This window comes from Myodes glareolus, chromosome 5 (assembly GCF_982192425.1).
Source record: "Myodes glareolus chromosome 5, mMyoGla1.1, whole genome shotgun sequence".
In the NCBI taxonomy this organism is placed as follows: Eukaryota; Metazoa; Chordata; class Mammalia; order Rodentia; family Cricetidae; genus Myodes; species Myodes glareolus.
The window spans coordinates 11,245,076-11,389,254 of record NC_142030.1 but is presented as its reverse complement, the minus strand read 5'-3'; the positions used below and the strand labels follow the sequence as shown (position 1 = coordinate 11,389,254).

At 45.0% G+C, this 144,179-nt stretch overlaps 2 protein-coding genes and 1 long non-coding RNA gene across 4 annotated transcripts; 2 read left to right on the top strand and 1 right to left on the bottom strand.

Annotated features, from left to right (window-relative positions):
* The first annotated feature begins 70,448 nt into the window (after positions 1–70,448).
* LOC125403761 (uncharacterized) lies at positions 70,449–78,801 on the top strand. 2 transcript variants are annotated; one of them, XR_007233042.3, is made up of 3 exons: positions 70,449–70,584; positions 73,916–73,993; positions 76,892–78,801. It is a non-coding gene; the product is annotated as an uncharacterized LOC125403761 (long non-coding RNA). The 2 variants fall into 2 exon arrangements; XR_015001227.2 differs by lacking the exon at positions 76,892–78,801 and adding an exon at positions 74,972–75,140.
* A 4,042-nt stretch (positions 78,802–82,843) lies between these two features.
* LOC125403854 (uncharacterized) lies at positions 82,844–84,111 on the bottom strand. Its single transcript, XM_048439515.3, has one exon. It carries the CDS (start codon positions 83,653–83,655, stop codon positions 82,975–82,977), a length of 681 nt encoding a protein of 226 aa, XP_048295472.1. The 5' UTR covers positions 83,656–84,111; the 3' UTR covers positions 82,844–82,974.
* A 113-nt stretch (positions 84,112–84,224) lies between these two features.
* On the top strand, positions 84,225–123,530 carry Dusp10 (dual specificity phosphatase 10). Its single transcript, XM_048439514.3, has 4 exons — positions 84,225–84,381; positions 86,518–87,369; positions 118,251–118,622; positions 122,967–123,530. Exons 2-4 carry the CDS (start codon positions 86,559–86,561, stop codon positions 123,230–123,232), a joined length of 1,449 nt encoding a protein of 482 aa, XP_048295471.1. The 5' UTR covers positions 84,225–84,381; positions 86,518–86,558; the 3' UTR covers positions 123,233–123,530.
* The last annotated feature ends 20,649 nt before the right edge of the window (positions 123,531–144,179 follow it).

Below are 144,179 nucleotides of genomic sequence, written 5' to 3'. Positions count from 1 at the left end.
CCAGCTCCCTTCCCTTCCTCTCCGCAATGTCTCAAGGTCTGGAGCAGCCTAGAGTTTTCTTGGCTGGACACTCATGAGAGCAGAGGATGGGAACGGCAAAGAAAAGTGTGCTGTCTCATGGAACCAGAAAAATGTGGGTTTCCAAGAGGAATTGTCTCCCTCTTTTTATATTTGCTTAAAACTATAGGAAAATTATCCACCAAATTTTGATTTTGTGGTCAAGTCTGTTATGATACACAAACATTTATGCACTGAAAGCAATTTTCTCCTAAATAAGTATTAGATTATGCTAGTGTAGGTTTCCAGCTTGACTTGTAGATATGTAGAGACAGAAACGGAAAGGAAGAGCAAAGAGGTTAGAGGGACAGTCAGATTCTAGGGTCTCGGAGACCGAGCCCGTGGCTTCCTTTATGAAATGCTTGACGACAAAGCAGGCAGCAGGTTGAAGTGTAATCAACAAAGACCTGCACACCAGGGCCCCCTCCACGCAGATCAAACAGGAGCGGAAGACCTGTAAACAAAGGCATTCTAATTGTGCAAACCCAGGTCACTAGTTCAAAGACCTTTGGTAAAGACTTGTCGCTGAAGCTGAGACAGTACTGTTGCCCTGAATTCCCTGCTAACTCAGCAAGGTCAGGCTTGTGAGTGCAAGACTGAAGTTAGGGTCCTGCTGAGAGTGAGTGGATCCTTTTGAGACCACAGAAAGGAGCTTGTGGCTTGGGGACTGGCCATGAGAGTCAATCAGTGGATCCGTGTGTTCTCCGCACCCTGCTCGTGTCCTTGCTGTTGCTCCCTCAAATGGCAAGGCACCTGTTTGCCTTGGGGGCCTCCACTCTAAATCGCTTTCCACCTGGAATACTTGGTCTCCACCTGCTCCCTCTGTCCAGTCTTTAAGCCTTGCCCTCACTGAAGTCAGGTCAGATTCCTGGTTTAAATTAAAACTAAGCCACGGCCTGAAACCAAATACTCCTTGCTTTTCAGTTTCACGAGGTCCCATGTATTGATTGTTGACCATAGTACCTGTGCAAATGGGGTTATGTTCAGAAAGAACAAAGAGAGAAAAGGTGTGGATTTGTAGAAATTGTAGTCAAAGTATATTGTATGAAAAAAACATTTTCACTTTTAAAAACTGGACAGGGATATTTTCTGATACTGAAGAGAAGCACACAGAGTCTTTCTTTCATGCTCTGTAAGCACTGACTTTCTTACAACACTACAGTCTCTAGAAGTAGAGGGAGTATGGATTCAACTGCCATTATAGCTTCCTGTGTAGAGATGGTGCCTTCTCCCCATGTCGTGTGCGGAGGCTCTTCGGCGCCTTGTCTTCTCATTTAGGCTCATGGAAGTTCCAAGCTCCTTTGGTTTCCTCAGCTCCCGCTAATCCCAGAGACCCTTTGGCACAGTTGTCATTCCCCACTCATTCACCCTACACCCTGACTGCAAGCTCTTCCCTGCTCCATATTTGCTGGCAGTGGGGTGAAGGACATGCCACCCCTAAATATGTCACTTCAGATTCCTGGGTGCTGAAGAGATGACTCAGTGGTTAAGATAGCATACTGCTCTTACAGAGGACCCCCATTCATTCCCAGCATCCATGTCTGGCTCACAACCACCTATACCTCCAACCCCAGGGGAATATGAGACTTCTGGCCCTATATATGTTGACGCTCGTGTGCACACGCTCCCATTCCCACAAACATATGTCTAATTAAAAATAAAATGAATCTTTTAAGAAGAACAATTAAAATTTCTATTTCTGGGTATTGACAGCAGAAATCCACATGTGTGTGCATATGCACATGTATGTATGTATGTGCACGTGTGTGTGTGTATGTGTGTGTGTAAACTTGTATATTCAGGTGCTTGTGCACATGTATTGAGACCAGAGGTCAACCTTGGAAATAATTTCTCAAGTGCAGTTCATATTGTTTATCCTGGCCAGTTGCTCACCAAGTAGGCTAGTCTGATTAGCCAGGAAGCCTCAGGGAGCTACTCATTTGGACCTCCTGAATGCTGAGATTAACACCACACCCAGATATAGTATGTGGGTTCTGTGGAATCGAACTCAGGTCCTCATACTTATAATGCAAGCACTTGGCTAACTGAGCCATCTCCTTAGTCCTGATTGCAGAAACTTGAAGTGAATGCCAAGTCTAGTGCAAAGGGACACGGATGATGCTTCTTATTCTGGTGGGTCAAAGGGATGACTTTTAGAAAGATATCACTACATTCTGACACATTACATACAGTCCAGATTTCGTCAAGGCTGAGGCAACTCCATAACTCTCATTGCTCAACTATCCTTTCCCCGAAGTCCAGATTTCTGCATGAGATCATTATGAGCTTAGTTAGGAAAGGCAAGGAGATTTCTAATCTAGCTCTTGGAGTCTGGAGGAGTGCTCTGGAGCCAGAAAAATGGAATTACACAGTATCCAGAGTATGTGGCATAGAGCTCAATAGTTCATTGATTTATGCTGGCTTCATTTGCTTATAGCCAAAGGCCTTTGAATACTATTTGTATTGATTGAAGCAGCGCTGATGACAAGAGGGGTGAAATAGCCGACAGATGTCCAAACCCCAAACTAAAGAACAGGGTCGATGCAAAAACCTCTCATCAACCAGAGACTCAGTCAAGGAGAAAACTAACGAATGTGTATCAGGAGTCAACACAAAAGGGTAAGTGGGCAAGCAGGATGAATCCAAATTGTACGTGGACCCCAAAGCCGGGACAACTGGCCCTTTCAGAAACCTGTCTTGTTTTTGACCGATGAGGAACATTCTTGGGAGGTGAGTGTATAAGATTCTAGACACTGTTTGTGTAAGCAGTGTTGGAGGATGCAGTTTCTGGGAACTGAGTGCTAGGACTACAATATGAGCTACCACACCCAGGTTATGTGGTGCTAAGAATCAAACCCAGCATTGAGCTTGTCCAACTAGTGCTCTACCAGTTTGGCAAGTGCTTGACCAGCTTAGCTCTATCAACCCCAACACTGAGCATGTCCGGCAAGTGTGCTACCAGCTTAGCTCTATCAGCCCAAGGCATTGAACATGCCCGGTTAGTGCTCTACATCAGCTTAGCTCTATCAGCCCCAGGCACTGAGCATTCCCGGCAAGTGCTCTACCAGTTTAACTCTATCAACCCCAGGCATTGAGCATGCCCAGTCAGTGTTCTACCAGCTTAGCTCTATCAACAGCAGCAACAAAGGTTTGGGACTTTTTATCCCCGACATTTTTAAATGACTTTTTTCTTTTGAGATTTTTTTTTTTTTGAAAGTAAATTTTATTAAATTATAAAAGTTTCCATTTCCGCCCCTCTTCCCAACACCCTCCCACTCCCCCCACTCCCTCTCCTCCTCCCTCTTCATCCCTAAGGGCAGTCAGGGTTTCCTGCCCTGTGGGAAGTTCAAGTTCCTCCCCCCTCCCTCCAGGTCCAGGAAGGTGAGTATCCAAACAGACTGGATCCCCAAAATCCAGTATATGCAGAGGAAACAAGTCCCAGTATCATAGTCAATGGCTTTTCAGAAAGACTTCGGGCCAGCCACATTCAGAGAATCCGGCCAAATTCCGAGAATCTGGTTAGATTCTCGTTCAGTCGAGAACTGGTTAGAGTCTCGTTCTCGTCCTCGTTCAGTCCCAGTCCAACTGGCCTTGGTAAACTCTCATTAGATCCGTTTCCTTGTATCAGTGGGTGATAGCATCCCTCGCAGTCCTGATTTCCTTTTTCATGTTCTTCCTCCTTCTGCTCCTCATTTGGACCTTGGGGGGCTCAGTCCGGTGCTCCAATGTGGGTCTCCGTCTGTATCGCCGTCCTTCGCCAGATGAAGGATCTATGGTGATAAGCAAAATATACATCAGTATGGTTATGGGCCACGGCCGGTTCAGGCACCCTCTCCTCTGTCCAGAGAATAATCTGGGGAATCTCTCCTTGGACCTGGGATCCCATATATAATCAAGTCTCCTGTAAACCCTAAAATGACTCCCTTAGTTGAAATATATTCTTCCCTGATCCCATATTCATCCTTCCTCCCTCCCCCCCATCCCAGGCCACCCAGCTTTCCCCATTCCTCCCCTACTCCCTTCTCTCTAACCCTCTCCCCTTCCATCAACCCTCCCACACACCCCCATGCACTCGAGGTTACCTGGGACTCTTGTCTATTTCCTACCTCCTGGCGGATAGCTAAATAATCTTCATCAGGTTCATCTTCTTATTTAGCTTCTCTAGGATCACGAATAATAGGCTCAAAGACCTTTAATTATGGTTAGAATCCACTTATGAGTGAATACATACCATGTTCCTCTTTTTGGGTCTGGCTTACCTCACTCAGTAAAGCGTTTTCTATTTCCATCCATTTGCATGCAAAATTCAAGATGTCATTGTTTTTTACCGCTGAGTAAAACTCTAATGTGTATATGTTCCACACCTTTTTTTTTGAAAGTAATTTTATTAAATTATAAAAGTTTCCATTTACGCCCCTCTTCCCAACACCCTCCCACTCCCCACCTCCCTCTCCACCTCCCTCTTTGTCCCTAAGGGCAGTCAGGGTTTCCAGCCCTGTGGGAAGTTCAAGTTCGTCCCCCCTCCCTCCAGGTCCAGGAAGGTGAGTATCCAAACAGACTGGATCCCAAAAATCCAGTATATGCAGAGGAAACTAGTCCCAGTGTCATTGTCAATGGCTTCTCAGAAAGACTCCGGGCCAGCCACATTCAGAGAATCCGGCCACATTCAGAGAATCTGGTTGGATCACGTGCTCATTCAGTCGCAGTCCAACTGCCCTTGGTAAACTCTCATTAGATCCGACCCCTTGTATCAGTGGGTGATAGCATCCCTCGCAGTCCTTCGTCATTTTCTTCGTCCTTCTGCTCCTCATTTGGACCTTGGGGGGCTCAGTCCGGTGCTCCAATGTGGGTCTCCGTCTGTATCGCCATCCATCGCCAGATGAAGGATCTATGGTGATACGCAAAATATTCATCAGTATGGTTATGGGCCACGGCCGGTTCAGGCACCCTCTCCTCTGTCCAGAGAACAATCTGGGGATCTCTCCTTGGACCTGGGATCCCATATATAACCAAGTTTCCTATAAACCCCAAAATGACTCCCTTATTTGAAATATATTCTTCCCTGATCCCATATTCATCCTTCCTCCCTTCCCCCCATCCCGGTCAACCGAGCTTTCTCCATTCTTCCCCTACTCCCTTCTCTCCAACCCTCTCCCCTTCCAACAACCCTCCCACCCCCCCCCCCATGCACCCAAGGTTACCTGGGACTCTTGACTATTTCCTACCTCCTGGCGGATAGCTAAATAATCTTCATCAGGTTCATCTTCTTATTTAGCTTCTCTAGGATCACGAATAATAGGCTCAAAGACCTTTAAATTATGGTTAGAATCCACTTACGAGTGAATACATACCATGTTCCTCTTTTTGGGTCTGGCTTACCTCACTCAGTAAAGCGTTTTCTATGTCCATCCATTTGCATGCAAAATTCAAGATGTCATTATTTTTTACCGCTGAGTAAAACTCTAATGTGTATATGTTTCACACCTTTTTTAACCATTCTTCTATTGAGGGGCACCTAGGCTGTTTCCAGGTTCTGGCTATTACAAATAGTGCTGCTATGAACATAGTTGAACAAATGCTTTTGTAGTATGCTAGGGGTTCCACACCTTTTTTAACCATTCTTCTATTGAGGGGCACCTAGGCTGTTTCCAGGTTCTGGCTATTACAAATAGTGCTGCTATGAACATAGTAGAACAAATGCTTTTGTAATATGTTAGGGAATCTCTAGGGTATATTCCCAAGAGTGGAATTGCTGGGTCCTGAGGGAGGTTGACTCCCAGTTTCCTGAGAAACCGCCACACTGATTTCCACAGTGGCTGCACGAGTTTGCATTCCCACCAACAATGGATGAGTGTTCCCCTCACCCTACATCCTCTCCAGCATAGGCTATCATTGGTGTTTTTGACTTTAGCTATTCTGACAGGTGTAACGATCAGGGAAATGCAAATCAAAACCACTTTTTTTCCATATATTTTCATTATTGTCTCTCCTCTCCCCAGCTCTTCCTAGATCCTCCCCACCTCTCTACCTACCCAACTTTTATGATTTTTCTCTTAAAAAAAAGAAAAAGAAAAACAACAGCAAAAAAAATCAAAAAAAAGTAAAAAAAAATCCAAAACAGATAATCTGAAAGACAAATATGACTAAAAAGAAATACCAGAACAAAAAACTCACAATGAAACAAAACATAGGAGCCATTTTGTTGTACTATCTACTGCTGGGCACAGGCCCGTCCTGGAATGTGGCTGATATACCTCCCCAGTAACACCTCAATAAAGAAAACTGATTCCTCTCTCCTGTACCCATCAGTATCATATAGTTTCCTGGTTAGGGGTGGAGCTTTGTCTCCACTTCCCCTCCTCAGTGCTGGGGTTTTGTCTGGTTTGAGCCTGTACAGGTCTTGCGTGTGCTGCCATTGTCTTTGTGAGCACTTTGTGCCTCTGTCCTGTTCTGTTCGGAAAAGGCTGTATGCTTGGAGTCATCTGTCACCTCTGGCTTGTACAATCTCTCCACCTCCTCTCGCACACAGATCCCTGAGCCTTGAGGGGAGGAGTTTGATAAAGACATCCCATTTAGGGCTGAGTGCTTCAAAGTCTCTCTCTCACTCTGCACTAGGCTGTCTAGTTGTGTATCTCTTTGTCAGTTACTGTCTACCACAAACATATGTTCCTGAGAACTGGCAGTTGGCTACATGAGTCTATGAATATGTCATTAGGAGTCATTTGACTTCTATGTTACAAAGGCTTTTTTTAAAAAAAAAAAAATTCTGATTCTTTATTTCTTCATTAGCAGAACCAGGAAGAACCAGGAACTTTAGTAGAGGATGTAATTATTAATCATAATATTAATAATTATGTAATTATTAAACCTAGCCAAGCACCGCAGCTAGTATAGAGGGGCAGGTGCTTGATAAACAGCACTGGCCATGCCTGCCACTCTCTGGGAAGTGTAAATGAAGCTCCATGTTCTTCTTCCCACTCAGCCAAGCCCCAGCTGAAAGGCTGTGAAAGTCTTGCTTCCAGGGAAATGCTGAACCTAGGCACAAGTAAGCTCAGCTACTTTGTTTACGATCCAGAAACACTGACGGTTCATTCCAGAAAACCAAGGCTCTAGGGTGGCTTGTCCCCTGCCCTCATGTCACTAGTCATGACTGGACCTCCACCCACTCCAACTTCCCAAGCACCACAGACGTGACCCCTCTAGGGAGACACTGGTTCCAGAGCTCTGTAGATTTACCATATCCATTAAATTTGGTGGTCCTCTCTCAGAGTATTCCCTGCTGCAGGCAAAGCCAGGCATCTATGTTAGGATGGCACTCCTCCACACAAACACTGTTTTTGGAAGTTCAAATTGCCAATTCAATGTATTTACTTGTGTATTGGTGTCAGATATAACCTAGGATTTTTTTTTCTGCTGGATTTCTCTCATGTATAAAAATACCTAATTCAGTGCTTCTCCTGGGTTTGATCCCTCTAACCTGGTGTTTATCACTGACTTTCCCTCAATCTCTTTCCAGGTCCAGTCAACCCTCAGGATTCTGGATCATTTTTTTCTTCTACCTATACTAGCAAGGTTTCTGTATTACATTATTGATGTTAGCATCTATCTGTGTATTTGTCCATCACAACATATACAAAAAATCAAGTTCTCACTGCATATAGTGCCCCTGGGTAAGTATAGAAGACCCAAATTTTTTATTATTATTAATTATAAATTCTCAGCTGATAGCTCAGGCTTATTACTAACTAACTCTTTTTTAAAATTGTTTTTATTGAGCTATATATTTTTCTCCACCCCCCCCACTGTTCCTCTGCCCTCCCTTTCTATCCTCTTCTGTGGTCCCCATGCTCCCAATTTACTCAGGAGATCTTGTCTTTTTCTACTTCCCATGTACATTAGATTCATGTATGTCTCTCTTAGGGTTCTCTTCATTGTCTAGGTTCTCTGGGGTTGTGAATTATAGGCTTGTTTTTCTGTGCTTTATGTTTAAAAGCCACCTATGAGTGAGTATATATGATATTTGTCTTTCTGAGTCTGGGTTAGAAGACCCAGATTTTTTAAAGAAATATTTAGTCATCAGATTGGGGATTAAACATATAACCTTGGTGCCTATATATGTCTCTAAATATCCAACTTATGAAATATACCACCATTCCAAGTCATTGGAAGTAGACCTCTGTCCACACTTGTGATACTATGCCACCCAGCCTTGACCCAGTCTGGGCATTCCAAACACTTAAACTAGTCCTGTCTGAGAGCATCTCTTGTTCTACTGACACCAGGACAGCAACAGTCAGGGCAGAATTTTCTCTCGGCTGTCTTCTCAAATTCTCAGCCTCCATACTAGTGTTCCACCCTCCCTTCCAAGATATAGGGTATGTGGCAAATGATCTGAAAGATAAACAACCCCCTCATTATACATCAGATTTCAGGGTTTTGGTGTTGTTGATAAAACATAGTTCCTCGGCTACTTTTTATGCTTCTTGCAAGAAGTTATAGTCAAGAAAAAAAAATCAGGACTATGGCTATGATGCCCACCAGGTCCCAATGCCTACATCACACAGAACTAATCTAGGATTGGACCCTGTGCAAGTGAAATATTAGTTGACGAGAAAGATGGGAGTGGAGGTAGGCATAAGAAGTCCATCACTGACCTGGCTTGTCTTTCTGTGAGTCTGTTTTATTTTCTTTTCCAATAAACAACATTAAATAGTAAGAGATGGATGCCACTGTATCCACTAAGGAGGATGCACCCCTGAGAGAAAGAGAAAGAAAAGGAATAGAAGAAAAAAATAATAGTAAGAGACATATGGAGACAAAAGAGCCTGGGAAATTATCTCTTTCCATAATAACATGTTTCTATGTGTATGAGTATCTGTGTTCACTCACGTGTGTATATTTTCTTGTGTGTGCAGGTGTGTGAGTGAGTATAAAGACCATGATCCGCCTCAGGTGTGATTCTTCAGCCACCATCTATCTTTTTATTTGAGACAGGGGTTTCTCATTGGCCTGGAGCTCACCAAGTAGGCTAGATTGGCTGGTCAGAGAGCCCAAGAGATTGGCATGTCTCTACATCCCAAGCATTGGATGTATTCCAAGCACACCACTGCATAGAATACTGTGGGTTCTGAAGCTCCAACTCAGGTCCTCATGCTTGCAAGGCAAGCACCGTGTTGACCAAACTGTCTTCTAAACTGTAATTGTACATTTATTCTAAATGCACTCTATGAATAAATGTTCCCAAAGCAACCCTTCTAATGTGCTTTTTTCTACCCGTTCTGAAGGGTTATCTGTCACTATTGTTTTATGTTACAAAATCAAGTTCCCTCTGACTCTCATTATGTTGTGATAAATTACTTTTAGGATCTCAAAGACAGGCTACTGCATCTCTTTCCTCTCTCCTTAGATGCAGACAGGCATCCTAAGTAGCTGTTTAGAGCGTTGTACCTGAATGTTGCCAGCCTTTCTGACATCACATCTGGGCTGGAATTAATGAGGCACTGCTCCCTGATTTCTGGAGGTGATTACATTTCCAGCGACAGCACGGTTCAGACAAACCAGGCCTAATAAGGTCCTGTGGTGTCCAGTGCCATCTCACAGAATCCTAAGGGACAGGAAGCAAAATGAAGGCTGGAGGCTCCAACTGGCCCCATGCCCAAGATGCCATTGTCATCAGAGCTCCCATGCTTAAAGATGCTGAGGATGTGATTACGGTTGGTGACGGCTAAAAAAGCAATAGAAACACTGAATTTGTCTAGCTATGGATGCTTAAAATAGTTCTATGCCAATTCTTAACGCTGCCGTTCTGCCATTGATGGCAGCTGTGAAAGAGGGGATGAGGGACACTTGGGGTGAAGGGTGGGATGGTAACAACTGAGTGGGCTGGAACTAATGGAGGTATTCCAAAGAACAGTAGATCATCAGGTATCTGTTCTGAAGGGGATGTGCTGACAAGAGAGGGGGCGTGTGTGGAGCGCTTGCTTTGTGCTGGGCTCTATTCAAGGTCTGTATCATTTCATCAAATCCTGGCATAACTTGTTTAAGTAGGAACCTATGAACACCTGCAGGCAAATAGATTGCACACAGAAGGATATCATGAGTAGAGTGTGATACTGTATATGACTGAATACTATGGGTGAGTTAATATTGTGTCCAATGCTTATAGGAGGTGCTTTGCGATTAAGTGGGGCCATTTGTGAATAAGGCAAGCCTTACTACAGACCAGTCTTTCCCATGCCTTGGTCTTTAAGTCAAAGGCCTTGTTAGGGAACAGCTGTGTTTCCCGGTAAGAGAAGATGAGAACAATAGAAACTGGATGTTTATGAAAAAAAAAGAAGTTTGCAGAGCGGTTCTGGGGTTTTCACAGAATGTCACTTGGAGGCCCATGAGGAAGCAACAGATAGGTCTCCCTGTATGAGAGAAGGAGGAAGCCTGTGTGTCCTAGCTGCTGAAGTGCAGGAGACCCGGCCCTTCGGTCTTCTTCCTCATCTAATCGGGCAATAATTCCCCACTGTGGCAGATGCTGGAATGCATTAGGAACTCAGGAGATATTTGTTTATTTATTTGATAAGATACAAATGCGTTATCAGAAAAAGTACACCACCCGATGGATTCTTTTATGAAATCTATTCTCAGTAGTTGGTATTACTAAACGGTGAAAAACCAAGATTCAAGGGATTCCAAGAGCTTTGGGGTAGAAGGATCAAATACCCAAGGAAAGATGTAGGGTATAGGAAGGACACAGCCAGCACCTAAGCCATGACTCACGTGACTTCCAAATAGTTCCAGGCAGTGCTGAGAGCAAAAGAATGGGCCAAAGGGTTGCCTGCAGAGGGCAGAAAGATGCAGACTGGATCAGGCACACACCCAGCCATGGGCATCTGAATTTCCCCATGTTGACGCCATATCAGACACATGTACTGTCATCTCTATGCCTCCTTTACTTCCTATAGTCTTACAGGTATGGGCAAACCCTTCAATCCATAAGGGAGGGGAGTGTCTCAGCTTCTCTCTGCTGCCTGTGAACCATGGGGGCCTGTGGAGTCTAACAGCATGGATATTTGTTCTTCCTCATCTTCAGAGACCCCTATTTTTGTAAAACCACAATTAGCTTTCATCTTCTACTGACCTCTTCAAGTAACCATAGGAATCCTCTGTTACTTACTTTTACCATTGCGGTGAGCAAATGCCTGAGAAGATGTAACTGATGGAAGGATGTGCATGGGCTCTTGGCCAGATTACAGTCCATGATGTCAGCAAAGGGATGATGGCATGAGCCTCGGGGTGTTTGCTCACAGTCTGGTGAATCAGTAGTAGGGAGAGGGAGAAAGACAGACAGAGAGAGAGAGAGAGAGAGAGAGAGAGAAAGGGGGACAGTGGGAGAAACAGAGACAGCAAGAGTCAGAGACAGAGAGAAGCAGAGAGAGATGAAGAGGGAGAAACAGAGAGACAGAGGCAGACTATAAAACTCTGAACTGGCCTGGGATATAAACCTCAAGATTCAGCACCCTCTTCCACTTGTCTAACTTCCTTCAGGTGGACCCCACCATCAAAGGTACCACAGTCTTCCAAAGCATTGCCATGAGCTGGGAATCAAGTGTTCAAACATATGGACCTGCCAAGGGTATATCACATGACAACTCTACCTTAGCCTTATATGTGTCTCAACCAACACATAGGATTCTCATCAAAGTCAACCTGTTAGCTAATGATTCTGGCCCCATTGGCTACTATAGGTCTCACCTTCATAACTCCAGGGTCTAGAACATTAAAAAGATGCAAAAAATTAAAAACCAAAATATTTACTGCTTTCAAAGATGTGTATCCAAATACTAGTCTAGCATTCTAAGCCTTGAGCCTAACACTGGTTAGGTATTGTGCTGTATGGTCCAGAGAATGACTGTACATTCAGTTGTGAATAAGTGAGTTTACTGAACATATAGCAAGCCAAAGTAAAGGAAAATAGCAGATGACAGATGACAGTAGATAGATAGGTAAATAGATAGATAGATAGATAGATGATAGATATAGAGATAGATAGATAGATAGATATAGAGATAGATAGATAGATATAGATGATAGATAGATAGATAGACAGACAGACAGACAGATAGATAGATAGATAGAAGATAAATAGATAGAAAAACTTCACCAAATCAGATACTCAAAGCAACTATCAGAAATCAACTGTGAATACCCCTTCTTTAGGGTGTTTGGCTGGAGTGTGAGGCAGAGCAGAGCATTCCCCAACTGAGGCTTTCAAGTAAAAGAACAAATAGCAACCAGTATAGATGACATCATCAAATGGGGGATCTCACAATATTTAGTAGAAACTGACTGGGGAAGTTGAGGAACTAACAAAAGTAGCAGGTCATGTACCCATGATACTCATAAGCAGCAATGGGCATAGCTAGCTAAATACTAAAATGAGTTGATATTTACCAACCATGTTACCTATTGTTCCCAACCCTAATTACTTATAAAATCACCTCTAAAACTTAGTAAACCAATATGTGATAATAGCTCATCCATGTGCATTCCCATCTGTCTGTCAGGTGAGGGTCTAGATTTTCTCAAAGTTCGCAGGAGATTCTCAGTGGCCTCCAGGGCCAACTCACTGGGCCATGGGACATGACTAAAAGGTACCAGTGAGGATGAGAGTGGGGAGAAGTCTTGGGTGGCAACTGGAACTTGTTTAGAATCTTGAATCATAGAATCTGGATAGACAGCAATAGCCAGACAAGAACATTCTGGGTAGAAACAGGAGTGGAGCTGCTGCGCATTAAAGATGCTGGAACTTGTGCTTGGGTCTAAGGAGATGCTAAAGTCTACATTTCAGATTGGAGAGGTAAATTCAAAAGAGTATATGAAATAATGATTATAGTTAAAGTAACGTATTATGTATTTGAAAATTGCTAAAAGGTAATTATTTAACCTCATCTCACACACATACACACACAAAAATCAAAACATAGGTATGTAAGGTAATGTTTGTTAGCTAGATTGATTTATTCATTTTTCCTTTTTGTTTTTAAGATTATATATGTAAATATTTGTTAGTATGTACAAAAAAGTATAGGTACCACAGATAACACAGGTGTCTGTCCCCTGCACCTCAAGAGTTGGAGTTATTGGTGGCTATGAGTCATCTGACATGCGTGTTGGGAACCAAATTCATGTCTCCCACAAGAGCAGGATATTCTTTTAACCTCTTAGCTATCTCTCCAGCTCTATATGCATACATATTGAAAGCATCATGCTGTCAACTATAAATTGATACAACTGTCTATAGTGATATTTCATTTATGTTTTATTAGATAGAAGTTGCCTGAAGGCCAGAGAGTAAAACAGCTGCCCTGGTCAGACTTACAAACCAGGCAGTGGTGACACACACCTTTAATCCCTGTAGCCACACTAGTTTGTCATAGAAACTGGGTGATAGTGGTGCGCACCTTTAATCCCAGCATTAGAAGGGAATATAAAATGGGAGGAGACAGCTCCCAGTCAGTCTCATGTTCACTGGGGTTTCTGTCCCTCCCAGTCCTGCCCAGTCAGGCAGCTGTTAAGTCACAAAGAAATACACAGAGGTCTATATTAATTATAAAACTGATTGACCTATTATCTCAGGCTTCTTATTAACTCTTATAACTTATATTAATTCATTAATCTTGCCTGTATTAGCCACATGGCTTGATACCTTTTTTGGCAAGGCAGTCAGCTCTTGCTTCTCTGTATCTGGTTTCCTCTGTGTCTGGGTGACGACTGCAGACTGAAACTTCCTTCTTCCCAGAATTCTCATTGCCCCACCCCTACTTCCTGCCTGGCTACTGGCCAATCAACGTTTATTTAAAATACAAGTGACAGGGTACAGACCATTGTTCCACAGCAGTCTCATTCTGAGGATTCCTGGAAGCAGGATCACCATTTTGGACTGAGGTAGAGGTAAGCACTAGTGGCTAGCTGTTTTACTATTCTGACCTTCCAGTTGAACCTCAATATTTGTCTATGGGTTTTTATTAATTATGCAACAACTGTCACTTCTTCTTTTACTGTATTAACATCCATTAAAATTTTCAAAGTTTGAGAATGAAGTTGGAAATCAAATTGGTGCGTATTTGCAGAGTAGCAGCCACATTCAGAGGAAGGGATAAAGACTCTGCTGCAAAGAAAGATGGCGGCTCAATTGTGAATAGTACTGCCTTGTGTCCTGTTGGTACAAAAACAGCCCGGTGGCCAAGAAAGGGCATGGAGGGCATGTCAGAGCTGGTCACCTGCTCAGGAAGTAGCAAGTAGCATTCACAGAACAGCTGCATAGTTGCATAATCTAGCCATACAGAAAGACTGGTACACACAAAGACACAGAAGTATTCTCAAGCCAAGATTCCACCATATAAACTATTCCAAAACGGAGCTTGGGGTTGAGGTCACCTGCCCATGGAGCAATCGTTACTCCTGGAATCCACCAGAAGGGTCAAGAGCTCATGTCCTTGGATCTACTAGATTCAAAGATTATCAGCTTCCTCTTCCCTGGTGGTAGGCTTTTGAGTTCCTGCTTCCTTATGGGGGATTTATAAAGAAGATGAGCAGAAGCTGGTAGCAGGGCTCACAAGAGGTAAGGGAAATTTTAAAATATGAGACAGAAAGTCTTAGATGAAACTTGTTCCAAGTTGAGGGTCAGCAGTGTCTGTTTCCTACCAGTTGGAGTGCCCAACAAGGTCATTGTTGGTGCTGCCCAAAAGGGTCAGGTGAGATATTGGTGATAGCACGCGACAAATTTAGTAAGCTCACCTTTTGGCACATGGCCTCTTTCATTCTACAGAGTGCTTTTAGCAGGAGGTGTGAAGACAGACCAAAAGATGATGGAAAAAGAGTTCACCAAGCAACTCAAGAGGGACTGATATTTTTGCTTATTTCTTCCATAAAAAAAAAAAAAACTTGTCTTTTGTTCTACCCAGCTGAAGGTCAAGAGGGAAAAAATCCAGCAATAACAAAATAATTAAAACCTAAAACAATTTAAGTAAGAAGGTGAGACTCCAGGTCCCCAACATGGTGAGAAATACATGTGTGTGCGCACGCGTGCACACAGGCATGTGCGTGCACGTTTCTGTCTGTCAGTCCTTCTGTCCATCTGTCTATCTGCCTGCCTATCATCATCAGAGTAATAGAAAACAACAAGGGCTGCAGGTTTGCCCTGAGGAATGGCAAACAAAAGGAGCAGCAGATTCAGAAGAAAGCAAGATGATTCCAGTTTAACTTACCCAACAGAACTTCCTAGAATGAAATCCGAAGCCCCAGCTGCATCTTGGAGAGAACATGAAGCCGTCTCCATTGCAATGACACCAGCTGCTGCCCTTGGTGCCCTGCCAGGGCGACTGTCTACAGGTTTTGATGAGCCCTACTTGTGTGTTTGTTTGGGCCTAACAGTGATGTAAATTAAGATGATTGTCTGGGTACCAAGGTCAGACTTGATGCTCCCCAGTCCCTCACAATCATTGTGTTCTGAAGAAGTTTCAGACCACCTAGTGTTCACCCTCTTTAGATCCCACACATCTACAGCAGAGTTGATGATTTCACCCCAGCTACCTGCTATGACTTCAGGGCTATGTGCCTAAACCAGCATGACTTTAAGATTCAGAATTCAGAAACCGGTCCAACATCTCCCTACTCCTCTACATTGATACACCCCGGTATCAAGTCACAAGTCATATCAGCTGATCAGAGTAAACCCAGCCACCTCTCCCCTTTACTAGCACCAGAACTTTCCGTGGGTCCCTCCTTGGCTGACCTACAGGTCTCTGCTCTAGAATGAGACCACTGAAATGCAGAACTCCTATTCTTAACCTTTTCCCAGGAGAATAGCATATCAGATTTTTCTCGTCTTTGTGCTTCTCCTTGTCCTGCTCCAGTACGTACCTGTCTCCTTCTTGGAGGTGGTGTCAGGAGAAGATCTCAATGCTGTACCCAGAATCCTGTGGGCAAACTTAGTTGGGGCTGGCTGCCTGCTCTGATTTCCAAGAATTGTTTACCTCCAATTTCCATGGACCCTGCTCATCTTCTGGCGTGGCGTCTGACAGGAGAGCTTGGTGCCAAGTGTTTATGTAAAGGAGCGTGTGAAGGTTTAACTTCCCAGTCTTGAGCTTTCCCCTACACCTGACCCCACCCTGGCAGAAACATTCATTGACAAACCAGTCTCTTTCCTGCACATTGTACTCATGTCAGAAAGCCTCTGCAGCCCAAGAAGCACTGACTCCTGGGGAGTGGGAACTTGCATGGTTAAAGTGCTGGTTAAAGAGGTGCCTGGGGTTGGGGCTAAGGAGACCTGGAGACAAAGGCTGCACACACCTTGCTTATGTTTTTTTTTTATTGTTTTTATTGAGCTATACATTTTTCTCTGCTCCCCTCCTTTGCTTATGGGTTTTGTGTGATAAAACCTACTTATTTCTAGCTGTATCAGTTATCAGTTCTGCTTGATTTCCAGTAGTGGGGAGGTGGGAGAATCCAGAGTCAAGTCTTCCCCTAAGGATGTCTCAGCTACCTCACTCCAGGTAAAGAAACTTGAGGAAGTTAGGTTCTCCTACTCTGGGACGGTCTCGGCAGTGGGTTGGACCACAGCAATATGCACACGGAGTCCGTTTTGTTAAAAAATAGGCTGATTTCAGGGAATCAAGGAGATGGAAGAGCAAGCATGAGGAGTGAGTGACCTCGAGTTTACCCCTGACCGATAGATACGATCATGGCTGTCAAGCCCTTCATTAGTGCGCCCAACATAGAAGTCATTGCGCAGGATGGGAAAGATGTGGAATGAAATGGGGCCCAGAAATGCCCACCAGAACTGTATCCCACAATGATACAGTGGAGGTGTTGGTATAAGCATCCTCCTCCATGAGCTAGGGATATGATTTAGCTGGGGCAAATGCCCCAGAACAATAGAAACAATCTCACCTCCCATGCTTTGAACTAGTGGCCTTTTGTCCTCCTCATGAGTCATATTTAGCAACATAAAGCCAAGAAAATTCCCATGATAGAGGCTGAGGTGGAAAAGCCAATTCTGCAGCTATGTCCCTCCCTGAACAAATGGATGTTGCCACATGGTTTACTGTCAGGAGACTCCTGACAGTGACTGACTCAGAGCTGAGTGACGTGGTGGCACACAGGCGGAGAAGATCAAGTTCTATAAACACCTGACAAGCTAAAGGTTTTCTCTGTTCTCAGGTCTGTCTGTGTGTGCACTTCCTCCAGCGGTCAGGTACAATCTGCTGCTTCATCGTATGGCCACACCAATTCTGAGATCTGCCAGTGTTTCTGGGGACAAGACACTCTTGTTATAAGGACACGGCAGCATCTATGAGTAAATGGTGAGCTCCAGAAAAGCCAATATGGGTGTGGTGGTGTAAGACTTTAGACCCATAGCTCTGGAGGCACAGGCAGGCAGATAGATCTCTGTGAGTTCGAGGCAAGCCTGCTCTAGATATTGAGTTCCAGGCCAGTTAGGGCTACATAGAGAGACCCTTTCTCATAAAATTAAAAGAAGAAGAAGAAAGAAAACTTGAGGGTGCTAGTCATACTTTCTTGGAGGCCACCCTCAAGAGCACTGGAAATAGCCTCAGCCGCGGACAGGTGTTTGGTTCAGTCTCTTGGAAATAAACAGCCTGCATTTCTGAGTTCCCAAGGCAGGAATACAGCGGGCAGAGGACATGGTGTCAGAGACAATTTGTTCAGCTATTGTTTTGATTCTTGGTAAAAATGGGTTGTAGTAAGGGCACATATCATGCCAACACACACTGGGTATTCGGTGAGTGCAGCAGAGTCAGTAGCAGCAGGCTGCCGAGAACCACCTGCTGCAATGCACGGGACAGGTGGCCCAGCCTGAGGGGCACCAGTATTCTTCTCTATAGCGTATCTGATGATGTGGGATTCCCCTCTGTACGCTGTGAATATGTTTCATTACCATTGGTTAATAAAGAAGCTGCTTTGGCCTGTGGCAAGGCAGAGTGGAGCCAAGCAGGAAATCCTAACAGAGATATAGAGAGAGAACAGGTGGAGTCAGGGAGACACCATTTAGCTGCCGAAGGAGAAAGATGCCCAGAACCTTTACCAGTAAGCCACAGCCTCATGGAAATACACAGATGAATAGAAATGGGTTAATTTAAGATGTTAAAGCAAGCTAGGAATGTGACTAAGCGTCGTAATTAATATAGTTTTTGTGTGATTATTTGGGTCTGGGCCGGGAAATAAATGAGTAATCTCCATCTGCGTAGATAAAAAAAAGGTCAGACTTCATTTTACTCTGCCAGTGGGAAATCTTCTACAACCATCAAAAGCTTTCCTGAAATTAACAGGTAGGTGTGTATGTGTGTGTGTGTGTGTGTGTGTGTGTGTGTGTATGTACACATTTGCACACATGCACATACTTTTGCACATATGCGTACAGGCTTATGGAAGCCAGATGTTAACTTCTAGTTTCTTTTGTAAATCAGGCACCATCCACCTTGCTTTTAAGATAAGGTCTGCCAATGGCCTGGGATTCACCAATTTGGCTAGGCTGACCAGTAAGACCCATGGATCTACCTGTCTTTCTGCACTAGGCCTGCAAGTTTGAACCACCTCATGGGACATTATGTGGATTTCGGGGATTAAATCAGAGTCTCACACCTGCCCGTAGTAAGTGTTTCATTGACTGTGCCCTCAGCCCTTGCATGAAACTTCTCATTCTTTGATGTTAAAACCCTGCGACGGGGTAGTCGGCTTTGGGTACAGATCATGGAGGGTCTTCCTCCGGTTTACTCCTCAACATGTGTCACTCTTTCCCAGTGCCTCTTCTTTTCCAGAAATTTTCCAATCCAGCTCCCAAGACTAACAAAATAAGTTCCACCTCTGGGCGTCTAGCAGTGCCAGGCTCAGGCCCACCCACAACCCATGAACTGGAAACTAAGGGTGAAACTATGGTGGAAACTTCAATGATCTGAGCAAAGAAACACTCCAGGAAGATTCAAGCCCTGGATCCATTTGAAACCCGTTTTTCTAGGACAACCGATCCTCTCCAGTAACTCCTATGACTGATAATCTGGGCCAGAGGCCAAACCATGATCCAATTCAGTTGAATGTTTCATCATTACACAACTTTTGGTCACTTTTGGATCCCCCTCTAGTTATTAAAATTCATAGTGATAACCAAGGACCCTGGAAACGGACACATCCCCAGTCCCCACCGCTACACTTTGTCATCTCTGTGTACTCTGGGTTCTGGAAAGTGATGTGGTCTCCTTGGCATGGCTTCCTTTGTCAAGCAGCTCTCCACTGCCATTGCTATACTAAGATCCATTGAGAGATAGTAGGTGCTTTGTTAACACTCCATTCATTGATGGAAACGGTGTCGAAGGCAGTCATCACGTTTTCCTGAAAGGTTCCTTTGTCCCCTTCTGTGTCACCCAGAAGCTCACCTATTTATACACTGTGAGCTCACTTCCACTAGCTGGGTCCATTGTCACACAAGTGGAATTAGATGGATGAATGGGCCGTTCTCTGTTGTCTCCATCTTCAGTGAGTTGGTTGCTGTATCTTACAGGCTAGAGATCTCCAAGAACTTTAATGTGTCACTAGGGATGTCGGTAAGATCCAGTAGAGTGAGGTTCGCTTCCTGATGCTGTGGTTTTTGTCTGCTACCTTCCCCACACCACACTGAGGAAGCTCGCCTTGCAGTAGAGACACATGAGAGAAAGCCTGAGAAAGAAAGCTCACCTTGCCTGTCCTGCTGAGGAGTCAGAAAACCCCAGGCACCACTGATATAGCTCAAACTGCCTGCAGGACTGCGCATGTTTTCAAGAGACATCTTGTCAAGGACAGCAAACAAACTTGTGCTTATTTAAGACCTAAATTAAGTGTAACCTTGAGTTTCCTGCACTCGTTTCTCTGCCCTGAATCTAAATAATGTCCCCCAGGCCACCTTATAGCTTTGCTTGCTGGACTTTTAATCTTGCTGTAAACTCTATCTCTGTATGAGTTACTTTTCCATCGCCTTGATGAAACGCCATACTCCAAAGAAACTGATGGATGAGTTTATTTTGACTTATAGTTCCAGATGAAACGAGCTGGTCCTGAAGAAGATTCATGGCACCAGGCAGACACGGTGGCAGGAACAGGACGCTGAGAGATCATAATACAGAGAGCCAACTGGAAGCAAGTGAGAGATGGAACCCTCAAAGCCTACCCATAATGACATACTGCCTCCCACAAGGCACTGTCTATTCCACAGTAGCGCAGAGTCAAGACTAAAAGTTCAAAAACTAGAGCCTGGGGTGGACATTTCTCATTCAAGCCAATATGTCTTTGAACAATGTTAAAGAGGTGGGGGTGGCATCCTTTAGAGGAATAATTTAGAAGCCAACAAGGTGGTTCTTATCCATTTTACACACAGAGAGACACACTTGAGAAATCCATACTTGTCTCCCCCCTTCTCTCTGTCTCTGTCTCCGTCTCTCTCTCCTCTCTCAATTTATTTATTATTGCATGTGCATCCAAGTGTGTGTGTGTGTGTGTGTGTGTGTGTGTGTGTGTGTGTGTGTGTCACAGCATGCGTGTGCTGTCAGAGGACAGCTGTCATTCCTTCCGCAGTGGGTTCTGGTAGCAAATGTGGTTGTCAGGATTGCATGGCAGGGACTTTTTCCTGCTGAGCTAGCTCACCAGTCCTCTTTGCTTCTGTTTGTCTCACTACTGTAAGAACAACAACCTGGTTTGTCTTGGGTAGAAGCATCTGAGCAGAACCCGGCAGCCACTGCCCACCCGTGTGATGTGGAGCTGTGTCCCTATCAGTGTTGGCAGTGTCTTCTGGTTTTTGACTCATCTTGCCTTAGATTTCCACTTGAAAGGGGACACTGTGATTACAGACTTTGTGTGTCCGATGAACAGACAATTTCCCATTGTTTACCTCTGGGTCCACATCTCAGGTGAAGCCGATACTTGGGAGTTGTGGGGGTTTGAATGAGAACTGTCTCCCATGGGCTTGAGTGTTTGAACACTTGGTTCCCAGTCGGTGACACTGTTTTAAGACGTTGTGAGACCTTTAAGAGGTGCAGCCTGGCTGGAGGGAGCACATCTGGGGAGTGGGCTCACACCAATGCCGGTTTTCTGTTTCTGCTTCCTGGGTGTGCAGTGTAAATGTGGTCTCTCTGCCCCCTGCTCCACTGCCTGCTGCCAGGCTTCCTCTGCCACTGTGGACACTTGGCTTTCTAGAATCATAAGCCAAAGCAAACTCTTTCTTCTATAAGTAGCTTTTGGTCATGGTGTTTATCGTAGCAACAGAAAAGGAACTAATGTACAAGTTCTCTGACAGCCTGCCAGGCTCCTATCAGAATTCTTTATCAGCAAAATATAAGCTCATTACTCCTGGTTCTAGTTCTCAACGTTCCAAGCTCACCTGGTAACTGAGAGAGCTGTTACTGCGTAGACTACTTGCTACCCAGAGCTTCTACCTGAATACATATGTGTGTGAGTGCATACGTACATTGTATGGAGGCCATACATAAATACATGTGTATATGAGTACATATGTATGTGAGTACATATGTATATGTGTATGGAGGCCAGAGGACAATTTTAGAAATTATTTCTCTCTTGCTCCTTTATGTTGTCCCCAAGGATTCAACTCTTCAGGTTTGGTGGCAAGTGCCTTTCCTAGTGAACTTCCTCATCAACCTGAGAATTGATATTTCAATGGACAAATCACAATTGTGTTTTATATGTATATATATATATATGTGTGTGTGTGTGTGTGTGTGTTTGATATATGTATAAAATAAATGTAGGTGATTAAATAAAACTAGTAAATGCATCCTTTGCGTCACTTCCTTGATAGTTTAATAAGATGATTAGTATGCTGTCATTTTTTTACGGCAAGTATTCTTTTCAAATCAAATTTTGATTATCTTGTGGTATTGTACAAACTTTGAGGATGCAATATATTATCTAACACATATATACATCATGTACTGATAGAATAAAGGTCATAAAACCTCCACATTTTCCTATTCTGTTTTTAAAACTGTATTATTTGCGTATATCAACATAAAATGATGGGCTTCATCTTGATATTCTCATGTACGCACGTAGTTAACCGTCATTATCTGCATTATCCCCTGCCTTCGGCACCTCCCTCTCCTCCTCTGACTGCTCCACAACAGTGCCCCTTTCTACTTTCATGTCTTTGCATTTCTAGATTATACACACAAGGGCTTGTCTTTGAGACTCTGATGTGGTCTGCTTTCTATGATAACCACCACTGGCATCCTGTAATTGCCTGATGTGTTTTTCTTTCATAGAATTCCACCTGGGACACACTGACCCATTCATCAGTTCTCCGGCATGTAGGCAGATTCCATAACTTGGCAGTTGCCAATAGCACTGTAGTGAACACAAGTCTGCAGGCAGTTGTATTGCTGGCCCACGTGGTTCCCTTCTAGTGGACATAGCTGGGAATTGGATGGCTGAACCACATGTTATTCGCATTTCTAGTTTTTGAGGAATCTTCCTACTGATTTCGACAGTAGATGAACATGAACTCTATTATCACCAGTAGCAATTAAAAGTGTGCTTTCTCCAGGTATTCTCGCTGGTATTTGTTGTTTCCTGTTTCCTTGATGGTAGCCATTCAGAGGGTGAAATAGAATTCAATGTAGTTTTGATATGCAGCTCCCTGAAGATTGCAGGTGTTCATTGAGTGTGTGTGTGTGTGTTGATTGGTCATTTGTACCCATTTCTGAAAAACATATCTTCTGTCTATTTGTCCATTTGTTGATTAGACTATCTGAGCTTTTGATATATGTCTATTTATTCATTTATTTGATTGTTTGCTTTGAATTCTTTATTTCCTTACATTTTCGGGTTCATCTGATGTTGCTGGTCCAGGGACTGAATTGTAAGAATGACTGCTGTAGGCTTGCTAATAGAAATATGCAAGCTCCCTCTGGTTACTGCAACCCTGTTTCTCTTCTATTCACAGTGCAGTATTTCATTCACATCCTTAGAATGGTGTAAGGCCTGCAAGTTGCCTAGCAACTGTGATGGAGGAGATGAGCAAAGGTAATCCAGATTTCCTCATCTTTTCCTAACTTTCATTTGATACAATGACTGGCTTGGCATCAAGAAAACAATTCACTGCTTTGCCCAAAGTAAAAGCTGCGGAGAATGTTAAAAACCACACAGTGACCTTTAGAAGCGCCGTACACTCTATGGTATTTACCGATAGACACCCAGACACATGTAATAAGATTATAGATCAGCCTCATGTAAGATAAAGTTTGCTGGGGGAGAACAAAATTGCTCCCTGTGGGACTAAAATTAGGTACAAAGCAATTAACTTTAAGCAACCAAAAAATTGGCTCTATAAAAATTCCCTTTCAAAATAGCTTTTAACTGTGAGCTCATTACCAGACAACTTTACTACGTGAGAGACAAACAAGTCCCTGAAGAGGGAAAACACAAACTCAATTTGAAGTCGCCGCCTCAAATGTGGGAATTAAATCAGCCTTGGATTTGACCGCTTACAAGGGTCAGTCGTTTCCCCAGCTTCCCGACCTCTCCAAGCTCTACGATACTCAGAAAAGGAAATCTCGTTTGTGAAGATAGACTTTGGGATTCAATTCGACTGATGGTTTGTCTGTGCAATATTAAACACATCCAACTCAATTCCATCCCCTCCTGGGGGTGAGAGTTTTAGGTAACTTCCATGGAGGGCCAGACTTTTCGCTCAGTAGATCTTCATGTTTAGAGTGTATGATGCCACCTGACACATGGAAAACAAATACGATATTAACTGTTAAACTGATACGTGAATGAAACATTAGACTTTTTGAGAGAGGGTCTCACATACCCTGGGCTGGCCTCAGTCTCGCCATGAAGCTGAGGATGCTATGGAACATCCGATCCTCTTACCTCCACCTCTTGAGTGCTGAGATGGCCTTCCACATCTCATTATTTTTAAGGTGGTGCTGGGGATTAAATCCAGGGTTTCCTGCATGCTTAGGCAGAACGTTATCAATGTGTTATACCCTCCACTGGAAAGTGAGTAGTTATATAAATGGTTATAATGTGAATGCCACTGCTTAAGGTGTGGAACAAACCAGAAAAACATAAAGAAATAAAATGTCCATAACCTCATATACTGACACTTGCTAAGATTCTTTAGAGGTGTTCTTCCCATTCCCTGTGCCACTGCATACATGTGAGTATGTAGTACCAACATGACACTGGTAACATATCACATTCATGGAACAACATCAGCAAGGTAGCCAAAGAGACAACAAAAAAGAACACACATGTGCGTGCCATCAGGAGGATCAGGGAAGCACTGGAGTGTAGGATCACGGTGGCTCCATCCTTCTGGGCCTTAAAAACTCAGCAGAGTGCTCCAGAGGGAAGAGTAAGTGGTATCACAGTATCTCCCATCCTAGACAGAGCACAGATTTCTTTGAGGGTGGGCACCCATTGGTCCCACTGCCACTGTGTTCAACTATACAGGGTGTTGCTGCAAGCCTCCTAGTCCCTGCACAGGGAGGAAGGTGCCTGGAGTCTGTGAGGCTGCCCTGACACGGGGCAGAAATGCAGCTGTCTATGCCTCATCCTCCACCACACCTTATGCAGCAACAGCTCTGCGCCCTTATGGAATGGGGCTCCTTCTAGAATGTGGTCCATGATGGTGGCTGATGGCCACAAGACTTCTTCACTCTTGACAATCCACAGCCATGCTAACACAGTCAAATGATGGCTGAAACCCAATGACATTAGCTTCTCTGACTCTTGAGACACAAGAAAGGCTGAAACCTCTGGTTTGCAAACCTGCATGGTGCCAGATCCCTCGGGGAGCAGACAGGCTTACACAGAGGGGACGAGCACATAGCTGATGCTATCTGTGCACCTGTATCAAGCCAGACATCTCTCCATAGAACCTGCTGGTATGAATGAGAATGCATAAACCCGGTCCCAGAGCCTTCTGTGCAGTAGCTATGCATCCTCAAACTAAGAGCCTACAATACACAAAGCCAGTCCAGGCTAACCCTGCAATAACCCACGCAGCAGCCTTCTACCCTGATGAGCTTCCTACACAGCCAACTGACATATAGATCTTGAACATACATTTACTGCTGCCAATTTTCTCAGAAAAGTACCAGAAAAGAACACTGCAGAAAAGACAATCTCTTCAATAAACTCTACTAGGAAAATTGGATGGCCAATTCACAGTAGAATGAAAGCAGTTTCTCTTCCTTCCTTCCTTCCTTCCTTCCTTCCTTCCTTCCTTCCTTCCTTCCTTTCTTTCTTTCTTTCTTTCTTTCTTTCTTTCTTTCATTTGTTTTTTCAAGACAGGGTTTCTCTGTGAAACAGTGCTAGCTGACCTGGAACTTGCTCTGTAGACCTGGTTGGCCTCAAACTCACAGAGATCTGTCTGTCTCTCCCTCCCAAGAGCTGGGATTAAAGGTACGTACCACCACCACCCGACTCTACAGTTCATCATAACAAGCTTCAGCTCAAAGTAGATCAAAGATTTGGCTCGTTTGTAAGAAAAATACAGACCAATTTGGGAACCCTAGAGTGTTGATGGAGAACAAGGTCTGTATCTGGAATCAAACTAAAAGTCACTCATGTTGCACCCTGGCAAAGTATTTATCTATATTCTGCCTGTGACCTAAAATCTAAGAGAGGCTGAGTTCTAAGGGAATGGGCTAATTTGCCTGGCAGAAGGAGTTTCTAAACAGCGCAGCATTCAGGCTGTGGCACGGCTGTTACTTACTCCCATTAGCCAGATTTACAGTGGAGGGAACAGAAGGCAAAGGGAAGGGGTCCCTGCAGGTGTCGTGGCAGGCAGGGAGATGATTCACAAAGAGGAGAGAATGGAAACTCGGTTCAGCTTACTTAGGTGGGATCAAACTTCTAGAGACTCTGATGCCAGGTGATTTATTTCCAGGATGTTTAAACACAATAGAACTTCAAAAAAAAAGTTTCTAGGCAATTATCATTCCAATTCCAGGTGCACAAGAGGTGTGACTGCATAGAAATTTCTTTGTAAAGCACATGATCATGAAGATGGGGTCTATAGCATAAAGGCCTAGGACCTAGCGTGGGCTCTGACTGTTAGAGCATAGAGGTCAGCAGGCCATAAGAATACATAAGGGTACATGTGATATCTTCCCTAGAGTTGGGTTATATTAAGTGAAAGATAAAGATCTAGGGAGGGGTGGTCTGGGATAAACGTTCTGGGGGATTTAGGTGTCTGCCTATACAGATAGCAAAAGGCAACCAGGTCTTTAATAATATCTACTAAACAGATTCTTCCTCTTTTGAGGAAACAGCCCAGAGTATTAACATTCCTGGTTTCCCTAGTTCTTATCTGTGAATACAAGGACCTTTGTGCCCCCAACAGTAAGTCAGAAATATGTGGCAATGTGGGAAATACACCCTGTGGTGAACAAGTGTGAAGTTGCTTAAAGATGCGAACGTAAGAGACAAAGCAGTATGGATAGTGGACGGGGCAGGAGGGTGAGCACTGCGATTTTCTTTCAAGCACCATTTGGAAAAACACAGTTTGTAAAAGGAAAATGGGAAGTGTGCACTGAGGCAAGGTCCTACCCATAATGCTCTAGACTACAGAACTGAAAACCCATTTTTGAAACACTCATTAGAAAGGAAAGTTGGACCTCGGCTGGTAGTGATGTTTGGAAAAGTTGTGGAACCTTTTTAGGGCATGAAACCTCCTTCCTAGACATAGAGAAGTAAGGGAAGGTCCTATGTGTTCCACACAACCCTGATTCTAATCTAAGTTCAACCTGCTTCCTGATCTAGCTAGATGGGACAAACTACCTCATCCCCCTGACCCCATAGACTGAGGCTGCAGCCACCACCTTGAATGTCTCTATGCTGTCCTTGCATGAAACTCTAAGCAAAACTAAATCCTTACTTCCCTACATTGCTTCTGTCAGGGCTTTTGGGAACAGTCATAAGAAAAGCAATTAATCCAAAGACTAACCACATCGTAACACCGCCAGCATCTCCACAGGAAACGCTAATAGTTTGTAAAGCTCTCTTCGACTTTTCTGTGCATAAAACTGTGAGCTAGATTTGGATCGGGTTGCTTATTGCTTTTAAAGCATCTTCCAAAGTTGCTTGAGTCTGGGAAGCTTGTAATTCGTAGCAATTGCATATTGAAGCCTTTACCTTACAGTGAGAGCTTAGTGAGTACTTAGAAAGGGAAATAATTGAAGCAGAAGCTTGAAGAACCCATGGCTCATAGATGATTCATTTAGAGCAGAAGACTCAAAGGGAACCCTGCTACTTCCTCCAACAGAGGAGCTCTGCCAGCAGGATCAGATACAACATGGCATGGCTTTCCAGAATTTGACATCAGGACGTGGAAGGGGTACAAATATGATTTAAACCCATGCTGTGATTTTACAGATAGATTTACCCATACAAGAGGGATTCCACTGGTTTTGTAGGGACAGGTTCGGGAAAGGGTTGCTTTAAATTTTGAAAGTTGTCTTCACGGTAGGCTGCCAGATTCGTTTTTCCGGAGCCCAGGCTTGTCCTGAACTTAGAACGTAGCCAAGGATGACTTAGAACTTCTGGTCCTCCTCCTTCCATCCCCCAAGCACTACAACAATTACAGGTGTGCACCACCACACGCTGCTTGTGCAGTGCTGGAGACCAAACCCAGAGTTCCACACAAGATTGGCAAGTACTTTACCACCAGAACCACACCCTCAGCCCCCTGATCAATTCCTATAGCTCTGCTGTTGAACAAGTAATGCCCCCAAGGGTGTATCATCGTAACTCTACTTGCAGAACACCCTCAACCTATAAGGATCCCTGTGTGGTGATAACCTGAGGGCGTAGAGGTTGGTGATCACTTCCAGGATGATAAGAACCACAATTAACGACCCTCTCCCCACCACCACCCTTGGGTGCCTCATCTCGTGAGTGCATTTCTCCGTATATTTACAGCTCTGGCATCCGGCCACCTGTGAGGTTTTTGCTGAACGTTTTTCCCCTTCTAAATGTCCAGAATATTCTTTACGAATATTTTTTAGTTTATTGCCTCTGCCTCTACCCGGGAGTTGATGTTAAGGGCCTTGTAAGATGTATCTGGATAGACAGCGCTGACAATGCCTGAAGTCATCTATGATGGGAAGGTTTGACGGCACCATGATTATATTGCAAACATTACTCACTTGTAGGGCGTGATGAGCAGGAAGGTACACTGGGATCACAAGAGCTGCTGTTGTGTAAGCAATCTTGGACTTTGTCTTAAGACACAAATATGTTGCTTGTGTAGGCCACTGGAGCAGTAGCTGGTATGTTACCAACAAAGAAAATGACCCACAAGGTTTCTGAGACATTGAAGGCAATGGGTACAGAGTGGCAGCTAAGTCTGATAAAGTCCGAGGAGCGTGTGGTAAGCAGGCTTTCTCCACGGGAGTAGGCCCCTAATATGGCCATAGTAGAGGACATACTATTTCAGTGTGTGATACACAAAAGGCCAAAATAACTCCCTAGGGCTGAACCAATAAAACAGCGGAGTCACTTGCTAACCCTGCATCATAAAGCTGTACAACTTACAAACTGTCTGCTTTGAAAAATACAGAGAGACCATAGTTTGTCATGCGGCAATGATCTCCTTCAAGAATCCCAAACTAAATGCCCAGTTTTGTCTTTTCTTTTCTCAGTCTCACTATAAAGACTGATAACCTTTAACTTTCTTACCTGTCCTGAGTTCCAGGATTGCTGATTGTCCTCCACAAGCCTGACTCTTTCCTTCAGAAAGCAGGTAGTATCAGGGCATCTGGATTTCATGGGGCAGGCCTTTTGGCTGGGTGACCAGCCAGTCATGAACTTTGGGTGTTTTTCCTAAGGGAGTCATGGACATGGATAAGGTTAGGATCTTCAGAATCCTGTGCACCCCACCACCACATTCACCCTTTCTTTCATGCAGCAAACTCTGGGAAAGGGCCTGGTGGGATCAGGCACCAAAGACTTGGGAAGGAGCCACCAAGGATCTGTACCCAGGATGCTGGGTGGAGATTCCGTGGACGGGGCTAAGGACTGTATTTATTCTCTTCTCTTATAGTCTCTGCTTCTTTCTGCTTCCAAGAAACATTTTGGAGGTCAGGTTTAGAAGCAGACTTCGGAAGTCAAGTGCACCTTGTGGTCTTGAGTGGAGAATGAAGGCTCTTTTATTCTGGAAGGCAAAGAAGGGCCAGAGAGTATTAGTGTATCAGGTACGGCTTTAAGGTCTGGAAAGCCAATAGCCAGGTAGTGTCTGAAAGCAGAGAGGCAGGCTTGAGTCAGGGTGGGAGCAAGTCCAGGATCCGTCTCTTAGGAACCTCTTAGTGGCAGCAGTAGGTGACAGCATGCTACGTAGAGTCAGCAGAAGGGCAACTCGTCCAGCAAACACTCTTGTGGAATCGCAGGGCCCCATGTAGAGACAGAAAAGTGGAAAGAAGGGAGGGGGAAGCCAAGAATAACTGGGATCTCTAAACTCTAATTGGAGCTGGAGCTGCTCGTGCCTGCTTTGGACTAAGACTACCCAGGATCAAGAAGGCAGAGTGTCCAGCTGTTTTCGTAAGGAGAAAACACCTGGTAGGTGGCGTTGTTTGGTTTTAATCAACAAGATAGTGTGGCCATTTTAGAAATGTCATCGAATGTCTTTCTAAGACCTGATTTTTAATGATAGTGTGCTTCATAATGAAATTGACTCAGTATTTGTCCTCTATAGATAACTCTGAAAGGAACATCTTATGTGTGAATACACACACATGTACATACAGCATGCATATACATCAATTTTCCTCTTCTCACTGAAGTGAGATGCTGAGGCAAAGGAGGAAATGGTGGGAAGACTTTCGATACATTTTCCTAAATTGCTTCCCAGAGAATTGCACTAATTAACGCTCCCAGCAGAGTGGAAGCAGACAGAACTGTAGCTCTCCATCTCGCTCAGGGTGTGAGTTGAGGCTGGGGTTGCACTTGCTGATCCCAACATCTCTGGGATGATCACTTGTGGGACAAGGTGAAGGGGTGTCCAGCCTCTTTAGGGAAGTCACTGCACCCGGTCGGAGGACAGAAAGACCACAGTAGATGACCGTTGGCAATACCTCCTTTCATTTATGAGTCAACTTCCCTTCTCTGAAACAATGAGGTATTGGACTTCAAATAGGAAATCAACCGGGACAAAAGCCACAGACCAGTCTCCCTGAGGGGTCTGAACCAGGAGCAGGGAGTCAGAGGGGAATAGACCCTACGTGTGAGTGCAGTCATGAGCTCAGGACAGCCTTTGCTGGGGGAAGATGTTAGCCAGCAAACCCTCTCCTTTTGAAGGATTGCTTTTGATTCTTTCTCCTCTGGTTATCCTGGCACGGGAAAGGGGAAGGACACGCCCAAGCAAGGGTTCCCAGTATGTGATGCCTTAAGCACATCAGGAGGGCAGGAGTAGATCCTGTATGCGTTCTAACATGAGGCCGTATCACCAGACGGTAGAGCTTCCCACAACACGAGTTTAGGAAAGGCTTCCCAGAGATGGTTGTGGAGTATCCTTTTCCAAGAAGAAACATAGAAAGTATCCCAGGAAAGCATGCGCAGGTAATGAGTCTCTGGGATTATATCCATAAAGACCCTGGTGGGCGGAGGGTCTGTGTCACTGGTTGGAGTAGAACTGCAGTGCCCGGGAAGCAAGGCTGCTATGATGTGAGACCAAGTTTTAAAAGTCTTGGTTTTCCATTCGAAAAGCTTTACCTTTTGGTCTCACAGTGGTAGGAAACCAGAGACTGTCTTAAGGGTGACCCTACTTGTGCTCTAAAAAGATAGGTGGTAGCTGGGCAGAAGAGGGAAGAGGCTGAGAGGGGAAGGGACTAGAGCTAGGGCTTGAGGACACCAGTGTACATCAGCACTGTGCTTAAACATTACAGAGTCAAAAGAAAGGTGGTGACAGAAATGACCTGGATCAGGAGACGCGCTCTGGGGAGACCATGATAAAGCTTGAAGCGAGGTAGCTGTCACTGTGGAGGATGAAACACGACCTTACATGTCCCAAATATTAGAATAATATCGTTATTGTTCCCTTACCTGTGACAGCTGATGGGCCAGCATGATCTACGATCTTTCTGGGCCTTTTATTAAGTTTTCATCGCTGGGTTGTCTGTGCAATCCACTGCCTCAGGGAACATTGGAGATTTGAATTTGAAAATGAGATTCACAAAATTAGATATTCCTCCTATTTTTTCCCCTTTCTCTATTTCCAAAAATGACTTCAAACAAAAGGTTAGAAAGCATGGGATCATGGAGGCCTTTCTGCATCAGGTATGAAATCACTAATTCTTGGTCCCCAAGCAAACATTATGGAGCTGACTTCCTGCTCCTCCGTAATCTCCTTCTCCCTCTCCGTGGAAGGAGAAGCCTAGGCTTAGGTTCTCAGAAAGCTGGAGGAATGGGTGGAAAGCTCTGAGAGGTGAGCTGAGGGCAGAGAAAGTGGTGCTGTAGGAAGTTCGGCTGAGTGAGGGGCACAGAGGTGCCAGCAGGAAGTTCAGTTAGGAGGTTTGACAATGTGAAAGCCAGAAGTGGCTTTCAGTTCACTAAATCGTGAATAGGAGTGGTCAGAAAGGAGATTCGGGGAGAGAATGGCAGACTTGCATCATCCCGAAAGTGAGAAGTTCTGGTGCTTTCTTTCCTACCACACGATCTCTCTTGGGCTATTTCTCTGCATCACTGGAGAGCAGGAGGAAGAATAGAAGCTTAATTAACGACTTGAATTTATTCTTTGGGCGGCCATGTGGGGCCGTGTGGAGATGGTGACCGCTTAACCAGAAGAACAGGGGTTTCCCTGTGCCCTCTGTGGTCACGTGGTTTGTGTGGATATGGCCTCTGTAACTTACTTTGTTCCCTTTTGTTTGATCTTGACCAGAAATTTCAGGAATCATGTCTTCCCTATTGGTCACCATGGCACCCTACCAAAATCAGCTGTGGGCCTCTGGGAGCTTCACATTTCTCAGCTCCTGATACGGTTAAGTTCCTACTCTTCCACTGGTCCAGGATAAGGACTTTCCTTTAGGTTGGACTGGGCACACGATCCATGTGGCACACTGTTCAGTGGGCAGCTTTCCATACCCTGACTGTTCTGTGGGTGATACCTCAAAACAGAGCTAGGGAAATTTCCATTCATCAGGACACTATGCAGGCTCTTTTGTTGACTCTTGTAAGCTATGAACGTTATAGGTCATGACACAATGCATGTCCTCAGCTTAAGAAGGGAATCGCACTGCTCCCAGATTGTCCATGGATAAAATGTGATGGAAAGTATGCAATATTCTGGAGACTTGGAGAACAAAGGGTCACAGAAACAAGAGTCTCTCCACCAGCAGGACCCGAGAGTTGAAATCTTGCTGCCTTTACCCAACAGACACTCCTAGGCTTCCAAGCCAACAGGAACACAGAGGGAACCTCTTGAAAAACCCAAACATGGAGCAGTTTCTCAAAGTCTAAGTATGTCATTTAATGTCATCTCCAATGCAGTATTGAAGGAACAGTGTGATATCAGCATTCTTTAGAAAATTCATACAAAGTAGGTTTTCATTTTGTTACTTTCAGATACATCTGGCTTCACAGACCCTGGGGCACATCAGATCTATAACCCAGGCATATGTGACTGGCTCTTCCTAGGAAACAATATCTTAGGCTTCCAGATATTCCTGGCATTAGGAAGCTTCCTGAGACATCAACTCTCATGAGGCAACTGAGAATTTCTTTAAAAAAAATTATAGCCAAAATATTTTTTTAAAAATTGAGCATAACATTTATATTTATTTTGTGTTTATGCATGCATAGCTATGTGTGTATCTGTGTGTGCTCCTGTATGTTCAGGTTCACAGACATGTGTGAGTATTTAGAGGTATGAGGACAGCTTCAGGTGCCCTCAGGAATGCTACCCACCTCCTTTGAGACACAGTCTCTCACTTGTTATAGCAAACTCACTGAGTTGGGTAGGCTGGCTGGCCAGTGACCCCCAGGGATCCTCCTGCTTCTGCCTCCTCAGCAGTGGGAATACAATCTTGTATCACCAAGCTTGGCATTCTTACAGGGAGTCTAGAAATCAAACTCAGGTTCTTCTTCTTCCAAGGCAAGGTTGAGTCTTTTATTGAGCCAATGCCTCAGACAACTGACTAAGCCATCCCCTCCTTCCCATCATTTATTTCCGGTGACCAGTTTTGTAGCATTAAGTAGTTACCATGGTTTGTTTCCAGAACTTTCTATCTTCCCAAACTGAAACTCAGAATCCCTTAAATACAAAGGAAAAATATCTCTGTTCCCTTCCTCCTTCTTCAGTTCTGGCCACCACCACTCTGCTTCCACCCCTGTGAGTTTGACCACTGCGGGTTCCTCAGATCAGTGGGATAATGGTCTAAGCCTCCTTGTACCTGGAAGTTCACAGCCAACTTTCTTCAGTTTTTGTCATATTAGTCCAGAGGAATTCTTGGTGGTGTTGGGGGGTAGACACCCCACAGCACATCCCTTTTTGGTAAGTTAGTTCACAAATAAGCTAATAAGTATGAACTTTTTACTATGCATTTTAGAAGGAGGAGATCTAAGTACCTCAGAAATACAGAAATTTATTAAAGCAGTATCATAGTCCCCACTACTAAACTTCTGATTTTAAAGATCTGGAGGCAAAATGAACATGTACAGAATGGTAAATAACACATCCACATGTGTTAACACGCAAACACACACACGCAAAAACACACACACGCAGGCCTCTGACCTTATTGCCTTCTGTGACAAGAAAGACATTGGAACAGATGGTACAAAACCAATCCTGAAAAATCTAATTCATCTGAGGCAAATCCTGGTGCATTCGGGGACACAGTATTTGGGGAATTGGCTTTTGGAGAGTGGTTTGGGAGACATTTTCATTTTAAAAACCATCTAAATAAATGTTAATTATCTAGTGAATTTTTTTTCCTGCGTGGAAGCAGGAACGAGTATCACGCCTCTCCTTCCACGTGCCTCGTCACTCGAGATAGCTCACTGAATCCTGCTCGGTGCAGTCAGCTATCTGCCATCTGTACTGAACAGCTGCAGCTTCCTTCCTATGCAAGCATAACATTCTATTATCGAGAAATTGGCATATTGTGCTTGCTGCTTGCTCTCTTCCCAGCCTCCTGCACAGGGAGGCTAATCAGGGGAGAGGGGTCAGCCTTGTGTCCCAGCTCCTGGCTAGGTCAGGTAAACACGGGCCACACCGTGCCCCTCTTCTTCACCAAGTAAACTTCTGCAAATTCTCAAAGCCCCTCCATGAGACATCTGTGCCGAGTGATACTGATGAAGGGAGAAAGCTGTATAAATAGCCACAGGACTTCCTGTTAAATGTATTGCATTCAGTGTAAATATTTATGTCCCTTCCTCCTGAAATTTTCTGAAAATGAGGGTAGAAAGGAGATGTAAATCAATAAGGAGATGAGAACAGGAACAGTGACTTCACTAGCAAGAAATGTGGACAAAATCAGCATCCCGAAACGGAAGGATGAGTGGGAATTAATTCATCAGAGTCCAGAGAGGCTGCTGAGGAGATAGCGACAAGCAATAAGTCAACAGGGACTGCAGAACCCTGAAATGACACAGACATTGGAGTCAGTAGGTATTCCGAGGCTAACGGAAGGAAGGATTAATTAAACTTTGCTCAGTCAGTAAATCTCTTGCTTCACAGTCGTAGACACCTGAGTTCAATGAGAGACCCTGCATTAAAAAAAAAAAGGGGAGGGACTGAATAAGGAATACATTTGGCCTCTACCTTTGGTGTCATGTGTACATATACTATGTACACACAGAAAGGAACATATCTACACGGAGACACACAAACACACACACACGCAAAAGAATATATATATTCATGTGCATTTCCATGTGCAAAGGAACATACACACATGTGTACACACAAAGAAACATACACACATATAGACACTCTCCACAAACATCTTTATGTTCTGGAGTACAAGCAGCAGTAAGATTCTAATTGACCCCTTCATCACCAGCTGATGAACTCTGCTCTGCCTGGCCAGGAGACTGGAGTCTTTTCCACATGAATTTTGCACTAGGAGATTTCCCCAAGTAGCTACCCAGGCACAGCAGAGGGTGGGAAGACAATCAGGCTGGAAAGAGGACCAGAAAGTATGAGTTTGGTCATGGAGAGTCACACAGACTGGAGAACAGCTCAACATGTGAAGAAAACTAATAAACACTGTCCCGTGGGTTCTTGTGGAATGACAGAATCTGATCGGAGTCTGGGAAATCTCACCGAAGGACGAGCCGGACAACCATAACAAGCACATGTCCCAAAATCCTAAATCATTCCCACTCACCCCCTTTTTTGATATTCTTAAAATTATGCCCAGTGCTATAAAATATGTGAAAGATACAGAAACTATGTTGCTGTATTTCTATCTTCTGTAAGTTACCTTGGTTTATAGACATCATCTGGCCGGGTCTTGCTTCTCTGTATATCACAGATATTATTCTAAATGGATGTCTATTTTGAAAACATCCTTCTATTTTATGTTTTTATGTAACAGTGGATCATAACACCTTTCCCTGTCAGTGTTTAAATTACAGTGACATCATTTCATATAGTTGATAGTACACCTCATAAGGGTGTAACCATGATTTCCTCTGTTAGCGCTTTATGGTGGGCATGATATTACATCCAATTTGTCTGGTAATAAACAACTCCAGAACAAAGGCAGACCTTAGAAAATTTAACCATTTCCTTAAAATTGCTGACTCAAAGTGTACACTTTTCAAAGCATTAATGCTTGTAGGCTATTTATTCTTCGGAAAATAAACATCAATTTCTAGTCCCATCTATCAGTAACCTATGAGAGAAACCTTTCTCTGTCCTTGCCAATGCTTAGAATTATTACTAAAGGCAAGAAGAACAGCCACATTCCAGCTTGATATTAGATACAACATTTTATTGTTTTGTGCATTTATATTTGGTTGTGTGTTTAGCATCTGGAAATGCTGTTAGAAGCTTATATTTTATAAATTGGTTTTCTGATGTTTTTCTTTATTATAATATTTATCTTCCTGACCAGTTTGTGCCTTTTGGGTATATAAACATTGGCCCTTATCCTGTTACATGTAGCAAATATTTTCTCTGCTTTAGCATTTTCCCTTTGAGTTGTTTCCATTTCTAATTTGAGTGTTAGCATTCTATTTTTAAATATGGAGAGAAGAAGGAGTCATCAGACACACTGAAAAATGAGTCAGGGTTGAAGAGACATCAAAATGAAACAAACCAACAGGAAAAGAGAAGAAGGGAGAGATAGAAGTTGAATGAGCTGAAACTTCATGTGTATATAATGAAATCCCAGACCGACAGGGTTTCAGAAGGCGGGGCCTTTGGGGTGATTAGATCATTAACAGGGTCTCAAGGTCCTCCTGAGTGGGTTGAACACCCCTAGAAAGAAACTCCAGAGAAATCTCCAGTCTTCTGTCTGTCAGGTAAGGATATAGTAAGTTGAGCAGTTTAGAGACCCAAAGGGTATCACCATCAGACAGTGGCTACGATGACAGCTGACAGAAGAATTTGAGCCTCCATAACTCTGAAGAATAAACCAGTTGTGTATAAGCCACCCACTCTGTGGTATCTTATAATAGGACCCAAAATTAAGGGAAAATTAAGAAAATAAGAGAGAAATATTATGTTAAGAAATTTTGGGTCTCCAATAAGATAGTGTATATATGAAAAAGAGATACATTAAAAAAACTACAGAGTGACTGGGAAAATGAGTTAGTTGGTAAACTTCTTGCTCTATAAGTATGAACACTTGAGTATGGATTCCCAGCACCTACATAGAAAGCCAGGTGCGGTGTTGTGAGTCTAAAATCCCAATGCCAGGGAGGTGGAGACAGGAGGGTTCCAGAGCCCAGTGATCAGCCCAGCTATCCAGTTTGTTTACACTAGGAACAGGAAGAAACCTTGTTTCAAAAATAATATGAAAAGGTGATTGAGAAGAACACCTTTAGTGGTCTGACTAAAAATAGCCACCTTAGGCTCATATACTTAAATGCTTTGTCACCAGGAAGTGGCACTACTTGAGAAGGATTAGGTCTTGTTGGAGAAAATCTGTCTCTGGGGGTAGGTTTTAAGGTTTCAAAAGCCCATGTCAGCTATTAAGACTACATTTGAAATCAAAGAAGAAGAAAAAATAGGAGAGAGGAAAAACAGAGAATTTAAGAAATGAAGGTGCCAGAAAGAGACTAGAGAAAATAACAGGAATAAATTATTAAAGAAAATAATACCCAGATGATGTGAAGTTGAAACGTCCTGCCACGAACTCAGACAAAAGAAGGACACATGCCTTTTGATAATCAGCACAAGTTCTTAACTTCCAGTGGACAGAAGTCATTCCCCCCCCCCCCAATTAGAATGAAACTCTATGTCTGGGAACTGTGCATTTCAAGGCATTGTTCTTTCTTCATTGATGGCATCTACATCACACCTTCCCTATTCTCTGTCTCACTCCTCCCCACATTTGAGCTCCTTCTCTCGCTCAAATGCATCCAAGCACCTCTGATGAACCTTGTTCTTAACCAGTCAGTACAAATACAATGTCCCATTTAGACAAGGTAAAGATAATACAAATAAATGGAGAATATCATGGACTTTCCCTTTTCCTTCATTTTTGTTGTGTTTTCATGAGTCTCTTGTAATGTTGAAATTATTTTAACCTTTCAGACAAACAATATTGTCAGGTAATTTTTGCACTAATTATGTAGAAAGGTATAAACAGAAGTGAATTAGCTGAGAGAAGTCAGTCTCTAAGGCCAAACGGAATGCCCCTCAGCTAAGCAGTATCTGAAAACTACTTCAAACTCTATTTCTGAAATATAATTTTAACAGAAAGAAAAGAGTTTAACTCAGAGATTACAAAGAGTGATCAGGGCTCCACTAAGCATGGCTTCATAGTCAGTTCACTGACAGAAATTCTTTTAACTTTTTAAGTTTTGTTTTAAAAGACTGTGTGTGAGTGGCAGATTGCCAATGAGTTTGTTCAGTGAGATCTTCCCATCCATGCCATTTCCCTTGCAAACACCCACATCCATCAGACTGAGCCTGTTAGCTCATCACATATTTGTCCATTGCCTAATGATAGACACACTCTGATTTGAGAGAAAGTCGATTCGATTATGACAATTCTAGAGCAAGCAGCAGGAAATCGATCACTTAATGACATCTTACGTGCCTAACAAACAATAAAACACAGCCCATATTATAGACCTGTCTCCTAGAGCCTGAAATACTAAATGGAATCCTTGCCGTATCTTTTGAACATAGTGGTAGGTCATTAAGCCTGTTGTGTGCACACTTGATCCGGTCCATAGTTGGAGATTAATAAATTTATCCCAGTAATTTCTTCTCTCTCTCTCTCTCTTTCTCTCTCTCTCTCTCTCTCTCCACTTTCATTTAAACTATAATTGAGCTTCTCAAAAATCTGTTATAAACTACCTCACCTCAATACAAGCAGTTTCCAAGATGAGACTTACCCTGCCAATCTCCAGCCCACTCTCTACACTGAGTTTTGGATGTCACTTAGATATTAGGTCTACTATGCTTTTTCCTCTCCTATGAAGCCAGCCTCTATAATGTTTGAAAGTGGAGAACACCAAGGAGGAGGAGGAATATCTGCGCAGCTTGTGGCCATTAATACAAATTACCCTAATGAGTCATGACTTCTGAATCCTCCTCATCCTCCTAGGAAGAGGCCCTGCCAGTATCTGGCCCCAGAACCTGAGGACGATTTTGTAGATAAGCAGCTCCCAAATGAGACTGTTTTGGAACCTGTCACCCTAAATCCTAATTATAGGTGATTAAAACTTGAAGCACGCCTATCTGGGAGATTAGAGGTCTGTGATCATTGACTGCTGCATCCGTTTTTGACATTGGAATGTCTCACCACTCAAGAACAATAGATCGTGGATGGAAATGGGCCATATTTGCTTCCCCCATGCCTACAATTCCCCTGCTGTCAGCTTCTTCAGCCCTCTCCTGCCCTCTGTGAGACCTGGGGAAAGAAGCATAGATCTCTGGACCTTGTAAGAATTCTTTGAAAAAAATCGGGTCCCTCAACCGACTAGGAAAGAAGGAGAACGTCAATTTTATTGGGATATTTGGATGGAGAAAAAGAGAGAGAACTTTAAGTTGCTTCAAACTTTAAAACACTTGGTCCTGTGCTAGGTACATAACTTTTAAGGTATATTTAAACAAAGATGCACTACTGCACAGCATGATTGGGAACATGGGAAAAGGAGGCTAAGTAGTCACAATGATGCTGCAGTTTGGATCTTAAATGTCTTCCCAGAAGGCGCATCTATTAAATTACTGGTCCCCAGATTAACTACTAGGAGGTGATGAAAACTTGGAAAGGTGAGCCTATGAGACTGGTTTCTAATCATCAGCGTGCCTTCAAAGGGACCTGGTCTCTTTCTCTGTAAGCCAATGTAACTCTTCCTCCATAAACCAATATAAATTATCTCTCAGAGATTTATTATATTAAGGAAAGCTGAATAATACAGTGACTAAGAAGAAATTTATTAATCTGAGTCAGCCTCACTGGAACGTTGGCACACACAGCATCAGAATCTGAGCATTCATAAATAACGCGGCTTATTGGAGTCAGGAAGACAAATTACATGGGTGTTCCCACGCATCACACACAGAAAATGAGGTGATGCACCAGGAAGGCCATGCAATGACGATGCTATTGCCATTATCATGGTTGCATCTATTGCATCTTTGCTGGGTGGAGCTGTACACGTGACAGAATAACCCAGAGAAGCATGGGGTAGGGTGTGGTGAGCCATCTCCAAAAGAAAGCAGCAAGATTCACCCCAGCACCCAGCACAGGTCTTGATGATAACACCGATCTTTGTGCAAACCACAAGATATAGCTTTCTTCTGCTTCTCAAATTGACTTTTTTCTCTCTGGTCTCTTTGCTGTAGAAAGTCTCATGGTAGTCCGGAGAAAGTCAGCTGTAAAGTTCTATGCCTTATGGAGGATTTTTTGAAGTTTTGCATTTTCAATATGCAATTTTCTGTTAAATATCATTAGGAAAAACTAAAATATCTTAATAGACCCAAGATTGGATAATTAAAAATAATACATGTGATACCATGTATTATCCAAAATTCACTGAGAAATTAAAAATTCTAAGTACAGTACAGTTTCATTATTATAGTTTAAATATATAAACATATATCTTGGTAGGTAAGTAGTAGGTAGGTGATAGATGGATGATAAAAGGGATAATTTAAATGTAGATAACAAATGGCTGTATGTAGCTGAGAAAGCAGCAGTAATTGCAATGATGAAATATTTTCATGCTTGTTCATATTTCTGCTTTGTTTGAGTCTTGTGCAGCTTGTGTAAGTGTGTTGGCTGAAGGAGTTCCCACAGCATAAGTGATTTTTATTTGTATAATAAGCAGCAGCAGTGAAATTTTAAATAAAAAATTTACTAGCTATCTAAACATGATGTGGCTGAGTGCCGTGCCACATGCCTCTAATGCCAGCTCCCATGAAGCAGAAGCAGGCAGGTCTCTAGGAGTTCAAGGCTAGCCTCGTCCACATAGCAAGTTGTACATTAACCCAGGCTACATAAAGACTCTGTCTCAAAGACAAATAAATACTAAAACAGTTTTTATTGTTAAAACAGGCAAAAAAGTTTTCAGGTGAACTAGGTGAGTCATCAGAATCTAACATTTTTGAGTATGTGGCTATGAACGTGTATCCCAAAAAGGCCCACCGATGCCTATCTAACCAAATGAGCAAATACATTAAACAACTGTTGGCTCTCTGTCAGTGTGAGAAAATAAGCTCGGGAGGAAGGAAGGTCTATCCTGGTGCATCATTTCAGGGCAGGAGTTTCTACAGACTCCTTAGGAAGCTGGAGCTCAATTGTTCAGACCCGGGAACTCTGGACAATGTTTCACATTCAAGCAAGACACTGAAAGTGAAAGTGTGGGGTTCGATTGTGCGACCTTCCATCCCTCAGGTGTGTTCCTTCTCTGTTTACAACTCATGAAATCTCTGCCCTATGGCCTCTCGGAAAATACCCGACAATTAGGCATGGGCCATTGCCAAAGGTGTGCCTTTTGTCTCATTAAGCACTCAGGTCTTACAAAAACATTCTGGGTACCATGTCAAGTTAATCATCGCCAGCAAGGCGTGTTCAGCAGACCCTGCAGAGCAGCCTTGTTTGTGCTGTGTGCTGTGTACATCCCACATTTGTTCAAATACATTCAGTCAGGCACATTTTAATTTTGTTTTGCTTTGTTGTTTAAATAGTCAACTTAAAGCAAACATTTTGACTTAAGTGTTTTTCACGTAGCTTATTTTGATGCAACGCTGTATTAACTTCCTATCACTGTGGCTGAATCTCTGAGATTATCGGTTTCATAGGAGGAAAGGTTCATTTTGGGTGCTTGGCTTTATGGCTGCAAGTTCTTAGCCTCTGGTCTCTCGGCTGTGTTGCTTTGGGCCAATGGCAGCACAGGACAAAGTGGGGGGCGGTGTGGCCGAGGAGGTCTGCTCGTCTTGTGGTATCATGGAAGAAGAAATGGAGGATGAAGAGGAGGAAGAGGAACACATGGAAAGAAGAAGGTGGGGAGACATATTATACCATGATCTTTTCCTACCATCACTGTGCCCACCCTGAAAAGGTTTCATGGTCTTGCCACAGCACCGCAGGTCACTCCCCAGGCCTTTAGCAATTGAGCCTTTGGAGGACATTTCGTATGTCTCGCACAAGGATTAACTATCGAGTTTTAACTTTGGAAATCGCTTTGGGTTTGGAAAAGGGCACCAAGATTGAGGACTGATAAAATGGCATTTGATTTAGCCAGTGATTGAGAGGACCCATGAACAATGTACTTCACCGAGGAATTACATGAACCAGACCCAATCTAGCACGCTCTACTGAAACACCAGACATAAATAGCTACATAGATAAAACTGAAGACATTGCATAAGAGGAACTGAGTATGTCTCTGGCAAGGCCTGTGAGTAGAGGATTCGGGGTGAAGGAGGGGAGCAGTGACAAGGAACAGGACGATGAGAGGGACGAGAGTCTAGGGGTACTCTGGTAACGCATTGAGAAGTCAGCAGATGGACTGATGAAGTGGATGTGTGGGGTGTCATGGCTTTGTGGTTGTATTTCAAGAGATCTATGGCATGATTGTCTTGAAGGCAGATCGCTTCCTAATCTCTCATGACCAGGAGAGTGGGTGCAGATGCTATGGCCATGTTGCAGAAAGGACCGCCAACAGAAGTGGACTGCGGTGCACAGCGCCTAGACGCAGGAGGCCTGCGTGTGGGTCCTGATTCAGCGTCTCTCCGAGAACATGACCTTCAGTAAGGGTCTGTATCATACGGCGGCCACGTGGACCGTGGGTGAACAGGACAACCCGCACAGATTTCAGCACAACATAGGTGTTTCCCTTCTGTTCCCACAGGCTCAGACTTTGAATCAGAGTTGTTTTGTTTGGTGTGTGTGTTTTATATGGTTTACTTTGTTTTTAATACAAGGTCTTATGTTAGCCAAAGCTGATCTTGAAGTCACCATGTGGCCAAAAATGACCTTGGACTGCCTGCCTTTTCCTCTCAAGTGCTGAGATTATAGGCATCCGCCATCATGTGTCTTTGTAGTGATGGGATCAAACCTAGGGCTTCATGTGCACTGACTCAGCTGAGCTGGGTCCCCAGCTCTTCCCCCTTTGGTCTTAACACTTCACCTGCTATCTCTTTACCTCCTTGCTTTTATGTTTCAGCTTCTAACAGCTTCCCAGCACAGTGTCCTCCTCAAAAGGGTCGTTAGGCCTAGGAGCACACATGTCCATTAGTGTGGTATTTCCTTGTTATCCAGTTAAGTGCTTGAGCTCCAGAGGCTACTATTTACTTGTCGGAGATCTATAAAATCATGGATGGATTCAGGATTAACTCTGCATAAGGTACTGTGAGAAGTAAAAGCCGAATAGAATAGACAACAACCCTACCTTCTGGAAGCTTTCGTTGAAAAGTAGGGCTAACTTCCCTGTCGGAACATAGTCTTTGCAAGTGCTGTAGAGATTCAGAGTACAGGGGCCTCCTTTCTAATGCATTAACCAGAAAAGTTCTCAGGAATAAGGTCACAAGTGAGTGGGTCTGGAAGATTCAATAGGCAAGACTCTCTGGCACTGCCGTTGGATTACCTTTTTTTTTTTTTAAGTCACAATGAAAATTAAGAGTAGTTGGGCAGGAGAGATGGCTCAGCTGTTAAAGGATAGGCACACAACCAAAAATGTAAGAGCATCTGTGGACTATAGAGTTGACTCAGCAGTTAAGGGCACCTGCCGCTCTTGCAGAAGACCCAGCTTTGTTTCCTAGTGTATGGTGGTTCATAAACAGCTGTACATCTACTTTCGAGGCATCTGTAACCCTCTCCTGGCTCCCACAGGTACCAGACACTGATTATGGTACACATATATGCCTGCAGAGAAACACTTGGACAAATAAATAACTTGTTTATTTTTTAAAGGGAAGAATAGCTGTGTAGGCACCTATGGCTACCTCTGCAAGTTTAAGACAGTGAAAATTCCAGAATGGATACGAGAGGAGTCACAAAGCCCTCTTGGCAAAGGAGATATTAGCTATGGCTGTGGAGGAAGGGAGAGGCACTCTGATTTGGGGACATGGCTGCTGGTAGGTTGCCCTTGCCCCATGTATGTATGGGACAGCTCTAATTGGATCTCAGGGATTATTAGTAACAAGGAAAGGAGGCCTTGAAAATGGGATGGCGACAGGGTGGGGGTTAGAGAAGCTGGAGGGAGGTGACGCTGGATGCATGTTGTGATGGCTAGTTTTGTTGTGGTTGCTGTTTGTGTGTGTCAATTTGACGTAAGCTAGAGCCATCTGAGAGGAGGGAATTTCAATAGGAAAAAACCTTCATAAAATCTGGTATAGGCAACCCTGCGAGTCATTTTCTTGATTGGTGATTGATATGGAAGGGCCTAACCCATTGTGAGCAGTACTACCCCTGGCTAGGTGGTTCTGGGGTGTATAGGAAAACAAACAGAGCAAGCCAGTAAACAGTACTTCTCCATGACCTCTGTTTCAGCTCCCAACTTCCTCAGTGATTGAGTGTGGCCTGGGAGTGGTAAATGGACATAAACCCTTTCCTCTCCAAGTTACTTTTGGTTGTGATATTTTATCACAGTAATAGAAATACCATTTAAGACAAACATGACCAAAATATATTTTAAGCGTATGAAATTTTCAAAGAGTCAACAAAAAGATCATTAATTTAAAAACAAAATCAAGCAAATGAACAAACAAAAAACCAGAACAGTGTAGACAATGAACAGTTGAGAGTCAGACATAGTCAGAAGAGGAGGTCTTCTTGGAAGAACAGTGGCACTCCTGACTACAAGGGACCTGGGTGAAGAATGCCAAGAGCCATAAATGCCAGCAGTGAGAAAAGAAGCTGCTTACTGTAGGTGCACAGAGAGGATATGTAATGATTTTTTCCTTAGCGCGACCAGCCTATGCTTAGCAGGCAGTTGGGGCTGGAAAGGACACTCCAGGAGAGGTGGAAAGCCGTCAGAAGCCTGTGGGATCAGTCCAAGGCTGAAGTCATGGAAGCTGAATTGAGCTGCCAGCAGTGAAATGGAAAGGAAGCAGAGAGATAATTTCAAACAACACTGTGGATGAACCAACAAAATTTGCAAACCAGTTCACTTTGTAGAGAACACGTTTACATCATCCATGCAAGGGCAGCCATTAACTTCTCCAGCAAAAGTCCCTTCTCGCCTAGCCTGTTATTACTGACGGGGCCCCCAGTCCAGTCATCCTCCCCCTTCTCCGTGTAATTACATGCAATAAAAACTTGATGTCACCGGGTTAGGCCATGTATGGGTTATTCCCCTCCACCAGCATGGTGTCAGAATTCTCTGGATTTGCTTGTGATAGCCTGGAACTTCTCATTGAGGGGATTCCATTAAACATCCTGAATCTTGACATTATTCCCTGAATCTAGAAGCCTACAGTTCAATGTGGGCTACACAGGGATTTTAATGAATGCATGTGGTGTGTGTTCTTTCTGTAGTTGTCTCTGCGTGTGAGAGTATAACATATCTTCTCCAAAGAAGACTGCTTTCCTCGGGGTAAGGTACAAGTGTGTGTGTGTGTGTGTGTGTGTGTGTGTGTGTGTGTGTGTACATGATCACATAGAACCTGGTGTTTTCTGGTAGTTTCCTCAATGATCCGTGCTAGGATACAGCGTCTCGGTGCTTCTGAGACTCTCCCAGTCACCAGCTCTTTTATGAGTTAACACTGGGCAAGGGATGTTAAAAAAGAGGCAACGCAGACAGGAAGAAGGAAGGAGAAAAGGAAAAGGTGCCAGGAGAAGGATAAACGGAGGTAAAGAAAGAAATGAAGGGAAAAAGAAAGAACACATACACCCAAGGAGGTGCTGACTCTTGGCTGTGGGAGAAACTGATCACCAGTTGTTCTAGCACAGACTCTCCCTTCTTCTACTTCTTCCACATGTGATCCTCCCATCTGTGACCCCCCCAGCTCTGACCTCCCCTTTTCTGACACTCCAGTTGTGAACCCGCCAGCTGGAACCCCCAAACTGGGACCTCCCCCAGTTGTGAACTTGCCCACCCCCTCCTGGCTTCCTTAAGGGTCCACAGGACACTGACTGAGTCCTAGTAACAGAACCTCAGTGGGACTACAAGGCAGAGTGTCAGGGAGCCTGCTGAGGAGTTCTCAATCCTTGCCTCTGTTTCCCCAGCTGGGCATGTGCAGGAGACCAGCACAGTTTGTTTGCCCATCCCTTCCCTCCCTAGGACTAAGGCTTTCTGGAGTTGCCAGAATTCCTTTTGCCCTAGTTCCTTGGCCTAGTGCGAAGTAGGTGAATGGCTATCGCAGCAGAAAAACAGTGTTTGTGGCAACGGGTGTCTGTCTCTCTATTCTCATGAGACCCCCACATACTCCCCAGTCGAGTGTCTCAACTAGGTCATCAGAGGAGGCCGAGGACGGGATTGCATTGAGTGTTTATCTAGAAGGCCTCCGAACTATTTGTCCCTTATGGAAACTTAGTGGGAAACAGAGATACGTATGACGGAATCTTAACCGAAAATCATGTTTTGAGATCGATAGTAGTCATCTCCTGAGCTGACTATAGCTGAATAGCAAGCAGGTCATGTTCGACCCCAACACCCCAACTCTTCCTGGCGCTCTTCCTCCAGCAGTTGTTTAGTTTTTAACGGAACAGCCTGGACAGAGCTTAAATGCTTAAAGATGGCTTAAGGCACTAAAGAAAGATATTCTTCCCCTTCACAGCGAGATGAGATGCATGGAGGAAAATGGGGACCCTAAAACAATGAACTTTAAAGATCAAAATTTCCCCAGGAATCTCACTCTTAGGAGGAGAAAAGGCCACAGAGCTGGGGTCACCAGAAGAGGTGACCACAAGTTTCTGATGGCCTATCTTATAGCTAAATCGACATATCCATATTACCTGGCATTTGTTTGATCTTTTCTACATAGTGGTAACATTGCCTCAGGAAGAGGAAGAGACCTAGGAGCGGGTCTCTCCTCTCCTTGGTTTGGCCAAATTGTAAATAAATCCTTTGTCTTTTGCCATTTTCTGTTTTCTGACTCCATCCAAAGCATAAAGACGCTGAGGTGGTCTAAATGCCTGAGAAGCCCTGGCAGCAGTGAGAGCCTAAATCCCCTGTTTACAGCTTGGCTTCCTGCAGGGGCAGTGCTCTGAGGCAGCCTGGCATTTCCCTCTGTACAGATGTGTCTGTGTGGGTGGGGCAGACACCGGGCAACACTAACCTGCCTCCGATGTGTGAATATCTGAATTTCTAGAGGGTCTTCAAGGGTCCCCAGCAGAGCCCAGAGATACTCTTTGGCACTAACAAATAGGTGGGGATATAAACTTTCTGGAAAGAATTATGGTATCCTAGAGACACTAGCATCACTTCCTTAGGCGATCAGACTATTGAAATAATGGACCTCAGGACATTAGAATCTTCCCAGGAGTCTGAGCTGGAAGAAGGAAAAGGTTAACAATCTCTAGTGCTGGTGAGTGGGCGTTTGTCTCCTGGAATGGGGTTTCACAAGGTTCTGACAACCTCTCAGATCCCCAGCACCACACCGAGAGATCAGAATCAAGACAACGACAGGGACACTGGCAAGGACCAGAACTGTTTCCTTAGCTACACAAATTTCCTGTCCTCACGGCCCTCCTGTCAGAACGTCAAAGACGGACTTGTGAGGGTGTCACGGGATCATTGTCCTTCCCAGTGTGACACGTCGGATAAATCTTTTTCTGCTGTTTGCTATTCCTTTCTCTATTGTCTGGGCTGTCAGGTCTGGGTTCTAACCCTAAGGACTCCACAGCAGGGACGGCACACAGAGGATCAGAAGGTGTTTTAGTTGGGTCTTAGGGTCGAGCATTGGGAACTGGACTGGACACCGGGAGCAGGAAAGAGCAACAAGCGGGTGTGCAAGTTCAAGAGCACTTTTGGACCTGGGGAGATTTTTTATGTTCTCAACATGTAAACAATGTTTCCATAGCTTATTTCACTGTGACTGGTTGGTTTCTGACTTCTCAATTTTCTGGAGCTTCTTGAATAGAGGAGGTTTGAGCTTTAGACCTCATTCGTTAAGGACAACATAGAAGGGTCCATCACTGCTGTCCTTTTGGTGCGTGGGTAGTTTTTTGTAGGTCTCAATTAGCCATGGCTCCCTGTGACCTGAAGGAAGGCCTGGCTGAGCTGCGCTCTGTTAATAAAGCCCTTGCGTGTGCTGGAAGTAATTAAATGGGCTGAATGCAATTGTCAGAGCTCCAAGGGCCAAAACACTATCTCTTGTCAGGCCAAGAATAATAGCTGAGCCTCTCGATTGGAACATAATGAAAGAGACAGGTGGGAAGGAGGCCCATTGTCAGCAGCCCAGATAACCGCCCTACCTGGGAATTGTTATAAATGTATTTTGATGGCTCATTATGTCAGGAAGAATGCTTCCTTATCTCTGGGAGTGCTCAGCAGAACAGAGGAAATCATCCCAGTGTGGCCTGTTATTTATCTAGATGCAGTTCCTTAACAGAGACAATGAGGGGGGGGTCCCCAGGTTGTTGAGTTTGCGGTGTTCTTTATTAATCTTCTGCTCTTACCTGAACAGCCTCTATAGGGGAGTGGATGAGGGTGGCTGACATTAGACATCAGACAGACAGAGAGGCTCTGGATGGTCACTAAAGATGCATCTTTTACAGGATCAAAAATGTTAATGTGGCATTTTGCTCAAAATAGAAGGGACTTTTTGTTTTTTTGCTTGAGAGGCCATGGTAGGTAGAGGAGCAGTAACCCTAATGATAAACAAGTCTGGGAAGGCCTGGGAGGAGTGAAGCTGAGAAGGGACACATGTTCTAGACCAGATCAGGGGCTCTGCTGTGCTGGATTATGTCATAGCTCCGCAAGCCTGCTAAGGCATGACTTGGAGGGATGCTATATCAGATTTACCCAACTACAGGTCTGCCTGAAGAACGAACTGCTTGCTGGGTAGTGTCCTAAGGAGTATACTTTGAGAAGTAAAGTTTCTCTCTCTCTCCCTCTTCTTCTCTTCTCTCTTCCCCTCTCTCTTCCCCCCTCTTTCTCCCTCTCCCCCTCTCTCTTTCTCCCTTTCCCTCTCTCTCACACACATAACACACACTTGCCTAGCAGTGAGCCAGTAAGATTGATTGCTCATCAGATAAAGGTGTTTGCTGCCAAGAATCCATAGGGTGAGAAGAGAAACCGCAGGCCAAAGGTTCAGCTCGGTGACAGAGCATTTGCCTAGCATACAAAAGGTATCCCAGCTGGTCTGTAAGTATTGTACCCCAGCTTGTCTGTCAACTGCACCCCAGCTGGTCAAGTTGTGTTGCATTCCACAAGGGTAAGGGTAACAATTCTGAAACCATTATCTCTGTGTAATGGGACAGCATATTCAAGGAAACAGAAGGTAAACGGAGGAAGCCAGGCTATAGACAAGGTTATGGGAGAGCAAGGGAAAAGGAGAGAATGTTCCATGGGATAATGGATTGCACTTGTAGACATCAGTGTGAGTTACATTTAGCTTAAATGCAAAGAGATGGCCAGAATACAATAGAATTATGTATGTTTATATTAGGCATACATATTTATATTTACATGTTAAAATTTGTACACATATGTTAGTTTACATACCCATAATTCATTTTTTCAGCTGAGATTTTATATATATATATATGTGTGTGTGTGTGTTATATGTATATGTCTCTATAGGCACCACAATTAATTATCTATATTGTTTACCAACTAAGAATGTACACACACACACACTGAAGTTCCTATACACAGCAATAATTGCTTGGTTTGTCAGTTGAGATTCGTGTGTGTGTGTGAGAGACACTCCTCCAACGTTGGTGGGAGTGCAAACTGGTACAACCCCTTTGGATATCAGTATGGTGATTTCTCAGAAAATTAAAAAACAACCTACCTCAAGACCCAGCAATACCACTTTTGGGTATATACCTAAAAGATGCTCAATTGTACCACAAGGACATGTGTTCAACTATATTGAAGACCCAAATATTAGTCCATACACCTACAAACACCTGAGTTTTGACAAAAAAGCAAAAATATAAAATGAAAAAAAGTAAACATATTTAACAAATGGTGCTGGCATAACTAGATATCAACATGTAGAAGAATGAAAATTGATCCACATCTATCACCATGCACAAAACTCAAGTCCAAATCAATCAAAGACCTCAACATTAAGCCAGCTGCACTGAACCTCATAGAAGAGAAAGTGGGAAGTACACTTGAACGCATTGGCACAGGAGACCACTTCCTAAATATAACCCCAGTAGCACACATACTGAGAGAAACAATAAATGGGACCTCTTGAAACTGAAAAGCCTCTGTAAAGCAAAGGACATGGTCAACAAGACAAAACAGCAATCTACAGAATGGGAAACGATCTTCACCAACTCCACATCAGACAGAAGTCTGATCTCCAAAATATACAAAGAACTCAAGAAATTGTTCATAAAAGAACAAATAATCCCATAAAAAATGGAGTACAGACCTAAATAAAGAACTCTCAACAGAGGGATCTAAAATGGCTGAAAGACACTTAAGGATATGTTCAACATCCTTAGTCATCAGAGAAATGCAAAGCAAAATAACTCCGAGATTCCATCTCAGTTTGGCTATTGTAGACAGGCTAAGGGTACTCTTAAACATTTCCTGGACTCAGAGAAGAATAAAAATTAATAGTATTGTAAAGAGAAGTTTATGAGGTCGGAGGACTATACTTACCTGTGGGTACAAGGACAAATACTTATAAGGTGGTTAGGAATTAAGGTGGTGGTTGCGGGTTCTCCTCTAAGATTCATGACTTTACCAGCCTGGGTAGTTGGCTAAGCGTCTAGTACTAGGCATGACATCTTCCTTCTTGCTGAGCAGGTCGTCAGGCCAATTAGAGAGCTCCTGGTTACACACCAGGGATGTGTGCCTAGTACTCGGAAAGCTAGTTCTCAGTTGCATCCAGCTCAGGGGCCTCTGGGCCTCGCACTTGAAGTGAATGGTGTCTTCAACAATGACTTCCCTTCGATCCCTGATGGGGACTGGGTGAGGTGGCTTTACAGAAAACCGCAACATCTAAAACAGAGGTTTTCCAGTCCCAACAACAGATAGGGCTACAAAACAACGTCTATACTTAGACTGCCCAACCTAATAAGTACAGCAAGAGCGTGCTGAAGTAGACAGGAGAAAGCCTGAGAGCCCTCAAAGAACTATAGGCAGCTAAGGAATACTGAGAGCAGAACAGTGTTCCTCAGGGAAGAGTGCACCAATTGGTAATTCAATACCAAACAGTCAGACCTGAATACACGTGCACAAGCAACATTATACAGACCGAGCAGGTTGTAGTTCTGTATTTGGGATTATATATGTATATACATATATGTATATAATAATAATTATTAAAAAGAGAGGCCATGAATTTGAAAGAGAGCAAGACAAGGTGTATGTGTGGGAAGCCGGGTTTGGGCAGAGGAAAGGGAAGGATAGTGTGGGAGAATTGTCTGTATTCTGTCAATCTGTTTATTTTGAATAAAAGCTGATTGGCCAGGCAGGAAGTATAGGTGGGTCAACCAGACAGGAAGTAGAGGCAGGGCAATGAGAACAGGAGAATGCTAGGAAGGGGGAAGCCGATTCCTCCCATTCCTGCCTAGACCACGGAGAATCAAGATGTAACTGCCCAGCTGTGAAAGGTACTGAGCTGTGAGGCTAACATAGATAAAAATAATGGGCTAACATAAGTTTTAAGAGCTAATAAGTAGCCTGAGCTAATGGGCCAATCAGTTTTATAACTTATGGAGATCTCTGTGTGATTTTCTTTGGAGCTTGCTGGTTGTGGGGTACCAGGCAGTACAGAAACCCCAACAAGCAGCCCCTCATGTTACAGAAGGATGTTATAATTTTATTATAATTTCAAAAAGTAAAATAAATAATTTTAGGAAGTTAAGAGTGTTTAAGCATTCTGCTTTAGTTACTTTTCTATTGCTGTGATAAAGCAACATGAGCAAAGAAACTTGTAAAAGAAAGCAATTGATTGGGCTTAGAATTCCAAGAGATTAGAGTCAATGTCATCAGGAATAGCTGAGAGCTTATGTTTCAATTTCCAAGCAGGAGGTTGTGAGAACACCAGGAATCCCAGGAGTCTTTTGAAACCTGCAAGACCTACCCCCTCCACCCAGTGACACACCTCCTCCAACAAGACCACACTTCCTAATCCTTCTTAAACAGTTTCACCAACTGGGGACCACGTATTTAACCACACGAGACTTGAGAGCCATTCTCGTTCAAACTACCACACATGCTGTTCCCTCACCAGCTCAGATGCTGTACCTAGAGTACTGAAAATTAGAAAGTGACAGTCTGGGAAAGAGTATATGTTCTAATGTCAGGACAGCACCCCCCCATGCCTTCTGTACAGCAGATGCCTAACCATCACCTGGCACAAGACTCCATTCTGCTGTTCTTTGTAGTACAGAGCAAAGAAATGGACCCTGGTTATTGCGGAGACAGTGGGAAGAGGAGACGCTCAGCTGGGCTGGGGAGATTACTCAGTGCTGTTGGAGAGGACCCAGGTTTGATTCCCTGTACCTGTGTGAAGGTTCACAACGATCTGCAGCTCCAGTATCGGGGGATCTGATGCCCTCTTCTGGTCTCCTCAAGCACGGGGCATGCACACAGTGTACATACATACATGTGGGCAAAACACCTACAGGCATAAAAATAAATATTTTAATTAAAATATATTTAATTAATTAAAATTGGGACAGATGACCAAGTGCTATTTGGCCTATCTCCTAGAGCTTTTAGGATAAATTGGGTGACTTTTGCTAAGCTGTGTTGGTGGATGGCCAGTCAGAAGTTCATGGGGGAGGGGGTAGTATTTAATGACTTTCTTAAATCACAGTTTGGTGTCTGGAATTGTGTGTGCTCATTGTTCCTCTCATGTCCATACTCACTACTCTGTGACATACAAAGGTGCAGTAGAAGACTGCTCGTACATTTTCTGGCCGCCCAGACAAAAATAACCTTACAGAAACTATATTAGCTATAACACAGTTTGGTCAATAGCTTAGGCATATTTTTGGTTAACTCTTATAGCTTAAATTAACACATTTCTATTAATCTGTGTATCACCATGAGGTTGTGGCCTGCTAGGAAGGTTCAGGGCATCTGCCTACTTTGGCAGCTATGTAGCAATTCTCTGACTTCACCTACTTTCTCTATATATGTAATATGAGGGCCGGCTTGTTGGGGTATCTATCCTGCCCAGCACCCCAACAAGTCGGCAAACCCCAAAGAAAACCAATCACACAGAGATCTCTATAAGTTATAAAGCTGATTGGCTCATTAGGTCAGGCTACTTATTAGCTCTTATAACTTATCTTAACCCATTATTCTGATCTATTTTAGCCATATGGCTTGGTACCTTTTTCAGCTGGGCCAGTTTACATGTTGCCTCTTCGGTGGTCTGCGCAGGAGTGGCGAGAGAGCTTCCTGTGTCCCAGAAAACTCCCAGTCTCTTTGCTCCACCCCTACTTCCTGTCTGGCTTTCCCGCCTATACTGCCTGCCTGGCCAATCAGTGTTTTATTAAAATATGATTGACAGAATACAGACAATTCTCCCACACCATATATATCTCTTTCAGCCAGGCTACGTTCTGCCCCGCTGTAGGCTGAAACATACTCTTTATTAACCAAAGGTAATAAAACATATTCATAGCATACAGAGGGGAATCCCATATCACAAAGGTATCTATGTGTATTTGTGTTTAAATGCCTTTTCCTTTGAGTCTAGATAATACCTTTATCTTCATGGGTGTCGCTACAGGCTCACTGCTCAGGAGAAGTTACTAGAGGAGGTGGAGTTCAAAGGAGAGACAGGTCACTCTGTCCAGGCACTCATCTTCTTAGGGAGTTTTTTTCTGAGACAGGCTTGCATCTCAAGCAATATTTCTGGGCAAGAGAATAGAGGATGAATGGGAATGAGAGAGAGGGACGGTGATGGAGGCTAGAGAGGTGGCTCTGACTGTAAAGTGATGACGTCCTGAACACGAGAACCTGAGTTCAGTCTCCAGGACACATGTGAAATATATTGGGTGTAGTAACATGCACTTATATTCCTAGTTCCAGGACAGGGAAGACAGAAGAATCCCTGGAGCTCCATGGGTGGTCAGCCAACTTAGCTGAACTGGTAAATTTCAAGCTAATGCTGTGGATAGGAGAATGGAGGCATTTTGAACTTCTGAATGCTAAGCTCATGGATTGCCAAAGCTCCCTTACAAATGAGAGTTTGGCTTCCACTTTTTCTGTCCAATTTAATCCAAACAGCTCCACTCATTTCCTCCTAATGATCTGACTTGGAGGTTGCCAACTGTAGGGTTTGGATTTGGTTTTCAAGTTAAGCCCTTTTGCCATGATCAAATGCTGGCAGAGCCTACAAGGAGGTTGATTTGAGTGATCTGTGTCTCCGAGCTGTCTGAGTATCCATTACTGCCTGCTAGCAGACATGGGGAGTTGTCAGGACATTGTGGCTTTGTATTTGATCCAGGCTTCTGTCTGGTGGAAGAAGCCACTATGCTGGAGGTCAGTGTAATCCTGTCTCATCAACAAGGAGGTTTCTGTTTGCTTTAAGTCATCCTGCTTCCAAGGGAACGTCAGGTTCATGGTCTCCTGGCTATGAATCCCCAAGGATTTCTGAGTTTTCATGTTAAAACCATTTTCCTTTCAGAATATTCCTTTTGCTTTTCTTCTTCAAAAACCTGTGCAGCCGATTAATTTTTAATTACACTGTCTCTGCTTGAGGTGTTTAGAATGGTTTCCTTTTCCTTGGTTGGTCCCAGCTCCTATAGATATCCTGATAAGCTAACTCCCAAGACTCAGACTTGGGCCTGCTGCTTAACCCCCTTGCTTTAAACTAGCTCTGTGCAGAATGAGCTTGGTGGACTCAGATGGTGGTTCAGATCCATCCCAGGAATCACGACACCAACAAAGTCAGGTAGAACTTAGAAAGGCATAGGAATTATCTATCATGAATCCACTTTCCATGCCAGATTTGGTCATTCATTCATTTAGTCATTGCTTATTAATTCAAAACATTTTAGAGACTGTCCTTCTCTAGAGATAGCACTGTGGAGAAGCAGGATGTGAGCCATGGCAAAGCCTGCCACCCTGCTTGGTGTCTACTCTCAACACTTACTCTGCTAGCTGCCTGGACAGAGGTGAAGCTCGGAGGAACTGGGCTTCATAGACCATCCTTGAGGTTTCCTGGGCTCTTGAGGCCCAGGTGTCTTCTCTAAACTCACAGAAGACAAAAAGGGTAAGTGGAAGAAGTGGGAGGGGCATCAACTGTGATCCCTACCATGTCTGCCTCTTCCTTTGGGGACAATCACTGCAACCAATTTCTTTGCTTGACTATTACTTAGCCACAGATTAGAGCCAGTTCAAGAGAACATTTTGGTAAAGGGGTGAGAAGGAGCCTAGAAGAGAGACTATCTTAGTATGAAATCCATTTTTTTCTGCAATAGTTTAGCTTTGGATGGAGCTTGCCTTTCAGGTTGACATTTTCCAGTGACTCTGTGTGATGGTTGGTCAGGGAGTTGGTGGTGACACAGCATTTCTGGAGTCCTCCAGCCAGATGGCTGTGGGGGTGGTTCATCGTGTTGACTTTCTCCGTTTGGACAGCTTGTGTTGATACTACGCGCCGTGGCACTGGTCTGATTGCCTCTGTCTTGCTCACCTTTGGCCCCTGCTCCTCCTCCTATCCCTAGGGGCAGGGTTCTGAAACTGTGCAACTCTGATAGACAGGACAGTCTGCAGCTGGGCAGTGGCCAGGTGACATCACACAGGCACGCAGGTCCATTTCATTGTTTCCCCAGAGGGACCTGGGGCAAGCACATTGAGGCAAGAAGGCCACGTATGGCCCAATACCAGGCTGCGGCATTGAAGCAGGTCATGAACAGGACCGAGACCCAGCTCGGACTAGTCACTCAACTAGACCTTCAATTTGCCTTGCATCTGCATCTCACTTACCCAGCAGGTACACATGCGAGACAGGAGGAATCAAAGGAATCCTCAGTGTCTGCCATCCAAAGTCCTTTCCTGCTCAAGTTTCTGAGTAAAACAGGTCACGACCTTAGCCAGGTGCCCCAGATAGAGCTCTGAAGAGACAGGCAGGTCATCAGGAGGTAGGTACACTATAGGTACCACTATAGCCCCTGCAGAGCTATAGGGCACATCTTTGTGAGCTGTGTAATTTGGGAGTAGTCGGGTCCAGTGTTGTTTACTAGGGTGTCTCCTCCACCATTCAGGAAGGGATGGAAAGGGAGAACTTGCTCACATTTCCTGTCTAATCATAGGTAGTAGACCTCCTTCTAGTCTGAGAAGATTGTCTCATGAAGGGGACGCGGGACCAGCTGACTTTCTACTAGAAGCCCACTAGTAGAAACGTAGGTGCTCCTTTTAGAAATACTTGCTGGTACAATCATCACGGGGATACACATGAAGAAGCAAGTTCTCCAGAGGCAAAGTCGCCACCTAAGCCCTTACTGCCCCAGACTGCTGAGGCTGAGGTTGGAACACAGACGTCGAAGGCCATTTCTCCTTACCATGCTGTTGCTCTGAAGAGGATATTTAGTCTTCACGTGAAACTTCTCCCTTTGTGTACATGAAACAATAGAATGTTCTAGAAAGAAAATTTGTTCTAATCAGGTCTCTCCAGATTTTTAGGGCAGGAGAAAGGTGGATGTCCTGGTGGTGTCCGTCATATAACACAAAGGCCCAAGGTTTACCTAGGGTAGCAGCACCTCGATGTGGTCTGAGAATCAGTTTCCTGTGGTATGAGTAGATTTTTTTAAAACTCTCATAGAAACATCTGTGTGTCTGGCTTCAGCCTGACTTTATAATTTCTTGTATAACCTCTGTGTCTCCCCTTGGTGGCCCAAGCTGCCCAAATATAAGGGCTTCATGAATGTCCTGCTATGTTTCATCATCCCTAGGAGTGACTGGTACTCTAATTCAGATGGTCCATTTACCACACACACATCCTGCAAGGCAGGGTATGGTATTAATCAGAACAGCCGGTGACTGGGACAGGAAGCAGGTAGATCCCCTCCTCCCCACAAGCCTGTTCCCACCTCTCTTCCCGGGCTTTGTGGCCACAGTTTCCTTTCTGTCCTTTGAAGGTCAAACTGGGCACGTTAGGGAACACCTAGGTCACATATTGAGACTCAGGGCACTTCCACCTCCTCCTCCAAGGTGGGAGGAGTCATGATCTCTCCTTCTCTCTTTCCATTCTTTCTTTCTACACTGTTTTCTCTTTCTTCTAAGATTTAGACTTCCCCAGGCTCTTCTTTCGGGTCTTAGGCCAGCCTAGGTCTATGCACGAGAGGACATATTAGGTTCTAGTTTAGAAAGAAGAATGCCAAGGTAGCCACATTGGTTTCCACTGAACCCGGCATCCGATTTCAAGCAGTTCCTTGTGCCCCTGTTCACACTCCATTATACATTCCACCAGACTCTACACACACGCAGCTCCTGTAAGCTTCCGCACTTTTCTGTGGACACCCGAACCTCGAAACAGGCGCGCACTTTCCTGACTCGAGCCCACGAGAACGGACGCATGTCCTAGGGGTTTGAACAGACGACACACACACAAAGAGACCGGCTCATCTGCCAAAGAGCAAGTGGCAAATGGCAGCTTTATTAAGCATAAGTCGGATATATATACTGTGGGGCAAAAGGACACCAGCCCCCCATCAGGATCAAGGAAAGAGAAAAGTCAGGGGGCCGCACCCAAGGTCGGAGAGCAGCTGAACAGAGAAAAGAGGAAGCCAGGTGGGCATGCTCAGGCTCAGAGAAAAGCTGACCCTGGAACCTTGCCTGCGGGCGAGAACCTTGCTTGCAGGTGGAATTACCATGACAGTAGAGTTCTCTCTGAGCTACACCCTTGGGCCGTAGGCGAAATTAACATAACAGGAGAGGGCAGTTCTATGCTACACCCTCAAGCTGCTGCAGTGGAACCAGGAAGCAGAACAGCCCTGCATAGCACCTCGGGAAAAATGGGGAACCTGTGTACCTACAGCTCCTGCTGAGCACATTGGGACAGATGAAGAATAGTGTGACCGTTATTAAACAGAGCTTCGCCTTCTTCCTCCTCCATTCCTTTCTGTCCCCTATGGCAAACCATGATGAGCCCAACTTTCCCTCCCAAGTTGTCTGTTTCTTTAAAAAGCATAGCTTCCGAGGGTCCCAGGGAATGTCGGTGAAGGCTCTGGAGAGAGACCATCTGTGTTATTCTTCTCCTAACACTGTCTAGCTCAGGAGATACTGACAATTTTCAGGCCAACCATACGGCATTGTGGATTGTTCTTGACATATGCTCTTGGCAAGCATCCCGCAGAGATTCTGCACAGCATTTTGGAGTAGGAATGATCTCTGGGCAGCTCATCTGGAGCTTTGAAATCCATATGTAAAGTATGTGTATGCATGTTGCAGATGTGGCAGTGTGATGCTCAGTGAGCTGCCAGCATGCGCACATGACATGGGTAAGGAGCTTGGACTGTTGCAGACATCCTCCCCAGGATACACCTTCCGCCCTTCTTCCCACTCACCTTTCTCTTGCTGAGCCATCAAGCGCTTTGTTGAAGGTTCAATGCTGACTCTCGTGAAAATGTATGTTCACATAAAATTTTCTAGGATATTCATATGTTCTATAATGTATGAATTATGTTCACCTAGAATAGTCATAGCAACTTTAATCATAATAGCTGAGAACTAAAAAATAACCCAAATGCCCAATGAACCCATAAAGGGATAAACAAATTGTGGTATATCTGTGCAATGGAATATTATTAGGCCTTGAATAGGAATAAAATACAAATACATGCTGTGACAGTCATCTTAATCTTGAATATGTTTTTTTCCTAAATGGAAGGAGGCAATAACAATGGCCACAGCGTTCACAATGGGCAGACTTTCAGGGAGACGGTGGACTAGACATTTCACTGAGGGGGAATTATAAAATGCAAACGAATGGGAACCTCTTCTCTCTCTCTCTCTCTCTCTCTCTCTCTCTCTCTCTCTCTCTCTCTCTCTTTCTTTCTTTTTTGACAAAGCCTTCTGTGTAGCTCTGTCTGTCCAGGAACTCACTCACTACCTCGAACTTAGAGATCTGCCTGCTTCTGCCTCCCGAGTGCTGGGATTAAAGACATGTGCCCCCACTGCCCAGCCAGTACCTAATTCTTTTTAGAGAAATGACAATGTCTTCAAAGCAATTGAGAAGTGAAGGATGCATAACTCAGTTGGTACACAGCATTACATAGACTTATACACTCAGGGGGAAACGTGACAAGGAAATTACATTTCAATAAACCTATTGTTAAAACCTGACTTTCAGCCATTATTAGAACCTACTCTGACCATGACTCCCACCAGAAGCCCAAGGCTGAAGAGTTCCCAAAGCTGGCTGCTCTGACCTCATGTTGGGGTGAGACAGCCCTCCAATCTCAAATGCAGCCGGGCGTCATATTCTGGGTCACTTGAACACCAGTGTGTCTTGGATTCCCAGGAGATCTGGCTATCACCAGCTCCAGATTCAATGGGTGTGGAGCACACCCCAGGCCTCTGCATTTCTAACTAACACCCAAGGGGTACGGTGACTGTCCTGCCTGCAGCTTGGGCAGTCAGCATATAGACCCCAGAACCAGTTTGTCAGAACTCTTGGGCTTTCCTGTAGCCTTTGCCTTCTCTGTGATCCCCAGTCCAATTCAGTCACACATTACAGCTTTTAAGCATATTTTAAGTATATTTTTTTCTACTCTTCCTCAATTTTAGATGCTAATGTTAGAAGATTTTTAACCACTGTTGCTACCCAACTTGGTGAAGTCTTTTGATGTACAATACCCTGTGTGGGAAGCACCTAAGAGCTTGGTGTCTTCTCTGTAACTGAGTCAGCTGTTTGCTTCAGTATCACAGGAAAAACCCCAGAGTGGAACCGAATTTAAGCTGCCTTGGTCGTGCCTGTGTGTTCAGAAGGAAGAGATTCATTTCTGTCCCAAATATCATACACCTTGTCATTTCGAGACAAATGGAGACATTTTAGAAGCCCTGACTCTTCAGCAGGACAGAAAAAAACCAAAGGATTATGAATTTATCAGTGAGCTGTGGTAGAACTTAGTGCAGGACTCTTTCCAGTTTTTGTTTTGCTTTGGCTTTTTATTTGTTTGTTTGTTTTTTAATCAGCATGTCCTGAAAGTCTGCAGCATGCTAGGTACTGTGCCTATACCTCAGAAAGGGAGATCTGAAAATGACCAAAGGCCCCACATCCTTTCCCTGTGAGAAAATCAAGAAATAAAAGGGAGGGGCTGGAGAAATGGCTCAGCGGTTAAGAGCACCGACTGCTCTTCCAGAGGACCTGTGTTCAATTCCCAGCACCCACATGGCAGCTCACAACTGTCTGAAGATCCAGTTCCAGGGGATCTGACACCTTCACACCAATGCACATAAAATAAAGATAAATTAAAAAAAAATGATTACTATAAAAAAAAAAAAAAGAAATAAAAGGGAAAGAGAAACAGGCAATTAGAGACTCGGGGGGGGGGCAGCTATATTGGCTAGGTCTAAATTCTGCCTTCTCTACAGTGGCATGTATGTACACGCTTGTATGCATGCATACTGTGTATGTGCATGCCCATGTACGTGTATGGGCTCCATGTGCATTTTTTTTTTTGACATGGTCCTCTACCACAGTTGGAGCTGAGCGGCTGCCTAGATGACCAGCCAGCAAACCGCAGGCTCTGCCTGTCTCTCCTTCCACATCACCGGAGCTATAGATGTCCACCTCTGACATGGGTTGCTGGAGACCAAACTCAGTTTCTCAAGCTTCTTCAGCAAACGCTTTGCCCACTGAGACACCGCCCCAAAGCCCTCGCTATAGATTTTGCTGATGAGCTGTAAAACTTCTGGGCACAGTCCTAAACACGAGCAAAACCTACTTGTACAGACAGAACACAAGGGACACAGCAGAGATAGCATTAAACCCATGCAGCAGTTCCCAAAAGCGCCCCTCATTGTCCTTCAGTCTACTGCCTTCAGGTGGCAAGATTTGGATGAGACGGCGACTGAGCTCTGAACCCCAGGAAAGCACTGAGTGTTTGTGTGTACAAAAAAATTGGGGTTCAAATTCTGCTCCTTCCCTGGGTCTAAAGGTGTGGGACTCACTGATTTCTAGACCTTCTGGGTCTTGTTTTCTTTACCCATAATACAAATGATTGCAGTAATTTCATCAAAGGAATGAAAGCATCAGGAAATGAACTCAAATACGGAGAAGGATCCACAGATGGTCAGGCATGCCACAGATGTGAGAGGAAGGTGCTCTTGTCACTGTGGATACTGCAGGCCTGGGCTGAGAGGAGTAAACCTCACCCACCCCCTGATCACTGCCTTCATGCTGCCTCCGAGGCCTGCTCCACAGCTTAGGGGAATAATGTCTGCTCTCCCTAGAGACAACGCCTCCTGATGGTGGCCAACAGGAAGTGCATGTCTAAGTCTTCTGAATACTTTAAGACTGTCTTTGGTTCCAGAAAAAAAGCTGCTAACCACACTTTGAAGTTCCTACCCATTCAAGCAGGGTTTATATCTGTGGTCCTTACTAGCTACCTTTCCTGTTGCTGTAACAAAACCCTAACACAAATCAGTTGGAGAGAGTAAGGAATTGTTTTCGTTTACTGTCCCTGGGAGATATAGATACACCATGGCAGGGAAGCTGGGGGGCCAGCTTGTCACATTGCCTCAGCAGCCAGGAAGCAGAAAGCCAACAGGAAGTGATGCCAACCCATGAAACTGCAAGGTCCTGGTCCCTAGTGACCACTTCCTCCAGTAGGACTCCACCTCCTAAGTGTTCCTCAGTCTTCCCAAACAGTACCACGAGTGGGGAACCAAGTGTTCAAGCACAGGCGCCTATGGGGTGGGTGGCATTGCACAGTCGGAAGCCTGAAGTTTGGGGTTTATTTTCTTCCCTGAACTTGTGAATCTCAGACCTTATGTCCCACTCTCTGGCAAACTCCATCAATTGGAACAAGAGCTAAATTAATGGAACTAGCTAATCACATCCCTTTTCAGCAGAGAAATCTGAACCAGCTACTTGCTCCCTGATCCCCCTGATCCACATCTAAACAATAAGACAGACAGGACCTTGATAGAAAAAAAATATTATTTTTAAATATTATTGATAAAATAACATCTAAGCTAGCAAAATCATCACTGATAAAGGCCAGTGATCATGTTTATGAATGGACTTAAAAAGAAATAGTTAATTCCACCCACACTTGCTACATATCTATTTCACTTCCAGGAGGTGAGGCAAGTATGGCCTTATGCAATATGCACGCATACATAGGTACTAGGTAAATTATTTCCAAGGCTCATTTAATGGATATAGGCTATAAATCCACCGCTGGGACTGATGTGATAATAAAAATACTTCTGTGGTGTTTGATATTTGCAAAGTGACTTGCAGTTATTTATTAGGTCATGATTCTACATTGAACAGCGCTTCCCTGCAATAAAGGATAAAATGCAAGGAAGAGAGGGCTGTGGAAAAACTCTAGGACGTCTTTGCCATTGTCCTGGTTAGCTTTATCCATGAACTTGACACAGCCTAGAGCCTCCTGACAAGAGAGCCTCAGCTGAGATGCAGAACTGCCTCTTGATTGTTAATTGGTGTAGGAGGGCCCAGTCCACTGTGGGTGACACTATTCCCTGAACAAGGAATTCTGGAATGTATAAGGAAACTAGCTGAATTCGAGCCTGTGTGAGTCAGCAAGCAAGTAGTGTTTCTCTGTGATTTCTGCTTTCTTCCTTAGCTGGGAGTCCCTTGGTTGAAGGCAGTGCTGTGTAGACTAGCAATGAGATAGGACTCTCCACATTCATATCTGAGTTCCTGTCCTGACTTTCCCCCATAATGGATCATGTCCTGAAGGATAAAAGAAAACCTTCCCTCCACAAGGTGCTTTTGGTCTTGGTATTTGTCACAGTAGTAGGACTGAAGCTGACAGCCATCTTAGGGTGTCTGCTCCGGGAGAAACCAGCTCTTCTCTCTGCTGAAAAAGGTCACTGTGTCAAGCCATTCTCTGTGGAAGAGGATGAACAGGGCCACACATGGTGACCCACCTGTGAGAAAGGACAGGTTATGTGTCCATAGGGAGGTCAGACTATACACAAGGCTCTGTAACTCCAGTTTCAGGGCCCTGTTGTCCTCTTGTGGTCTCTGTAGTCACTGCTTGCATGCAGTACATAGACACATATGTAGACGTAACACTCATAAACATAAAATAAGCAGTTCAAAAATAATTTAAAGAGAAGAAATAGGCAAGTCTATCATAATGGAGATTTTAACACTTGTATTAGTCGTCTCCAAAAAACAGAAATACATTTTGCATGGTGTATTTATTTGTTGCATATAATATATATTATATAACCATACATTACCTATTACTATTCTATAAGTAAAGATTGTCTATACAGATACATATCCAGGCACATGGACACATACATACACACATATGTATTATAATCACACATAGGTGTGTGTATATATGTGTACATACATATATATGATCTATGATGTCAGAGAACCTGGCTTTTGTGACTGTGGGGTCTGGCAAGTCTGAAATCCACACAAGCCCACAGGCTGGAGTTTCACTCTTGAGACCTCTCAACTGATTGGAGGAGGCCTCCCCTCATTAGGAGGTGAGACTTTCTTATTTTTAGTTAACCAATTGTTTAACCATTTCCATAAAACACCTTCACAGCCACACCTAGATTAGTATTATTTGAGAGGCTGCCTTCTTAAGCCAAGCTGGTAATCCTTCTCAGTAACTGATAGAACATTACCCACAGAAATTTGGATTTCAGGTGATCAGGTCCTTTAACGACATTGGTCACTTGCAGTGGAGGAAACTGCCATAGGGGATCCAGCAGCAACCCCCAGAACAGAGGGAAATGGGTACATCTGTAGACTTGACAGGGCATGGGTCCCAGGTCCCTAAGCTTAGAGCTGTAGAATCTTTGAGTTTAGATGGCTTTTAAGGAACTTTGGGAAACTAATCCTATTGTCCTATCTTACCTTGGGGCTTTTACCTGCTAGGAGTTTAGTGACTTGGAAGACAAAAGTTGTGGATGGGCCCCCTACAGTGGTGGCTTCAGGGATCCAACAGACTTAGTGGAGCATAGTGCTTAGAGGCAGCCAAGGTTTGTGCTTCTAAATCTTCTTTTACCTGGGGTTTTACAGAGTCACCTCCTCTCATTCCCTTAGTTACTCAAGTCAGCTTCCGTCCTGCACCCCCACCTCAGCCTTTTACTTTCCTTCTTTCTATCTGAGACACACACAGCCCTGGCTGGTCTGGAGTTTTCTATGAAGATCAGGCTGGCCTCAGACCCACAGAGACCCGCCTGCTGGGTTTAAAGGAGTACAACACCATATCCTTGTCCCATTTTTTTCAATAAGATCCTTTTACAAATCTTTTTTGTTTTTTTGTGGGTTTTTTTTAATTGTGTGTGTGCGTGCACATCTTGCCTACTTGAATGTCTGTACCACTTCCATATTTGAGTCCTTGGGGGCCCAAAGAAAGCATTAGCTCTACAAGAACTTGAGTTATAGCAGATTATGAACCAGCATGTGGGTGTTGGGAACTGAATCCGGGTCATCTATAAAATCTTCAAGTGCTCTTAACTTCTGAACTATCTCTCCAGTTCCATTTCTCACATTTTCAATACAGTCAAATTTTCCTATCACATCTTACAATCCATCCAACTTCCCTTGACTTTCTGAATACCTTGGTTTCTAATGTGCATATATGTATGCATATATATAAAATATATGTGCATGTACATATATGCACATATACTATATAATGTGCATATATGTGCACATTAGAAAACAAAGTGTATGTATGTGTATATATATATATAGCCTTGTTCTATACTATGCAATACATAATACCATGAATCCATAAAAATTTTTTAAAATAAATGACAATTGAAAGAAGTGTCTGTCAGATTTTTCCTCACTTAGTAATGCCAAGTACCTTTTGAAAGACTGTGAGCAAAGTTGGGCAAACTCTGCTGAGACTTTGTAAATTAACTACAGGATCCGAGGAACTTGACTATAGAATCTGGTGCCATAGGTTTCAAACCTTGTCCCTTCTTCAGAATCCATCCTTGTCTGACTCTGTGGTCTTGCCCCTTCGTGTCACAAATGCAAGTCCACACAACAGAGGGGGTAGCATTTTTAAGACCTGCCTGGCTTTCAACCTATCTGAAAGAACCACACCAAATATCTCACTAGTTCTAATCAACCAGAGTTCGACTATCTCACATTTCAAGATTTTGTGACGATGTAGACACACTCCTAGGACTCTTAGTGAATACTGGACCCAAAGTTTACTTTATTGGCTTTGTGAGCTGGGCCTCTGTTCATGAATCAATCGGACTCTCCCTTCGTTCATTGAGCAACAATTCATTGAACGTGTGGACAATGTGGAAGCAGATGTTAAGTGAAAAATGAGACAAAATCTGCCTGTTCTAGCAGAAAAATACAGATGGTTTCAAAACACTGTTTGTTATGAAGAAAATAAAACAAATTTGGGAAGTTTCCTACTTAAAAAGGCCCTTAGGAACGTGCCATTAAAGCCACTGAAGGAAAGAAGGAGCCAGAAGGGCAGTGAGCCAAGAGCCCTCACTCTCTGAGGGCATAAGGCCACTCAATGAGGTAGGGCCGGAAAGAGGTCAGTCTCCTCCAGAAGTGGTTGGGTTGAAACTTAGCGAGGGAAGGAAAAAGAGCTACAGAGGAGAGCGGGCATGAGGGCAGGAGACTGACACTGGGGGGCTTCCTAGGAAAGACTGACTTTTAGTCAAAGGCAGATGGACAGCAGTCACGAGTCTTAAGCAAGGCAATAACCAATCACTCTTTTTAAAGAGTGTGTAAAATCTTAGACTGGAATTAAACTGAGTAAAGAAAGCAAGAAGCCCAACACCGGGGCCCTGTAACCTTGCGTCAAGGATCTGATCTCGACCAGTGGCTCCTCACCCTAGCCTGGCTCCCCTGCCCTAGTTTCAATCTATACACAATGTTTTGTTTGTTTGTTTGATTCTTGTTTGCTTTGCTTTATCTGAGACAGGGCCTCACTGTGTAGTTCAGCCTGGTCTTGAGCTCACAACCCTTCTCTGTCAGTCTCCCCTATGCTGAGTTACAGGAGTGGACCACTATGCCTGGCTTGTCAACCAACAGCTCTACGATACTGCAGAGGATTATCATGAAAACCAGACCAAATGAGGTCATGCAAATCAAGTGTTTAACACCAAGCCTGGCCACTAACGATGACAGGAAGTTGTGGGCTCTTCTTGCTGTTGCTATTCTGTGTTCCCAAAGCCTCAGGTTCTAAGTGGTAAAAAGCTGATAGGACATTATGAGAAAGCAGAGGGCACAAGGCGGAGAGAAGACCCAGCTCCACACTGAGCAGCACAGAAGCCTGGAGTAGGTGCACAAGCGCGTGCAGTCAGGATGACATTACGCTGTGAAGTCAGGACATAGCACAGTGGCCAATGGCCAAGGAGTTGCATTGGTGTGGGTGAGAGCTCACCCTGCCATTCTTCTTCCCCGTAGGCTCCTGATGAGATTTGAATCCTCGTAGAGTACAAAAGAGTGACTAAAACTTGTCAAGCAGGGCAGCGGTTCCCAGTCATCACTGTGGCAGCAGCCACACTGAATAAACACAAATATGAATATATCTTAAATGAAGTAATGATAAGAATAAACATTTATCATTCATTTATATTTATTGTTGTTTTTTATTTTTCAAGATGGGGTCTCACTCAGCTCTGGCTGTCCTGAAACTCACTATGTACATCAGGCTGGCCTTGGACCCACAGAGATCAGCCTGCCTCTGCCTCACAGGTGCTAGGATTAAAGGTGTGCACCAAATACATGTGCACCAATACATGTATTTTTTGCTGTTGTGTTTTTAACAGTCAGGGAGATAACTACCTTTCTGGGAGGTTAGGTTCTGAGACCTGCATTTGTTAGGCCACTTTGTCATCATCAAAAGACATGGACGTATGCTAAGGTACTAAGAACGTTAGGTGATATAATCTCATGACTGTTAACGAAGTCACCTTAACAGGATCTCAGATCATCTAGAAGACAAACCTCTGGTCATATCTGTAAGGAAGCTTCCAGACTCTTTTAACTCACCTTAAATGTTGGCAGCAGTGAGCTAAGTACCAGCATTCATCTCTCTATGCTTCTTGCCTGCCACTTAATGTGATGAGCTGCCCCATGCTTCTGCTGCTGTGACTGCCCCATCATGATGGACTGTACCCTCCAATTATACAAGACAATCCCTTCCTTCACTAAGTTGCGTTTGTCAGGTATTTTGTCAGAGCCATGAGAAAAAAAAAATAAGTGATGTGAATCTTTGGGACCAGCATCGTGTATGTGATCCCTCGTTGACCAAATGGGCTTTTGTTGTTCATAGACAGCATAGAGCCATGGTAGGCAGGAACTTCCTGTTGTGGGCTGAGCACACTGAGTTCATCAGAAGGAGATGGGCAAACCCCAGCTGCCTCGGAGGGCAGTGGCTGCTTTTGCCAGTCAAGTCAGGAAGAGGTGGTTTGCAGCTACGTAGTCACACTCCTTGAGAGAATGACCACAGGCAACCATCTCCATAGCTGGACACTGGAGAGATGAGGCCAGGCCAGAAATTCCCTTCCTGTAACAACATCTGAAAACAATTTTTGGAGACAGGTTTTTATTATGAAGCCCTGGCTAACTTTGAACTTACCATGTGAATCAGGCTGGCCTCAAACTCACAGAGATCTGCCTGCCTCTTCCTGGGTGCTGGGATTAAAACCATGGACCATCATGCCTGACAAAAATCAATTTTTTTGTAGCCATCAGATATTTTGTGTGGCCCCTTGGTTCTAGACCCGCCTGTAAGTGTTGTATCAAGCATTTAGGGTTGAACACAATGAATGAACAAATAGCCTTGCCCTTGTGGAAGTTTACTCTGTGCAAAGTGAATTTCGGAACAAGCAAAACAAGCTGGATAGTGCCACTCTAAGGATAAACACAGTCAAGAGTTTTCTTAAGAATTACACAGGAGGCCAAATTGGAATATGCCTCTTTGCCTCCCAATACAAAGTATTTGTCCTGGAGTCCTTTCAAATACACACCTGGGATTCTTGAGCTCATGCAGCCTGGAATCTCAATAATCAAAAGGGTCTCACAGAGAGCAGGATGTTGAAATTCCCTGGGGGCAAGTGAGAAGGAAACACGGAATACACCACAAACCTGCTTAGGAGTTTATTAGAGGGGGTGCATACAGGCAGGCCTGGGGAATCAGTGTGCAGGGAGAGAGACAGAGAGAGAGAGGGAGAGGGAGGGAGGAAGGGAGGGAGGAGAGGAGAGGGAGAGACAGAAGGGGGAAAGAAAGAAAAGAAGAGAGACAGAAGCTGCCTCTTTGAGAGGGAGATGGAAAAGGGAGGAACTAGGGCTGGAAGCTGAAGATCAGCCTGCCTCAGCAGACGGGGAGGGAGTGGGCGTGGTTTGTCTCTTAGAACTGATCACCACAGATGTTCTACTGAGCAGTGCTAATAAGTGGTCTCAGCCTGTGACTGACACACTACAATGCCTAGTGGAACGACTGCCTCCAATGTGCTTTGATAGTGAGTTTGTTTCAAACACAGAAATCACACGGAGTGAGCAAGAGGCAGAAGCAGAAATGGGCATCTCTGGTAACCAGCCTCTGCTGGCCTCTAGAGCAAGGTGTTGCACTTCCTTGTTTCCCTCACCTTTCTTGGGAAAGGAGCAGGCTGAGCCTGCCCTCTCATTGCCTATATTTTCTGTTTTTTCTCTATGTTATCAGACACATTATTCCCGAGGAGAAGGCTGGAGACACCTAAGCTTTGGGGGAGTTCGTTTCTCAGGATGAAGCTTTTTAATTTTTCTTATTGCAGTGGTAGTTTTGTGCAAGAAGCTTCATGGAGTTTTAAGATATGAAAACCTGGGCTTAGAACCCAAGAACTCCTACAGTGAGGATATGCTATCTGCAATTCACCCTCCCTTCCCAACAGGGAGACCATGGGTCATGGAGGACTAGTTCTGAGGGGAACATCAGAGGTTGACACACCAGGAGAGGTTCTTGCTCTGGGGAAGGAGAAAGCGCCCACTTTCCCTTGAACTTCCTGCATTCTGATTGGCAGAATGAGCACACACACAAGCTTTGTTGTGAAGATCCCGGGGGGTTATCATAGAAAGGAATTTACAGAAAGAGCAGAGGCAGCATCGGTCAGAGTCATCCGAAGCTTCCCATCTTCTAAACCCGATGCCAGCTCAGACCAGAAGTTCTATGCCCATGGATGATACAATATTTATCGACTGCCAAAGCATCCACCAATCAGACTGCCCCTTGACCTAATCAAAGCAGATGCTATGAAGAGCCAAAATGCTCCCAGCAGCTCTGTTCAGGCTCATGCACTCTTCCGAAGGGACGAGTAGACTGTCTGTCATGTACAGATTCTCAGAGAGTGAATTTACACTGTTTAGCAAACTAGAGTGATGCCTAGTTGGGAAAAAACACAAATGTGCGGACCTGAGTTCGAATCCTAAGATCCCATGTAAGACTGGGCACCTATAATCCAAATTCTCCCATAGAGAGTTGGAAGGTAGAGGCAAGAGAATCCCTGGAAGTCCCCAGCTGGTTAGCCTGGCATGTGCTTCTCAGTGACAAACAGCAGAGGCACTGTGTCAAGGTGGAAGGCAAAGGCTGATGCACGCATATGCACACACACACACACACACACACACACACACACACACACACATACAGTCACGCTATCTGTGCTTCATACACACTTTCAGAGGTGATTCCATTGGAGAGGAAGCTGTTATCTCTTCCCTAAACTTTCACAGGGCCACGTGATCCAGCCATGCCCTACTTGACTCCCTGGTCGAGCACCTTTTATTTTTCCAAGCTCAGTTCCAGGTGCTGGTCCCTGAACACTTGCAGCCTCTTTTCTTTTACCTGAGTTACAGATTCATTAACCCAGACTTTCTCAAAATGTTATTATTAGAACTTTAATCACCCATGTCCTCCTTTCAAGTTCTTTCTAAAATTAATTTCTGGCAATAATAATTATGTCAATCAGGGGCCGGCCAAATATACCTGTGGCCCCTGGGCCAAATCAAGATGGGAGTTTCCGGCCACAATCTATTTTTTCTGGGGGGGGGCTCCTAATGACTGTGCCACTTTCTCCATCAGCTCCTCTCTCTCTCTGCCCTACGAGGACAGGTGAAGGGACAGGTGGGTCTGTCTGATATCTTAGGTAAACTCAGACAACAAAGAGATGGTAAATAAAACAGGGTGAGTCAAGGGCAGAAGTCAAAATGGCAGGTTCTGGCAGGGCCCCCATGAAGGAAGGTAAAAGTGAAGCTGGAAGAGAAACCAGCAAAATAGAGGGGAAAGAATAGTTAACCAAGTGCCTAGATGATGGATGGACTCTTATTTTGAAAGACGCTCTTTCAAATGTGGTGGTTTGAAAGAAAATAGCCCACAAAGGGTGTAGCACTACTAGGAGGTGTGGCCTTGTTGGAGAAGGTGTGGTCTTGTTGGAGGAAGTGTGTCACTGTGGAGGCAGGCTTTGAGGTTGTCCTTATGCTTGAGCCCTGCCCAGTGAGACAATTTACTTCTGGTTACCTTTCGATCAAGATGTAGGCTTCCCAACTCCAGCACCAAGTCTGCCTTCATGCTACCTTGCTTCCCACCATGAGATAATGGACTAAACCTCTAAACTGTGAGTCACTGCAATTAAATGTTTTCCTTTATAAGAGCTGTCGTGGTCATGGTGTCTCTTCACAGCAATGGAAGCCCTAAGACAGCAGCATTGTTTCTCATGTGCTCTAGGAGGATACAGATGCACACACGGGACTGGGTTAAAGAATGGTGAGCCCATTTCAATAACGGCTGGCCTATCTTCCAGTCTGTGCAATCCCCCACCTCTTTACTGGAATGTGCCTCCATCTATACCCACAGCACAGCCAGCCGTAAGATGCAAGACCACCGTAACCAATCAGGCAGTATTTTACTGGCCCCGCTGTCATCAGCTCCGGTCAACACGAGGTCAAACAGACTGACCCTTTCTCTCTTGACATTATTTATTCATCCAACAAACATGTAAGTTCAGCTGAGGAAGTTTCCCCTTGCTATTTCCAAACCTCTGTGCCTGATGTTAGGGTTATAATCGTTCTATTTTCTTAAGAAGACTGATTTTTTATCATATGTGGATAAATGAATGTCTACATGTGTGTAGGTGAGTCACATGCATGTCTGCTGCTCTCAGAGGCCAGAAGAGGGGATCAGATCCCTTGGAATCAGAGTTATAGGTGGCTGTATGTGCTGGGGACTGAACCTGGGTCCTCTATAAGCACAGTCAATGTTCTTAACTGCTGAGCTATCCCTCCAGCCCCACCATTTTTAATCCAAGGAGTAAGGAATTGAGGGGACCGACAAGACTACTGGATCACCTGTGAAGGTAGCAACACCCGTGAAAACTCAGAGCAAAGGAAGGACAAAGGCCCGTGGTTCCCTGGATGGTGGGCAGTGGCTTCCGAGCTCCAGAAGCTCAGAAGATTAAGATTAATGTGGAAGATTAAGAACCCCTGAGGGAGTGTTCATAGGAATAGGGGGCTCAGATTTGGGTAGACAGCCCTCTGGGGAATAACTGTTAATCAGGGTGTGTCTGTGGCAGACAGTAATAGCTAAAGAAAATCCTAAAGAGGCGAGACCAAATCGGTGATACTGATGGTGGAGAGAAGCGGGCAGCAGGCAGTCAAGAGGTCACGTGCTTGACTGAGCAATTGGTCTGTGAGGTCAAGGAAAAGGGGAGGGCAAACTTTCCTCCTCCATATTTCTGCCTTGGTGTCCGGATGGAAAGGGACAGCAGAGCTAAGAAGGGAAGCAAGTCTGAGTCTGAACTCCATGTGACAGTAGGCGATCGTCTGGCTCGGTGTCCCCCAAAGTACCTGTTCTGCACACTGTGACAGGACACAGAGCCCTGCAGGAAGGGGAGGTCGTGTGCTCTGAGTCTGAGAGAGGGGGAACCACCTCAGCTGAACTACAGGTCTGATTAGTAATTGTCTTCACTCCTTGTATCATCACTGTGACACCTGACGGGAGCATCTTAGGGAAAGAGGGACTTATACGGGACTATATCATGGCTGGGATGTTCTCTGGAAGCATGTTCAGACTATAAATCTCACTGCACCCCCGGCCCCCTTTCCCTACCCCCTCCCACAGTGACAAGTCATTTCATCTAGGTAGTCCCCGTTCCTCTCCAACCCCCCAAATAGCACCACCAACTAGAGTCCAAATACTGAAACCCATGCGTCTCTGGGGAACGTTTCACACGTGAACCACAGCAGTAATGACACAGCTTTGCTTTCAGACCCAAGCTCCTTCTCTGACCTCTCAATTTGAAGAAGCCTGGGTCCAGGTTCAGAGTCAAGAGAGCCATCAGCATACAGCATCTTCTTCTTGCTGCCCAGATGATCTTAGCATCTTTATTTTCTCAACTGCCATTTGTCCCCCTGTTATGTGATGTTTTACTCTTTTGGCTCTTTGGGGGCCCTCTACCCAGCTCCCAAATAAATCACACACAGAGGCTTATTCTTAGCTATAAATGTCCAGCCTTAGCTTCCCTTGTTTCTTGCTTGCTTTTCTTAAATTAGCTTGACTACTTTTCGCCTTTGGGATTTTTGCTTTTCTTACTTCTGTATATCTTATTTTCACTCTTACTCCGTGGCTGACTGGGTGGCTGGGTATCTAGGTGACTGGTCCCTAACATCTCCCTGTGCTTGATCTCTTGCTGAGCCTCTCCCCTCCTTACAAATACCTCACCACTTGGCTCCTCCCTACAACTTCCTGTCAGCTAGTTGCTGACTCAGCCTCCTGACCACAGGTGAATTTTATTTAATCAAACACATCTTTGCAGCATTAAACAAATGTTCCAGAGCATAAACAAAAGTAACACTGTTAGTCTTCTGCTGCCACTTTAAGAACTAACCACACCCACCCCAGCCACTTTTGGACCCCCCCCATCTTCTCTCTCTCTCTCTCTCTCTCTCTCTCTCTCGTGTGTGTGTGTGTGTGTGTGTGTGTGTTTGTGTGCGTGCGCGTGTGTGTATGTATGTATGTGTGTGTGTATGTGTGTATATGTGTCTTTTTCCTATGTTTGTCTATGTTTTCCTTTCTTTAAGTAATAAATGTCTAGTTTTATGTATAGCCTTATGTCTATTTACTCTGTCGTCCACCGTATCCAGCCGTTTGACTCTGCCCCTCGCCCAGGGACCCTGACTCCCCCGCCGCATGGCGCTGCCACTTGCAGCTGCTCCGCCAGCTGCCCGGGACATCCGCCCATGGTATTTTTAAAAAAACAATATTTTACCTTAAAATAACATTCTACAACACTCTCCTTAACATTTGACTACATTGCCCCCACTTTTTCTTCTCATCTAAGGGGTCTCTCCCTTTGAAAGGCTAATGAATCCCTTGGCCTGCTGAGGCACCCACCAGTTCTCTCGCTTCCCTGTAGTCCTAGATGCTGAGAACTGCTTCCGCCTCACTTTTATCTCATGCCTTCTCAGTCAGCACACTCCTCAGCACGCTCAAGTCCTGCATTCTGAAAGGAGACAGAGTGAAGATCCTGCCTGCACTCCCCCGCCTCTGTGGAGCTCTTTAGTGATGCCTCTGTCTCACTAGCGGTTCCTCAAGAGTCCTTGTTGCTCTGTGTGTCCTCACTTCCCTGCCACTCCACAGCTGTTCTCTTGGAGATCCACTCCCTTCTCACCCATGCTTCTTAGCAGCCCTTAGTCAAGTACATCAATGCCTCTCTCTCTCTCTCTCTCTCTCTCTCTCTCTCTCTCTCTCTCTCTCTCTCTCTCTGTGTGTGTGTGTATGTGGGGGGGGGGGTCTCTCAGCGAACCTGGAGTCCACTCTTAGGCTACTATGCTGGCTCAGGTGATTTAAACCCAGGTCCTTGTGCTTATATGATAAACACTTAGTGACTGAGCTGTCTCCCCATTTTCTCTAAGGTCTTCTCCCCAACTCTCCATACATTTCTTCCTCAGGTCTCCTCTTCCACAAGTGCCTGGAAGACATGACCACTGTGATCTTTTCCAGAACTATTATTAAAGGTGTGTTCCTAGGTAAGTAATTTCGGTCTTATCAAAGAAACTTTTACCGCATACTTTGTACATGCTAAGAACAGGCATGGAAAAGTCCTCGAGAGATGTGAACTATATCGGCCTCAATCCGACAGTGTACCAACCAGCTACCGCCAACACTTTGTAACAAATAAACACGATGGGGTGCTTTTTAATTGAGCCATCTAGCAGACATATTTTGTACTTTATTAATTCTTAATTAAGGCTAGCTATAGTAGTTAACTACTTAAATTGGCTACTGACTTCCTAGCCGATGATGTGGATTTAGATAAAACCTGTATAGTGTGTGGACCAGCAGCATCAAGGTCACTACCAGAGGTCTGGGAAGTATCTCAGTGGTGAGTGCTTGCACATCATGTACAAAGCCCTAGGTTTGATTCTTAGTACAGGGGGAAAAATTAACCACTATAACATTGGGTGGAAAATGTAGACTCTCAGGTATCACTCCTGACCTGTGTAGGGTTCCTCGGTGATCAAGGTGCATTTGAGTTGGAGAGACACAGGCCCAATAATAGGCCAGTAGCTTCCAGTGTAGCAGAACCCAGGGAAGATGCAGACAAATATGGTATTCCTTGCCATGCACACTACACAGTGTACATGGGAAAACAGAGATATCAAGAAGCTTTAAAAATGAGGGCGTTCGACTTTGCTATTTGCTTTCATGAACCCTGGTTCCTGCCAGAGTAATCCAGTGTGTGGGCCCATATGCTGAGATTTTACAAAGACTCCACAGCATGCCAATTAACTTGGGGAAGCAGAATTAATGAGAGCTAGCAGCAATAAGATGTCAGTAGTAATACCGCTACTTAAAGTGGCTCTCTTTAATGCATGCTATAAAACTGGGAAAACAGTCTGTACTTAACTGTGGGAACTCCTGACAGATTCAAAATTCAGAATGCTTAGGTAAAGATTAGATATGCACTCTGGGAGAGGAAAGTATTTCTATCTTCTTTCCCTCAGGCAGAATGGGCACAAGCCAGAGGCCTCGAAATCTGTCTCAACTTATCTGTCTGCTCTTCAGACTGCCTCAGAATCCCACAGCTGGAAAGCTCACCTGGATTTTCTACTTCCCCCTAATAAATGGCAGAGAGAAGTGTTTGTCTTCTGCATCAGTCCTAAGTTTGGTAAATGTATCCTTCCAGGGTAGTTTTAAACTCCTGGAAATAAAATATGCCTAATGAACTCAATTACGTATGTTTTTAGTAAGGCAAGGCAGGAATGAAGGACAGAATACAATGTTCACATTTTAGGCTTTGTTTTGCTGCCAAAGGGGAAGAAGGATAAGTGAGGATTAAAGAGTCATTAGGATGCTTAGATAGATAGATAGATGATAGATAGATAGATAGATAGATAGATAGATAGATAGATAGATAGGTGGGTAGTGGGTGGGTGGATGGATGGATGGATGGATAGATAGATGATAGATAGATAGATAGATAGGTGGGTAGTGGGTGGGTGGATGGATGGATAGATAGATGATAGATAGATAGATAGATAGATAGATAGATAGATAGATAGATAGATAGGTGGGTAATGGGTGGGTGGATGGATGGATGGATAGATAGATAGATAGACAAGTAGTTAGATGATAGACTGACAGATGGGTAGACAGATGATAGATAGGTAGATAAACAGATAGATAGGTAGGTAGGTAGATAAAGAGGTAGGTTACCGAGCCAGTGCGGGCTGGAACCAAGAGTCTCGGTGGAGGGTGTCCAGGTTGAATGAATTCACAGAGCACGAGGTTGAGGTGGAACAGCTTCTTCATTGTTCTGCTGGGGCTGGCTTTTATACCCTGGCACCAAATGAGGAGGGGGCTGTGAAGGGACTGTCACCTGACCTCAGTAGGGACTGCCACCTGACCCCAGCAGGGATCAAGGAATGATCACATGCACTCAAACTTCCTTATCCAACTCCAGGAGCAGAGGGAAGTTATTATGTTTTCTTTGCAGATAAGCACCTCAAATGGGGGCAGGGAAATGTAACTCGGGGCTGCAATTCCCACAGTAGGTAGATAAGTAGTTAGATGTAGATGATAGACTGACAGAGAGATGGGTAGATAGATAGATGATAGATAGATTTCTCCCTCTCTCCTCTCCTCAGAGAAAGAAAAATTTCCATGAATTCGTTTTTGCCATACGAAAGAGAGCAAAGCTCAAAAGAGGGTGGGGAGGTCAGCCACCAGACCCTAGAAAGCTAATGTGGGGACTGAACTCAAATGTTTTCTGGCACAACTCCCCATTGCTGAGGGAGGTAGTCTTCTGATTCAGGCAGACACTGGCTTATCAGATAAGGCTCACCCACATTCTCCTAAATCCATCAATCCCAATGTTAATCTCATCCCCACATCCTCACAGAAACAAGCTGAATCACTTCTGCTCATTTATCTGGGCTCCGAGGCCTTGTCAAGTTAGCACAGGAGCTTTTAAACCTAGAGCAGTGGTGTCATCTTCCTGAGGCTGGGACCCTTCAATCCACTTCCTCATGTTGTGGTGACTCCCATCATAAAATTACTTTCATTGCAACTTCATAACTGTAATTTTGTTACTATTATGAATAGTAATGTAAGTATCTGATATGCAGGATGTATTTGCATTGTTGCACATTGAACCAAAGCAGTAGTGACTCACAGGTTGAGAACCACTTAGAGAAATCCGCACCCCTTAGAACGGTTAGACACAAGGTTTCCTCTTTGAATTCCTACGTTAGGGTAGAGTGATTCTGAGCACGTCCTTAAACATTTCTCAGCTTCAACTCCCTCAGCTTCCCTAGAGGCCCATTTCTGGTTACTGTCATCTAGGAAGTCCTCAGTTCTGGGTATAAAAGTGGTGCCGGCCCTCTGAGTTCCTCTAAAAAACCCACTTTCCTCCCCCGAAGTAGATGTCCACTGTCTGCTGAGAACCATCACACTGAGCTTCAGGAACAAGAATGCTCAACTGCCAAGAACTCAACAGACCTGCTACGATAGGACCCAGCCAGGACAAGCTCAGCAGAGGCCTGAGTCTCAGCAGTTTATACCCTAAGGCAATATCGGGTTCCAAGAAAGGTCACAGTCTGAGACCACCCAGGTACCACCCAGGAACATATCATCCAAAGGAAATTCCTAACATTCCAACCATCTTAGACAGGATCACCTGCCAGCACACGCCCATCGCTTTTCACCAGGATGTCCATAGACAAATGTCAGCCAATCAGGGGTCCTGAATCTTAGAAATCCCTCACCTCAACCTTTGCTATTATAAAAACCCAACCCCAACTGAGAGCCCAGGGCTCTCCAATCACGCCAATGTGTTGGGCACTTGGAGAGTCTGAGTTTGAACTTGAATAAGAATAAAGGCTCTTTGCTTTTACATACAGAACTCAGTCTCCTAGTTGGCTTTTGGGGGACTCCATGATCTGGGCATAATAGTCACCAATCCCCATTCTAGTCAGTCTGGCTTAGGAAGCCCAACAGTTCTGGACATGACAACTTTTCTTTCTCCTTGCATACTCCTTGCCTTCTCAAACACACTCTTTCTAACACAGATGTTAAGAAAATTAAAACCTCAGATAAACGTCTTGTGCTAGTCGGTTTTCCGTAGAGAATCAGCTGGGAGGAGCAAGCTTTGCTTGGCCTCTGTTTTCAGAGGTTTCAGGGCATAGTCAATTAACCTGACTACACTTTGACTCTGGACAGGTGGTAAATTACATCACAGTAGGGAGTGAAGCTGCTCATCTCATTCATGGTGGCCAGGAAGCAAAGACAAAAAGACAAAAAGAATGGGCTCAAAATATACCTTTTAATGGCACACTCCTAATAACCAATACACCACAACTAGGCTCCACCCCCCTAAAGTTTCTACTGCCTCCAACGTGTCCATTAAATTACAGAGCAATAAGAGAGTTAATCCAAGTAAGAGGTCAGAACCCTCACATTACAATCACCTAACCAAAACTCCTGTGACTCCCAGAAGATCAGTAGAAAAAAAAAGAAAAGTAGACAACTTTCATAGAGTCGATTCGAGGCCTCCTGGCAGTCTGGAGGCAAAGGGGTAAGGAAGACAGCCACAAAGCCAAGCAGAGGATGGGCTAAAGAGCACAGGGGGCTTGCAGGGAACTGCTCAGAATTTCTGGTCTGGAAGGCCAACTCTTCAGTCTTCTGGCTGCGTGAGTTTGGGTAAAATAACTTAACCTCTACTGTTCCCACACCCTCCTCTTCCAGTGAAATTTTCTTTAGCACTGATGCTAATGTGGATATTTAAATGAGTCCATGTTTGTAAATAATCACAACGCTGCTCAGCACAGAGCAACTCACCCTACAGAGGTGGTGGTCCCTCTGCATCTCTCCTAGTCCTAATTGATATTTGCTTATAAAGGCAATGAAGCACATCCAGGCACTCTGGGACATCTAAAGAAAATGCTACATCTGCAGGCAAGCAAGAGTTGCTAAGATTAACTTAGCAAACAGAGCAGGCTAGATATCCTGAACTCAAAAGTGCTTGAAGCAGGGTTTCAGGCTTTCTTTTCTTTTGGAGGTTGTAGAATACTTATATACAAATAATGAGCTATTTTGAGGCTAAAACCTGAGTTGGTTTGAATGAGATATGAGGCTCAAACATTTAAAGGCTTGGTGTCTAGTTGGTGGCTCTGTTTGGAGCTGTTCTGGGGAGGTGTGACCTTGCCAGAAGAAGTGCATCACTAGGGTCGGTTTGGAGAGTTTTTAAAGCCTTGACTCCAGTTTCTGTTTGCTCTGTGGTATATCTATGGTTACATATGTGAGCTCTTAACTTCCTGTTCTTGCCAGCCCTGCTGCTTGCTGCTATGCCTCTGCCCATCATGATGGACTTTTATCCCTTTGTAACGATGAACCCAAATAAACTCTGCTGTAACTTGCCTCAGTCCTGGTGTTTGATCAAAACAACTGAGAAGTAACTAGTAGAGCCAAATCTAAAACCATGAAATTGCTCTATTTTATGTGTGTGCATGTCTGCTCGTATATGGACGTGTTCATCCCTGAGGGTGTGTGCAGAGGTCAGAAGTGAATATTTGGAAATTTTTTTAAACTTTATGTGTATGCGTATTTTGTCTGGATATGTCTGTCTGTCTGTCTGTCTGTATATCTATCGATATATACCACATGCAAGCCTGGAGGCCAGGAGGTCAGAGGAGGGCATTGGATTCCCTGGGACTGGAGTTGTGAAGGTTGTGAGCTACACTGTGTAGGTGCTAGGGATGGAATTCAGGTTCTCCAGAAGAACAACAAGTGTTCTAACTGCTAACTCATCCATCTCTCCAGCCCCTGGGATATCTTCGTAACTCACTTCTCTCCCTTGCTTTTTGCGGGTAGGGTCTCTTAGCGACCCTGGAGCTCACTACTTCAGTTAGATAAGCCTCCAGAATCTGTCTGTCTCTGGCCTTCAGCACTGGGGTGACAAGCACACACTTCCCTGTCTGTCCTTTTAAATGGGTGCTGGGCATCTAAATCCGGTCCTCATGCTCGGACAGCAAGCACTTTACCAGCAGAGCCATCTCCCCAGCCCTCATTTATGGCTCATAAAGATTTTATTTTGTGTGTGTGTGTGTGTGTGTGTGTGTGTGTGTGTGTGTATGTGTGCGCATGAGTGAAGGTGTCCTTAGAGATTAGAAAAGGGTATCTGAGCCTCTGGAACTGGAGTTAAATTTGGTCATTAGCTTCCAAGCATAGGTGCTGGGGACTGAACTCAGGTCCTCTGCAAGAGCGGCAGGCATTCTTTAACCACTGAGCCACTGCTCCAGTTCCCACACTTGCGTTTTATATAAACTTTAGACACATATCCAGAGGTGATATTAGAAACATTTTTTAACACAGTTGCATTTTGAAATTTCTACTTGTGACATCATATTGGTATCAAGGTTTATTTAATTTGGGGGCATTTTGGATTTTCAGATTAACAATGCTCAACCCTTGTTAGACATGAAGCAGTTCCCGGGGTGGTTAGCAACGCTCATGGCACATTTCCCTTCCAGTGTCCTACCTCTCTCCTCAGTAAGATCACATTCAGTTCTGAGACTAGTCCTGGCAGGGATTTCTATGAATGAAACATGGTTGCTCAGCTTGATGATGGGGGAAATGTGGACAGTCTTTGGTGTGGTCACACACAATAATAATTAGAAACCATCAGTTCCATCTGAGGTGTTGCTAGCATCCCATGGTTAGTACACTGGGTATATAATCATGACCCTTGGGCCTGATGAAGGGCAGGTATTTGTGACATCACAAGGCAGGGGCAGTTTGGAGAGCATAAGGAAAGGCAGCTTCAGAGAAGGGGGTCTTGTCTAAGTGGAGACAGGGAGCCTATGACTCCCCTGTCCTGTTAGTCACCTCTGTGTGGCCAGTGGAGGCCAGGCCTGAGTTTTGAAAAGATGTCTGGGGCCAAGTTCCAACATCAGACATGGTCATGGCTATATCATTTCCATTCTCTGGGCCTCTAATTGCCTTATGGGTAAACTGATTTCAGAGATTCAGAAACAATACAGACGCAGCTATCAGACTCTGTCTTAAAAAAAAAAAAAAGATTGTCTTGTGGTCTCTTGAGTAAAAAAAATTCCAGATCTGTAGATCTAGACACATGTCAAGGATGGGGTTGGGGGTGTGGTCACAGAGATCCACAGCAGGTCTCCTCTCCCACTCAATGTCCCACCTCCTCTAGATCATCCTAACAGAGGCTCTCAGGTCCTGGTGGAGTCCTGGTGGAGTCCTGGTGGAGTCCTGGTGGAGTGATCTCTGGCATCCACATGGCTTCCGATTAAAGCGGCCATGGCAGGTTCTAGAATGGTGTCACCTGGTAGAAACAGGCAGAGGGAGTGAAGTCATGTGATGTGGTCTAGTAGTCACATTGGAACTAAAAGATGATTGAAATTAAGTTTAATGACATGCTATCTAACCCAGCATATCTGAAATGTCAGCAATCCACCACACATTAACACCCTTTAAATGTTTCACAAGTTTTCAAAACCCAAAGGGGGTTTTCAACTCAGTGTGTCCAGTTCCAACTAACCACCTTTCGAGTGTGCAAAGTCACACGTGAGTGGCCACCATAATAAAACAGAAATAACAGAAGCAAGAATTCTTCCCAATCATTCACAAAAGCTGTGCCCTCATTGCATCATTAGCTCAGACAGGTGTACCCTTAGGTGAGGATTGAAGCTCTCCCTGAAAAGGCCTTCAAGGTCACTTCCTCCAGGAACTCCTCCTAGCCCTGCCCCAGAATGACTTCCTTGACCTTATCTCCTATCTCCTCCTTTCTAGTCCTCAACACATTCCCTACTTCTTGCTGACTGAATATCACCTTTATTTAATAATTTGGCATTTAATATTGCCAAATTTCCTGGAAGCTTCTCCCCAACTTAATTCCAGAATCTCCCAGAATCTACTTTTTCCTTTGGGATGATTTTGAAGAGCTCACCATTGTGCCATCAGACACCCATCTTAACCATTAGAACAAGTCCACCTAACACTATCTGCTTTCTATCTCGGATCTTAGCCACAGTTAACTTCAGCCTTCCTCTCTCTCACAGCACAAGGCTCTGGTAGAAACCTAGGGTCCCTAGAGCTTGTAAGAATTAAGCTACAAATCAACACAAACACAAATCCCGAGGGCAATGAAGAGACTTTCCTCTTCCTAGGGGACTAAACACACAGCAGCAAGCCTTGGCTGTGCATTTGACACAGGTTATGCGCATGACCCTTGGCTGATCCCATACATTTAAACTCCGGAAAGTATTTTCACACTCAGGATCAAAATCACCTCTCTCTGTATAAAAGCGTTGTAGAATAGAGTGGGTAAAAATCTCCTGATATCTGACTTCTTCCTTGAGTATAAGCTATGCAAACAACCGTGCTACCTAATTTAAAAAGCCTCCATATCTTTGCACATGTTAGTAATCTGGTAATTACTCTATGATTCAGGTGTGATTGATGATGACTAGTTTTGTCAGTAGTCTCCCCCCCCCCCCCTTTTCCAGCTTGGATGACTTACATTTTTAGTTAACCAAATTGCAATAACATCTAAGGTTGAAACTATAAAACAATCATCTCATTAAATGAATTCTGTTTCTCTCTCAAGTCACCCCTCCCCCCAGGGCTTCTCTCTCACGTCACCCCACCTCAGGGCTTGTGAATGACAATTCACAGGCTCTTAAGTACCTTTAGGCAGAGGGTCCCTTCTAAAGCAAACTCACCACTTCCAATGCTTTCTGTCAACATAGAACCTTCTCCCACCCTCCCCCAGTTATTCACACAAGTAACTTTTCACCTCCTGCCCCCCCCCTCGCCGCGGGGAAATTCATGTTTTATAGGTACACAGATAAACACTGGAAATCTGGCTGGACAGACAAAAGTCAGACTCAATATTTAGAACTCAAAATGTGAATGGGGACCCCCACCCCCTCCAGTAACTGTACTCAGATAGTCCCAGACATTTCAACTACAAGCCTACAACGTTTGTACACCTACAGAGTCTGGAGACTTCTTTTCTGGCCGCTATGGAAAGTACATACAACCTATCTCGCTATCTTGACTTTGCTGGTTCTCAAAGATCTAAGGACCAAATGGTGTTTCCTGGACACTCATGTGCTGACCTTCCGGGGTGCATGTGTGGGTATTTGTGTAAAAAAAGGGCTACACAAAAATCTTTTTGGCAACACCAGTGTGCACTCAAGGGAGGTCAGTCCACAGAGGGCCAGCCAAGGTGAGGGTTCTGATTCTAGATCGAACCTTCTCATTCTAGATCGACACTTAATTCAACGTCAAAAGAATGTCTGGGGTCTAAAGCAAGCCTTCGAACACTTCCCGTTAGTAAGGACAGCTGAACCTTCCACAGAGCAGATAATGTTTTATTCCACTTCAATTACTTCACATTTTGGTCTTCTCTGAGCTAGGAGGGGGTAGGGAGGTATAAAAAGCTCTATTGCTTTAGGATTCTTTGATCCATTTTCGTCATAGTTCATCTAAGCTTTTCCACTCCTTTGAATTCCAGGGTCACTCTTCTGCAGGTTCCCTGATATTTTTCTGGCGAGGCACTGGCAGACTTGCTCAGTTTTCCATTTCTTTTCCCTGGACACAGGCTGCGACCAGGGACCCCTCTGATGGCCAAAGATCGGGAAACCGGGAGACCAGGCGTTGGCTCCTCCACGCTCCTCAAGCGCCGCTCATTCTGGCTGTTCACCCTAAACTCGAAGTCCTTCGCGCTTGCAGTTCCAAACTGGCGGTCCTTAGCTCGCCGAGGGCCTTGCGCCACCAAGGGCCGACGGCCCAGCACCGTGGGGCGGTTGGACTGCGAGCGAAAAGACACCGAGATCTGGGAGGAGGCAGAGGAAGGCGCCGGGACCACGGTGGGCGGGTGTGGGGGCCGGTGCCGGGACTGTGGCGCTTGCTGGACGTTCGACTGGCCTGACCACGCCCAGCCATGCGGGATGGCGCCCACGCGCCCCCAGTGGCCTCTGGAGGGGAGCCGAGCCTCCTCCGCGTAGCTTTCCTGGGTGCCACCTTCGGGTTCGGAGTCGGGCTCCTGCGAACAGGCTGGGGACGGCGGGGGAGTGACTGGGGCACGGAAGTAGGGAAACAGGAGCACGGCGCGCAGCCTCCGGGCGGGAGAGCAGTAGGGCAGCCGGAGAGGCAGCGACATCTGCGGGCCGGGCCGAGCGGGGCTGCGGGGAGGCCGGCCCTGTGCGCGCTCACGTCCCGCGTGGGGCTGTCACGGCCATGGAGGGACCCGGCTTCGAGTCGCCCCCGGCCACGGGAAAGTTGGCCGGACACTTCGGAGCCTCCACCCCGAGTCACGAGGTGGAATGAAGACCCCCTGCGAGGCCTGTGTCCGCACCAGGTGGCGTGGGAGGGTCCGGTACGCAGAAAGAACCAGTTTCAGCCGGAGCGGCCAGCGCAAGCCATTGACACTTCAGTCCCGGGAAGGGTTAACCGGGTCCTGCCGCCTAGGTTTACATGTAAATAGAGAGCTGCTACTCCGCGCGGGCCCGGGCTGGCTCTTTTAAGTTTTTGATTGGTTGCCAATGACATCACCGCCCGCGTTCTAACACACCAAACCCACAAGCGCTTCTGAGCGGGCCGCCTTCCCGCGGTGAGGCCACGCCCTTTTCTCCGCCCTCTCCGCCGCCTATTGGCCACAGGCCACTGTGAGGTAGCGGGCGGCGGTCTCTGGATCCTCATTGGCGCAATGCGACGTCGCTCGGCGGCGGCCCCGCCCACTCCGAAGCTTACATTTACGCTGTAGCAAAAGAGAAAGTAACTCTGTGTTGCTGCTGGGGATCAATGAAGCTGAGTGAATGGGGGCGCACTGCGCGAGCGCATAGCTGGAGCGGGCGCCAGATGGTGGAGGGCTACGCTTATTGATGAAGTAAGTGGAAGTCATTGCGGCCACTCAGAGCCCGAGGCTGGAGGGTCCCGTGTGGTTTGTGTGTGTGTGTGTGTGTGTGTGCGCGCGCGCGTAAGAGAGAGACAGAGACAGATCCACATCAGGTAAGGAAGGTTCTAAGGTTTAGGCTCTTGGGTCTGATTGCCTTGGGATAAAGGGAGGAAATGAGTTTTGGTTCGGTTAAGATGCTTTGTGGCAGTTTTCAAAGCCTAAGGCTTTGCTGATGCTCAGCGGTGGCGAGGAAGGGGGATGATGCTAAGTGCCCCAGGAGTGGGGAAGGAACATTCTCTAACCACTTGGGTTTTTTTTTCTCCAGTCCATGTTTTGTGGTAGAAGGGAGACTAGCGAGGAACAGAATAAGGAGAAATCGCTATTTTTGTGGGAGGTTTCCCCTGGCCAGACTGGATGGCTTTGGAGCTATCTGCTGCAAGGATGCAGATCTCCGTGCACTCTGTGCCTGTGTGCAAGCCGCGCGCACTCAGTGTGGAGGTGCGGGTCCCAGCCTGTCTCTAGGAGCACATTCTTGGGTCCTGCTCCTAGAGAATGGGCTACTGATCTCGGACGTCCCCTACAAGGTACCACGTTAGCAAAGACTTTGACTGCATTCATGGTCTAGCTGGGACAGTTAAGCTTCTGGAACAGTACTCGCCCTGAAAAAAAAAAAATACTACGCAAGGGAGGCAGGCAGGCAAGGAGGGAGGTGGGGAGGGAGGGAGGAAAGCAAGAGGTTGAATCCTTTGCTCCCATCCAAAGGTGGGTGAGAGAAACCTGAGTCAGTGGGGATCTACCGACACGGGTGGGTACGTGCTCCTGTGTGTTCTTGTGTGGATTCCGCCGGTGACACTTTGGCTTGGTGTCAGAGAACGGTGACGGTCATGAGTAGACCGATGATCCATGCATGATGTTTTTCCAGACCAATCTTAAAGTTCGTTTAGGTGAGTGGCTCTTGCTTGGGGTTTGATTTCTTTGCTGTGTACATGTCTAGTAGAGGAGTCAGAATGGCCGTGTTGTAGAGTGGCCTTGTGCCTAGGAAAAGGGAAGTGACCCATTGCAGGCACCCTGGGGGGCGGCAGAGGTAACCCCTGTGGGCACCACTTCCCAGCTTCTTAATTAGCCTGTCTGAGGTGAGGGACAAGTGGAGTTACCCTCATGGAATCCATCCTGTCTCCAAGAAGGATATCAGTATAAGACTGAAAAAAATCTCTTAAATTTGTCACTTAAATGGAGATGTAAAGTCTGTACCACCCGGATGAAATCCAAACCCTTCTTTGCTTAGGTGCTTAGGGGCACAGCACAGGGAAGGGCAAGCAAAAGTGAGAGGGGGCAAGGGAGAATGGGTCCGCCTGGATTGGGGTTCCCAGACCTGACTCCTTTGGAGACTTGGTTTTAGGACAGTTATTTACAGTGAAAGGGGGACGTAAGACTTGGTTTGGAAGAGGCTCACAGAAGACAGGTAAGCTTTGAATAGGACCGTATCGAGCTTTCCAAAGGAGCTACCAGAACTGGAAAGCAAGCAAGATTAGTGGCTAGCCTTGCCGGCTGACTTAGGGAGACACATTCCTGATTTGCAGAAAGTTGACATCTGCCCCGATGTAAATTTAGCTGCCATGCATCTCTGTGAGCCCTGACAGTGTGCTCGCTTATCTCTTTGACTTGGCCATGGGTAAAGAAATGAAATAGAGTGCGTGCCAGGGAGGACAAAATCATCCATCACAGGTGCAACACCCATCACAGGTGCAACACTCATCACAGGTGAAATATCTCTCTGCCCAGGAACGGAGGCTCAGAGAAAATCTGCCTGGTTCTCTGTACCTTTACCCTCACTAAGGCTGAACTTTGATTAGGGTCCATGAAAGGATGTCCATTACCATTTCTGGCGTCACTTCCCATTTTAACCTTCAACTTAGCATAAGAATGGATGGGGGAGTCCCTCAAGGATGCATCCTCTCTGAATAAATCAAAGTGAATTTCAGGCCTTGTGAATACCATGACCAAGGACACCTATGAGGACTTTGACTTTGCTCAGAGATATGCAGAAGTCTTTCCCAGGGATTGGATGAGACTGCCTTTTGTGTCACGTGACTTTATTCTTTCTTTCCTTCTTCCCCTTCTTTACAGACTCTTGAGTTCTTCTTGAATTGCCAGTTTTCAGCCTCCTCATGCCTCCATCTCCTTTAGACGACAGGGTAGTAGTGACACTGTCTAGGCCTGTCCGACCTCAGGATCTCAACCTTTGTTTAGACTCTAGCTACCTTGGCTCTGCCACCCCAGGCAGCAGTAGCCACCCTCCTGTCATTGCCACCGCCGTTGTGACCCTCAAGGCTGCGAATCTGACGTATATGCCCTCATCCAGCGGCTCTGCCCGCTCCCTCAATTGTGGATGCAGCAGTACTAGCTGCTGCACTGTGGCAACCTACGACAAGGATCACCAAGCCCAGACTCAAGCCATTGCCGCAGGCACTGCCACCACCGCCATAGGAACCTCGACCACCTGCCCTGCCAACCAGATGGTCAACAACAATGAGAACACAGGCTCTTTAAGTCCATCGGGTGGGGTGGGTAGCCCTGTGTCAGGGACTCCCAAGCAGCTAGCCAGCATCAAAATCATCTACCCCAATGACCTGGCGAAGAAGATGACCAAGTGCAGCAAGAGTCACCTGTCCAGCCAGGGTCCCGTCATCATTGACTGCAGGCCTTTCATGGAGTACAATAAGAGTCATATCCAAGGAGCTGTCCACATTAATTGTGCCGATAAGATCAGCCGGCGGAGGCTGCAGCAGGGCAAGATCACTGTCTTAGACTTGATTTCCTGTAGGGAAGGCAAAGACTCTTTCAAGAGGATCTTTTCCAAAGAAATTATTGTTTATGATGAGAATACCAATGAACCGAGCCGAGTGATGCCGTCCCAGCCGCTTCACATAGTCCTCGAGTCCCTGAAGAGAGAAGGCAAAGAACCCGTGGTGTTGAAAGGTAATGATCCTCACCCCCTTCCTCAAATACTGTCCTGGTCAGCTAGGTTCCCTTCAGAGGTTCTCTTAGAAGTGGCTGCCTTCTCTTCCCCCTCCCCCAGACACCATGAACCAAAATTGCCTTTCTTCTTGTCTTTTCTTCTACCCTTTTAAAAAATGTTAATATAGTAAGAAAATCCAAGTAGCAATGAGTTGATATCCAGATATGAGTCCCCAGCCTTGATCTGACTTATGTTTTGTTCATATTTCACCTGATTGGTTTTCAAAAGATGCTTTGTATTTGTATACCGAGGTGGTATCTCAAGTCATGGCTCCTCTGGGAGCTCTGTTTCAGTCTGTGACTGGTTGGAAAGTCTGTGTTTCTCAAGAACTAACTGAAGTGGATGGCCCAGAGGAGGCAGTATCTATGGCACATATCAAATAAATCTGCGGGTGCCAGTTCTTTGTGTGAGAAACTCTCGATGTTTCTCACCTGTCTGATTGTCTTGACTTTCATATTGCTTATAAAGTTATCTTTAACCAAGGCAGAAATTTTTATTTTAAATCCATATTGAAATTGTGATTTCTCCAAATACATCCATCCATTCCTTAAGGACAGCTCCAAGGGGATGGAGATTTGAAGTGCCCTACAACCTTTTGTTCTTTCTGGCGTCACCTGAGGACAGTTGACTTCTGGTTCTTCCCAAGGAGGAGTCATGCATCACTTTCCCCTAATGTGATGTTTGGAACCCCCAAAAGGAATAAGTTGCTTCCATAAGTATTGCCCTAACCATGCTCATCTTGTCCTCCAATGCTGTCCTTTTGGGCTCTAAACATGGCTCTCTTGATAGTGCCTACATGGTCATGATGGAGAGTGATAACTGTCTTTGTTTTGTGTTGAGCCACTGGGGAGTGGGTCATGTCACAGCCCACTTGCTCATCTTGGCTCTTCCCATAGTGTGCACTGGTCGTGGAGGAGAGTAATAGCTACCCTTGCTTGTGTTTTGAGCCATTGGGGAATGGGGTGTGCTACATCTCTAGCCAATGTCCTAAAGTGTTGTTGATATCAGTGTTGCTAGGTTCCTTTGAGCGCTTTTCATATTGAAGTTGGAGCAGGCTGCTTAGGTAAGCAAGTAGGGATTTGTCTTTGTGGGATGGCGATGCGCATTCTCCTTTCCTCCCAAGTGATGGAGACTGCTCTTAGAAACACGGTTTAGTTACCCTTTGCTATGTGATGCACCTTCCCACTCTTGGTTATCTTTGCAGACAAGTGTCACGAAGACACAGCTCTCCTTGGAGCATGTGGGTTCACAGTTCTACACAGTTCTGGAAGCCCTGGGCACTGTTATGATGGTGACAGTATGTTTTCTTAGAGTCACAGATATGTCAGGGTTCTGCAGTGTAGCTCTGTTCTTCATTCTGAATTCATGTTGGGTTGACTTTTAGAATCCCCCAGGGACTTTGACCGTGCCAGGTTTCTCCCAGCGTGATCTTGTCTTGTCTTTTTTTGCAGATGAGAAAACACCATCTGCAAATTCCCCAACTGTAAACAGTTTGCCTTGGTTTGCCAAGACAAATAGCTTTGCCGGGCTTCTTTTTTTCTCCCCATGGTTGGGATAGGTTTGGTAAAAATCAGCCCTTTTCTATAGATTATCAAAGAAGAATTAGCAAGAAACCTCACTTTATGATGACCCTGAACTTGAACATGGGGCTGATTGGGAGGCATAGTGAATCATATCCTCTTTCTGGCTATGGAGCTTGGTGGGTGAAGGGGTAGCCCATCAGTTGCTGAGAAATGTCTCTCCTGGGGACCAACGAGGAAGAAGGGGTTCCTCCCTGCCTTTCCTGTAGACACATCTGAGGATCCCTGCAGCCTGGACTTGCTTGCTCATCAATGTCAGAGTAAGACTGCCTCAGTGGGGCGGGGCTGGACACGCAGCTGACCTCACCACCAGGCGCCCTGGGCAGCTGCGCTGAGGGCTAGTCATTTCGGATTGGTGCGACACCGTGGCGGCCAGCTTGGAAGACGCTCTGGTGGTAGAGGTTGGGTTATTTGTAGTTTTGGGAGGGAATTTTTCTTCAGATACCTTGGAATTTGATTGAAGATACGTAGTTCACGGTCTGTTGTCTTCTTTGTTATCATTATTAGTTTGGTACCTTTGGGAGGAATGGCCTAAAATCAGGATCACATTAGGGAAAAGGAAAAGGAGACGGACTATTGAGTTTCCCTGTTGTCCACTTGTCTGGTCAAACCAGAGGTTAGTTTCAGGGTGTCCTGGAGGTGAAGGATGAGGTGTGCTTCTCTCAACAAGCATGGTGTATAGCTTTTCCTAGGTTCTTGAGTAGAAGAAGCACCATCCTGGTCTTGCTTGTCATCTGAGGTTTATTTTAGGGTTCCTCTTGTTGGTGAGCTAAGATTGTATTTCAGCTAGTTGGGGAATGGCACCATTTTGGGATGAGTGCATTGTGTAGGGAGAGTGTGGCTGCTGGGGTGGGAGGAGATGGCTGGAATATATATGGTCGGAAGTCCTCAGGCCTTGTTGGTTTATTTTCAGAGATGCCGGATCCATCTGAGACTTTGGTTCGTGTTTGTAAACACTGGTTGCTACCCTCCCGGTTCAACTTTTATGTCCCTCAGTTTCAATGCCATGTTCTCCATTTTTGGAGCTGCCAGTCAAGACCAGTGGCGGCTGGGTTGCCATTTTAGTCAGGCCGTGTCAGGTTGGGGTGAAACTGATCAGGGGCACAGAAACCCCTGGATTAAGTTACAGTTCTAATTTATAGTCCCCACCCTGCTATGACCTAGGTCCGAGTCTGTGTCTCGTTCTTAGACACTGAAGGGTATATGGCGTCAGACCCTTGCTTCTGGTTAACTTCATCTGAGTGATCCAAAAGAGTAAATCTTTAGGGATTTAGTCTTTGAAAGAGCTGCACCCTTTCCCACCCAATGCTGGCTGTTTTAATCAACTACAAACTTGGTTACTGGGCTAAAGAAGAAGGCTGGACAACCCTTGATCTTCTAAAGTGAGAATGGCTGGCTGTTTTTGCTGTCCTGTTGTAAGGCTACCTTCCTTTTCAGCAGAGCTGGCTTCAGGAAAATTCTTTGTCCTTTATGTGTATGGGAAGGGCAAGTCTCCTCCCACCCCCTCCCTCGGGGCAACCTAGGTCTTTAGAATTTAATGATCAAAAATTTCAAACATTCAGGAAAGTATTGGCGTGTACAATGAACACCTTTATACCTACCAACCAGATTAAACTTGTGTTTCCCCATTTGCCTTCCCTTCCTTGTTTTTGAAATATTCTATATAGAATTATAGAATTATAGACTAACAATAGTCTAATGTTTAGAGTTAACATTGTATGTTTAATCGAACTGGGAGTATTTTGCAGGTTGGTATAGACAGTTTTTCCTGCTAAATAATTAGTGTCATATACCTGCCCATGAGTATCCTTAAAAAGGTAGAACGCCACTGTTAGTGACTGCTTCCCTACCCCTCCAGGAGACCCCTCAGGGCCTCTGTCTCTGCCTGTGTAGTGGTATGTCAGAGGCCCGGCCTGAACATGCTGCGTGCTGTTACAAAGCAAGGATAGGCTGTCTGCTGCGGGTTTTTCCAGCTCTGCTCTCTTCAGGAGGCTTTTTGAAGGGGCTGAGGGGTGTGTGTGGTGGGGGGAGGTGGCTGTGAAGAAGGCTGACAGAGTCACAGGGAATTAGGTTGATCTGAAAAACGTCTTCCTACTCTCCCCTATGCATTTTCATATTAGAAATGTTTTCTGTTAAAATATACAAACATGGTTGAACTATTTTTCAATGTAAAAATGGCATGTACATAAAAATCTAGTCTTATAAAAAATGTGTAAGTTCGTGTTACAGATACCCCCCCAAAAAAGCCCTCAAACCTTCCTGAGTCTCCCCTGAACAAAGAGCAAAGTTGGTCTAACATTTTCCCTTAGTCAAAACCGATTCTGGAATATGCATTAGGAAGCGGAGTTGCATGGCTCCAAATGGCTCTGCTCAGAAATCAGAGACCCTGTGAAGAAATTCTTATTCTGCTTTCTTTTGGGGAAGCACTGTATCCCCCCTTTCTTTGTCTGGGATATAATGATGCTCTTTTGAGACACGTCTCCATCACAGACTTATTTTATTCTTGTTATCCTGAATTCCTGATGAATGCTCAAGAGTAAATGCTGAGCACTAGCTCTGTCAGAGAGAGTGGAGAAATGTAGGGAGAAGAGCCCGAGGTCTCCGGGTTCCTCCATTCTGTGTCCTTGGGCAAGTTGCTTCAGCCTTTAGCTCACTGGCTTCCTCATTTGTAAGGGGGGGGGGCACCCAACAGTGCTTAGGAATTCAGTAAGTGATGGCTTACTTGCAAAGTGTTCGGTAGAGTTCGGTGTCTATCTCTACATACAGCTCAGCATTTATTTCTGTGAATTGAAATGTGTCAGTCAAAAGAGAGTTTGTGCTTTTCTCTCGAGGGAGTATAACAGCCTAGGTATAGCTGTGTGTGTGTGTGTGTGTGTGTGTGTGTGTGTGTGTAGTGTGTTGCTAGGACCTAAAAATAACTTGGTGACTGTTACCTAATTTAAGTAGCATACAGTTGTGCCAAGTAATTGCAAAAACATGTTGGGTCAAGAGGCTGAGTGATTTGGGCATACCCTAGAATTATTTATTTGTAGGGGACTTTAGGAGAGCAGAACGATAAATCTGTCCAGCTGATGTCCTGGGGAGAAGAGTGAAAGTAGAAAACTTTTCAACTTTGTTTTCTCTGGCCTCGCCTCGATTTATTTTTGGAAGGATTGTAGTCTGCCTATAAAAGGGTAGATGGAAGGAGGAGGGGGTGCGGGCTGCTGCAGCCCTGAGTGACACAGAGGAGCTGGAGTACGGGGGAAATCAGGGAAGAAGCCGAGTTGATGCTTGCTCATTTTCTGAGTGGGCTCTGAGTGCTCCCCCCACCCCAAGGACTGCAGACTTGCCGCTGCTCTCTTCTGCCTCACTGCAATGCAAGTGAAAGACCAGTGGACTTGAGCACTCCTCCCTCCCACACCTGTTCTTACTTCCTCAGCTCCTTAGAGTTAGGTTTTTCCTGTGATACTACAGTGCATACACTTAAGGAGCTCGGGTGGTCCCTCAAGGGCAACCTCTCAGAGGTTTGGGTTTGCTCTCTTGTGAGAATGGATAGGTCCCGATTATGCAGGATAAAGGAGAGGAGGCACATAAGGCACATACAGAGTGGTCCATCCAGTTCTAAGTCAGGCCCCATGGCCTTTGAGATGCTCTTGTCACTTCAACAGAGGGAAGGGCAAGTTGATCTCAACCCAGGACTGTGGGTCTTTACCAGTTCAGATCTGTGAACTGAACCAGGTTCAGCCACCTGGCTTGTCAAAGATGAGTTCAGGAAACTCTTGGTAGAGACGGGTAGCAGTCACTGATTACAAACATTGACACGGGCAGGAAACAACAGGGAAACAGCCTACCTAGTTTGAATGCCTGTTTCTCTAGCAGGCACAAGCAGGGAGCAGGGTGAAAAGGTGGCTTCGCTTCCCTGCTTAGTCCACTTGGGACAGCCTATCCGGAGGTCTGACAAGATCACAAGGGTAGAAGAGGTCCTTGGGCAGAGATCCTCAGAGGCCAGAGAGGCCAGAACATGTTTCTTTAGATCCACTGCTGGGAACTATAGTCACCTCCATCCTCCAAGATCCCCAGAGAGCAGTTTAGACATAAATTATATCATAAGGCAGTGCTTAGGCAACTTCATCCACTGATACCAGAGGCTAACTCCACACTGAAGGTATCCTGTTTGTTTTTGTTCTGAGACCGAGTCACTGTGGAGCTCAGGGTAGCCTTGAACTTGAAGCAGTCATTTCCTTGCTTCCTCTCCCAAGTGCTGGGATTATGAACATGTGCCACCATATCCAGGACTAGGATCCTGACCCTCAGAACTGTCATCCAATCATCTCTGGAGGGACTTCGATTCTATGGCTGCCCAGAGCTGCCCATGCTGTCACGTGACAGCCTATCAGGTGGCCCCTCCCAAAGATTTTGATTCAATTGGTCTTTTGAAAAGCTCCCCAAATGATTTTACTGCACAGTGAAACTGGAAAACCATTGATCTAGTTCAAGCTCGTTATGTAGTTATGGAAATGAAGCTTGCAGAGGTCTATGACTAATCCAAGGTCACGTGCATTGTTAATTCCACAGCCTTGGTTCTTGCTGCTAAAATAGGTCTTGCTGGGCCCTGATATATGTGTGCACATTATTATCACTTAGTAGTAACATCCAGTGTGTCGGGTAAAACATTAAATAAAATAATTTACGTAGCAGATTTGAATACTAGTGCCTGTCTTTTCTGTTTTCAAGCTTCCGTTCAGAACAAAAGCAACAGCCAAAACGATGTCAAAGGGTTTTGGAAACCAGTGTGGTTCAGATTTCACCTGGGTCCTGGAAATATGGACCCACTACTAGCACTGACTCAATCCCATTTTCTAAGGAACTTAATGTTTTAAGGAAGAACTAAAAAAAAAAAATAAAATGCCAAGATCCATCCAAGTAAAGGGCTGGGAAAGCGATATCTGGGTGTGGAGTATTTGCTCAGCAGGTGCGAGGCCCGGGGTTTGAGCCTCAGAGCTGCAAGCCAAAAACAAAGAGACAGTACAGACAAGCATCTAGTACAGTCAAGCATCTCAGATGCTAACAGCTCTTATGCAGGTGGCATTATGGTGGTCCAACCTGGTGGGTAGAGAGATTCAGCTGTAGGTCTCATAACTGCGAGTAGTTCCTTCTTGTGTGAGGCACTGTGTGGAGTTGGGAAATCAGCTGTCAGTGCCTGTGATCTGTATGCTAGGAAGAGAACATCCAGACAAGGCCAGACTTCCTGTAGCCTTACATTAGATGTGTGTGTGTGTGTATGAATGTGAGTGTGAGATAGTGTGTGTATAAGAATGTGTGTATGTGTGTGAGAGTGGGTAAGAGTGTGTGTATGTGTGTGAGCGAGTGTATGTAGGAGTATGTGTGCGTGAGAGAGAGAGCGTGTGTGTATGAGTGTGAGAATGTGTGTGTATGTGTGTGTATGAGAGTGTGTGTGTGTATGAGAGAGAGAATGTGTGTGTGTGTGTGTGTATGAGAGAGAGAGAGAATGTGTGTGTGTGTGTGTGTGTGTGTGTGTGTTCTCTTTATCCCCAGCTTGTTCAGGGAATAGTTTATCTTCAGGAAATGCTCTGCTAAGTACACTTGTATTTTCTCAGCTTTCTTTTTCGAGAATGACTTTAACTTTCTCTAAGCACACTATGGGCCTACAGCATTTCTTTACAAGGCAGTGACCTGAAAAGAAAGAATTTGCTGTTTTTCAATGCTGGAAAGGGAAATATTACATGTTTCTTCTGCCTCCAGAGTTCGGGGTAGACAGGGTTCCTCTGTGTAAGAGTGGAACTCCGTCATTTGAGCCTCACTGCTTTGGATGTGTTTCTGATAGAGACAAGACCTGTATTTAATTTCACCATGTGTCCTTTGTGAGAAAAAGGACGCACGAGGTAAACAGACCAGCTCAACCGTGCTTCAGAGACAGGGTTTTGGCCTGTTCTTACTTTTTAAGTTTTCAAGTGCCATCCTGAGGTATGAGGCCAGGATGAAAATGCAGTTCTCTTTGGCTCCTAAGCCTCCTTTGTTTCCCCTAACTGATGAAGGTTCCAGTATTAGTTTTTTTTTTTCCTGTTGCTATGAGAAGAGGCTCTAGCCTGAAGCCAGGAAAGGTTTATTATGATACACAGTTTATTGTGGTGGGGAAGGCTTGGCGGCTGAAGCCTGAGGCAGCTGCTCACATCACGTCTACAGTCAGGAAGCAGTGAGCTTAGATGCTTGGAAGTAGCTTGCTTTCTCAGTTTTCTCCAATCTGGGACCACCACACCACACCCCACAGGGGTGGCCATGCCCACAGTTAAAATGGGTCTCCTTGGCTTGTTGAAGCGAACCAATTAGCCCTCCACAGGTGTGCCCAGAGGCTTCTCTTTTGGTGACTCTAGGTTCCTTCAAGTGGTGGTTGAGATTAACCGTCACAATTCCTCTTTGGTAATTTCCACATACCGTATGTGCTACTGATTTAGATTCTAATCTTACTAATTCACAAAGATTAAAGGGAAGAGCAAACAACGAGTGTGCATTTGTTCTCAAGTTTCTGTTGTAGGTAGTGGAAATCTTGTCTCAAAAAAACTTTTATTGTAGAATAAATAAAAGGCATGTTTTGCATTCAGCTTGCTAATGCTTTCTGATTGTGATGTGTCTTTCCTGTAGATGCTTTTATCCAGAACCAAAGAACAAAATCTTAGCATCATTTTCATTTTGCGGATCTCTCTGTATCAGATGCCATTACTTAAAAGTTAGTGACTTTGTATCCCCTCCCGCTGGCAAGATCCATATTCTGTGTGACTTAAAGAAAAGAAAGGTTGAGTTTGCTTTGCATGGGAAAGAAGCTGTGGTCTCTTAGAGCTTTCACAGGAGAGAGAGGAAATCACCTCCTAAATATCTGTTACACGTCTCACCGCTGGGATGAAATAGCCCACAGAAGGCAGTGCGAGGGAGGAAGGCTCTGTTGTGGCTTCCAGTTTGACAAAGGCTGTCGTGTTGAGGGAGGACTGGTGGCAGGAACATGAGGCTGCTTACTCTTGCTGGACTCTCCAGACTTTACCCGTCTTTCTTGTGGTCTGGTCCCCCTCCCTCCATAGTTACATCTTTCTGAAACATCCTTCCGGACCCTTCAGGGGTATATCTTCCTAGGTGATTCTTAATCCAGCCATCCCCAGTCTGTCCCTCATCATCCTGGCATCCCACACATAACTAGCCAACCATAAATCCTTGTTCTTCCCTGGCAAAGCAGAAGGCCTCTCCAGAAAGAAAACGGGTGTAGATCCGACACATTATCTGACCTCTTTAGTGCTTTAGTCTTGTCAAAAGTCTCCTCACAGCCCCACCCCAGGCTTGAATTTCATGGACAGCAAAACAAAGTCCAACCGTTCTTTGTATTTCCAGAAAAGGTTTCACCTTCTTGTCTTGCACAATGAGAAGGACCCTTCTGATGCCAAGTATAAAGAAAACACGCCTGGTCCAGGGGTGATGTCAGGTCCATTTTGCTTGTGAGGGCCTTTAATTTATCTCACACATTGCAGTAGGCACTCTGCCGACTTTATCTTGTGTCTGAAGTAAGAAGCAGGACCTTGCTGCCCAGTTCAATACCTTAAGGAATAAATCTCACACCCTTTGAATCATAGCCCTGAGGTTCACTGCCGCTGCACGAAATCATCCAGATGTTGCTACTGGAAAGAGAGAAGAAAAATAAATCTGATGGAAAGGGGGTGGGGCAAGAGGAGTGGTGGGGTGGGGGAGGAGGGGGAGCGTAACCTGAAGATAAGAGGTAATAGCCATAGGCCTCAGCCTCGGGTTCTGGGCCTCAGGGGTCAAGACTGAGCTGACTGCTTTCCTCTTGAAATGATAAGACAAACTTTTTAGGGGACTATTACTGAAGGAAAAGGGATCATTTTCTTGGGTTTTGTCTTTCTTATTACGACGTTTTGCTTTTTAAATGTTAAAGTTTTGAAAAATGTGTGATTCTCTGACCGTGATGTTTTAATGTGCCATCCCAGTTATTGACTGGCTTGTACCAGGTTTTGAGTTCAATCCTCAGAGGGGGCGGGGCAAGAAAGAACAAGGGCGGGATGCGCATTTGGTGGTAGAGCATTTGACAAGCATGCCAAGGACCTTGGTGAATTCCCAGCAAGCTGTTCTTTTTATATAAAGTTTGAGGTCTATCATATTTCTATTAGAAAGTGGGCTGTTTTCTTTTGGATAAGAGTTTTATCTCAGAGGGCCTTCACTTCCCTTCCCCCATTTCCTTAGCTATCCTCAAGGGAAAATAACCTGCTCTGTCCTTAGAGCTAATTTTGCAAGTGATCTTAACCCAGGTTATATCCCAGATTCTGGGCACGTTAACTTATAATGTGTCAGAAGTTTTTGGGTTTTTTGTTTGTTTGTTTTGGTTTGTTTTTTAGTAGCAACTCAGAGAAATTTTGAAATGTCAATGTTATTTCTCATATTTATGAAGCGTTTCTGTACTGTCAATGTCCTATGTCATGAAAACACCAGTGACTAAGTCTCAGAGGTTCAGGCCCTTGACCTGGTGGAACCTGGCATTTTATGATAGAACTTAGTATATTTTTAAATGTTTGGAATCTTAATAATATAGATATAAGGATGTTAAATATTACTGTATCCCACTCTCCATAGTGGGCACTGGACGGAGGAGAAGAAAGTCAGGTGTGAAGCTAGGTAGAGTCAGCAGAATATGTGGTTGGTCCCTGTGACTCCATCCCTGAGTGCCCAGCTCTGTGGCTTGTGCTATCTAGTTAGCGGGGATTGGGATGCTAATTGCAAGCTTTCCATTCTGGGTCTGAAGCTTGGGTGTCTAGCAGACTTGTCAATTCTCTGAGACAAGCCCCCAGAGTCACACCGTCAGACTGTTGCCTGGTTGCTGGATTTTGACGTCTCCATTCCTGTTCTTTCTCAGCTCTGCTCTTCCCTTCTGCAGTCCAAGGCTGAGATACCGCTAGAGGGTGGAGGGAATGGGGAGACAAATGGCCTCAGGAGCCTTTGTTGAAGGTAGCATGGTCTTAGGACGGCTCCCGTCTCTGGATCAGACACTCAGCTTCACGTATTGGAAACATGGGTAATCAGAAACTACCTATAAGTGTTACTGACTCACTCCAGACACCTCAGGTCCTGCAGAGGTAGAGTGAGTGGAGGGAGGTGAGTACCTGGCATCATCTGCAGGGGTGAAGGGAGGTGAGTACGAGCCATCCTGGGGCTAGTGGGACGGGGTAGAAAATCTAAAACTTTAAAATATCTTTAGTCGGAAAAAGTAAAAGTCACCCCTTTAATAAAGTTTCCAGTAGACTTGGGGTTGGGAGGTTTTCACATCTGAATGATGTTTTCCGGCACCATGGCAGCCTCTGCAGCTCCTGAAATCTTCAAGGCGCATGTTGCTTGTAGTCCTGCCTCATCAAGCATTTGGTCACGATATGTGCGAGGTTTAAAAAAGACAAAAAGGTGTCTTCACCTTTTTGTTAGGATACAATTATCAAGTCCCTCTTGAGATCTATGTCTCTTTCTCGATCTGGAAACTGAATATTTACTATTTCCCCAGGAAGATACAGGTAGCTTATAGTTCAGAATCTTTTAAAGCCCCTGGGGGAATATCATTCTTTGGTATGTTTCTAAGTTATATTAAATAGGCAAAGCCTGTTGATCAGGTCACTCGGTGATTTCTTTACTTTTTTTAACTCTCTTTCTTAACTCTCTTTTCATCTTCTCCCTCCCTTTTCCCCCTTTCCCTTTCTTCTTTCTCCCTCCTCCCTCCTTCCCGCTCTTAGACTTCCTTTCTCCTCCTTCCTTCCCACTCTGAGACTTCCTTTCTCCGCTCTCCCTCTCTTTTAACAAGTTTTCACAAAGCCCAGGCTTGCCAGTAGTCTCAGTGTTGCCGAGGATGACCTTGAACCTCTTTTCCCCCTGCCTCCTCCCAGCTGCTGAGGCTATAATCACACACCACCGCACCACCGTACCTGACCCTCATTAATGAGCTATTGAGTGAATCATGACTCTGCCTTGCCTCCCGTACATATTCAACCTCCCTATTAGCAATGTATTTATTTTCTTCAGAGGAAGTGGAGCTTGGTGTTTAGGAGCCAAGATTCTGGAGCAGATTGCTGACTTGGACCTCTGACCATGTGATTTCACACTTGGCCAAGTGAACCTCTCTGTTCCTCAGTTGCCAGCCGAGTCTGTGGAAATGGGGATGGTGATGATGAAGTCTCACGGGATGGGGATGGGGAGGATAACGCAGGTGTTGTATATTTAAGTAAACAATGTCTGTAAAAGCTGATATTGGTTAAAAAGCCACTGTAATTATACTATAAAATATCTATAGTAATCAGTCATCAACTCTTTTTTTTTTGAATGAGGAATATTAAGTAGCTTCATTCCATAAAACAATCTGACGTCACTACTAAAGCAATAAGGAAAGGCTTTGCTGCTTGCAGTATCTTGTTTCAATGTTTGGGCAAGACTCAGCATTTTGGTGAGGAGGACAGACGACTACACAGGTCCTTCTGTTTTTCTGAACTGGTGCTATGCTGGAGAAGTACATGTAGTTTCCCTTTAAGAAAACTGCAGCAAATTCAGTGTTAGTAAAAGCCGTCGACACACACTGTTAGAACATGAAGAACATTTTAGAATGGAAAAAACAAAGCTGTACTAATCCTGCCCTGACCACCCTGGTTTCATTTTTACATATTCTCTTCATTCCTTACCCATATATGTGCATGTTTGGCAGATTCTCATATAGAAACTCCGGCTGATTCTCATTCTGTATGTTGCAGGTTCTGACTTCCTGCATGCTCGCTCATCATAGAGTTTCTCCAGTGTTGGCATCTGCCTAGTGGCCACATTCTGCTTAACCAATTTGCCTCTTGATGGAAGTTACACTTGTAGCCAGATTTTTAGACAGAGAACATTATGGAGGGAATTCGCTGCTTCAGAAGCCTCTCCACATTCCTCCAGCCCCTCTTAGAGAAAGTTCTAGCCTTCAGCCTGTTGGGAGTTAATCTGTTCTATTGACCTAAGTCACTTTCACTTTTTAGTTCCTGCTTTTCCCCTCATAATGCAAGATCTAGCCACCAATCAAAGTCCTCAGCTTTAAGGGAAGTCCCCATCATTGACCTACTGCCCTTGGGTCAGTTCTGTGTGTATAGTACATATACTCTGATACATGGCCCATGGTCCTGAGTTTGTTCTTTGGGCGTGGCACAGCGAGGCGGTTTGGAGGTCCTAAGCAACCAGATAGTCTATGGAAATAAAAGAGCCAGGGCCACAGTCCACTGTCTGAATCACTCACAGTTTTACACTGTTGGTAAAACACATTATTGCACGTGTGTGTGTGTGTGTGTGTGTGTGTGTGTGTGTACACAAGTCACAGCGCAGCTGTGGAGGTCCGAAGACAACCTACAAGGGTCTGTTCTCATTTTCTACCATGTGGGTCCCAGGATCTCAGGTTATCAAGTTTGGCAGCAAATTCCTTTACCCTCTGAGATATCTCATTGACCTTGATAAAGCACATTAAAATGTCAGTGAGACCAGGAAGAGCTAGACTCTGTGAGATGCTATGTCTATACATATATTTCCCCCATGCCCCATTTTTGGGCACACCACTAATGTCCCCCCAAAGTCCTTAAGCAAATACAGAAACACAAGAGCACAGATATAATTGGAGCGGAAAGAATTCCCATCAGTTTTTTTTTTTTTTTTTTTTTTTGCAAAGGTAAAATACCTTTAAATAGGAGCTAATTCTCTAACAGATAATTAGCTTGTCTTCCTTGATAAAGTTCAAGTTGGGTTGAATTTATTATAATTGGTTTTGCATGTCATATAAAAGTCCACTTACCTGCCCTTCCTTGGTGGATCTCTTCATTCTTACCTGAAGGACAGCTAGAAGCCCAGTTCTCTGTGGTGAGAGTCTATGGACCTAGGTGGAAGTGGGGGAGGATGGTGCCTAGCAGCTTCCCCACAGATAGGGGCTGGGAATGTAAAACATTGAGCTTTCTGACTGATGGAGGGTGTGTGTGTGTGTGTGTGTGAGTGTGTGACTCAGTTGGCCCCAGCTCCTTCCTACATCTTCATTCTTTCTCTTTAGCCATCTAGAGCTCTTGAGCCTTCTACATCTGGCCACACGGGGGATCTTCCTGGGGTCTTTGCCCATCAAAGACTTTTATGCCTGGCTACTTGATTTTCAAGGGTTAAAATAATTTGCTGAGGAGGTATGAGGACCTGGGAACAGAACACACCGTAGTTAATGAATTGGAGTGTTATTTTCCAGAGAAAAGAGTGGCAATTTCACCTCTTGGGGGAGATAGCTGACTTTCTGGTGCAACGTAGCTGATAGAAGTTTTAATTTTTGAAATTGGCTGTTAACTATATTGAGTTTTGGTCATTAGCTCATGTGAACACATGTACATCCATCCATCCATCCATACATACATATGTATGTTCTTTCTACTAAGATGGGCAGTTGGTGGTACTTGGGAGGCAGAGACAGGCGAATCTCTGAGTTTGAGGTCAGTTTGGTCTATAGAGCGAATTCCAGGACAGACTCCAAAGTTACACAGAGAAACCCTATCATGAAAATGCCTGCTCCCACAAAAGATGGGCAGATAGTAATAACTTTGGCACTCAGCAGGGACTCACTTAATATGGACGACACCTGTACCCGAGCCATCTTCTCCTGGTAATTGTGTGCTACCTGACTCTGGGGAATGTCGAGACTGGGCTAGCCAACAGGCCTAGTCAGCAGCGAGTCCAAGCTGACCTGAGTCATCCGTATTGGATTTTCAAATGTGGGTTGCAACGTAAGAGACTCATTTGAGTGTTGAAATGATAATAGTTTGGTAAAATATATTATTACCGTTAATTTTGGCCTGTTTCCTTTTTAACAATTTTCAGTGTCGTGACGAGAAAATTAGTCTTGCTGTGTAGTAGCCTGCTTTTCTAGTCAGTGAGGGTAATCTTTGTGTAACTGTTACCACTACTTAATAGAGGCTGAAGCAGCTAAAGGACTCACTCAGTGTCACATGGGAAAGTCACATGAAACCTAGACTGACTCTTGAGTCCACCGTCTTAGCACTATGGAATTGTTGTAAATCTATTTTTCTGCCCTTTGCCCCTGATTTCTGGGAGATGACCTCTCACCCTCTGGAATCTACAGAGCGATAAGGGTGCCTTCCTTGCTCCTGCCAAGCCCCTTGGCTCACACCTGGGTTTATGGTAATGAGATGACTCAGGGGATGAGCTGGTCCTCTATCAGGAGGGCCAGCCCTGGGACTGGAGGACTGGAGGCTTGGAATGTATCCAACCTCTGCAGAAGAGGCAAGCTGGATGGAGGATTAAGTTCAGTCACAGGGTGATGGTGAATCTGTTCCTGCTGCACCTAGTGAAACACTAACACAAACCGTGGCCTCTCCCGCTTGGTTGTGTTCCCTCCTTGTACACACAGGGACACACCAGCAGGATGGAGCATCTGGATTTCACAGAATTGAACACAGATGTGCCCTGTTTGGGATATTCTCAGACCCGCACTGTGTGCCCCTTCCTTTAGCTGGTCCTGATTTGCATCCTTCCTAATGAAACCATAAGCACAGGCATAAGTGCAATTCCTGCGTTCAGTGAATCTTTCTCGTGAATTCTTGAACCCAAAGGGATGCAGAGAATTTGTAACGTGGGTCAGTGGCCTGGCAAAGCCCTGCTCTTGCTCCTGGCATATTTGGACATGAGGGCAATTGTGTTGGGGACTGTGGCCTTCAACCAGAATCAACCTTGGAGTCTGTTGTCAGGGCTGCATTGCAGTATTTTAAGAATAAACTGCCTCTTGGCATCTGTTTGAAGGTCCCGGTGTTATGAGAACACCCCAGTACTTGGTAAAGTATCTAGACTTGCTTGTCTCCCTAGCCCCATTTCCTTGACTACAACAGTCAGTTTTACCCTAGTGTTACAAAATGATGCAGTCTTGTGAATCCTGCTTCAGAGGGCAAGGCTTTCTTGACAGCAGGCAGACCCATGATACTTCCGGGCCCAAGACCTTCCAGGCTGCAACCTCTGGGAGCTTCTCTATTTCAGCTCCCAGGTATCACCGCATGGATGTGGTGCCCTGTACATGCTGGCCTCTCCTCGTTAGCAGAAATTCTTCAGTATTGATGTTGAGATTGTGTCCCTTTCAGGAAACTGATGTAAGGAATTCTCCTTGCTTGATCATTTGTACTGTTAGGGTTCATACTCATGTGGTATATCTTACTGTGTTTCATAAACACAGCGTCAAGTCCAACAGGGCTTTCTCTTTGGCCACCCCTGTTTGGATCTCTTAGCCATGATCCTGAATGTTTGTTCTTGTCTATTTTGTTTTGCTTTCTCCTTTCTGGCTTAAAATAGACATGGTCTCCCCTCATGTTGGTGCTAGCCATTATTTTTCAGCCATGCGCGGACCAGTCTTGTCTGGCAAAACCTCTCTGGGCACATGATGGGGCCACCCTACAAGGTTGGTTTTCTAAGAAACGAAAAGAAAAGCTCTGTCATTAATAGGAGGGAGAGTTCCTTCCTGCAAGTAACGAATGAAACAAACAGATTTTGGAGTTGTGAGGTTTCCTGAAACACTGGTCCACAGTGACTTAGAATCTGCTTGACTTGTACTGACCCTGGGCAGGCTTGCATTTGAAGTCCAGTCTCTGCCTCCCAGGGATGCTCGGATTTTTCTGTGGGTGCTGGTATCTGAACTCACGTTCTCATACTTCCCAGTAAGCATTTTATCCACTGAGCTGTCGCTCCGTATCTTTAATAATGTGATTTTAAGTGACCTCACATGTAAATTACCAGCCCACAGGTTCAGAGATAATAATGCAAATAAGAGGGACCCTGGAAAATGCCTCCCAGCAGATCTGGTATTGTGGTACTTCAGTGGGAAGTGGGAGAATGAATTGGAGCCACTGAGTCAATGAAGACTGTCCAAAGCACCTGTGATTGTTAATTCTATTTAGGTGAAAGAGCTGCCAGGTGAATACATGCTTCATGAGTGCGTGCTGGACTGACCCCAGGGTCACCTGGCCTGTTCGCTGACTTCTCTCAGCCTGTGTGTCCCTCATGAGCCTTCTTCCTCACAACTTCTTTCCATCCATCTCTGTCACCCATCGCTCATGAAGAATGTCCAAAGATGAGAGGCATAGGAGAGGAGGGAAGGGGCTAGAGGCCACCAAGTGTGATGTATGCAGTTCTCAAGCCCCACCTGGGGGTCCTTCATCACACAGAAGGCTTGACACTGGCTCTTTGCTTCCTCCTCAGCCTGGAGCACCAGGATTCACCTGTCCCACAGCTGCTTGCGTGAGTCATGGCCCGTGGCATCATCCGGGCCAGGCTCCGAGTGTTCTCAGAACATTCTGGTGTTGACGCTTTGCTACAGTTTCTTCTAATGTTCCTCATTCTCATCCCTTCTTTTCTCTCCAATTAGATTTATCTTTGGGGACTATTTTTAATCTCCCAGATCCCTAGCATAATGCAGAACAACACATAATTAATGGCCCTTTCTGGCTCATTCCGATGTTCATTTCATCTAAAAATATTTAATGAGCACTTGCTATTCAGAGCAGACGGTACAGAGTGAATACTCACGATCTCTCTGAATTACTCATTTAGTAGTAGTTTGTTTAATTATTGCATCAACCCTGCTTCCCATTGATGCTCTACTTTACCCAGAAGGTAACTAGGATATGAAGATGCCAAACAACCTTCCCAAGCCTGGGCTGAAGAGGTGTGGGACAGCCTGCCACCAGCACACTGGGCAGACAGGCCCTGCTTCCTCCGAGACTGATAGATAACACCTGAGCTTTCCTGGGCTCCACTTCTTAGTAATAATAAAAAGTAAAAGAGGACATCAATCATTTCAGACAGTGGCAGATGTTCTGAGGATAATAAAATGCCATGATGTGGTCAAAGCGAACTGAGGGCATAGTTGTAACTCAAATGTCAGGGAAGAGCCTTCTTGAAGACCATATTTGCCGAGCCCTGTATCACCTGTGAGGGTCAGCCCTGTATCACCTGCCTGGGTCACTGAAGAGGCCCATATCTTCATGCTGTCTGCTCTTCTAGGGTTAAGATATGGTGGCGTGTGACCCTCAAGGGTCCATGTGTTGGAAATGTCTTCCCCAAGTTGGTGATGTTGCAAAGTTGTGGCACCTCATAGGAGGTCAGCTTGGGCCACCGCCCTTGGAAGAGCGTGACGTTGGTTTTGTGGAATCCTGAGGGAATCGCTGTAAAAATATAAATATAGAATAGGAGGAGAAAGTATCAAGCCCAGCCCCTCTGTTATCCTGGAATTCTGCCACCCTTACTCACTATCTCACCTGTGATGCCACCTGTCAATGGTGTGACCCAGCCAAGGTGACCTTCACCAGAGTTAGTGCCATACTGTATAGAACTTTAGTCTCTGAAAGCGAGAACTCAACAAACCTCTTTTCTTTACATCCAACCTCAATCATGTTGTTCTGGGAACAGAAAACAGACTCCTTCCCCCTTCCCCTTTCCCCCATCCAGAATGCTTCTGTGGAGGCCTTCTCTACTCCTCAAATAGCCCGCAGCCGATAGCAGCCGGTTGCCCTAACATTTCACCCAATTCTGACACCATATCCTTGGAGATGGTGTCAGATCTCACAGGCCAGAGACCCCAAACCACAAGAACTCCCCAACTCCTGGTACCAGTTGCAAGTCCCAGGCTGTGGCTTGCGCCTGTGACCAGCTAGCCATAAATCTAAGTTCTCACAACTCACTCTCTAGATTTGATTAGTTTGACATGACAACTCACAGAAATCGAGGGAGCATTTGTATGGCCTTACTTATTGTAAAGGATATTGTAAAGCGTGCACATGAACAGGCAGATAGCAGGGACGTGTAAGACAAAGGGAGGGAGGGACATGCAGCTCCTGTGTCCTAGGCAGCCACGCCATCTCTCCAGTCATTTTCACATCGCTCGACCGCCTGGAAGCTCCCCAGACCTTGTTCTTTTGCGTTTTTATGGGATTCTCATTAAGTAGGAACAGTTGATTAAATTCTTGGCCATAGGTGAGCAATTCAATTTCATCTTCATCTTTAGATCAGGATTGAGGCCTGGAGCTGGAATTCCCTAGCCTCTAACTCTGCTTTGTACTTTCTGTGGTACAAGCTCCGTACAGAGGTGTTAAGGGCTCCCAGACCCCAGTCACTCCATTAGCTATTAGCATACAAATAGTCACTCTTGTCTCTTTGGAGTTTGAGGGGTTGTAGAAGCCCGGTGGATAGCAGGAGTTAGACAGTGTATTGCTTAGTACCACAGTATAATGTTGAGGGAATCCTGGAAGAGTGACCAGCAAACACAGAAGGCCCTGGAACACTTAGACCATGTAGGCTTCACACCTCCCCAACTGTCTGTTCTTGCTATGGACCTCGTTTGTGTTGCAGCAAGGCTTCATTGCACTTACAGAATGCTCAGGGGGAAGAAACTTAAGGATTTCCCATGGGCTTGATTCCATAGAGGTTGGCAATGCATGCCATAAGATAGAACCTTCAGTCTGCAAAGAAGAGCTGCTCTGTGAGTCCTGTCTTCAGGAAGTCTTCCCCTCTGTGTTGTGTTGGGCATGGCCTCCAGGGATGTGCCTGATGTGGAGTGCACACCGGGTCAGTTCTCTGTTCTTTGTCTCCCAGGCTGCAATGACTGTTACTTGTATGGTTCTCCAGTAACCTTGAGACCCTAGCACAGCTTCTTGGAGACAGGCAGGCTTTTGTGGTTGGGCTGTAATGCAGTAAACCATATGAGGACATCCCAGCTTTTGACCTGATACTATAATATGGCACTATGCTGCCCAGCATCAGAGGTTTCCAAACCCTCCTTCTCTTGGTGTAAACAGATACTGTGCCTCGCTTCAGTTTGACCTTGCCAAGCTCAGCCATTGTGGGGTGATCTGACTGTGGCACTTGGCTGCAGAGACAGCTTCTACCTTTTCTTTCTGGCAGTTGATGGTTAATACTCACCCTTGCTAACTAGCCTCGCCAAATATAGACTTTAGCCCGGACTTAAGGAAACTTTTGCTACACTTTTTGTGGACTGAAAGCACTGGCTCAAGAAATCACACGGAATTGTGATAGGAGCCATTTGAGTCTTTCCCTTGTCACTTTCTGAATTCCCCAAGCCAAAGCCCCTTGACCTTCAGAGCATTCCAGAATCCATGGTTGTAAAGGGCATTCTTGGAGTGTGGGGTGTTCTTCAAAACAAGTGAAGTGGTTTATGCTTTTGACTGGCCAATTCCATACATCGCCATGGCCATGGGTCCCAATCCAGACCTCACTTACAAACCTTATCTTGTGTCCTGCTTCTCCCCTCTTCCTCTTATCATAGATAATTTTTGATGACCTTCTCCGAGCAATTTCCATTGGGAATATTTCACGGTAGAAGAATGTAGTCTCTTGAGGCTTACTCTTGACATTTCTGGGGATTTATTTAATCAGACTTTACTTTAATCCCGCTGGGAAACATATTTTTACTGTGAAGTTGTGATGTGTTTAATTTGAGGCCTAAGATAAATGTGGTCTTGGGAGAGGAGGCTGTGCGTTGATGGCGATGCAAGTTCTCCTTTTGTGCCGAAGGCTAGTTTAATGGATGACTTTATCCATTTGTTTGTTTAGCAGAGCTTTATTATTTAAGCTTCTTCTTCCCTGAAAAGCCCCCTCTGCAGAGAAGTCAGTGAGTGGTGTGGAGTGGGGCATGTTGTTCAGCTCTGGAAAAATCTATGGCTTTGTTCTCTAGCACTGTTAGTAGCATCCTCCTGTCAGCCTTGTGGTGTGCCCTTGGTGTGCCCCTTCTCCTCTCGATTAACCAGGGAGCGCAGAATTTTGACACAGTACAGAACACTCTCCCAAACACACAAAAAGTCTCTATCAAGGACTATTCTTGGCTCAGAAAGATGGCTCAGAGAAGGGGTGAGCTGGGGTTGGTCCATGATGACGTTGAGGAATGTCTTTGAGAAAGGATGACTTCTGTGATTGCTGCCAGCAAGTGGAACTAAAGTTCTAGACCGTTCTATGAGCTTGCTTCTTAGGGCTTGCCAGGTGATTTAGGCGTATTTTTCCCTCCCCCATGCTGCCCACCATCTTGACCTTGAACCATTTCTGGCTTGACTGTAAGGTCTGGTATCAACTTGAATTGACCCCTAGGAGCCTTGTTCTTAGCACACGAGTTCTGGTGTGACTCTTGAAAAGTAGGTATTATAATATACGTACATATATGTAGATAGAGGCGTACTGATGTCTCAGTTAGGGTTTCTGTTGCTGTGACTAAACACCGTGACCAGAAAGCAAGTTGGGGAAGAAAGGGTTTATTTGATTTATACTTCCATATTGCTGTTCACACTGAAGGAAGTCAGGGCAGGAGGAACTCAAACAGGGCAGGATCCTGGAGGCAGGAGCTGATAGGGAGGCCATTGTGGGGTGGGGTGGGTGGCTGCTTACTAGCTTGCTTTAGATGGCTTGTCAGTCGGCTTTCTTGCTTTTTGTTTTTGTTTTTGTTTTTTTGTTTTTTGAGACAGAATTTCTCTGTAGCTTCCTGGAACTAGCTCTGTAGACCAGTCTGGTTTTGAACTCACAGAGATCTTCCTGCCTCTACCTCCCCGAGTGCTGGGATTAAAGGTGTGCGCCATCACCGCCTGGCCTTCAGTCTGCTTTCTAATAGAATCCAGAACCGGCAGCCCAGGGATGGCACCACCCACCATAGTCTAGGCCCTCCCCTGCTGATCACTAATTGAGCAAATAATGCCTTACAGCTGGGTCTCATGGAAGCATTTCCTCAACCGAGCTCTTTCCCCTCTGATGACTCTAGCTTGTGTCAAGTTGACACACAAAACCAGCCAGTACAACTGGGAAATAAAGTGAAAAGTGGAATGCTGTTAGTATGTATTAGTCAGTTTTGTGTTGCAATAACAAAATGCTTGGTGCCGAAAGCTTTACAAAGAACATTTTTAAAATTGATTTCATGGTTTTAGAATGAAGACTTTGTTGTGGATAGCATTTCCATTGTGGAATTATGTGCAAAAGAGATCATATGCCAAGAATGGAAGCCAAAGACGCTCATGACCTAGGCCTGCCTTCACTGGTACTGACTTGGGTCTATGAGAAATATTCATCCCTTGCAAGTCCAGGGCCTGTTGACCTTATTCCCTCCTGCTGTGCCCCGCCTGTTAAAGGTTTTGCCACCTGTGGACATAGCCACACTACAGACAGAGCTCTTAGTATTTGAACTTGGAGGATTTGCTCAAAGAACATCCAAATCACAGCAGGCTGCCCTAACAAAGCAGCATGGGCTGGGTAACTTAAGCCACAGGAATTAGTTCTCTCTCACAGCTCAAGAGGCCAGAATTGTTAAGACATGCAAGGTTGGAGAAGCCAGAACTTGGCTGTTCTTCTGTTACCTTTTTATACCCATTCCTTCACTCAATTTTTTTGTTGGTGGTAGTGGTGATGGTGTGTGTGTGTGTGTGTGTGTGTGTGTGTGTGTGTGTGTGTGGTAGGTGTGCACATGTAATGATGTACTTACTGTAGAGATCAGAAGTGGGGGAAGAAGGGAAACAGGAGGCAGAGGCCAGCTGCAGGTGGATGGGAAGGAACCCCGGTCAGGGAAGAGCTGCTCCCCCTTAGAATCATAATGATTTGAGCAAAGCCTAGGCCGGTTCCTGGCACAGGGACTCGGAGATCGTACAGTCTGAATCCGGTTCACATAAAAGTCATATGTGCGTGAAAGCAGGCCTGGAGCGTTTTAATTGTCGTCGTTGTGGAAAGTTACATGACTGTCATCAGCTGTCGCTTCTGGCTGTGCTTTCTGTACTAATGTAAATAAATGAGGTCACAGGTTTAAAGGAGCAGGCTGTGTTTACATACTTGTGAAGTAGCCTTGATCTGCCTGTTATTCAAACACACACATTTCATGTGTGGCTTCCTGAATGCAGGTTACTCCTGAAATCCTGAAGGTTGTAGGCTGTGAAGGGGCAGAAAGACGCCTCGCCTCCCTTTATGGGGTTTTGACCCAAGACCGCCTTTTTGGTGAGGACTGGCTCTCCTCTGCAGACCCAAGTTTAATCCCCAGCTCTTTTCCCTAGCAGTTCTGTAGCTGTGGACTTGAAGAGCCCTGGGCTGTTTGGAGATGGGAGGGTGAGGTGGTGGGCAGAGAGAAGTCAGGCAAACTCTGATAAAACATTCCAGGGTCAACATGTCTTGGAAGGCTTCCAAAAAAAAGTTTATTTTCAGTTTTTATAAATCACAGGATCCTTGTGACTCAGGTATACTTTTTGCCGTAAAGTTTTAGGCAAGATTTTTTTTTTTTTTGAGAAGGGGTAGTTCACAGAGATATGCATCTCTCTCTCTCTCTCTCTCTCTCTCTCTCTCTCTCTGTGTGTGTGTGTGTGTGTGTGTGTCTGCGCACATGTGGAGGCTAAGGTTGACATTTGATGTCTTCCTCAACCACTCTCCCCCTTATTATTTGGAACAGAGTCTCTTGTCAAATCTTGAGGGTCTCCAATTCAGTTAGGCTTGTGGGCCAGGAAACTCTGGGGACCCTCCTATGTCTGCCTTCCCAGTGCTGGGATTCATGCCACCCAGTCATGCTTCTAATGTGGGTTCTGGGAATCCAAACTCAGGTCGTCATGCTTGCAAAGCGAAGACTTTTGCCGACTGAGCCATCGCTCAGCACCCTAGGGCATGGTTTTTTAAAAGCATGTTCCTGTTGAGGTTTTTGCAAAGACATTATCAAAGGAAACATATGAAGGCAGCATCGTGAGCAGGATGCAAGAGTCAGCCTCCGGACTGCTGGTGGATGGGCATATAGTACCACAGTTTGAGAAGCAAGTCTCTTGCTGAGCACACAGGGCTACCAGGAGGGAGCAGTTGCTGGTTTGTAGTCTCTCGGTGCATCCACAGCCAGTATGGCTTCTTTCCAGAGGCTAGGTTTTTGGTTTTGGTTTCTTTACCACTCTACACAGTTGAGGCAGAGGAATGGCAGCCACTGGGAGGGCAGCACAAATCAACAGTGTTAGAAGACTGTGTTGGTGTCTGGTTCCTGAAAGTGTCAGTGATCCAGGGCATATTCTTTTGTCCAACACAAAAGTCCAGAGAAATGATTCAATGAATTCCCAATTCAAGAAAATTCTGATATAGATTTATCAGATTTTCTCCCCTTTCTTCTTTCAAAATAAAAGTTATCCGACTGAGTCAGATTAACTAATGCGAGAAACAAAAATGACCTTTTGGCTGAGGTAAGAAGATAGTTTGGGGGGGGGGTTGTTTTTGTTTTTGAAATGGGTTTTCATGTAGTCCAGGCTGACTTTGAACTCTTGATCCCCCTACCTCTAGCCTCTCTAGTGCTAGGTCCACAGGAGTGTGTCATCATGCCTGAAGTGATCTCTGCCTAGGCTTTGTCACTAAAGTAGACACCAGGGAGACACATTTATTTTGTGTTTCAGTTGTTCATAAATGATTTTCATGAGATCAATCCATAGCTCTTTACTTACTTCCCCTAAAGCTTCTGCTATACCTAACATCACAGCAAGTTGCATGTCCCCCTATAGGAGATAGAGAGGTCCGATGTACAAAGGGAATTAAGAGCCCTTCTCCCCAAGAAGCCAGCTTCCACCAAAGCTGTTAGTCTGGAAACATAAAGAAGAGACAAACATAAAAACAGAATATTCTAGCATCATTTTACACGCCGACATCTGGTTGCTGAAGCTTTTGGAGGACAGCTCTGAGAACAGTTGTGAACCCCCAACTATTTGAGGATCTAGAGGGCCATATATTCTCTATAGTTGTTTTCTATGTGTGTATAGTATGTGTTGTAGACTTTTCTCCAGATTATCATGTGCTTAGTGGACTGAGTTGCTCACAGAAGTTTATAATTGTGTATGTGTGTGGTTTTGTTTCAGAAGTTCATGTGTTTGTTTGTGACAGGGTCTCATATGACTCATGCTGACCTTGAACTCACTTTGTAGCAGAGGATGACTTTGAATGTCTGATCTTCCTGCCTCCTTTCTTTCAGCTGCTGGGATTACAAGTCTGTGCCACTAAACCCAGTTTATGTGGTGTTGAGTATAGAACCTAGGGCTCTGTGTGGCTCTGTATCCTAGGTGAGCCATCTACCAACTGAACCATAGCCCTAGGCCCTTATAATTTCACTTCTATAATTTCTGAGACCATATTTTGTATTCTTACATATCATTTCTGCAAATACACTCCCCCCCCCCCCCCATATATTCTCAGCAAGCTTGTCAGGAATGCAGTTTTTGCTGCTTGCTCATCTCGGCGTTCCTTGCCTCTCCTCAGTTCCTCTGAAACACTCGGATGTAAAGGGCTAACTGCAGAGATGAGATGTTTCCAGGGAAGACCCCCCACCCACAGGACACAGACCCCTCTCTGCTTCTAAATGGGTTTTACAGTTTAAAGATGCCTCCTGGATTATGTCTCTTCATACACTGGCATTTCACAGCAACGGCAGTCACGATGGTTTGAAGAAGCCATGGTTTATGTGTGAGAATAGTCTTCACCCAGGCCTCACCCATGCTGTTGGACTCAGACCCCTGTCCCTCCTCTCCCGTTTCTCTGTGTTTCATCCCTTCTGCTCCGGGAAATCGTGCCTTCACTCCCCTCCCCCTCTCTTCAGTATAACTTCCTGTCACTCTCCCCGGGAAAGAAATATAGTTTCCCACAGGATAGGACCCCAAGACAACTGATGCTTCCTGGTACTCAGCTTGAAGTTCCTGATGCTGTCAGATAGCCGGTCTCATCTATGGAGAATATGAATCAGTGCAAAGACAATAAAAAGTAGAAATCCTTTTTATCACTGTAGCTGGAACTCTACGTATTTCTCATATTAAGGTGGGTGTGAAATGCTCTGCCCCCATCTCTGGACATTTCTGCCTTAGGCACTTGACAGCAGCTAAGCTTCAGTCGTTCATCTCATCCTGTGCCTACAGAACTTTAGGACACTGCCCTGGTGTATTATTGTTTCCCCGGGGGGGGGAGGGGTCTACAAAATAATATTTATTATATGCCGGCCATTCTGCCATCTGTAAGATGTCTTATGTAGTGTTGTGTCTGCGCTGAGATCTGTGAGGTGGATTTGTTCACATTGCTGATGTGGAGTTGAGATGCAGGTGTGTTAAATAACTTGCAGGAGGTAATGCAGATGGTTAGGGTTAGGATCTCTTTTCATTCAGACTCGCTCTTCCCAGTCCTTGTTCTTCACTGCTACCAATGTCCTGACTGAGAACACAGTATAAAGCAGTGTTCTTGCCCCAAACAGTAAGAGTACAATTTTAGAATAGTACCCCTGCTTCATTCTGTAGATGCTAATTCTATTCATTGACCTCCAGGCAGTGTTCTCCTTATATTTCTGACTAATCTCTGTAGAGTCTGGCCGTCTCCTGCTTATGGATTCTGCGTGTGAGCTTTGGTTCTTTAGCCCCGCAGTCAGAGAATGGCACCACAGAAGGCACCGCCGTAGCTAACAGCAGCAGGAGCAGAAGTTTGGCTACAAAAGCGGATTTTCCCACCAAAGTGAGAGTCTGTCACTGTCCTGGGCTGCCCCTGAACTCACCTGGCCTTTGCAGGTGAAACCTAGCTGTATTTTTCTTTTAAAGTACTCAATGTTTTCTAGTCACCTTTCAAACTCATGGACTCAAAGGCAGCCGAGGACACCCGATTTTGAGACCAGGGTTGAAAACGCGTCTTCTCCGCATTGTTGTGCATTGTTGTGCATTGTTGTGCATTGTTGTGCATTGTTGTGCATTGTTGTGCATTGTTGTGCGTGTCTCAGAAATATTTGCATTGACAACTGCAAGCCCCTTCTGTGCAGGAAGCCGATCCGGTTTGGAGTGGGGGCTGGGGAAAGGGTAAAAAGTGTTTCATATGTTAAAAGCCCAGTTTCTGGCAGAACCAGGAACCCCAAATCTTCACTGTGAAAGCTAATCCAAGGGAAAGTCAGAGCAGTTGTGTTACTCAAACTTTAAAACTCCTTGGATAAGTTGGCTCCTAGTTAATTCATAAGTAAAAATTTAAGCTGGGCATGACGGTGTAGTACTCAGGGTGGAGCCTGAGGCAGGAGGATAGCCATGAGCTTGAGGCCAGCTTGGTAGACTTAGTACCCGGGTCAGCCAGATATACAGAGAAATATCAAATAAATAAATACTAAGATATATTTATTATATTTATAATTTATTTATTTACATTCACTTGTCCGAGTTTTTGTATGACGTCGGCGTTTATTTCTAGAAATGAATAAAGTATGCCTCACATACCCAAAATGATTTCGGCAAACTTGGTATTCGTTAGCTTCTTTTGTTCTTAGAATAGTATGGGGTAGGTGCTACTATTACCTCTGACTTTGGTAGGGGACTTGAAGAAGAGACAGATGAGGAGCCTAGGGTCTCCTAGTGAAGGTCTAACAGGGCAGGGCAGGCTCCCACTCCAGCATCTTCGCCGCATCACCAGATTGGGTGGAGATGAGGACCAAGTCGATGACATGGGCATGAGGTGGGATGTATGGAATGCCATGTGATGTGTCTATAAACCTTCATAGGTGCCCTCTACCCCAGCACAATGCATAGGCTATATTATGCCTGATTCATGGTAAGCTGATCCTTCCCAAGGGCAAGTTCCTAAGAGGTGGTGTCCTCACCATAGACTGGGCCCCTGTGTCTCCATTCACCATACTGAACTCCCTCCACTCCAATAATGGGTTAGTGATGCTTTTATTCTTGTGTGTGTGCGTGCCTGTGTATGTGGGTGTGTGTGCGCGCCCGCACACGTGTGTTTGCTAAGCTGGCCAGTGAAGTACAAGGGAACCATCTCCTCCCCAGTGTGGGGGTTACATATACGTCATTCCTTGCCTTCAGAAGGGTGTTGGGGATCTGAACTCAGATAATACTTGTGCAGCAGGCCCTTTGCTGATGGAGCCATCTTCCCAGCCTCTTGTAGCTCTTATATAACCACGCCAAACAGAATTAAATGATTGGGTAATCATTTGATGGGGTCAGAGGGCCAAAAGTGACGTCCTTAGCTCTGTTCTTCCCTTCTACTGCTGCTACCAATCCCAGGGCCCCACACCATCCCCACTCTCACCCCTAGGAGGCAAGAACAACCTCCATGCAGGTTTCTCTGAAACACTCTTGTGAGATACTACTGTTTCAGACTGCTGTAAAAGCCGTCTGGGAGAGAGCCTCCACTTTCGCGTGTCCCCGCACACCACCCTTGTGTGAGGACAAGTGCCCGGCATGAGCGGACTCAACTGGAGCCTTCCTTTAGACCCTCAGTGAGAGCTTCCTTCCTTTCCAGCTGAGATGTTTGGGTCACATGGCCTTTCCCCTCTTCTCTCCCTACAGATAGCCTTTCCCACATGTCTCACACATACAACACACGTCATTTCACACAGCACAAAACACGCTATGGTAGAAGCGTCCCGTGTGTCGGCCTCAGACTCCCTCTGACCCACTCCCTCCCCCATATTCTCTCCCCATTAGGCAAATGGAAGGCCCCTTGCCACCTGTTAGCATTACGTCATTGGCTCCCCAGAACACAGTTGTACCCGAGGCCTTAAACAAAGTAGTTCTTCTTGTATTGTTTGCATTCAAAGAGCTGATATCATGCCAACTGATGTCATTGTGTGTCTTTGTGTGACTGCTATGGCAACTGGGCAGGTGGGGAGCCTCCGGCTGATGTCACTGGGAAAGGAGGGGCTGAGACTGAATTTTAAAAAGCTCTATGCTGGGTATTTTGTGTGGGGGGAGGTGGTAGGAGGGGTTGGCATGCTTTTATTTTTTTTCTAGCTAGCTGCTTTTAAGACAAATTACTGCTTGAATACAGCAAATAAGAACGAGAATCCTCCCCCACTTCCCAGCCTCTCCTTTTGAGTTCAGTTTCCCAGCCCTTCCCCTCAATGTATATGGAAAAAAAATGTTGCCAAGTGCCTTTTTCTTAAGGGGAAAGTGAATTGGGCTCCCCTGACAGGATCAGTGTGGGACTGTTTACTGTGGGACTTGTGGAACCCAACAGATTTCAACACAGCTCCTTCCAGTGTCCTCTGTGGAGTCTGGGGCAGTGTCAGGGGCAGTTTTTACATATTCATTGGTGACGTTTTCTTGTGTCTTGTATTTTTTTTTTTGGTAGTTGGGCTCCCTCCGGGCTAGTCACCCGGGTGTACTGATTTCACAACAGACGATCAAGGGCAGAGTTTAATTACAGAAGCGAAGTCAAATGAAGTTAAAGCTCCCGTGTGCTCGCCTGTAAATCTTTTTTTTTTTTAACTGTTCTCCTTTTTGTCTGAGCACAGGATAGCCCTCCTGAGTTGTCTGTGGATCATTACCATTTCCCACTGAAAATATGCCTGGTCTTCTGTCACACAGCTGGCTGTGCCCATTGGCTGGGGACATGGCTCTATTCAAGTCCCCTGCTCTAGTGGTCAAAACTGAGACGAGATGAGGAAGAGTGTGGTGTCCGTTCAAAAGCTGGTAGACAAATGGACTTCCTGCCCTGTTAACACAACCATATATCCTATTCGGGGTTTGTGCTTTCGACCTCATGCCTGAGGACTGTTAAGACCTCTGGGACTGGCAGGACATGACTTCTGGGAACTCCACGGTGCCTCTCACTTTCCCAGAAGGCTTCGAGTGCCCTATCCTGCTCTTTGGTAATTTATGCTCATTTGATGACCCCGCCCGAGGTCTCTTAATGTCTCTCATGTACCTTGTATCATGTGAGCTTCATAATCCTTCAGGTTTGTTCATGCATAATTGTGTGTAACATAAGAATGGACAAGTCAAGTGACAAACTCCAATCCATAGATTTCTGTAATTCTTCTTTTTGTGTATAGGCTTTAGACTTTCTGCAGAATGTTTAATTAAACAGTTGAATTAACTGTTTGTTACTTAACATTGAATGGAAGCATTTTCTTTGATTCTTTTATTCTTTATATAGTTATTCCTTTAATGGCTGCATAATATTCCATGGATGAACATAATTATTACTGAGTTATATTGTTGTATTTACTTAGCCTTTTCTTTTTAAAGTTACTGTTATTGTGTGTACGTTTATGTTGTGTGTGTGTGTGTGTGTGTGTGTGTGTGTTGTGGAGCCAGGTCTCTGCTTCCCCAGTTAAGCAGATGATGTTGCGGATGTTGCGTGAACATCCCCATGTGTCTACTCACACACCTGTGGCCGTGTGATTTCCATAAGTGACTGTACTATCACAAGGCCTTGTTTGCATGCTGAAAGTGGGGGAACAGGTGCAGCCCAGATCTTTGAAGTGTTTCCGACTCGGCTCTTGGCGTTAGAGCAGAGCCTCCAGCTCAGAGTGTGCGTTAGGAGATCCATCACGGTCATAGTTAGCGGGTTAGTGTGCTCACAAACCTCTAGAAGCTAAGGACAGGAAAACGGACCACTCGCACACGCCACTCTCTTGGAAGTCAAGAATGGGTGTGGAAGGTCAGGTAGATCCTGAGCCGCTCTCCCAGCGCTAACTTCCCTTGCCCAGCTCCCCTCTGCGGTTTCTACCTTTGGGCATTCATAGCAATAACATGAATAGAAATAGCTACTTCATGCAGAGTGACCATGCAAGTCTGGAGGGGGAGGGTGTATTGAACTCTTGGCCTGTGTTTGTGCCCATCTCAGACACACACACGGAGAGACACACTACATACTTGAGGCACACACTGTACGCTCGTGGGGTTACCGAGACACACAGAGAACTGATCTTGCGCAACTCAACAGGCAGGTCAGCAATGGTAGTAGGACCACAGCCAGCACAGCCTGGCTTTTCCACGGCACCTGCTTGTAACTGCTCTGCTACATACGGAATGAACTTGGCTTTCACTAAGGTGAGCTATAAATGGTACAGGACCCATGTGCACAGTGCCAGGATACAAGCAGAAGTTCTCTGTAGGACAGTGTTGTCCCTGCTTTTCTCCACTCCCAAAGTGCAAGGCTCTATGTAGGCCAGGGACCTAATGTCTGTTAGAAACAAATAAATATGGAGTTGATGAAATTACTGGGTGTTGTGTGGGACGTGTTCCCAGGCACCTTGGCTCAGTTTGTGCAATAAGGAGCAGAAGCTCTCTGAAGCCGCTCTGTGTACCCAAACAGACTCCTGGTTTTTGTTTCTATTCTAGAAGTGTTCAGAATGGACCTAGCCACAGTGGCACTCACCTCTGTGGGGAAGCCGACCTTTGCTGTGGGCTCTGTTGTCTTACTCATGTATGCTCTCTGTGTTTTCCTTCCAGGGGGACTCAGTAGTTTTAAGCAGAACCATGAGAACCTCTGTGACAACTCCCTCCAGCTCCAAGAGTGCCGGGAGGTGGGGGGCGGCGCCTCGGCGGCCTCGAGCATGCTACCTCAGTCTGTCCCCACCACCCCTGACATCGAGAATGCAGAGCTGACGCCCATCCTGCCCTTCCTGTTCCTGGGCAATGAGCAGGATGCTCAGGACCTAGACACCATGCAGAGGCTCAACATCGGCTACGTCATCAACGTCACCACTCACCTTCCGCTCTACCACTATGAGAAAGGCCTCTTCAACTACAAGCGGCTGCCGGCCACTGATAGCAACAAGCAGAACCTGCGACAGTACTTTGAAGAGGCATTTGAATTCATTGGTAACTATCACCTGGGGTGTGCGGGGAGCTCTCCCTTCCCTTCAGCTCTGGGTTTGATATAAGGTCCAAGGCTTATTCCTAGGCCAGGGGAAAACAAGCAAACTACCTAAACCATAGTCCTTCCTTTAAGTCTCGGAACTCTCTGGATGGACGTAAAAGAGTGGTTGAATTAGTGAGATTTCTGTTTCCGTGGCTAAAGTACCTGAGAGGCTGACCTGAAGGGAGCAGTTTTCTTGGCTTATGATCTCAGGGGCTTTGGTCCTCGGAACCATTGATTCTGGGCCTGTGGTAAGAGACAGATTACAGCGGTGGGTGTGTGTGACAAAGACTGCTGAATTCATGGTGATTAGGAAGAGGGTGGGGACCAAGATAACATATTGCTGTCCTCAGTGACACACAGTGGGTGACCTACTTCCCAAGGCAAGGGTTCTCTTGTCAAGTTTTAAAGACCTTCGGAAGCTATGCCACCAGCTTGAGACCAAGCATTTGACACAAGTCTGTGGAGCCATTTCATGTTCAAACTAAAGCGATAATGTGTCTTTGTCCAACATCTGTTCTACCACAAGTTCCTGTCTATCCCTCAAGAAACAAAGTTCGCCAGTGGAGGCTGACAGTTAGATATTGTACGACCAGGAGAATGAAGGGGAACATGAGGAACTGGTCAGAGGTGGTCCTGCTGCCTAGTCCATGCAGCCCCGCCCCCTCCCTGGCTCTGAAGGGCACACCAAGTAGAGACTGTGATATCACCTCTTAACTGCCCTCACCTTCCTTCCACCTTGTTCAGCTTTATTCACTCAGCCTAGGGATCGTGATTACCATCCAGCACCATGAGTTGCGCTGAGTCACAGTATGTGCGGCCTCTTCTCTTGAGGCCGAGGCCAAGGCAACATTTGTGAAAGGGTTGGTTCTGAAGAAACTTCTTCATAAAGCCGACCAGGCCATGCTGAGTCCCCTCACATGTTACATCCTTACAGACAAGGGAAGGAAGAATGGCCGGATTGTGTTCTTCCGCCTAAATGATCTCAGTTCGTTGAGTGACGAGGACCGACATTATTAGTGCTCGTGAGAAGGAACATGTTTGCTTTGACACTTGGTCTCAGGCTCAGGGAAGTAATGCCCCTGTAGGACCCAAGAAGGAACATTCTAGCAATTCTAGACTCTAACCTCAAAAGGATGCAACCACCAATCAGCTCGATGCCGACCTCAGCTTTGGTAGTTGCTGCAGCATTGTGGTGAGACTCAGGATGACTGGAGCCAATAGGAGCAGATGACAGATGCTCACCATTGTTTCCAAGAGACTTTGGCTTTTATCAGTGCAAAGAGGTAGCCCAGTGCTTTCCACATTATTGCTTCAGGCTGTCACGGGTCTCTGTCTCAAAGTCACTCATGGTTGTCGCTGTTTTGACAGAAAAATAGTCTCCAGTTGAGTAGCCACAGGATGATGGATTTGTGGACAAGCTGGCAGTTCTGGACTCTTGCTTGCCTGTTTTTCTTCCCAGTTTGTCCTCCATTGCTTGGCTTTCCTTGGACATGCTGGACAGATAGCCAGAGTGTCCTCTTAAACTCAGAAGTCAGGTGACCTTTCCACATCAGAAGTTCTAGTGTCCAGAGGGAACTGGGGGTTGAGGAGATGGCACAATAGGGAAAGTGAAGACCCGAGTTTGAATCCCCAGAACCCAAGGAAATTCAGGCGCAGGCATGCATAATAATACCTTCTCTCCTATAGCAAGATGGGAGGCGGACAGCCCCTAGACACTCACAGAATAGCTAGCTTGGTGTCCGCAGTGGCACAAAAAGTTCCAACTCAAAGAAGGTGACCGGCAAGGACCCACAGTGACCTCCCTTGTGTGCTGTGGTACCTATACTCACGGCAGGAGGGGAGTGATAAGTAAACAAATAAAAACAAAGGGTCCAGTGTCCTAGTGCTCTAGACTCCTAGCCTGGACTCTTTGTCCAACACTCTGGGCCCACGTTTACCATGCCCCATTAATTAATTCCTAGCACTGGATAAAGATGCCCTGGATCTTTTAGTCATAAAATCTGAGCCAAGCCTTGAATTGTGAGTAAGAAATGCTTGCCCCCAGGTAGACGAGGAAGTTCCTGGTCAATAGAGGCTGCTATAAAGGAGAGTTTCCTCTGACTTAATTCCAGGTGGAGGAAGTTGGGAAATTGTTTTCCACTTAGTGAGTAGCAGGGGATGGGCTTGTTCTAAGATTACAGTCAGGGTGCTCACATTCCTTCTGGATTATTCAGGCTTACCTGCTCTTTTAGAAGAAAACAAAACTAATCACAAGCAACATTTAGTTTGCAGAGCAATGCAGCATCACGTGTTCGGGCTCAACTTTGTTCTTCTTGTCCTCTGATTGGATAAACTGAAATTTTATAGTGTGGCTACAGGGGGGAGCGCAGCAGGGTCCACAGCATAATAGCATTCTCCTGAGTTTAATCTAAACTAAGCAGTGCCCAGGTTTAGGGTTTAACAATGCCAGTTTAACCGCTGAATTTAATTGCCACAGTTTCAGAGGCTGGTGAGCTAGCGTCTTTGGAATTATCCAGGCAGGAAGACTGTGGTCCTGGGGGTCAGAAGACTCACAAGGTCACTCAGCTAGTGGGTTAGTGGAACAGGTGGTCAAACCCATGATGCACCTTGGTCATTCTCTAACCGCCATGTTTGGTGTTCTTGGTTTGGGAAGTCATTTAGGGTGTGCCAAAGGGAAGTTGAGAAAGGGAGAAAGGGCTCTCTTGTTCCAAGCTGGTCTATAGGTTGATAACGAAAGAGACTTCCGTCCTGTTTGCCTCTTAGTCTTCTGGTAAGCAGCTGACGGAGATGATTTAAGCTAAGGGATAAATCTCTTTATCCTCTTCTCTTCTACCAGATCACTGACCTGCATTCCCCTGAGGACCCTTCCTGGGGGAGGGGTATGTTTTAACCTAGAAATGTCACTGAAATATTGTCTAGTGTTCACAGGCATCCAAAGCTTTTAGTATTAAACCTGCCACTTTCAGTTGCTCTCAGTTCTAAGCTACTTGGGAATCCTGCCTTCTAAATGATTGCCATGTAAGAACAGTGTATGTGGGGGTGAGGGGTTGAAGACATGGGAGAGGGCCATGCAGTTGTTTCGCATTCCACACGTCGGGGAGAAGCTGAATATAGGAACTTTCTAGCTGAGCTTTATTTCTTCCTTTCCATGGAGATTTAAGTAAAACTTACACATTAAATGCTACCTCTTAGAGAGAATAACCTTCTATAGGATGAAGAAAGGTAGGGGTGTGTGTGTCTAGCATGTAGACAATGCATTGCTCATAGCACTAGTTTTTCAGTCCTATAATCATATAATCTGAAAAGTGGAATTAACATTGTTAATCAGAGGAAGAATTTTATCATTTATGGTCATTGGTGTATGTAACATAATTTCCATTTCCTCTGTCATCCTTTACTTTTCCTTCCCTTTTAGTCAAAGGTATGATTTTATAGAAAATAGAAAAGGAGCAAGATGGGGGAAAAGAGAGGTCTGGTAACAATTATGGCAAACATAGCTGCTTGCTCGTCATGAGTGTGTCAGTGTGTCCTGTTGTAGGTATGGTGAGCTTAGAGGCTTGCTCGTCATGAGTGTGTCAGTGTGTCTTCTCTCTAAATGTAGAACTCTAGGGGCGGGGCTGGGAAGATGACTCAGCAGGTAACGAACTTACCGCGTAAGCATAAAGATGGGGTCTTGGATCACCAGAGCCCACATATAGCTGAGACAGCCTGTCTGGAATTCCGTGGCACAAGGGACTGAGATGGAGCACCCTTGAGCAAGCTGGGTATCTGGACCAACAGAAATAGTGAGCTCTGAGTTCAGCAAGAGATGCTGTGTCATATAACATGGAGAGTGATCCTGAAGACACATGACATCAACCATGGCTTTCTACAGACACATGTGAGCATGCACTGACACATATATAAACATTCATCTACCCCCACATGCAACACACACCTCAAAAAAAAAGGAGATCAATGAGATAGTTCAGTGGGTAACGGAGCTTGCTGCCAAGAGTGACATCCTGAGTTCCATCCTCAGACTCACAGTGGAAAGAGAAAACTGACTCTCCCAAGTTGTCCTTTGACCTTCCCATGCATACTGTGGCATGAGTATCCCCCCAATTTTTTTAATAATTTAAGAAAATGCAGACCAGTGTTCCTGCTTATAGTCAATTTCTGTAGCTCGTTACTTGAACACGTAGAACCCACTGGTATATTATGCTGTAAAACTGTTTGAGTCCATTCTTCCTGTACAGAAGGAAACACTGACCTCCCTCTGCCCCCCTTGCCTCCCCCTCACCGCCTGTCTCTCTCTCCCACAGAGGAAGCTCATCAGTGTGGAAAGGGCCTTCTCATCCACTGCCAGGCCGGTGTGTCCCGCTCTGCCACCATCGTCATCGCCTACTTGATGAAGCACACACGGATGACCATGACTGACGCTTACAAATTCGTCAAAGGCAAACGACCAATTATCTCCCCGAACCTCAACTTCATGGGGCAGTTGCTGGAATTCGAGGAAGACCTTAACAATGGCGTGACACCACGGATCCTGACACCAAAGCTGATGGGCATGGAGACGGTTGTGTGACAGCAGGCAGGCTGGCAAGGGCCGTGGCTCTGTGAGACAATGGACAGGAGTGAAGGGGCGGGGTCTGGCTTTGGTTTTGTTTTCTGTTTTTCCTTTCTGTTTTTTTTTTTCTTTCTTTTTAACTTGGGGGAATGTTTGTGAAAGGCAGCAGACTTGTCTAAAGACTCTATTTTTAATAAGTGTGAGGAGACTAGAACTTCTGATGCCATTGAGAGCCGCTTCTCTTCGTCTGGTTTTGCAAGGAGGTTAAAGAGGTCATTTTTTAAAAGCCAACAAATAAAAAGATTCTGAAACTGTTTCTCCCCAGTTCTCCTTGTTAGCCGTTGTAGGGTTTCTGACTAAATCGTCTGTGCAGGCTCATAGACCGAAGATACCACCCTTCAGTTACAAAGACCCAAAAGTAAGTGGAAAGACACTGGCTTTCGAAGACCTGGAACCTACCTGGCCAACCATGTAGAGGAGAAACCCCGCCAAACCGTGCCCTGTTGCGCTCACTGGTGCGAAGAGAAGGGCTGGCAGCCTCAGTGGTCTTAGACTCCCTCACGCGCTCTCTGGAGAGAGCATTGTTGATTTGGTGTGGTTCATGTTCTGGATAGTAATCCCCCTTCTCTGGGTTTGAGAGAACTTCCTTCCTTTCTTTCTTTTTTTTAATAGAAGGAAACTGGCCGTTATACCATGTGCCTTTGCTGGCACTTGTGCAATAAAAATGGTGTTTGGAGTGTGTGGGTGAGTTAGAGCTGGCAGCCGAGTTACAAATCAAACCAGCTTGGAGAGAGGAACTCAACAATACCAGTGGCTTTCCCTCCCACCCGCTCCCTCTTTTCCTTTCTTTCCTTTTTCTTTCTTTACTTCTCTTTCTTTTTCTTTTTTGATTTGATTCTGGTTACAGTGCCATAAACCTTGTTACATATGTATATCAGAATGTAAAAAAAAATGACAAAACTTTATTTAAAAATATTTTTCGCAAAAAAAAATCTTGGTGTGTTTTTGTTGATGGTGTAAAGATTTATTTCATTACATAAATGAAACTCGTTTGGGGATGTGTCGTTCTTTGCACTCACCCCTCTTTTATCTGGCTAGGATCATGCTCCTCTTGCCTCTGGTATTATACACATAGCATAGTTAGGGATCAAGCACGGGCTTTCACACAGGGAGATGGAGGTGAGAGGGAGGTAAAGCAGGAAACGTGCTTGTGGAGGCTCCAGATCACAGAACCACGGCCCTTTCTGCTACCTCCGATCCTCTGGCAGGGCAGTGGGCTTATGGATTTGAGAGGCTCCCATCAGACATGAGACTAAATCATTGCCAAATTAAAGGTTTAGAATACAGTTTTCATCCTGGCAGCTATATGTAAATATCAGTGACAAGCTGTCATTTATGATTCTCACAGTCCCACCTTCATTACTACCAGCTCACTTGACATTTCTTAGGGACGTTCACCCGGTAGTACAAGATTTTTCCCCAGTCAATAGAACCCAGCTCTTTGTGTATACCTTGATGATGACAACGCTGGGTATTCAGCTCACAGACCGTTGGAGGTGCGATGGGAGACGAGGAGAATCTCAGTGTGGTCTATGTTTTATCAGAGTGCATAGCTAGAGGGACTTAGCCACCCGGAGGACATACAGCACTCCAAAGCTTGCTCAGTGTGAGCAAGCACTGAGGATTCCAGCATGTCTGGCTCTGTGTGACTACATTTGGCATAAACATTTTTGTGAACATTAGTGTGCAAATGTTACACAAGAAATATTTTCACATTGATTTTCAAATAGCTTGTCTGCCAAGAGTCTTTTAAATCTTCCTTCCATTAGAAAAGTGGAAATTCAACATAACGGGAATTAACTGAGGGCTAGAGGAATTATTGAGGTCTAATATAAAGTATGAAGTAGACAAAAAGTAAATCTGTTTAGTGTTTCTGTTCTGTAAACGGTTTTTTGTTGTTTTTTTTTAACTGTCAACTAGAGCATTGCTGAAAAGAGTCAACTTCTGATTCACAGTGACTTAGACACACACAGTGACTTAGACATAGTGGCACACGGTGATTTAGACACAGTAGTGCCACACGGTGACAGACATGGTAGTGTGTCAGGCTTATTTTCGAGGTCTAAACATTAAAGTTCTGATAGCATATAAAATTCTCTTTCCCCCTTCCTCTTCTTTCTCTTTACCTTCTCATCATTTCTTCTGCAAAGGAAGGGCAAGAATCAATAGCTACCTGGACATGATTTATGTGTTTGGAAATTTAGGGGCTTAAGAGACGGTCTGCCTCGAAGGAGACAGGAATCCTGCCAACCAGCATACCAAGGATTCTGAGAAGGACTCAGGTTTTTATTCCTCATCTGCTCTGAGTCACCGAGCCTCCGTTCCTTCATGAGGAATGTTAATCACTCATGAGCACACGCGAGCAGCCCTGCCCTGCCATTGCTCCGGAGAGTGGATCGCCCAGCATTCTGGGCCTCACTCGCTGCTGACAACTTTCAGGATGGAGTTGAGAAATGATGGTGTCTTCTGAGAAAGCAGTCTCCATCCTCCTCATGCGTCATTCTCGGGGTGCATGGTCCATGCTGAAAGAATATGATTTAATAGAATGAACCTGTAATAGATCTAGTGAGTTCGAAAGGCTGGATAGCTTCATTACCTTGGTACAAACAGATCAACTCCAGATCCTCCATGTGGATTTTAGTTGCTGACAGGTACTTTTCCAGTCAGCGAGGACCAATCAACGTCGACAGCTCAGTTCACAGAAGAGTTCTTGCTGGCTACCTTTGCTCTAAAGTTGGTGAGGTAGAGAAGGGAGAAAGACAAGAAGGTCTGCAAAATGACAGAGGAGGAGAAAGTTCATAAGACTCAGTGACCCCCTTGCTGGCAGCAAGTGAGAGATGACTGCTGAGAAGCTAAAGAGACAAGAAACAGGAGAAAATGGGCAGGTGGAGTACTAATGTGGAATCAGGATCCAAATCTTACTCTGAAAGTTCAAAGAGAGTTCTGCTTTATCCAGATCCTCTGAGGGTGAGCCTGGTGAGCCCGATGGCAGATCAAGTAGTCTTAACCTTCACCTCATTTGTGAACTGGATCTTGGACATGAACGATATAGACATATGTGGTTTTGTTTTTAATCTTGAGTCCCATGTTCCACCCTCTGATTTGGCATTGGTAATAGGTGGATCCTGGGATGGGGCGCAGTAGAAAATGTAGAAGTGCTGGTATTCAAAAAGATGAGTAATACAATGTTCAAGGACCATGGTGTCCCCAGCTTTACCCACCTGTAGAAGAGCTGCCCTTTGGAGGGGGTAGGGTATGATGATAATACTGTCACTGGTTCCTGATTTCTGGCTCTGTGCTTCCCTTTACCAATGGTGTGAAATAATCAGGATCTGATCAAAAGCAGAAACATTGGAAGACTCATGGCAGAGTATTGCTACTCTGTGATGTGACCTGAAGTCTCTGTCAGTAATTCCATAAGAGAAAAATTGGACATGAAATACAGGGGTGCAAAGATGAAATTACAAAGGTAAGCTAGGAGCCACATCAGCCCTTATCCACTTGGATGTGGGGTCCTGAGACCCTAGCACTGTTTGCTGAATGTGTGCACCTCGCCTGTGACTTGAAGATGGAGCAGGAGGAGACTGAGATAGAGCATAGGCGCTAAAATCATGACTTCTGCTAAGCCCAGGTAAGTCACAGGGTCAAGGCAAATGCATGCTCACTCTAGTTCTCCCTGGTACCCCCTCTAAAGGATAATGGTTACTTATCTTTGATTCTTTCCCAACTTGATACATATTTCTTCTAAGACATCTTTACCCAGTGTGATGTGAACATGGCAACGGAATTCGAGGAAAGGCTGTTCCTGTCTGGGCTGGTTTTACTGTCATAGTGTTTAGAACCGCCCTCTTTCCTTGTTCATCCCATCCCTTTGTCCTCAGCAAGAGCATCCTTCATCATGATTCCTGGCCTTCTGAAGGGCCCAGACCTTGACAAGTGAGATTGTTTTTCTTTACTTTTATTCTAGTAACAAAAGCAAGGCCAGGGCACAGCGAGCAGTCCAAGACACACTCTGGCATTCCAGATGCACTGTTACTTAACTCAGTAGTTCAGTACCAGCCCAATTTACTTGTGGAAGTCACAATCATGTCATTCCATATGGCAAAATCTACTTTTAAAAAATGTATATTTCCTTTATAATTGGTGTGTGTGTGTGTGTGTGTGTGTGTGTGTGTGTGTGTGTGTGTAGGTATCTTCTGAGGCTAGAAGAGTATGTTGGATTCCATGGAGCTGGAGTTACAGACAGTTATGAGCTACCCAACATTGGTGCTGAGAACTGAACTTGGGACCTGTATAAGAGCAGTGTGTGCTTTTAACAGCAGAGCCATCTCTCCAGCCCTCCTTTTGATTCTGAATATAAGGTAGCCATCAATGCCAGCTTCTGGCATAATGGGTCCATATTGCATCTTCCAATGGAAATATTTCTAAGGATCTAAAGCTTCTAAATTTGAGGCTAAAAAGAACAAGTTTTGTAAGTGGATAGTTCACAACAGCATCAAGAGAAGCTTGTTCTGTTTCTATCCTTTGATTCCAGGAGTTAGGAATCTTGGGTAAGGTAGAAACAACATATACTGACTGATGACTCAGACTTTACTGGATCTTACGGGACATTAGCCCAGTAAAACATTTCCATTCGCTAGCATAGCAACAGGTGTGTGAGAACCGCTCCACCCTGCTTCTGCTTCAGAATGCTAGTCACCATGGTGGGCCTGATGAATTCTGTGAGCACACACCTGTTTCCATATACCATTCACCACAAAGTAAGTTCCCCAGTCAGAAGCAAAGCATGGAATATCACGGTGGGAGGTAAGAATAATTCTGTGAGTGTCCAGTTGCTGAATTTGGTGAGATATTTTAAGTAGAAAAGGCAAAGCCATAGAAAAAGCTAAGAAGAAACTATTGCCTTCCAAGTAGAAGTGGTTTTGTCATCAGATAGCTGAGTGATTGCCCCCGAGAGTGGCTTGCTAGTTCTGGAAACCAGTGTTGGTTCATTTGGAGTTAGCTGGACACATATCAGTCACTATAGTCTGACTAGGCGGGTGAGTAGACAGCCATGTGCCTGATTGCATGTACACACTCCATATTGACCACCATGGCTACTTTGGTCAGGAGCTTATCGATAGGGATGGAAGGGAGACTGGCAGGTTCTCAGAATCGGTAAGCTTGACCAGTTCAGATACTCCTAACATTGTCTCTTGGTAGGCAGGAGACAATCTGTCCCCACTAGGAGAAGTCGATCCCCTGAAGTTGTTCACTTTCTTCTAAGTTTCTTTTAAGCGACTAAAATGGTCAACTACTACCCACCAAGCAATGAGCTTCATAGCTTTGTTTCTCTCTCCTTGTAGAAAAAAAAATCAACAGTGAGATTTACAGATGGAAATTCTACCTACTGGGACATTTTCCCTTGACCTGTCTTTCTGGATTGTCATAAAGTAGAGCTACAAAGATGGAACCTTTTCACTCTGGATGACAAGTTATTATACAAAGCTTTCTTTAAACAAGGTCAAGTTGTTTTCTAAGGACTTGTTACCAAGAACTTTCCATGACCCCATAGATACAGATTCCAAGATTTAGTGGAGCAGAACCATGGGTCTGTGGGTCAGAGCTTATTAATTTTCTTTTGCTTGATAGTGTGTTTTCCATGCCCATGGATGACGAAGCACTATTATTTGTATTTATGTAGGTACATGCTGGGCTCAGCAATGCTTAGTCCACAATGAAAAATTTAGGTTGCATTATAACTATGTTCCCTGATCAAGCCTCCACTATCAAACTGATATCTAAAGGAAGGGTGGGTTTTCTGAAACAACCATCATGATGTTGCTCCTAATTTCTGGCTATCTATTCTGATATCTGTTTTGTGATTCACATAAGGGGGAAATGGCTTTATATAGTATTGCTGTCTCATACAGAGATTTTGAGTGCCATCAAATATTTTAGATCAAGGTGTAAAAGCATCAGTAAGCTTAAGCTGCTGTAGAGACTCTTTTTCTGGATTTTACCCAAAACTAATGATCTTTCATCTCAGTAAGTCAATGTTCTTTCCTAAATCTAAAAAGCCTGTTATGCTCCCTTCTCTGGGATAAGAAGTATAAATGGTAAAAATCCATTGTTTTGTCCATAAAGGAGATATACCAGCATTCTTAAAACCACCAGTTTTCTATAAGTTCACCGACTGTAGGCCCCTGAATGTTTTAGGGTGTATTTTCCCAACATTTTCATTATCATATAGAAGATAGTTGAGAACCAAGCTAAGTTCATAGAGGTGGCTCAGGTACCCATGGTCTGTGACTATCCATGCTGTATCTTAGCAGCCTATCTAGATCCATTATTTCATCCCTTTCACCAGGTACAGTCACTACTGTCATCCCCTACATGGTGTCTAAGGGGATGGATACGCAACTGAGGTCCCTATGTACTGGATTGTGACATAGGGTTTTCAAGTAGAAACAGACCTAAGGTAGGATAGCAATAGTAATTATAATACTCAGTATGAAGATAAATTGCTTCTGATGGCCTTGGCTAGTGCTCCAAAAACCTCTTGTGTAAGGAGATAATAAACAATTTTGGATTTCAAGGATATAGGGTGGCTATCCAAATCCTCCAGTGTTGTAGCACAGTGACAGTCATAGACAACGCACAGAAGAATGGATGTAACTATTTTAAAAGAACTTTATTTTAACAAAACAACAGTCTGGACTGAGTCTATGTACTACAATTTGCTAATTCCTATTCTTTCTTAACAGATATACAGCAACTATAGAGAAACACACATTTGCCATATCAATAGGTACTTACAGGTTACAAGAACCACGTGGAGTGGCTCCATTAATCAAACCACATCTGGTGCAGCATCTGTAATGGGAGCCAACATGAAAGACATCTTTAAAGTCCCCACTGTCCTTCCAAATTCATCTCTTTTCTGCATAGGACAAAAGGCTGAAATAAAAGGAGAACCATGGAAGGAATCACATCTTTGCATTATTTTTTGTCCCTGTTGCTGCCACCAATCCCTACAATCCTTTAGAAGATCAATATTGCTCTTCTGTTTACTACCTTAGTAACTTGTGGCTTCATAACAAACCATGTCAAAACCTAGTGATTTAAAAATTCAGATTGTTGTGTTTGTTCATTAATTTGTTTCAAGCATGTTCAACAAACAGTTTATTACAGTCCCTAAACTCATCAGAATAAGGGCTGAGGCAACTTGTTGGGGCTGGAGAACATATTTCCAAGGTCTTGCAAATACTGCTTTTACTGACTGGGAATTCAGCCAGGGTTGTGCACTAAATACCTTGGCTCCTCTCTTCAAGGGTTCTTGGGTTTTCTCAAGACATGGTAGCTCTTCCAAGTGATGGAGATGAAAGTTGCAAGGCTTCTAAAGTCACATATACACGGATGTCTTTGATCACATCTGCAGTATGCTGTTAGTAAATAAATCACACACTCAAGCACAAATTCAAGGGGAGGGCAGTTGGGTTCCACCTCTCAACAGCAAGAGCAGCCAGAAACTTGCAAACATGTTTAATGCGCTGTAGCTCCCTTTGCACAACTAAACCAGTGTGTGGAAAATAGTTTACGGGAGGCAGGGCTCTTGGAATGACAATAAGTCAGGCAATGACATCAGCTTTCTCCAAATATTGCTTCAAATAGTGTTGTAATTCAAGGCTAAAGTTGAACTGCTCTTTTTGCCCCAAACCACACCCCGAGGATAAGGGTAAAGGTCGCAAGGGGAGAGTTGCATCTACTGACGATTGCTGCCCTCCTGCTTCTGATGGGGTGCCAGCTCTCAGGACCACACCCCCCCCCCCCCCCCCACTGTCTTGGCTCACCCAAATCATTCTTCTACAGTATACTAGCTTTTTAAAGCTACTGATCCGGGAGGCATTTGATATTCCATAACTCATGCCCAAGTCTCTGGGCATCTTTTCTTCCTTTGCCTTGCTATATTTCAAAGACAAGTCCAAATACACCCAAAGATAAAAAAAAAAAAAACCCAAAGATCATTCTCTATGAATTTGACCCATCTCTACATATTATGTGATGCCTGAGGATGTGGGTACCAAAATGCAGGTCTGCTATTGGCATTTGGGATGATCCCTTGCCATTGTTGGTGGATGACTGTCCCACATGCCCGCACAGCGTAAACTTTTAGATACATCTATAGGGTCTTGTTTTTTATCGACCCATTGTGTGGCAGTGGCACTAAACTTTCTGAGGCAGAACTCAGGTATGGATTTTAAAGGAAACCGTGGACAAAATGATCCAATGAACTGGCAAGGGAGAGGAGGACCAAGGCCAAGATTCAGGGAAAGGAATAGGCAAACAAAACATAAGATCTTGTTTGCAATGTAGAACATGACAGAATTATCATAGTCCAGATGGGAGCCAGTGCATTTGCTCATCAATCTCATTAGTTGTTAGATCAAGGTCCCCTGAGTAGGAGAGGGCCTGTCAATCCCCTATACTTCCAGTATTCTTAGAGGGAAGGCACAGTGGTCAGAGAAAGTCCTTGGGGAATCAGATTCTACCACCCAGAAATGGTGAGTGATATAAACACGAACTGAGCACAGTCCTCTGGGCTACAGGACTTGCAGTTGGTAGAGTTCACTGAAGCCCTCCCTGCTTCTGACTTCTCAGTCCCAGTGAAAATTGGTTCCGCAGAGGCTAAGGAGAGGCATTTTGACATTGTATAGGAGACACATTTTATCTGCTTGCTTCCCCTCTAGTTCAACTCATGGACATTATTTCTTACCAACGGCACTCTAAATGCTTTATTCTTTTCTTTCCTTTTGTTTTTATCTCTCACATTATTATTATTATTATTATTATTATTGAAAGAGCTAAACTTGCTGCAACCTGGTCTACTTCCGAGGAGTCTCCAGTCTCTGATGATTGGCTTCCTGCATCAACTCCCGAGGCTCTCAGATTCTTCAGTGTCTTGCTCATCCCACACCTGTCCCCTTCATCTGGCCGGTGTGCTTTCAGTGACTTAGATGTATGTTTGTTGTTACTGAAAGGGGGAAAATGGGGAGATGTGCTTTAAAAGAATTCCTACGAAGCCACTTAGGTTTGGTAATAAACTAAAATCGAAGCTTTAATCATGAAGCTGCTGAGCACTCCATGGGCATACATATCAGAGTGATGATTACTTTACAAAATGATTAAATTATAATTATTTCAACCCGACTCAAGAGTAGATAAATCTGAAGTTCAAAGTGAGGCATGAAAACTCAAGTCAATGATCTTTTATCCATTATCACATTCATCCTGTGATACGGAGGGTTTTGCCTCTGGGTAAGTGCCCTCTGAAGTATTCTGGAAGATTAAGTACCACACTTTTTTTCTTTATGAGTTCCTTTTGAATAATAGAAACTCAAGTCATGAATGCTATGTATCATTTGCCAAGTCATTTCAGTCCTCTGAGTCTTATTTGCCTACATCACATTTTTGGAGGGTGAAGTGAGCCAATGAGCTCATATGAGCAAAGTATGTTGCAAGTGACTAATACAGAACTAGAAGTCAGACAAATGTCAGTTCTCCAAGATGAAACTTAGTGAGACAATCATTAACCCTCACAGATACTTCTGACTCATGGGTGGGCCACTAGGCAGAAGTTCAAGTGGCCGGTCATCCAAAAGAAAACGAAGGGGAAGGCTCCAAGGAAAGAACATGAGGTTTCATCTCTAAGTTACCAAAAGTTCAATATGTCTATATCTGTTTGTCTGCCTGCCTGCCTGCCTGCCTGCCTATCTATCTGTCTGTCTGTCTGTCTATCTATCTATCTATCTATCTATCTATCTATCTATCTATCTATCTACCTACCTACCTACCTACCTACCTACCTACCTACCTACCTACCTGTCTGTCTATCTATCTGATGTGGGATTCCCCTCTGTATGCTGTGATTACTACTAACTAATAAAGAACTGCTTTGGATCTATAGCAGGGCAGAGCTTAACAAGGCAGGGAAAACGAAATTGAATTCTGGGAGAAAGAAGGGCAGAGTCAAGAGTAATGGAGCCCAGCCCAAGACAGATGCTGGAACTTTAGCCCGTAAACCACAGCCACATGGCGATGCACAGATTAAAGAAGATGGGTTAAATTAAGATGTAAGAGTTAGCCAATAAGAAACTAGAGCTAATGGGTCAAGCAGTGATTTAATTAATATGGTTTCTGTGTGATTATTTCGGGGCTGAGCAGATGGGAACTAACTAGCAGCCTCCCTACAACATCTATGTATCTTCTGAAATGCATTGTTCTTCTTAATCTGGATATGAATGACTAGAATTTCTCTGGGAGTGATGTTCCAATGCCTTAGCATCTGTCCATTCAGCAAACACTTACTTATTTCTATGTAGCTGTGACTGAATGCATAGCCAGATTGAACCCTTGAGGGGAGCGCACTGAAGCCCAAACAGTGTATTAGCCTGCATAACTCCACAGGATGGGCTCTGCCCATCACCTCCAGTACTGGTCCTTGGTGGTCATATTGCTCATTATTTTATTACTGGCCTCAATGAGAGCGTATTTCCCCATCAGTGTCTCCCATGTGAAACAGTTCTAGGCTCACTAAATCCCAGGATATTTAACTATTAGCTCTCAGGAGTTCTATGAGTTTTCACGGGCCAATGTATCTATGTGTGATTGAATGGAGTGGTTATAGAGCTCATGAGGTTGTGGGAGCAGGTGGTACTTTGTCTTTAACTTAAACCTGTCCTTTGTTCTAGAAGGAAAGGTTAGAAGTGAGATGGGGCACAGTCCTAGAACTGAAGCAAAATAATTATAGTCAGGATCGTAAGCTCTGTATTTTACTGGCTCTTTACTTTCAAAGGGTTCATAAAACTTTTCCAAATACGTCCTTTAAATTGAAAAACATTTGTGAAGAAAGAAGAGCAAGTACAATGGAATTTTACTCATAAAATTTAGTGCATTAGAAATTTACTCATGGGTATAATTTAGTACATGTAAAGTGAATTTTATTGGTAATTGAACTGCTAAAAGACTCAGGGATATTTTAATGACGCATTTTTGACAAAGGATGTCCAAGGGCATGGGTCTTCAAGGGGAGCACTAAAAATAGGTGTTAATGGACTGTCACATAGTGGCTAGAGACACAGGGGATAAAGTTGTCAGGGCGCAGGCTAATGGAAATCACCAGCTCCTCATTCTAGTCCAACACCCTTGTAAGAGGTATTTTAAATGACATGGTTCTGGGATGCCAATAAAAGACATAAGACAAAATCTCTTGCTATAACAATAACAAGAGAAGCTAAAAGACACCTAGTAAGATGGTAGACAGAGGGCGAAGAGGGCAAGGAACATCCCCTTACCAGAGACAGCATGTCCACAACCAAGCAGGATAGAAAGCAGCATGGGAAGCCACAACCATGGGGGCTGTTTCCCTAAAGTTTTTGAATCACAGAGTTTATAATCCAGAGTTGAACCCCCAGAACCAGTGTGCAAATCTGCACATGTGTTTGAGCACGCTCATCACATTTCCCAGTGTCCTCTGAATCGAATAGGTAAGAAACTGCCTGCCCATAAAGATGCCTTGAGAGGTGAGATGTGTGCTTTTCCTAGAAGTACAGCCCAGATTTCCCTCATTCTTGGCATGTTTGGCCCTTGCCTTCTCTTCCAGTTTGATCTGCTGCCTTCTCCTTTGCTCCATCCCTCTGCTGCCCAGGCTCCTCATGCCCCAAACAGTGATGATAACAGCAGTGAGTGGCCATTCTTGGACTAGAGCCGCACAAAGTCCCACCAAACCGATGTCCCTTCTAATCATGCATCAATTTTCTTCTTGCCCTCAGACCAGCTTATACTAGTCTCTTGCCTAGAAGGAATCCTACTTTTGCTTTTTCCCTTGGCAACTACAGATGCCCTGTCTGGCCGGCTCAGTTCTGATTTTACTACATCAGGAATACCGTGAAAGCCATCAATCTGTTTGGGCCATCTCTGGTATTCCATGTGATCCAGTGGAGTGCTGGGGTGAGGCTCAGAGCGACTGAAGGAGAGAAGTTTGTTAAATATTCTGAGATTTTTGACCTAGCAATGGCTAATAGCTTACCATTAGTCACGGAAGCTGAAAGATGCTACTAATTGGTAGTTTGAGTTTTGAAAAGTGGTTTAACAATCTCACTTCATGTAGCATTCTGTGCATGTTCTTTGTGGTATGTATCACAATGTTAGTTAGCCATGCAATCCTTTTATTACTTAAGTCAGATCTGCCTCTGCCTCCCTTACTGACCTAGGGACACAAGAAAGTTATAAGTACTATTCCCATTCCCTCTTGGGGTTCACTGTCAGTAAAACTGCCCATTGAATGGTGTCACTGGGTAATACAGTGTCTGCCACCTCTGGGCACTTTGCAGCTGAGATGATGACTTTGGTTGCCTACCTTCCTAACTTGGTAAAATACAAAGAATTCGGCTAATACAGTCCACATAGCTTCTCTGAAATGGAACACCTGACTCAACAGCTGTGCTTCGAGCCCTGTGAGTGACCTTCATGGTCAGCAGGGCCCCCAAATACCCAAAAAGTGACTTCTCTTCCTTTCTCAATGCGAGCAGTTTCCACCAAAAATCCACTCCTGACGAGAATGGCCCCAGTCACAGCACAGAGATTTTAACAGAGCCAAGGGAAGTGGCATGTCTACAAGTTTGGCTACTTGTCAAAGGGCATGGGATAGATAGTTCTGGGAGCACCCTTGAGCTTTGCCCCCGTCTCAAGGATCAATCACTGACCTGTGGAAGTGGAGAATGACCCCCTACAACAAGGTACCCATAACTGTTTGGAATCAAAGGTTGTTATGATCGGCACACGTTCCAGCACTCCTAACCCACTCTGGCCTCTGTTTTTCTCTCTGAAGTTGTTCTTGTTTAAATATAAGAGATGCAGGTACATAACATTCCCCCTGCCTCATGGCCTTAGCTAAAACTGAATTGTCCTTTTAATGGGCTGATGTCAAGCCCATGCCTTGGTTGATCTGGATCCATGAATGTCAGGATGCTTTCCTAAGATCGATCGATTCTCACTCCTTAATTGCATGTGACAACCCAGCCCAAGTTGCGTGCAAAGGCCGGGGTGCTTTTAGCTCTGGTTCTGCAGGTCGGAGCTAAATTTCCTTCTTTCTCTTGGGGTGCCAGCTGGGGGCATCTGCATAGATGGGGCTGCTCTCTTTCGAGTCTCCTATATTTAACAGAGCCCTAATTGCCCACAGGTCTCTGAGTGTGGAGGGCTGATGAGCAGCTCAAGCTCCCTGCATAGAAATAGCCTCAGAATAGTTGTGCTGTTGTTTCTAATTGCAATGGATGAGCAGACTGGCTCATTAATCCTTCTCTAGCAAGCGTGCAAACTGGCTGCCCCAGAATAGCCCTGAGCTCAGCCAGCCCACAGCCAGCTTTGGGACTGCTGGTTTTGTACATATTTGGAGAAGGAAAGATGTCCCCAGGGATGAGAAACGTGTTGGTGGGGGAAGTGAGGAGCACTCTATAGATCCTGGAATCTTAGGTTAACACAAGAACACAGTGGAAAAGTGCAGGGGATCACATTATATCCAGGCAGGACTGAAGCATGTCCCTCAAATGTCCCCAATCTGCCCCGATTTCTCTTACTTTTCGGTGTTGATATTTCACTTTTTTCATTGCTTGGATCAAGGATCTGGTATCAGTCCTTCACACCGCAGTGCGAGCACATGCATTACAGGCTTTCCCAGAAGGCTAGCTTTGCATGGGGCAACATCGTTGTCTGTTAGACCCCTCAGTGACTTTATGAGGTGAGCAAGGGCAGCCATAATTCTCACCCTATGAGGGAAGCATGGCACAGCAGGTGACAGACTGGAGCGGGCCGTTAACAATGTCAGATCTTAGATAAGAAGCCAAATCAACATCTTAGCTATGGTCCAGATGATGCAACTAAAAAAGACATTGGGATGTCAATCTCTGTCTTTGGTCAAGTTGCTTAAATACCTCAGAGATCCAGGGGGGTCATGGTTAGGTGAAGTAGCACACAAGAAGTAGGAAAGAGAAAAAACCCTTGAGAGCTCCTAAGCTACCTCCCACCTTCCTTTGGAAAGGAGAGGTCTTCTAGAGTTCATAAGTTGACAGATGGGCTTGGTTTCTCACCTTCTCCTCCTCCTCCTCCTCCTCCTCCTTCTCCTCTTCCTCCTCTTTTTCCTCCTCCTCTTCCTCCTCCTCTTCCTATCCTTCCTCCTCCCTCTCAGTGCTTTCCTTTACCACCTGTTCATGAAGATAGCCTAGGAACATTCCAGGCTATATGGGAGATACAGTAATATGGCCACAAACTTTCTCAGAATTCCTAACTCTAGTAGCTCTCTATTCATGTGTCTTGCCTAGCCAACTGTTTCTACCCTGTAGACACAATGAAGAAGGCTAAACAGGTTGTGACAAGCCGACAATGGTCACTACATAGGACACACCCACCCCTGAAAATAGGCATTATCAGACCTGGTTTTGTTGGGTGAGACACGGAAGCGCTGTCAATTCCACTCCTCACTGCCACCCAAAACCCTGGCTCTCTACTTGCAGTGCTGAACTTGCCCTTCCGTAAACAGACCTTGGCTTCCTTTGCTGCTTGGTCAGCTGAGTGAGTGAGTGAAGGCAGAAGCAAGGGGCTGCGGCTAGCAGTAGTTGTGCTATGAAAATGCTCGACACTTACCCGCCAGTGCTTCCATTCTGCGTGCTTACCATCCACACTCTATTGGCTGTGGTGGCCATCAACCTCCCAAGGCTCTGGAAGTCCTTGCCCAGAGCTGAGAAATTTGGAGCAGGGGTCATGTCACTTTAGCACTATCTGAAAGTTGGCTTGGTCTAGGTCCCACCCTAGGAGCAGACATTCTGTTGTGTGCCATCAAGATGTTCTTTTATAAGCTGTGGATGTTGTATGTAAATCCACTGTGTGCCACTCAACTCCTCAATATGCCCATTCCACACAGGTTTAAGGACTGTGTTAACTTACCATGGCTGTACACCTTAAAGAGACAGGGGCTTATTTTCCTAGAGGGGATAAAGGTGCCACATCAATAGGTTAACGAGGCTGCACTCACCTTAGGGGTGAGGCGACACTCTGTTCTTTCCCTCCTCCAGTTCTGTAAACTGCTGGAGTTCTCTGGCATTCCTTGGCTTTTGGCCCCATTGCTGCTCTGTCTTATCCTTACCTCCAGATGTGTCTAGTCCTCTTCTGCCTGTTTTATATACTCAACTTTACTGGGTCTTCAATGGTCCACAGGAAGCTGCTCGAGAGCTTTCACTGAATCCAGCCTGCTAAGGCTAACCCAGCAGGAAGCAATCCCAGGCTCCCTGAACCCAGGCCTGCTGCCTTGAGATGCAGCATGAGGGTACCATTCAGCCACTCTAGGGAGTTCTGAGGAGAGACACCCACATAGTTCCTCTTCCAGGGGCTCAGTCCCCAGATGATTTAGAAGGATGGGTAGCCCAGTGCCTTGCAAACCACAGCCTATGAATACAAAGATCCTGAGAGAACTGGATATGGCAGGCGCTGAGGAGATTTGAGAAATCCTAGAGCAAGTTTCACGCCCTGGGTATCTCTTGGGGGTGGGGCTGAGGGTGAGAGCTAGCCAGACAGAGGGTGGGAGTTAGCCAGACAGAGGGTGGGAGCTAGCCAGACAGAGTCCACCTAAAGACACTAAGAAGGAATGGAGGAGACTAAACAGGGAGTAAGACTGAAGGAAGATGAAGAGCAAAAATCAACTTGTTTCCATCCATGCAATCACGTGTTTGCTGGACAGGATTGTTCCACCATGCACTTGAACTTGTGAACTCCCAGAAGCTGGACTGCACTCACAAGACCAAGGGCAAGCCAGTGAAAGTCCAAGCTTGGATTGGGGAGGGGCTATTGACAGTTGATGGTTGCTGGGAGGGGAAGAGTCAGCTTCCTTCAGGAGTGCAGCGCCTACGAGGTTATGCATGTCCCAGTCAATGCCCCCCCCCACACACACACGCAGATCCATGCAGCTCTACGTGGACTCTGTGGGCTTAAGAAAAGGAGCTCATGAAGATGGGAGGGAAAGCTGGGGGCGGGATACAAGGGTGTTTGGAGGGGAGCGAAGGGGGTCAATTTGATCAAAATATACTACATGCATGCATGAAATTCTCAAGGAAGTGACTCAGAGCTCTCCCCTAAAAAAAGATATGCCCCCCGTCCATGTGTTCCATCAAGTGACTGACCTTTCTGACTTCCTCAAGTCCTAAATGAGTGGTAATGGGGTAATTTCTACGTTGAGATTATCCTACAAAGACAAAGGTGATGTGTGCAGTATGGGTTGTAGATGCATGGTCTATGGTAAATATAGAACACATGTGAATTTTTCTCCCATTTAATCAATTCTATCCTATAAAGACTTCTACCTTTGTGACTCTAGGTCTTTTTTTCTTTCATCTTTTGCTTGTTTATGTGTGTGGTATAAATGTGTGTGTGTGTGTGTGTGTGTATGTGTGTGTGTGTGTGTGTACGTACGTACGTACGTGGGTTTTGGTGTATTTTGTGTGGGTGCATGTGTGTGTCGGTGAGCCTGTACATATGTGCAAATAGGTGGAGGCCTGCTCTTCCACCTTATTTATTGAGGTAGGGTCTCTCAAACTCAGAGCCACCAATATCGCTAGTCTCCCTCTTCTGTCCTCAACAGGTACTGCATACACGCACCCACGCACGCATGCACGCATGCGCACACACACACACAAACACTGGAACACACACATATATACACAGACACAAACCGACATACACACGTATACACACAAATAACTTGTTTTAAAGGAAAGGAGTATTAGCAATGTCATTCCTAAGCTGGTTATATGTTAGTTTTTAAAATAGGGCACATGTAAGTGTCCTGACGGCTTTTCTGCTGTTTCATGTTTCGAAGAACAGGTTTGTCACCCACCCCATACCTGCCATCCAGGCCATAATTAAGAATTCTGATGTCGTATTTTACTACTGAGTCAAAGAGGGGCCCAGGATAGTGTGTGTGTGTGTGTGTGTGTGTGTGTGTGTGTGTTAGTGCTAGTACAGCTGTGTGCATGTGTGTCTCTTCCTCATTCTCCAGTTGTGGTCTGTGACTCAGCATCTCTCACCAAACCCGGAGCTCATCAACGGCTAGACACACTGGCCAAAGAGCTTCAGGAATCTGCTTGTCTCTCTCTCCCAATGCTGAGGTTACGAATATTCAACCCAGGTTTTATGTGGGTGCTAGGGATATGAACACAGGTCCTCATGTTTGTGTATCTGACATCCTGATTGAGACATCCCCGGCCTGTACCAGGATAAACTAAAAGTCATATATTATAGAATTGAAGTACTCTGTAAGAGGAGATCATATTAATCAAGCTGTGGTGTTTGTACTGTCGAAAATGTACATCATAATTCCGGCCAGACCTGAATATCATCAGAGTCATGTGGTTAAAATTAGGCTTCCTACACTCAGTCCTGTAGCCCTTCCTAGTGTTGATACATTCCATTATGAAATATTTGAAAATGACATTTGGTCACATCACCACTGACCCTATCAGAAAAAAAGATTTTAAATAGTGGGAATTTGTCAAGCTAAATGTCATAGCCAAAAGAGCTAATTTCAAGATAAAATTTTTCCATAATACTAATTATCCCATAAAATTTCAGGGTTTTACCATTAGTATCAAATACTCTGAGTTACATCCCTTTGGTTAATAGGTTATTTTTGTTTCTGAGAAAACAGCCAGCACTAACATGGGCTGCTTGTTACATCTGGAACTCAAGCTCAAGGGGGTCGTATGTCATCTTCCAGCCTCTGTGGGAACCTGCACTCAAATGAATGCATTTGTGCATGCAAGCACACACACACACACACACACACACACACACACACACACACACAATTAAAAAGAATATCTTGTCTATAGTAGTAGTATTTGAAGGACTAAGAGTTATATTCAAAAATAGTTACATAAACCGCTAGTTACAGAACTAGTGGGAAAATGTGAATTTTATTGTCCCAAGGAGAGGAACAGTCCGAGAGCAGCAGACTGCAAACCATCATGTGTCCTTCTGCATGACACGAAGTCTGCTGAACCATTTGCCAGTGATGGACTGGAAAAGAGCCATAATATCCCACTAATACTCTGTTACAACTGCTCGCAGAGATTAGAGCTGGTATTAATGAATTATAAATTGATCCAGAGGAGTGATTCTTTTAACACTGCTATAAAACAAGGAGAAAGGTTGCCTTCTACAATATACGAACTTGAATAGTATTTATAATCTGTCAGCATGTCCTGCATGTAAATGAGTAGAATAGGCCCAGTGAGTATGGAAAGGAAGGGTGAAATTATAAATATACGTATATACATATACATGAATATATATGTATATGTATATATATACATATATATTTCCCTATGGAACCAAATATAATAAGTATTGCCTGAGTCTATTAACAATCATTAATCACATACTATGACAGTAAAGAAGGCTGCTTGGAATTGCTGGAATCCCCTCTTACTGGGTTATCTCCAGACTTCAATATGAAACAAGATAAAATTCCTTTGGAATGTCAAATGGTCTAACAACATGAACATGTCACTGTCTGCCGCATGAAATAGACCAGAGGTCATTAGCAGAAGTGCATGAAGGAGTAAAGAAGAATCGGATAAACAGAAATTCAAGTGGAAGACTGTATTCTGTGAGAAAGGCTGGCCATCCACCGAGTAACAGTGGCATACGGACAGCACGGAAAAGCACAGTGGCCGCTAGTGAACAGCCCCTCCACAGACACCCAGATAGAGCAGTGCGGTCCTTAGAAAGGAAGGAGTGCTGTTTGCTGCACATAGTCTAGTTCTACTTAGCTTTCTTGGCTCCATCTTTTTCTGACACTTGGCCCTGGGTCCTGCTGGATGCTCAATTAACATTTGTCTGTGGTTTGAGATTATGGCTGGATTGGGAAACCTCATCTACCTTACAACTTCATCAGAATTTTCCTGGCTCTTCTGGGGGTTAACCTCAAGTCTTGTCTGTCATGTGGTACTACAACAAGATCCTCAAGGCTGCATGACTCTACAGAAGAGAAAAGGTTAGTTTAACTCATAATTTTGGAGACCCATGAATGTGGCTCTGGTCTTGGTTTCTAGTGCAAATAAGAAAAGTCACATTCAGAGTTAGGGAGCGCAGTAGGACCTGGCCTTTTTCTCTTACAGCACCCTCTCTTGGACACTAATTTAGAACCTAGAGACTTGACCTACTCATAGAACTTAAAATGAATCCATTCATCTGCATGGATTCTTAGTGACCTAACTACCTGCCACTGGGTTTTATATCCTCAAAATTTCTTCACCTCAACACCACCCCAATGGGGCCCAATTTTCTAGCACAAGAAATTTGGGGGTACATTCAAAGCCCATCTAACCCATAGCAACTAGAGTGGGAGGTGACATCAACGTCTCGAACCCTGCCTGGTAACCTAGGAAACCAGAGGCTTTGCTTAACCTACTTCCTAGAGCTTTCTCCGTCCAGGAGCGGATTACAACTGGTTGCTAATGGTGTAACAATGAAAAGGAACCTGATTGGTGTCTTGGAAATAGCAAGTCACTCAGGTGAACATCATGGAAGATTGAATGAGCAAGAAGGACAGCCTTGTTGTGTTCTTTCCATCTCTTCAGGAGATCTTCTTCATGCTGTGACTCTTTAATACAGTTCCCCATGATGTGGGGACCCCCAACCAGAAAACTATTTCATTGCTACTCCATAACTGTAATTTTGCTACTGTTATGAGTCGTAAGGTGAATATCTGATGTGTAGGCTATTAATCTGTGACCCAGAAAGGGTTACGATTCAAGGGTTGAGGACTGTTGCTCTAGGATGATAAATAGCATCTAAACGACTACCTTTTCTCTGTCTCTTTCTCTCTCAGATTTCTCCATCATTGTTCATTTTTCTCTCCTGGGATGCTAAAGTTAAAATGGCCGGCCTTCCTAATGATTGATTATTTGAGAATCTCATTTATTCCCCTAACAAATTTTTGCTTAGTGCCGCTGTGCTCCTGGCCCTGCCCTAGGACTAGGAAACGACAGAAATAGATCATGCTGGCACGTAATGTGATTTATTTAACCACTGCTTTTGAAGTTCTTGACTTTTCTTTTAAAAATCAGGTGTATGTGTGCGCGCGAGTGAGTTCGTGCGCGTGAGCCCAGTGCCTTCTGATGCATTATATCTGCTGGATCTGGAGTGACAGGGGGTTGTGAGCTGCCCCCCATGGATGCTAGAAACTGAACTCAGGACCTGGAAAAGTGCAGCATGTCCCCCGGAACACTGAGCCATCTCTCTAGCCTCCTGTTCTTAATTTTTAATTTCCTTGTTTCCTCCCTCCTCTCTCCCTCTTCTTGTACAAGGAAAACATGAGACGCACATACAGCACACGTGTTCTCATGTGGCTTGACGGAAATGTATTTCTAGACCAGTAACCCTGCCTGTGAGGACGGTTAGGGATCCCAGCAGTAGCTCCTGGTGGCGTCTGTCCAGGCTGTGGGTGGTTCAAGGAAGGATTTCAGGCACGCTCACTGGAGCAGTTCCAGCCCGCTGTCCTTAAGTGGACTCCTATAGACATCGGCAGTGTCCCTGGAGGGACATTGGGTTGAGTCACACTCAGCATTCAATTAGGTCCTGGGATTATTTTACAATTCTTAGGTATTCTTCCTCAGAAACAGAGAGATGACTAATGCAGTTTGTACCCTCGTCCTTCAGAGTGACCTGCCAACGCCCCGTCAACCAGGATGATCAGACCCAAGGGGTGACACTAGCATGCTTTATCACGAAAACTGAAGCCACCATGGGGGTGCCCTGGAAGGACAGAGAGGGGTCTTCACCACTGAGTCATTTCAGAGTAATGGAAGCAAAAATGCTT

Coding starts and splice junctions, on each gene's coding strand:
- LOC125403854 (XM_048439515.3), bottom strand. CDS start 83,655: ATGTCGCTGCCTCTCCGGCTGCCCTACTGCTCTCCCGCCCGGAGGCTG.
- Dusp10 (XM_048439514.3), top strand. CDS start 86,559: ATGCCTCCATCTCCTTTAGACGACAGGGTAGTAGTGACACTGTCTAGG. Junction 87,370..118,250: donor AGAACCCGTGGTGTTGAAAG/GTAATGATCCTC, acceptor TTTTCCTTCCAG/GGGGACTCAGTAGTTTTAAG. Junction 118,623..122,966: donor AGAGGCATTTGAATTCATTG/GTAACTATCACC, acceptor TCTCTCCCACAG/AGGAAGCTCATCAGTGTGGA.